Here is a 117336-nt window from a genome sequence, read left to right as displayed (position 1 = left end):
TCGCGACCGAGCTCACGGTCGAAATCTTGGCGGTCACGCCGCTCATCTGTTGAGCAGGCAAAAGAACTTTACCAGCCAGCCCGATCGAATTACGGGGCTGCCGAACCCCCCATAGACTGGCTACCCTACGAAGGGCTTGATCAATTGCAAGAAAAGGACCAGCTCGCTGACGTAACCGCTAAGGCGGCAGAAGAACAGCTACGGAAGCACTATGAGGAAAAGATCGCCAAACAGCTCGAGAAGCTGAGAAGAAGGCCAACCGGCGGCAATCCACCACCACCAGACGACAACGAGTCGGATGACGGAAAGGAAAGGAAGAGAAGACGAGACGCAATCCGCCGCCGCACCCAACCGCCGAGCGACCCAGACGATTCGAGTGATTCGGATGGAGATGACAGAGCACGGGGCACGCGCTCGCCGGCCGTAAGGCTCTGCTGGAAGCGCTTCTCATTCAAACCAGACAAGTCTCAACACCTAAAGGGGGCAACGAACTTTCGCGTGTTCTTCGCGGATTTTCGGCTCGCACTTAAGGCGATCGGCTGGAAGGAGGAAATGAAGCTGACTTCGATGGATGAAGTGAACATAGCCGTACACCTGCGAGGTGCCTGTAACCTCGAGCCAAAAGGGCTCATCGTCGACATTGAGCAAGGCACGAAGGCCATGAAGAGACTAGAAAGCACCTACGCGCAGTCCGCCGATAACATCCACGCGACAATCTGGGGGAAACTCCGTACGCTCAAATACGATGGCAAGGATCCAATTAAGCACGTTACCGAATCCAGACAACTCGTACACGATTATGAAAACGGTGGCTCTTCAGTCAATGATAAGGACAAGGTCACGTGGTTCCTTGCCTCCCTTGAGGACAAGGCCATCTATTTCGTTCGATTACAGCGCCAAATGCAGAAGATGGTCGGCGTAACAGCGCAATACGTTATGGACGAGTTCGCAGCTGAATTTTACCATAAAATCGGCGACAGAAGGGATTCTAGTAGTAAATCCGGCAACTCCCACAATGCACAAGGCAAGAAAAAAGGGAAGAGGGACAAGAGCGGGATCGAGTGTTTTGGATGCGGCAAGACTGGCCACTTTAAGCACGAATGCAAGTCATCGAAGAGAGATAAGGAAGCATACCAGAAGAAACGCGCCCAGCAGAAAAGGGCCGAAGGAGAAAGGCCCTCGAGCCAGACGCCGGAGCCGAGCAACAACCACACACAACCGAAGCTCCCCGACGGCGTACGAACTCTACTCGACGGCAACACGTACTCCGTTAGGACATCGAGTACGAGGCTGGTAGAGGAGGCCATTCTAGAGCACGAAGACCAGCTCCAACAGGTAACCAAGTCGCACGCGGCGCCTCAGTCGACTTCAATGATTACACAGTCTCACTCGGCAGACATATTGCCGTCCTCGAAGCACCGCATCCTGTTCGACACCGGATCGGATATCCACATTACGAACTGCGAGCGCGACTTCCTCCCCGGCACGATGACCACATTAAAGAAGAAGTTCCCCATCCTAACAGGAGGAGGAGCTGTCTACGCAGAGAAAGTTGGAGCAGTCAAGTATCAGGTAACTGGCCCAAAGGGCGAGAATCACTACCTCGTGGCCCGACATGTATTCCTGATCCCCTCTTTTCCACTAAAAATATTCAGCGGCGAGTCCTTCTTTAAGGCCGGCGGCTACCTCGAAGGAAATAGCTCCTCTTGCGTCAACATCATGGGCTCTTCGAAGGTAGCCATTACCACATTGAACATACCGAAGCGCGGTTTTTATCTATGGCCATACGGACAGTCGGAACCCGGCAGACAGCCTGAGGGCGGGGTACACTATACTTGCGCGGCACTGTACCAGTTTGATCAGCCTGAGGGCGCCGGCTTGGAAGCATTTAGTGAGCAAGAAGCGTACGAGATGAAAGCGGCCATCAGAACGGCCACAGTTGGTGGCCAAGTCATGGTCACGGACGAATTGACGAAACAGATCGTCCTATGGCACCGCAGATTGTGCCATATTAGCGCAGAAAGGCTCATATGGACGATTCGTTACACCACCGGCATCGAGCTCGACCACAGGCTCGTCGAAGTCATCCCATGCATCGCATGCGATCTAGCCAAGATAAAGAAGATTAGCTCGAAGGACGTACAACAACGCGCTACTTATGTCGGAGAGATCCTTTGGTGTGACGTCGGCGAGATCAAGCCGGTCACAGTCGAGAACAAGCACTACTTTAGTCTGATTATCGACGACAAGAGCGGAGACGTCGACTTTTGTTCTCACGCGAAGAAGAACGGTGTGCAAGAGCACATCAACGATTACATCACCTTCACGCAGGATAGGTTGGATGCTCTACCGGCCGACGACAAGCCGCGTAGATATGTCAAGATCCTACGAATAGACGGTGGTAAGGAGTTCGGCGTAGCCGATCTTAAGTTACGCAACACGAGGACGCAGATCATAGCGTCGTCACCCCACAATCAGTACCAGAATGGCAAGGCGGAGCGAAAGATACAGATGATCCAGGAAGGAGCATCTGTAGTTGCCATCCAGATGAAGATACCGAGCTGCTTCTGGGACTACGTAGCAGCTGCGGTAGCAGAGGTTTTCAATCAGACAGGGCAGGCTAGTGTGAAGGGCACCACGCCACACGAAATGCGCTGGCGCGAACTAGAACCCGGCGAAGACCACAAACCATCTCATGATCACCGGAGGATCATTGGGACACGCTGTGTGGCCTACCGTGAACCAGCGGAGCGCGTCAAAGCAGAGAAGCTAGAAGGCAGCGGCGTTGAGTCACTATTTCTAGGCTATGAAGGCAAGCACATCTACATTGTCTGGCTCCTCCACGGTGGGCGAATTCTTCGCTCACCACACGTCATTTTTCACGAGACGATTGGCGACATTACCGACACACCGGATCCCAGAGATATCGTGCGATCCCTACCGCAGCACGTACAGAAGAGATTGCGCCATAGGCATGGCAAGACGCCAATCTCGAAGGTCAGGAACAAAGACAATAACGTCGTTGACGACGATGTTACAGACGATGAGGGCGTCATTAGACGGAAGCGTGGCAGACCGAGGAAGCATCCAGCCGTCAGGCATGCAACGATTGAGGAACACGATGACAGCGATAACCACTTCGTCCTCGAGGCGCCACCAGACGACTTCCTACGTCACTGCTGGCGTGAGGGCGTAGAGGACGACGAAGCTTCTCAATTCTCTGCCGAATTCCTCGATTCCGGCCGCCTCGTACGAGTCAACTACACATCGACCGACATCTCTGACCAGTTCGCCGATACGAATCCCACCGATCGAGCCCACGAAGCAATGAACACCGAGCTAGCGAAACACTGGCTAGAGCAAGAGTATAAGGACATATTCGAGCGAGAGGGCAGCGAAGATATATTGTTCGGTATGGCTACGCAATTCGGCCTACAACAGATCTTCGAGATCTTGACTGTCAAGACGCCAGACGCGCCGACGTTCAAGGATGCGATGGAAGGACCGGAAAAGGACGCGTGGATTGAGGCCATCTTCACAGAGATACGCACCAACCTAGAGAAAGGCACCTTCCGGTTCTGCGACAAGTCGGAGGCTATAAAGGGTCACCTTATCGACGCCAAATGGGTACTTAAGAAGAAATACCTATCTACTGGCGAGCTCGAGAGGTTAAAAGGCCGTATCGTTGCACGCGGTTTCTCACAGCGAAGAGGAATCGATTACAACGAGACATCGGCAACAACAGCGCGCGCGACATCGTGGCGCATCTTAATGGCATTAGCAAGCATCTTTGGCTGGCATGTCTATCAAATCGACTTCATCGCGGCATACCTTAATGGAAAATTGTATGAACGAATATTTATGAAGCAGTTCCCCTTGCTAAAACAGTATTTCGATGCGTACCCAGACGAGAAGGCGAAGTACAAGTACGAGCCAGAGAAGACCATCGAGCTGATGAACCCTCTCTACGGCCTAAAGCAGGCCGGTGCTACGTGGCAGCGCGAAGCACGGCGCATACTCAAGAAGCTAGGCTTTACTCCCCTACAGTATGACGACGCCATCTACATCAACCGAGAGACAGGAGATATTATTGCGTCGTACGTAGATGATTTCCTCCTGTTTGGCCCTAATAAGCAGCGTCTACAACAAGTAGCCAAGGATTTGGCGAGGCAGGTGCCGCTGAATGACCTTGGAGACGCTGACTGGTTCCTGGGCGTACGGATCACTCGTGGCGAGGATGACAGTGTCAACCTCGATCAACGGCAGTACATCGAGAAAGCAGTTGAATCCCTTGGCTTTACTAACGCAAAACCAATGGACACGCCGTTTGAGCCATCGCGCCTGAACGACATGTACATGGGAGCGGTAGACCAGCGTATTAGCCCTGAGAGAACTACAGGGTTTTCATCGATGGTTGGAAAGTTCAACTTCTCGTCCGTAATCAGTCGGCCCGACACGTCGTTCGCGACCTCAGCCCATGCGCGATATATGTGCGGTCCTACGGCTGAACAAGAGGCAAGCCTTAAACGAGTCCCGCGCTACTTGAAAGGCAACAGGTTGGCGATCGAATACAGGCGTGACCACCGACACCAGGAGTTCGGCAAGCTTGGCCTACATGGAGCAGTTGATTCGAGTTACGCCGGCAAGGATGGAGCAAAGTCGACCTCTGGTTACGTTTTCTTCATGGCTGGCGGTCCGATCAGCTGGCTATCGAAGTTGCAGACAGTAGTGGCGCGAGGAACAACCGAGGCAGAGTTCGTGGCATTGAGCATGGCCACAGCGGACGCAGCATGGATTCGAAACTTTCTCACAGAGTTATGCTACATGCCAGAAGGACCGATCGTCTTACTAGAGGATAACACGGGCGCGATCAAGTGGTCGAACGATTCGTCCATGACGAAGGAAAAGCGTCACATTCGCGTGGCATACCACTACGTTACACAGGAAGTCAACGCCGGCAACGTCGCTGTCAGGCATGTAGCCAGTGAAGACAACGCTGCAGATGGGCTAACGAAGCCGCTCGACAAGGCGAAACACCAGCGATCCATCGAATTGCTCGGTCTAGTCCCTAGCAACTAACACGAGGAAAGACTGGTAGGAGCGACAGTGAGATCGAGAAGGCTGGATGGTGCAGGCGGTCACGAACGGCAGAAAGAGTACATTAGTTTTCGGCAACATGCTCTCAATAGGCTTGGATTGACGTTCCCGAGCCTTACATGGCCATTTGAGGGCGTGTGGGCAGAAATGGCAGTGTTCGGCCCCGCACGGACCACCCAGTGTGGCCACTGTAGATTAGCCAGAGCTTACGGCAAGTAACGATAGTCATAAGAACAACAATGAACGGTGGGCTGCGATTTGCCCACAAATAGCCGTAGAGTCTGACGTCCACCCATTCTCTGTTGCTGTAAACCTCCAGGCTTCGTATGGAGTCAAGTCCAGAGGAAACCACTGCTGCTGGACAGACTTCCCCTTGTATATCACAAGTGGGGGTAGTGCAGTACCAGTCGCAGAGATACACTCTATAAGAGATGTCCAAGCTCGAGATCCAGGCTGTTTCTTCCGTATAGAACGAGTCACAGATGATCCTAGAACAAGACCATTTGATCCTCTACCTTCTAGAATACCTGTCTCATCCATATGGTATCGATTCGAGGCCTTCATAGCTTTGATCTCAGGGATAGCGAGGTATTTGAACCATTGCCTGATCACATTAGCTGAGGCTCCATTAATACGCTGGGAATCGATAGCTCTGCTTCTCTGGACCTTGACTGAAGGGTTCCTCTTGATAAAAGCCTGGACCCAGTTCTTTCCAAGTGGTTCGGTGTCTCCGTGGATCTGTAGGATACGCTCGGCGAAGACTTTGAGCTGTTGATGGGTTGGTGGGAGGCCTAGGGCAGCCTGGATTCGAACCCATTCAGCCAGATGAGATTCCTGGGCTGGAGAGAGCCTCTGGTAGTCAGCGAAGGCTATATCTCTTGACTGGGCTCCCTGAATCCGTCGTGAAAGAGTAGACCTTGGGACACCATGCTCATATGTGTCACGACCTGGGTTGCATCGCATTGGTAGAGACCTCGATTAGGTGCTATCGACCAAGATTCTACTCTAAGGAGCGAAGGAAAGAAGATCACAACTTAGGTTTGAGGGAGCGCGACTAAGTCATCCACGCTTCGCGGGGCTCCTACAAGGGTTATGATTGGCTTCCCATCTGACACTGCCACGGCAGGTGTTCCAGCTGTAAGTCACCTGGTTGTAGTGAGTCTGCGAGGGTTGACCTTCACAATATGCTGCTTTTCGGAGGCTTTGAACGGTAGCTATTGCTTGAAGAGCTCGATAAATATCATCTTCAGTATATTGACTCATATTAGTGTAAAGAAGACGTACGTAAAATTTCGTAACGATTGAATCGATATTGGTAAAGATAAAAGAGGTTGAAGTTAGAGGCTAGCGGTGTTGATGAGGCATTCTTGGGTGTCCCACATGTGGGGGTGTCCCGGATGTGGGTGTGGGACGTTATTGGATTTACAACTGACCAGGACTATAAATTAATTATTGGTACGTAAGGCTTCTATATACAGTCGATTGATAATCGACCGCTAATAAAATAGGTCTCGGAATGTATCTTTATGATAAGTTCCAACAAGGAAGTTGGCTTTATTATGTGAAGAGTACAATTCGCTATTGCAAGGTGCACTTCCAATGAGGGGTTGAAAAGATTACTGGTGTAGCGGTATGCTTATTCTAATGGAGTACAAGTGCAGTATGACTCGATTGCTAATCGATTATAGAACCGTGGACCTGATTCCGACTTCTCTCTAATGAGGGAGCTTCTTCATATGCAATCTGAAGAGAATTATAATGAGCTTTGTCGGTTCTTATCTAGTAAGCTCAGACGTCATTGATTAATAATCGAATACTAATGGACTACTACTTGAGTACAGCTAATTCCACAAATCCTAAGTTACGGGCATGGGCTTTACACAAAGTTCGACCAGCTATTAAGTGTGGAGTTCATCAGCATTGTTCTTGGATATCTCCTAGCGATTGGGATAAAATGGCGCCTTCAACAAATCCGGCTGAAGTCCAGCATCAACGAAGCTATCATTATGGGGCCGCTATCAATATGTAGCAGATTGCGTAGAGAAGTAAGTAATAACCCTAACTCAATTACTACTTGATAGCTAATCGATTTCTAGCAATCGTCAACTTGACGAAAAGGACTTCAAATCAGCAGCAATTTATAAGAAGTTCAGCATTCCGTACGCTTATCGACCAGCGTCGATCCAAGATCGATATGCAAGGTATACTATGCGAGAAAGTATGTGCACTCCTACTATCTAAATACAGATCGATTAATAATCAAGTAGTTACTACTATCCAAAAGCGACGTCGCGAGACCGAGAGCTTCAGCGATTTTCCAATCCCTAGCCCAAGTCCAACATTTGATTATGCCTCGAGTAGTAATCAACTAGGTATCCCCAGTTCAGCTGTCTCTGAAGCCCGCGAATTATCACAGTATAGTTCATCTGGATCGGCTCGATCGGGATCTTTACCTAGTAGATCGAAGTTCAAGAGGCATAAAAGGTACTCGAGTTTGATTCGATACGTAGTCGATTGCTAATCAATTGTAGTCTCAATCCACATCGAACGCAAAACACTTCTGGTCACACACAGGACAGTCTGGAAGCTCGATTCCAAGCTGTTGATATACTTAGACGAGAAGAAGAAGCGCGCGCTCTGAAGCTTCAAAACGATGAAAAGGAGCTAGAACTTGAAGAAAGGCGGAGACGACTAAATGGATAAGCTTTACTAGTAATGCTATCACTAATCGATTAACAATCGACTATGCCTTATGCTAATTATGAATCCTGTCAACGCCCGGCGATGTAAAGCAACGTAGCCCCTGTTAAGCCTCGTCCTGGTCTTCCTCCTCCAGATCGATTACTGCCGGAGTCTTGAACTTCGGCCAAACCACGCAGACGCCATCGGGCTTGGCTGGGGGGCACTCTAGTATTAATCGATTAGTACTTGATTGTATCGTATTAATAAAATAGCGGCACCAACCCGCAGCCTTTCTCTTCAGGCCGATACACCCGTCACAGGCTCGTCCGGAGAAGCCAACTGACTTGCGCATATAGACACCGTGAATTGTTCCATCCTAATCGATTAGTACTCGATCTATGGTTCAGCGGTCGGTAACCTGCCTTTTTGCGATGGATCGGCAGCTTCTCATCCTTCGCGGACGCGTTACTACCACGACGCGAGAACTCGCTTAGAGTCGGCTTGGTTTTGCTAGGGGTTGCTACTGGGCTAATTCACTGTGAATCAAATAACCGCATTGACCACCTTTTTGCATGCACCCCCATTTTGCAGGGTCTAACTGAATCAACCTAAATACTTCGTCCATGTTATTTATATACAGAACATACTTAATTTAAGTGTCCGAAGACTTAGATATATTCTTTCGAGCCCTCTTTTTAGGAGGGACCCTTCCTTCGAGAAAAGTATCAATTTCTAACTGCTTATCCGGTAAAATAGGCCGTATTCGCTTATTTCGCTTGTCCTGGGCTGTTCGGATCGCTGATAAGTTAGCGAATACTTTATTCGGGTCTGGCTCGACGGGCTGGTATATATCTGGAGCGTATTTATCGAGTTCTTTATATAGTTGCTCGTTTTCGATACGTAATTTGGCATTCTCGGCGGCCTGGAGTGTAAGGGCCTTGCCCGCCTTGCCTACTAGGGTACGAATCTTACGAGATACCCCGCCCTCGGCTTTCTCTATCGACTGTAGTTGGCTAGATAGTTGCTGCGCTTTCTGAGGACTAAAAGCAACTAAAGGTGGTGATATATGAGGCGGAGGATCTGGTGTATGAGGCTCCGGAGGATCACAAGATACGTCGACTAGTCCTTCGGAGCCTAGGGGCCATATACCAGTCTTCCGCCAGCCAGATTTAATATTTTCCGTAGTACAGGCTCTCTCCGAGGCACGTAGATATGCTTCTAGCATACGTTGCTTGTAAATTGGGGCTGTAGCCTTGTAGGAAGCTTAAGCCCTGGGCTCTTGGCGGTAGTAGGTCTTCAAAGGTGAGAACGGCCCGACATGGCACGGCTGGAGATCGTCACTGCAGTGTGAGGGTAAATACAGCACGGCGACTCTATTCGAGTAGGCTTTCCACATAAATTCGGCATGAATATATGTCTGGTGGCCGTCGAGGATAAGGAGTCGCCATTCAGTACCCCTAGGCTTCGTCTCGGAGAGAAAAACCTGATCTAACCACCTATTTGCGATAACTTTATTACTCCAGCCCTTACTCGTCGCGGTGTATTCCCACTCAGGGATATTTTGGTCTGGGAACCACTGTGCTTGGACTCTCTTGCCGGAAAATACGCAGACAGGTGTACCCCGTTGGGTATGCGAAATGTACTCTAACCAGGAGCACCACGACGAAGCGTCCGACTTTGATACACGTACCCGGCGTGAATTAGACGTCCCAATAACCGTACCATGCCCAGATTCGCCCTCTTGGACACCTGTCTCATCCATATTATACTCGTTGTCGGGTTTGATACGATACTTCGTACGTAAGCGTTCGAGGAGGGTGTAGAAGTCTCGGATCTTGTTCGAATCGGACGCTCTAACTCGGCTAGCATCTACGACGCACCCAATATTGGTACGTATCTGTGGATGGCGGCTAACGAAGTGATCCACCCAGTGTTGGCCGAGTGTATTGTTATCCCCTTGAGCAAGGAGGATTTCGGCAGCGAAGTCGGCCACATAACGCTTGCTAGGAGCCCGTCCACACACTTCTTCGTGTAGGATCCAGTTCATGATAACCTCCTCTTGCTCTGGAGTCAACTTTTGTTGCCTGGAGGCCGCGTCGCGATGCGAATTACCGTGACGAATACGGTAGGACAGTGTAGTCCCCTCGATACCGTACCGATGAGCTGCTACGGCCTGGGAAGAGCCCTGACGGACAAGCTCTTTAGCGCGTTCGATTCGCTGCTCAAAATCGTCCAGACTATTCTCCACTGGATTAGCCATTTTGTACGTAGATAGGGAGCAATTGCGAGGTAAATTGAGAGACGTCGTGTTGTTAAGGCGTAGAAATTCCCTGCAAAATGGGGGTGCATGCAAAAAGGTGGTCAATGCGGTTAGTAGTTAGAGTAAGTAGAGTTAACTTACCCAGACTCAGTATTGGTGATCTCAGTAGTACCGGCAGCCTCAGTAATACGCTGGTTCATAGTCTGGTAGAAGCCTAGTTAATCGATTAGTAGTAGATTACGAAATAACTTACGGTCGATCTTCTTCGCATCGACAACGTTGGCCTTACCCGGGGGGAGGTCCAATAAGGTGTACTTATGAGTTGTCTTCAGGTGGTGGCGGAGGTTCGACGGCTGCCACTGCTTTCTCTATTAATCGATTAGCACTCGAAAGGCAATTGAGTCGCTGTTTGGGATTACTCACGTCATTTGGGCAGATGGCGTTTTCCTTATCGTAGGCACGGCAATAGAGCTCGCCGGGAGCCACCTTGTAGAATCCATTCTTAATCGATTAGCACTCGACTCGCAATCAAGTTAATCAGGAAGAATCACCTCGTCCACCTCATATGGAGGCAGCCCATCGGGGCGAACGGAGTGAGAGGAGTATGCCTGATACGCCGGCTGGGCAAATATCAGTGAAATATTAGCCAAAATGGACGGGGAAAAGAGTATTCGAATCGTAATAATTAGATTTGGATGGTTATAGACTGTAATCGATGGGTAATCGATCGCGCTCACCTGTTTCTTCCAATCGAAAAGGCCGGCCATCTTGATGTCGCGTTGTGTGGGTTATGTCAGACCAGAACTCGTGAAAATTTGTGTCATTTGGCGACCATCAGAGTGGACCCGTACCTTCCTACTTCGGTTTAGTGCCCCACCATCTGGTCGCCTAATTAGCCGGGGTTTCCGTAGCCGGGGTGGTGGTCATGTTATCCGATCCCTCGGGGTCGGGGGGCAGCAAGTCCAAAACTCCAATGCACGAATTGTGATCAATTGAGCCTTATCGATCTAACGTAAGTAGGCAATGATTAGCATCGTGCTACCCCTGGTAAAATGCCGCGACAGCCCCCATTCATCCCTATCGTGATATCTGCAATATCGGGCTGCATCTGTAGGAGTACAGAATTTCCAGAGTAATAGCTTTGCCAAAGAAAGCAGAATCGCAATGATTCAAGATAAGATAGAAACGACTTTTAATTGAATTGTCTAAAGCGATCAGTTGACACCAAATCTCATAATGATTGAATGGTCGGCGAGACCCCATATCTAAACCCAGCACCCCGGATCACATTCAAGGAAGTCTATCCTTAGTAAGTCCCTGAAATTGAATATAGGAGAACCATATTTTTCTTTGTGATGTATGCCATATGCCCGTCTAGCCCGTCTTGTCTCCCGTTTAAGCATCGTCGCCAGAACTGAGCAAGCCGAATCCCGTTCTTTTCTCAAGCGCTTGGGAACTCCCAGTAGATACCTGGTAAAGGGGTCAGTCAGGAGCTCTCTGATATTTCTATGAAATGGAGTGTTACTTCTGTGCCTCGTTTCGAATCTGATGATGACGACGGTGATGATTCTTCCCCAGTCGACAAAATACCGTATCCTCTAGCTCGAGAACCTGACAATGAATCCGATGATGATTCGCCAGTTGACAAGATGCCATATCCTCTACTCTCTACAGTCTAAAGAGTCTCAAGTCAGCAATGGTTCAAAGTATACAGCTGGCAAGCATAATCTTGTGCTGTTGGATGGGGTGCTTACCAAAGGAGCTGCCAGACAGCTAACCCCAAGGGCCAAGGCAAGAACACAAGTCTTGATCTGCATGTTGGTGGTGTGGTAAGGTGTAAGTGGAGGGAGTACTGTGTGCTTGCGTGAACAGGGTCTGAGAAGAGTGCTTGATAACACGATGTCTGATGGTGTCGATGAGTACTTGAAGATTGAAGTACTTCGAGGATGAAATGTTTGCAAGAAAGAAGTTTCCTAAATTGAGCGGACGTTCAACGCCCTTTTATATTTGATTCTCGAACTCCAGGTCTAGCTAGGTCCATCACCTGGCCAAAGCCATGTCTGGTGATGTAAGGGAAGAATGATTCTTCAATCTGCCATGGCCATCCCCTATCTGGGCGTATTAGTTACTTGAAGAATCAAAGAAAACAGTGGGATGTGAGAGTACTTGATACATGAGAGCCAACAGAGTCTTCGTGTTCACCCAAGGTATCCGACTTGCTGTTCGGGGCCAGGGCGGCTTTACCGGCGAATCAAGTAATGTGTCACAATTCCACATTACTTCCGAAGGCCCAATTACCGTCTAGTTGAAGCTTAATGGAATTGATTCCTTGAAGCTTGGATGTGAGTTTGGGGGCCGTGGTTGCTGTGGTGAAGTGTGATCCAATCAGATTGTACAATGTAGACGCATGTAATTTTTGGATATAATACTGGCGGTTGGAGGTTGCATGACCTCACATAGCCTGGCAGGTCTTCGGTCTGACATGGTCTCCACAACCCCACAGCCAAACATCAAGACATATGCAGCTGAAGCATTTACCTAGGAGTACGACACACTTCGCATGTCACTCAATATTGCAAACAACGCATTTTATCAATCAAAAGACGGGAAATTGAACAGCGGCCAGTTCTCTTGATGATACCAAAATCATAAGATAATTAACGTTGATTTTATTGTAAAATCTGTTGTGGAAATAATAACCTCTAAGTAGGTAAGTTCCTTTTCTTCTGCCGTTGGCTGGCCCGCTACAGGGTCCCCACCCAGCATCCTCCTTTCGAGGACGAATGTTATCGTTGAGCATCGTTCGCTTTTCATCCAACTAAAAAATCTGATCAACTCAGTAACCAATCCTGGGTTGGCATCCAGTGTAGATCTCTGGGTGTGACAAGTGACATTTATTTGGTTTGGTATGGGGGGGGGTAGGGGGGGTGGTTGAAAATCATGCAAGTGCCCATAGAAAGCGAAAAAGATCGCCGCAATCACCTTCTATTTAAGGTAGTTTGGGAGCCAGTATGCAACTCCCCACATAAAACCTTAAAGCAGAAACTGAAAGGATGGTTCCTTGCATGATTGTGCATGGCTGTGCATGCCTGTGCATGCCTTTGCTTTCCATCAATTCTTCAACCCAGGGTGACATTATGCGCGATGGGTATGCAGAGATAGTCCCAGTACAATCTATTCTCTGACGCATGATTTCGCACCAGGATCTATACCCCAGGTTCTGCAGCAGTTCTGATGAGCGGGAGCACGAACATATGTAAACCAGGTCATAGTTGGGCCAGGTGGGGCACATCCTTCGTTATCCAATGCATTGTTCACAATCTCGAAGGAACACAACATAATCCGTACTGTGGGAAGCTGTGGCCTCAGGTATGGAGGGGTACGAGGCAGGCAGGCACGGATTGTAATACTTAGGGACCCCTCGGGGACAACTTCGGATTGGTCCCTTGCACCCCTTCGTAGTACCAATACAGCCCCCAGTCGGAATCCGCCAAATACCCCGATCACCTTGTGGTGCTAGGGGTTGGCCCGAGGGCACGGTCATCGGTACAATACGGGGCAAAACCACGTTCTCTGGACGGGCATTTATGTAAACACCCCTGACCCACGACACTCATTGGCTCATCAGCACACTTCAACAACAGCCGATAGTTCCCCTGGCGTTGAACGCTAAGTGTCGGGCGCTTGAATACAATGTTTCGTAGGCAACCTTCTTTGGCCACCAGATTGCTTTTCAGAGCCCCCCTGAATGAGATCTCTTACCAGGCTAATATTGTGAAGCCAATGGCACGCATCTTCTTATCGCGCAAGTAAGCCGAGATGTTACACCTTGTTGCAGTTCGGCACACGTCCACAGGACTGGACTGGGATGCCTGACAACATACTTGAATTACCAGATTGTTTAACACTATGCAGCAGGCTGCACTCAATTGCCGGCCGGGTTTTGTTCCATCCACTGCTACCTTTAGTCTTGGCATCCTTCAAGCATGCACTTCAAGGATTTTTTCCTGTGTAAGCGACTGGTCACCTGTCAACAGCGAAAACAAGGTTGTTCTCGAAGCATGACTGCATCTTTCTTCTTCGTTTCATTGCAGCAAACCAATGGTCGGAAAATTAAAGTCAATGCTCCTGACAGCTGTAATACCATGGATCGCGGTAAAGATACTTACCATTGCGTTTACACAGCTTCATGGCAAGCCAGCAGGTTTTATCTTTGATCAAAGGTCCAACATCTTCTGTGAGGGCAGAGTCGTGTTAACAAGCACCAATAGCTGGTGTATTAAGAGTTTGGTGGACTTAGTAAGTTTGGCGCCTACTGGTGAGCCTGGGTGAGATCTTCGTCAATTTCGCCGTCATATACAACAATAACAAGATAAGTAGGCACGCCGTAGATACGCCAGCAACCGGCCCCACTTTTCTATGGACCGACGCTAACATAGCGTCGAGTTGTTGTATGACACAACCAGTTATAACTAGCCTTTAATTAGGCGTCGAACAGGCGTGACGCTAAATCAAATTAGGAAGGAGGAAGATCCACTCTACCCGTCGTATCTTACGAAAATTTGCACCACTTCTTTCTCATACAATGAAGTACATCTATCATCATAATAGCCGGCCGGCCTCTTCAAATAGAATAGAAGAAACAGGTGAGCACGAACGATTCCTTTTTAACCACGGGTCGTGTTGTCAGGCCCTACATGATATCAACCCACCAGGTCTCCATGTCAATCTTATCTTCATTACAAGACTCGGAGACTAGTGAGTTATAGTGGATGGTTAACATACCTGATGCGCGCCAGTTTCGTGCTAGTGGAGCCGACTTGTCTTGAATCTCTTGTGCGGCGGTTAATACATCTAACATGAATCAATAGAAATGTGACAACGGTAGGTGGCGCATACAAGCTGAATGTTGATGCACGTAAGACGAACACATATAGAAAACCATATGTTGTTTATACAAGTTGGACATCAGGTAGGCAAGGTTAGTATGAAATGAAACTTCCCCGCAGAAACACTGCAGAGAAGTTTTAACAAGTGGAGGGGGTCTGAATCGAATCCTACGCCAACCTCTTACCTTCATGGTAGAATTTCGAGTAAACTCAATCTGTCCCTAATCAGTGGCATGATGATCAGTAATGCCGTCAGCAGCGTTGTCGGTTCTCTCGGCGGGGCTACATTTGCCAGTACGACTGTAGCTGTCACAACCTACCGGCTCACAGATGTTAGAAATGGAGGAATGATTAACTGCGCGTTTGGTTCTACGAAAGAGGACGAGCTATGATTATATATACTCCTGCAAATATTGAAACGGGGCCAGGCGATCAGTAGGATATACCTACCACCTAACACACTGAACAGACGGCTCCAGGACCAACAGATCTGTTGGTCTGATCAGACGAAGATCGTGGTACTGGTTGCAAGAGCTTCGCTCTTGCAAGTCTGGTGCGCGAGTTGGTCGGATGTGCCTCTGAGACTCTCGTCGGAATGATTCTCAGAACAAGACGTCTGGCTCTGGGAGTCGAACTGAAGCTCTCACTGGCACTGGATTTCTCTGATCAGAACAAGATACAGGCTTTTGTCATTGTCAAGGCTAAGATAAGAGCAGAATAATAGGATTTCGAAAGTAGTGTCTAAGTGCACGTAGGAATGAACCGCATAATTGAAGGGCTAGCTAACTAGAATAGAAAACAAAAGTCAAGTTGATTGAATAAGATGATGAAAAAGATGACGAGTTGTTGAAAGTCGCCTGTTATCTCCGTGTCCCTTTTTGAAGTAAGGAAGACAGAGGAGCCCTCCCTAGCCCCCGTAACCTATTTCCCTGATGTCCGGCCTTACCCCGTTACAATACTAGGTGGATTACTTCGTTGATCGCTATCCACAGATACGTACTAAAGTTAGGCACGTCGTAGATACTAGCTGTCACGACCTGGGTTGCATCGCATTGGTAGAGACCTCGATTAGGTGCTATCGACGAAGATTCTACTCTAAGGAGCGAAGGAAAGAAGATGACAACTTAGGTTTGAGGGAGCGCGACTAAGTCGTCCACGCTTGGCGGGGCTCCTACAAGGGTTATGATTGGCTTCCCATCTGACACTGCCATGGCAGGTGTTCCAGCTGTAAGTCACCTGGTTGTAGTGAGTCTGCGAGGGTTGACCTTCACAGGATTTAACTATTGTATGCTGTTAAGCCACACTTCTATCACCTCTAAGCCTCGTCACCGAGGGCGATACATGGATCTCCTAGAAAGCCTGCAGAAACATCACAAATACAAGAGGGACCTGCATTCGTTTCCCATAGCTCTTATTACTGTGACCGTTCCTAAGTTAGCGCTAAGTATTAGCCAACTAACCGCATTGACCACCTTTTTGTATGCACCCCTATTTTACAGGGTCTAACTACATCAACCTAAATACTTCGTCCGCATTTATTATATATAAAACATACTTAATTTAAGCGCCTAAAGACCTAGATATGTTCTTTCGAGCCCTCTTTTTAGGAGGAACCCTTCCTTCGAGAAAAGTATCAATTTCTAACTACTTTTCTGGTAAAATAGGCCGTATTCGCTTATTTCGCTTATCCTAGGCTATTCGGATCGCTAATAAGTTAACGAATACTTTATTCGGGTTAGGCTCGACGGGCTAGCGTACGTCTAGAGTGTATTTATCGAGTTCTTTATATGGTTGCTCGTTTTCGATACGTAATTTAGCTATCTGTAAGGAAATACAGAGCTATAAGCAGGGTTAAGCCTCAATTCTGTCACTAAGTGACAGAATTCCTAGATCTTTTGGTCTATGTGACGTGATAGTCTAGGCTTGCTGTCACCTTACATTATTGTGTATCCTGGTCGGTTTACCGCACTGGACTCATGTCACGAATGTTGTGAAGGTCAACCCTCGCAGACTCACTACAACCAGGTGACTTACAGCTGGAACACCTGCCATGGCAGTGTCAGATGGGAAGCCAATCATAACCCTTGTAGGAGCCCCGCCAAGCGTGGACGACTTAGTCGCGCTCCCTCAAACCTAAGTTGTCATCTTCTTTCCTTCGCTTCTTAGAGTAGAATCTTCGTCGATAGCACCTAATCGAGGTCTCTACCAATGCGATGCAACCCAGGTCGTGACAAATCCAAGGATTCACTTTCGATTCAGCCAGCAGTAGTATCACTGTATGGCCGAGACATGAGTGCCAGGACGTCGACATTGTATGAATAACTTGATGGTATTAGCGCCAGGTCTACCGATGTTTCTTCAGTGTGGTTGAGCTTGTCAAGGTAATGCTAAGCAGTCAGGCTTACGTTTAAAATATATGACGTTGAAGCCGTTTCTGTCATGAGATTAGGTGTTTCCTCGTGCCATATGACGTCAGAATTACGATGCCATGCTTCCTTGTCATGGTCTCTCATTTAGTACCAATTATGGGGACGCAAGTGGTGTTTGGTGATACAGCTCACGAGAAGTCTCGCTCGACTTCTGCCAAGCTTGTCAATGGCTGCAACCATGCTGTGGTGGTTTCATGGGATGTGCCAATTGCGACGCTCATCAGCAAGGATGCTCCCTCTCATTATGGCGTTAGACCAGCTTGTTATTATATCAGAATATTCTGGTGCTTCTATGATCACACTGATATCTAAGATGCGAAAAGAATAATAAAGGGACGTAAATGTATTGAATATCATAATTTGTTTATTAATAATAATCCGGAGAGGGTGCTTTCAAGAAATTCGCCTTCTAGAGTTCCTCGAAAGTCTGCAAGAAATATTTAGCTTGGCTTATTACGTTCTGCCAGACTTGATAGTAGAGGGGCTTAAACGCGTCGAATCTTAGAAGCTGATACTAGCCTGAGACCTTTAGCTTGCACTCTTCTAACTATAGTGTGGTTTATCAGGTATAGTTGAAATATCGACGTTTAGATCTCAGGTTGTTCTGGAAGAAGGTGGATGCATTTAATTTAATATGAACAGTTATTATTAATTGGTAATAGATATAGCATAGCAGGCTTAATATCTAGGCTAAGACGTCACCAATTAGTAAGTATTATAATTGTGAAGCGGCGAGCTGAAGCAGTTAGTATCCCAGGAGGATATAAGTTTATTATTATTAAATACGCCGTAGGCTCGAAGCCCCCGGTACCTCTGCTAGTACTCCCGTATGTCAAACCGTGCCCTAATGGCTGGACTAAATACATACGCTGCGTCGTCGGTTCGCCCTATTGGCGACTGCGTTGCGTTCACTACCATACTACGTTGGTTCTCAACCTACCAACAAAGTCCCCCCTGAGAAGATCGATGCTATCTGGGCCTTGAAGCTGTCCGACCCGTCCCTAGCAGCCACCTTACAATAGTCCCACTAACTACTGGTTCTCCTGTTGCCGTTGCGAGGTTTCTGCGAGAGTATAGTGGCCGTGGTGCGATAGCGGCCCGTAATCATTCCCTCGGTCCTTCCAACAGCCGCAAAAGAGGATTACGTGCTCTGCCGTCTCAGGGGCGTCGCCACAGCGGCATAGCGGCGAGTACACGCCAAAAGCCCCTGTCTTGAATAAGAAGGCTGCTAGTCCTATTTTTTCCGTCCTGATCTGGCACAGCGTAGACGCCTCCAGTCGGTTCAGGCCGAAATACTTGCCCCCTTTCGGTATCTGCATCGAAGGGCCCTCCGGTTCCTCAGCGATAGCGCGTCGCTGGCGATCGTGATGCTCTGCTCCGGTGAGCCATCTCTTCCTCCAGTGGCCGAGGAGGGCAGCCGGGACCTCCTTTTCCTCACTCATCCACTCGGAGCCCCGGGCCTCCTTCTCCATAGTGTACCCTGCCGGTCGGAGTGCTGCGACGCCTGCTTCCTCTTCGCCGGCCTATCCTGCCGGAGTATATGTGACGCTTTAGCGCTCACGCTGCGAAGCAGATTTCCCTTCCCGCTAAGCCGTAGCCGTTCTTCAAACTTAGAAGCCCGGGCACTAAGATAGAGGTCTAGTGGCGGGATTGCTGCTTCTGCTTCCAGGTGGCGAACCGGCGTCGCTTTGTGGGCGCCACAGACTACCCGGAGGCACTCGTTCTGTATCCCCATCAGGCTCTTAGCTGGCCCTGCCGGTTCCTCACTTATAGTATGCCACGCAGTCGCCCCGAAGGCGATCGCGCTACGGATAACCACCGTATATAACAGCCTCGCCCGTATAAGATCGCAGCCCCACGACATATTGACTAGCTTTGTCAGGGCTAGCTTTTGAGTAGCCATTTTTGTTTTAACACGCTCAACATGGGCGTGCCACGTCAGTTTGCGGTCGAACCAGACTCCTAGGAACCTCGCTGAGACTACCGGCGACACTGTGGCGTCCCCAAGGCGAATACTTTGCGGCAAGGGCTCTCGGGCCCTAGTAAAGTACATTAGCTCACTCTTGTCAGGGGCGAACTCCATCCCGTGCCTCACTGCCCACCGCTGACACGTAGCCCATGCGCCGGATATAAGTATTTTCCTCAGTGGAAATAAAAGGCTATGACGATAATTGAGTAGGCAGTGCTGGATTCATAAGCGATTGGTTTATTCCGGTATGGCGTCAGCCCTGCTTCATCAGCTATGTTGATTTCGTAGGGTCATCCGGCAGCTACAGAGATATAATGAATAGCAAGAAATATATCGACGAATATCCACGTTGGATTATAATTGGTAGACTATGGTGGTTAGAAAACGATATGCTATTTATTTGTTGTGAAAGACCGTGCTTGCTTCTTTGAGTGAGGAGCAAGATTTACAAGTAAAAGGGAATGGGGACTTGCAAAATACATTCGGCGTGTGCAGACCTGCAAAGCAGCTTGAGCTCCATCTGCAGTTACGCGACTGATACAAGAGTGCTTAGGCCAAAGTGTCCAGCGTTCGGACTCAAAAGATTATGCAGCAGTAAGGTTTTCAGAATGATGTATACGAATTGGTATCTGAGGGCTCCTTAATAGGATCCGACATGTCGTCTGCCTGTACAATTACGTTCGAGTTCTTATACAACTGCCATGTCCAATGCTAGGTATGGACCACGACATTACCGCTCCGACTCCACTTCTGCTACATACCTCTCCGCCATGTCCACTTCCCACAGTGGCCTTTCCACCAGAGCCACTTCCAATGACTGTTTTCCTTGCCCATTGAGGTAAGATGCTGCGTCATCTTCATTCGCCTGTTCATCCTTCACACCTTCCAGACGAACGATACCAAGAATTGGTCGGTACTTGTACGTGTGCCAAAAGCCGATCGCATGGCCCTTGTAACCTTGAGGTCCTTCACGCTGGCGTCGTAGTGCCAATTCACCACGACGCTCATCCTCGGAATCCTCACTTTCGCTCTCATCTTCGGGCTGGCTTGGCTCATCTGTATCCATCGGATCTGGGGCTGGCAGGTCGAAATCTATTTCTTGAGCCGCTTCTCCTTCGACATGTCGCTCAACTCTCCTAGGCCCGGCGGTGCCAATTTCCATCCTGTTGCCAGCACCAGTGTCAACGCCGCGCTTGCGTTTCTGGCCGGGGCGACCGTTGACTGAGACCATGGCGGACGAAGGATCGGTAGGGTCATTGCCCGCGATATCCAACGACGTATCAATCATCAGAAGGAAGCTGGTGCCGTAAAGCCAAACCCTGGTACCAGACCAAAGAGCACCTTTGACCAGATCGCGGATGTTCCGGAACTCGGCAGGGAACCTTGCGACAGGGTTCCGCCGTGACCAGGGTGTGAGCCTACCCACAGTTGGGTGTAGTGTAAGGACCTGTTGCTTTGCCGTGACTGTAAGAAGAACATAGTCATCAACCTTATCTTCAACATCATTCCGAGTCGCGGGCGACGTCCCGGCCGGGATGTGACTGGAGAAGGACAATATGGTGGGTGCATCGTACAGTTTCGGTACGAGCGAACCATTCGGATTTGGAGTCCAGACTAAGCCGAACGAGTTGCTATCGGTCATGTCACTGCTGTCTGCAGAACTATCACTCTCACCGGACGATGAAGTTGCGTCGTCCTCTGGTTGGGCGTCTGTACCCTCTTGAAGAGTATGTTCGGAGTTGCGAAGAACCCACGTGTCAATATATCCAGCCATGTCAGCCACGGCCAGCATCTTGGTATCGGGAGAGAAAGTAACCTGAGTGATGCTTCTGTCATAATGCCCAAGTCCCCCAAATGCAATGCGTTTGGGAACGCCACGCTCAAGCCGTTTCAGTTTGGCCGGTCTGGGGTGAATTGCTGGCTTGCTGTCTGCATCGGCATCTTGCAATATGCGAAGGAGAGTGATCTTACTACTCTCCTGGATCACACAAAACCACAGCCCATCTGGCGACATTTTGAGATTCGTAGCGCCTAAAGCTGCTATCTTTGGCGGGACGTCGACTTTCGATATTTTAAGCTCGTCCCTCTTAACGTCGTCGCGAGATCGTAAATGAAAGGCCTTAATGTCCGAGGTTGTAGCTACAACCAGCAGCGAGCCATCGTCACTGATGGTAGCGGATGTGATGTTGGCTTCCCCCTTAACCAGGATCCGTGCCAAGAGCTTGCGATTCTTGCTCACGTCAGAATCCACCTCGTTGAAATTTACTATGTCTCTCAGAGGTTTCCGCAGTCGCCAGATGTGAACTTCACGATCCCACCAGCTAACGACGAGCCTGGCTCCGGGAGCGCTTTGCAGGGGCGGGCTTTGGGGCAGTTGTGATAATCTTCGGTGATTCTCCATTCCGGCTTCGCGTAAGGGCATGACGATGGGGTTCGCATCAGGACCTGTCGACGTATTAGCAATCTGCGAGTAGTAACAACGACGGAGATGGACCGACCTCCTGAGACAACGACACTGATACCCAAGCCCTCGAAAGAGGCTAGAGTTTTAACGTCATGGCTGTGGTACCTCCTGTGCCAGACCTTGCTCCATCTAGATCCGCTCGTTTTTCGGTAGAGCACTGTCCTCCGGTCCATCCCTCCGCTAACTATCGTTAAACCATCTACACTCGTCGCTAGAGACAAAACGTCCTGTTTGTGGCTCTGGAGTCTCTGGGCCTGAGTGTATGTCTTGCCATCCCAGATACAAACTTGACCGGTGCTGTCGCCAGATACAATGTCACGACCATTCAGGCACTTGACGGACCACACAATGATTTCCTTGGCACCTCCTGCGAGGTCAGACCCCAGAGTCATCTTGCGTATCATGGAGCCGTTGCGCATATCGTATACACGGATCGCACTGTCGGAACACCCCACAACCACAATGTTGCGATTCTGGAAGGCGATGCTGACCATTTTTGTCTTCCTGGAGGAAGATTTCACCAGCACTCGGTCAAAAACTAAATCGTCATCGTCGATGGAGTATAGAACAAGGCTGCCGTCCATGGTGCCGGCGACGAGCTTCTTGCCGGTCTGGATGACACCCGTCTGGCCATCTTTCGTGGTGGTGACAAACGGCTGGGTTCCAAGACACCATATATCGCTATGGGAGCCACTGGCTTGTTTCTTTGGGCGGCCCTTCTCGAGATCCCACTCAGTGACGGTGCTGGTGTACCCAATGCTGAACAACCTCGACTTCCCAATGACCTTCTCTTTGCCAGCGACCTGGTCAGGCTCGGTGACCCAGACCAGTCCGTCAATGCTCCTGTCCTTTCCGCCATGAAGTATCTTCTCCTGATGCCATATTCCGTTGGAAGGGTTCCAGATCTCGATGTCGCCATTCGCTCGACCGATGGCTAGGCGTACAGGGACTTTATTGCCCTGCGCCTTCGTAACGTGGGAATAGGAGAATGCGACAGCATTGATGGCCGAGGGCGGGTAGGGCACAAAGCGGCAGCGGTGAATGTCCATTTTTGCTGCTTTGATCTTGACCCAGTGCTTGATGGTGGTGTGGTAGCTCAGCCGGTCTGACGGCCTGCAAGACAAATCAGATTCTGAAGGAACATTTTCTCGATCTGCATCCGAACTTTTTCTCTTGGCACTCAAGAAATTTTAAGGTGTGGTCTGTGCTGGCAGCCCCACGCAGAGCAACTCAGAAGGACTCCACGGTGCTCCTCAACGCGCGAGCGTCACCTCTGACCTCTACTTCGGAGACTGACAACTTGAAGACGAAGCCACTCCAATATGACAGCAATTGAAATATGTAACTCGTAAGATAATTCTATGGTGTTATATCTTCAAGTTTCCCAGCCAAGTCTGACACATTGTATAAAAGAAGCAGTGGCCCAGCTGTGATACCATGTAGGACAAAGCTTGCGCGTTTCTGCCAGCAGACGCGGGGTTCCAAACCAATGGTGGGGCAACCTCCCAAGTGTATGAACCTTACGTCTCTTCCTGCGACGACATCTCAAGAAAGAGCTTAAGCATACTCAAATACACAGTAGGCCTTCTATCTTGCGACATTCACGTCCTCGTTGCGCCGTTCATCTTGCATCGTCAACATGGATTTCAACTCGTCAGATCCCTCTCCCGAGGGCGTCATATCCTTCTTGGATACAGACTTGTACAAGCTCACGATGCAATGCGCTGTTTTCAAATACTACCGTGATGTACCTGTTACGTATGCTTTCACAAACCGCACCCCCGAGAAGAGATTCTCAAGAAAGGCTTTCACATGGCTCAGCGATCAGATCAGCAGTAAGTAATCGGGCCCTTATTCATGGTATAAAACCATCACGGCAGTGGGCAGCCATGCCGATGTTCCCGACTGGAAAATCTTAGTACCTTTGTCGCAAAATCTAAAAGTATGCATAACTTGGAATGCGCCGATAGCTAACCCTTCTTTACCAGAGCTCGGTAACATCTCGCTATCCGATGAAGAATACCACTTCCTACAGACGAAATGTGTCGACGGGAACGGCAAACCATACCTTAATCCGGCCTACCTTGAGTTTCTGAAAGACTTCCGTCTCTCCCCACGGGAGCAAGTCGTGGCTACCTGGGAAGCTGTCGGCAAGGACACTGGAGCCGATAGTGACCTTGGTTCCACCGACATACAGATTCGCGGCAGATGGGTCGACACAATCCTTTACGAGATCCCTATACTGGCCCTCGCATCCGAGGCTTATTTCCGTTTCATGGACACGGATTGGAACTACGAAAATCAATTCGATAATGCCAAAGAAAAGGGTGTCAATCTGCTCCAAGCTGGCTGCAAAATCTCAGAGTTTGGCACACGCAGAAGAAGAGACTATCATACGCAATACCTGGTTATCAAGGGCTTGAAGGATGCTGTGGACCAGGGCGTCAAGGAGGCCACAGCCAAGGGGGACGGTAGCAAGGCCAAGGAGGGCACTGACAAAAATGGTTGGACAGGCAAGTTCTTGGGGACTAGTAATGTGCACCTTGCCATGCGGCTCGACCTTGCACCCATAGGCACAGTTGCACATGAATGGTTCATGGGAATTGCTGCTATCACGAATGACTATGAGGGAGCATCGGAGGAAGCTCTAAAAAGATGGATCGGGTGTTTTGGCGAAGGTGTCCTGGGCATCGCCTTGACAGATACATTCGGTACACCCGCATTCCTGAAAGCATTCGCAAAACCTGTCAAGTATCTCCCAGATACGCCGAATATCCCACCTGCATCCGAGGGCACAGTGCCAAACAAGACTTATGCCGATGTCTTCCAAGGCGTTCGCCAGGACTCAGGTGACCCAGCGACGTTCGTCGGGCTGATGCGCGAATTTTATGACGGTGCTGGGATCAAGGACGAGAAGACCATCGTATTTTCTGACTCATTGAACAACGAAAACTGTCTTGAGTACAAGAAGGTGTCCGAGGATGCCGGATTCCAGACTACATTCGGTATTGGGACGTTCTTTTCCAATGATTTCAAGTCGTTGACCACAGGACAAAAGTCAACCCCCCTGAACATCGTCATCAAGTTGAGCTCGGCTGGTGGAAACCCTGCCATCAAGATCAGCGACAACGTTGGCAAGAATACAGGGGACAAGGCCAAGGTTGTGGAAGTCAAGAAGCAACTGGGCTATATTGAAAAGAATTGGAAGGAGGGAGACGAAACTGCGAGGTGGGGGAATTAGAGTCTAGATAGGTGCCTTCTTGGTAGTTTACGTTGGCGTTACTAGCTTATTATGATGACTCGACAGGATACCTCATAGAAGGGCTGGGCTACTGGTTTGTTGTTCTAGTCTTGTATTCGATGTCCTGGAACTTGCCTAGAAGCTTATGATATGAAAGACATTAGCACATAAATCCGGAGCCTCTCTCGGCGAGCAGAATCACTGTGTCCTTTCAGGCAGTTTCTCATGCGGAACATGGGTAGATGTGGGCAATACAGGCGAGAGAGCTATATTGGCAATAATAATGATGAGACTTACTCCCGGGAGTTTGTAGCAACAAGAGGGCTACCTACGGGCCACTGGTCCAATTACTGCACCTAGCACATAGCCGATGTGCCTGGGGCACGCAATAGTAGCATTCTGTTGCAAGTTGTAGATATCGAGGATTGGTAAACATCATACCGCCATCAATAGGTTCTCAACTAATCAACTTAGACCTGAGTGTACATATAGTCTACATTCTTCAGTAGACGAGTATTTCGACCTCGTCCCATAGGGTTCGGAGCGTCTTCAGTATGACCCATGATGTAAAAGTCTAGCTGCTCCATATATTAACCGCCTACCACGCCCTTACCTTCCGATAAGTATTATTATACTTAGACTAGGACGAAGACGCCCTAAAAGTATAATTCTATTAAGGACTTAAGAAAGAAATTAAAGATAAAATTACGTATATAGATCGATTAGAAGATTTTATAGACTATATAGAGATAGTTCTATATAACGTCACCCACAGGTCATTGCCCCACACGGGTCTTTGCCCAACTTTTCAAGAAATCTTGACTTTCCATCTTTACTTATACAATTCTTCCCTTCCACAACATGGCACGCAAATCTAGTGAAGCTAATCTTCAATTAGCCATCCAAACTAAACGACGCGATCCTCACCTAAGTTGGAACAAGCTTGGTAAAATCTTCAAAGTCGACCATAAGACATTGAAGCGCCGTTACGAAGGCGTACAACCATTACATATTACTAACATGTCCAAACGGAAAATGACCGAAACCGAAGAGAATGCGATTACCCGACGCGTAATTGAGCTAGATTCGCGAACTTTTCCTCCCCGGCTTCGATACGTTGAAGAAATGGCGAATATCCTCCGACGGACCACGACGCGTCACCCGTCGGCAAGAACTGGGCCTCGAGCTTCGTACGGCGACAACCAGACCTCCGGACGCGTTTAAATCGTCGAATCGATTACCAGCGGGCATTCTGCGAAGATCCTGTCGCGTATCGCGGTTATTTTAAGCGTGTTGCGGACACAATAGCGAAGCACGGCATCCAGCCGGAGGATATCTACAACTTTGACGAGACGGGCTTTTTAATGGGCATGATCTCAACCGGCATGGTCGTTACGAGTACCGAAAGACGTGGAAGGCCTAGGCAATCCCAGCAAGGCATTAGGGAATGGGTTACTGTCATTCAGGCGGCCAATTCCCAAGGCTGGGCGGTGCCGCCGTACATCATCTTCGCGGCCAAAGTTCACCTCGCTTCGTGGTATCGCGACACCACATTACCGGGCAATTAGGCCGTTGATCTATCCCACAACGGCTAGACAACGAATGATATTGGTCTCAGCTGGGCAGCTCACTTCGATCTGCACACACGCGATCGTACGAAGGGTGTCAAACGCCTCCTGATCCTTGACGGTCACGAAAGCCATCACTCGATGGATTTCGAACAATACTGCAAGGACCATGGCATCATTACCCTTCCTATGCCTGCCCATTCGTCCCATAAGCTCCAGCCTCTCGACTTGGTGCCTTTTAGTGTTTTGAAACGGGCGTACGGTGTGTTTGTTGAGGGTTTGATGCGACGGCATCATACCCACGTTGCGAAGGAGGATTTCCTTGCCGGTTTTTTGGAGGGGTTTGGCGCTGCTTTTACTGAACAAAACATCAGATCTGGTTTCGAAGCAGCTGGAATTGTCCCTTTTGACCCCGACAGGGTTATATCTGCCCTGGATGTCGCAGAAGTCGCGCGTACACCCTCTGCCGACCCAGAACTCCAACCCCCTATTTGGACTTCTAAGACACCTACTACCACCCTTGAAGCCGAATCGCAGTCAACGTTGATTAAGAATAGCGTTCAGAGGCATCAAGACAGCTCTCCGACGCATATTCTTCATTCAATTGACTCGATTGCAAAGGCTACGCATGCAATGATGCAAGAGAATGTTATCTTGCGTCGCGAGAACGAAGAGCTTCGTGAGACTAACCATGTGCTAAGCAAACGTCGCAGAACCAAAAACAAGCAAATCCAGTATGGTGGGCCACTTAAGATAGAAGATGCACAAGTTCTACGGGCTATTAGGGGTGATACGGGTTTGGAAAGTGAGGAAGAGGGTGAAAGTAGTCGTCCTACAAGGAGGAGGGCAACGGGTGCTAGGCGCTGTGGCATTTGCGGAGGAACTGGACATAATGCGCGAACTTGTCAGGCAGATGTAGAAACAGATAATGAAAAGAATTCTGATTAATTTCTTGGATGCAGACGGGTTGTTGTTGATCTATCTAAGATTAAAGGTTGGGAGGTCGTGAAAAGTTGGGCAAAGACCCGTGTGGGGCATTGACCTGTGGGTGACGTTAAAGCGTAGAAAATAACGTGAATGTACACCGAGCTGGCCATGACACCAAGCTGGCCACCCTTACATAACCTCGCATAGAAATTTTACGATAGTAAAACCACAACGCCGTAAATCAATTGAAACTACTCCGAATCTTCCTCTCCAGAAGATGGCAATGCGATCTTACAAGTTCGCGCATTATGCCCAGTCGCGTTGCAAATACCACAGCGCCTCGGGCGCGTTTCAACACGCTTTGCGCGACCACCATTTCGGCGCTCTTCTTGCTGTATCTGCGTCGCCAACTCCCTAGAGTCCCGTAGGTCCTGTACTTCTTGGAAAATAAGTGATTCTCCTTCCCGTAATTGCATTTTTTTAGTCCTCCGGCGCCGGCTTAGCATCTTATTTGCCTCTCGAAGCTCAGCGCACTCGGCCCGTACAAGGGCGAGCCGCCGTTTTTACGCGTTTGGAGGGTGCTTCGGGGGACTTGGTACGTTTTTGCCGCTTGTCGGAGACTAAGTTTTTGGTCATTTTTGAGAGCTTGGAGGGCTAGCATTAAGTCTGCTTCGTTGTATGACTTTGCCATAATTGGTTGTTGAGAAAATCAAAGATTAAGTTGGCCGGTCGCGTTGGCGCATGAAAGTGGCCAGCTCGGTGTCATGGCCAGCTCGGTGTACATTCACGTTATAGTAAATATTATTATTATTATTAAATACGCCGTAGGCTCGAAGCCCCCGGTACCTCTACAAGTACTCCCGTATGTCAAACCGTGCCCTAATGGCTGGACTAAATACATACGCTGCTACGTAGGTTCGCTCTATTAGCGACTGTCACGCCGTGCTAGGGGTTGCAATCCTTGCCACTACGCCACCGTACCAGATGTCTTCACCAAAAGAGACCAATACCAAAGTCCCTGACTTTGATATCTGCAACCACTTATCAATCTGTTCAGACCAGTGTAGGTCAATCACGTGACAACCGTCACAGCGACTGCGTTACGTCCGCCGCAATACTATGTTAGTTCTCACCCTACTAACAAAGTCCCCCTGAGAAGATCGATATTATCCGGGCCTAAGCGCTATCCGACCGGTCCTGAGTAGCCACCTTGTGATAGTCCCGCTGACTGCTGGTTTCCCTGTCGCCGTCGCCAGGTCTCTACGTGTGTGTAGCGGCCATGGTGCGATAGTGGCCCGTAGGCGCTCTCTCGATCCTTCCAGCAGACCGCAAAAGAGGATTACGTGCTCTGCCGTCTCGGGGGCCTCTCCACAGCGACATAGCGGCGAGTACACACCGAAGGCTCCTATCTTAAATAAGAAAGCTGATAGTCCTATTTTTCCGGTCCTGATCTGGCATAGGGTAGACGCCTCCGGTCGGTTTAGGCCTGAGTAATTGCCCTGTTTCGGCATTCGCATCGAGGGGCCCTCCGGCTCCTCGGCGATAGCGCGTCGCTGGCGGTCGTGTTGTTGTAACGAAACCTCTAACAGTCTAGCTGCGTAAACCACTAAAGAGTCTGTTGTCACGACCTGGGTTGCATCGCATTGGTAGAGACCTCGATTAGGTGCTATCGACCAAGATTCTACTCTAAGGAGCGAAGGAAAGAGGATCACAAACTTAGGTTTGAGGGAGCGCGACTAAGTCGTCCACGCTTGGCGGGGCTCCTGCAGGGGTTATGATTGGCTTCCCATCTGGCACTGCCATGGCAGGTGTTCCAGCTGCAAGTCACGTGGTTGTAGTGAGTCTGCGAGGGTTGACCTTCACATCTGTAAGGGTTTGTGCTAGTAAGTAAGTCCTGCTGCGGAGTCCTTTAGCAATAATATCGGGGTCTGACGTATGGAGTATAGTGCTTTGGGGTAACTGAAGTATTCGAGTAGTGTTACACGCAAAGGTGGTCAAAGATTTGTGAGGTTGTAAAAGCATGACATTCTATCTAGTCCTATGGAGCACGAAGGTTGGACTTAGTCCCAAAGGGCTAGGTCACGTGGTAACCTTGGTGGTCTTAGCAAAGCCCACCAAGGTTGCCTAACAAGTAGGGTAACTGGGAATAGAGTCGTCAAGGCAGTTTGCCTCACCAATGGGTTAGATTGATGCTTAGATTGATCACTGAAGTAGAGACTGTCTATTTATGAAATGCCTGGGAGTCCTGTCCCTTATATATCCATTCCCTCCTTCACTGATAACTGGGGCCATTAGATCCTTCATGGATACTATTGGTCCTAACTGGATATGTTGGATCATTTCATATCCAAATGATCCACCCTTGTAAGTCACGTGGCTTGTGATCCTTGTACTAGCTGGCTCCTCCTGCAGCTAGCCACTCCTGTGTGACTTTCCCCTCCTTCTTTGTCCTGTATCCACTGGGCCTGCCATCGGGCCTGTTGCGTTGGTTAGAATCGTAGATTCGTAACATGTAGCCCATTCTCGATTGCCTTGTTGGACTGTATGAGGCCTTCCGCGTCGTTCGGCACTTGTAACTACCATCTCGGATGAGATTAAGCCCATCGCGAACCCTGTGTTAGGCAACCTTGGTGGGCTTTGCCAAGACCACCAAGGTTACCACGTGACTTAGCCCTTCGGGACTAAGTCCAACCTTCGTGCTCCATAGGACTAGATAGAATGTCATGCTTTTACAACCTCACAAATCTTTGACCACCTTTGCGTGTAACAATGGTAGCATCTCTTCTTCGACAAGGGACCTACTAATTTTTTCCCTGACGATCGTTGCGGTTGTCCAACGATCCAAAGGTGACGACAAAAGCAACCTACCCTACCAAAGCCCTGCCCGAGGTCACTCGGTTGAGTAAGCTTTGCTGGGGACCAAGGTAAACCGGCCTGGCAACCATCGAATTCTACACTCATCACAAATCGTACTGATCGCATCCATCGGTTTTTGCACTGTCACTGCAAAGATTGATCGAACCTTTCGGACTTTGCACTGTCACTGCAAAGCAGATTGTCGTGGTGTAGCCAAATCAACGACAAAGACGTCATCGCGAGAATTCTACACTCATCACAAATCGTACTGATCGCATCCATCGGTCTTTGCACTGTCACTGCAAAGATTGATCGAACCTTTCGGACTTTGCACTGTCACTGCAAAGCAGATTGTCGTGGTGTAGCCAAATCAACGACAAAGACGTCATCGCGAGCAAATTAATCAGCATTTAGACTTCATCCTCGCAAACTTGCACCCCACGGCCTTTGGAACCTTGACTTGGTTCAACCACAAATTATCATACAAATTTTCAATCTATTTGCCTTACATCGTATGATGGGCGATTTCTACCATCAGTAAGTATTGTCAATGCCGGCATTCTCCATCGAGAACATCGAAAACTGCATACAAGTATTGGAATACATCGAAAACCATCCGACAAACATCTCGGTGACAAAGTTGCCCGTCGAAGCCTTCGTTGGACTGCGTGAAATAGTCGATGACCTGTCGGAAGACCAGCTGAGACAGTACAAAGCCAACATGTTGCAAAAACAACAACACAACGTGGGAAGAAGACGCACAGCAAGAGCACAAAGCCAAGAAACCAACCTCTACGATCCCCAGTGGGTAGTAGAACCCAACCTATTCCGTACACACCTGGGGAGGGCAATAAAATATCATAAAGGTTTGCAAGACAGAAACAACAGGCAGCTGGCCGGAGAAGACGGCGTCAAAGCAGCAGAGGCCGCCACAGCGGCGGGAGCAGCCAAAGCTCAGGAAACACCGGCACAAAATCAACAGCTCGAAGTGGCAAGGGCAGCCATAAAGGCGGAACAGCAACTGCAACGGTACCAACAGACTCAGGCCGAAGCTAGACGGAAGCAGTGGAAGACACCCATGGACTACGTCACATTGCGCGTCGAAGCAGGCGAAAAGGGATACCAGCAGACCGACCCTGGGCTGTCACCGTTGCAATCCAACTCACCAACCCGCAAAACCATCAAATTCGGAAGAGTCGTGCCATGCAAAGATAAATCGCTACAACAAGAGACAAGCGATTACATCGGCAGGAGGCGATCCCACAGCTTACCGCCTGTTGAGCAACGTATCTACACATTATCCCCCACACCCGCGCCACGCGGACGAACCCCTCTACCAATATCAGTACAAATACCTCCACAACAATCCCAGACCTCACAACCACAAACACCACGTAAGGGAATGAAGTCACCGGCCAACCCGTGGTCATCAGCTAGTTCATCACCATTGATCGATAGACCGATTGACGAAGAGGGTCAAGACACCATGGAGGATACTCCACCAAATCTACCGCAGGAACGTGCGGCGAGGCGGCAAAGGGAACGCGACAGAGCACGGGAACAACTTGACCGTGACATGCGCATAGCCGACCTCGTGGCGGCACTGGATTATTCTGGCCGATATGGCTTTGTCGGCGAGACGGTCGGCACCTTTAAAGAAACACTCAACAAAATCGGAGACAGTTTCCAACGTTTTGCGGAAGTGACTTCAGCGATGCCGAAATCAGAGTTCCGTAAGCAGTCAGCACACGGATGGAAAATCCAGAAGCTGGGTTACTTCAACCCCGATCTGGATGAGTCATACGGCGAGAAGACAACAATCGGCAATGACACAACCTATCGCAATGTACACATGTTCGCAGATGCAGTCAAAGCCGCAGCAAAAAATCCAGCAAAGAAGGAGATCATCAAGGCCAACCTACCCGACCAATTCAAGGGCGAGGCAGAATTGTGGTTCTTCACACTATCTGACGAAAAGAAGAACCTATTATCACAAAGTCTGACAGGCTTCCTCAATCTGCTTGTCGACCGGTATAAAATGAAACCGGCAGAAGCCTACCTTTGGCTTGCAGATCCGGCAAACCATTACACTAGGGAGAAGTTGCTGGCACACGAAGACTTTCGCACATGGTCACTGAAGCTGATGAACGTCTGCAAAGCGGTGAATATCACCGACTCAACAGGTCTTATGACCAATATATACAATCGTCTGTACCCAGGACTCAAAGTACACATCCCCGAAGATGCCGAAGGTCTGGAAGTCGACGACTATCTGGACTATATCGAAAGAAAGGTCCGATCACATCGGGACGAACTGGTGTACAGCGGACACAAAGATAAGAAGCCCACAATCAGTCAGATGGTGGTGCGAGGCCAGCTTCCGATGGCGCCAGCTCTCATTGATGCGGCGAAGCCACAAAGGATGCTGCAAGCAGCTAACGCAACGTACCATCTCAACAACGACGAAAACATCACAATCGGTGATGACGAACACGCAAACTATTTCAACCCAAACCGAAGGAATTGGCGTGGAAACGACAACTACGGTCCCAGTGACCGCTTCAAAGGTCACGCCGAACCCCGTCACAACCGTGACGAACGCGGCGACAGAAGGCCCTTTTACCGCCGTTCAAACAGAAGATTCGGATTTCGCAGACGTGGGCGCGGCGATTTCCGAAACAGAAGGCAAGGACGCAACCGCCGATTCCGCAAGTATCACCGCACAGCAAGATACGAAGGCAGAGCCTACATTGCCGAAGAAAATCATTACTTGGACCCTAATGATAGCGAATTTGACGAACAAGAACAAACCCTGAACAAAGAGGGTTTCATCTACGTTGGTGAAGAGGAGGATGACGGACGTTTTGTCGGATGCGAGAATGATAGCAGCTCAATAAACTCTGATATCGACCACTCTGATGATGGATACGAAGGCCATGCCGAGGAGGCACCTTCGCAGCCGCAAAACCGCAAAGATAATGAAAGTGATGAGACACACAAGTTCGCATGTTCGAAATGCGCAAAGCCATTCCCAACAGAACAAGCATGGTTCGTACACGAGCTATCAAACACTTGCGAATCAACTCAACACAACGAACCAAAAAAGCAATCAGCACAGATACATGTAGCCTACAAAATTCCGGAATCCGGTGAGATCATCATGAAAGCGAAGCCCAAGAAGATTGAGAAGATCGACAAAGGCATCGCAAGTATTACGTACTGTCAGGTGAACATAGAATATGAAGGCCACGAACCAACAACCGGATGTTTAGACACCGGAGCTACTAACACATTAGCGGATCGTAAGTGGGTGCAAACGTACGCACCAGAAGCGGAAATACTGACTAACGACACTCTACGCATACGAGGCATAGGAGGAACACTGACTTTGACAGAACGAGCAATACTCACATTTGTTCTGCGAGGCAACAAGCGGGGCAAACCGACACATTGCCTTATTACAGCGGAGGTGTGGATCATGGACAACCTCAAGCCAGACATCCTTCTAGGCTCTAGCTTCCTGGCAGAGCACGGAGTGACAATCGATTACGGGCGCAACAAAGCTACCTTCAGCTCTTGTAACGGCATGGAAACCGATATCACGGTATATCGGAAGCGAAATACGATACGTCGCAGAGTGTTGGTTGAAGCCGCAACGGTTGTGCCAGCGAACTCGCGAACACTCATACACGTCTGCTACGCAGATGTGGACGAGTTCGATGACTACGGCTCAAGACGAGACTACCAATTTATAGCATCCGCCAAAGGATTCAGCAATTGCGTGACCGATGCAAGGTCAGCAAAGGTCGTGCCATACACCAACCTGTCCGATAAAGCCATTCGTTTGACAAGAAAGCAAAAAGTGGGGCACCTTACCGACATAGGCGAAGACGGATTCATTGCGACATCTTGGGAACGAGCCAACATGGTACAGACTGCGTGCATCATCCAAGACGAACAACGGACAGAGGAGATGTCCAACAAGCCGGCACCAACGGACAACGACGAAGACAACGACGTATGGATATCCCAGGAATTCACTCTGACGGATGACATGATGGCAATGTTGCAATCAGAAGACTGTACACCAGACGACCTTTGAAAGAAAATTAAGAAAAAAGAAATGTCCGAAAATGCCCATAAACCGAAGCCACCCACAAACATCGAGGAAGTTATCACGGAAGAAGGCATACACATATGTGGGACAAATAAAAAATGGAGTGCGGAAGCCAGGAAGGCTATTCGCGCTCACAAAGCTGTATTCGGCAAACGAGGTATCATCAAGATGCCGGAGGAAGACATGATAAGAACCGACCTTGTCGAAGGCTGGCAGAATCAGAAATTGGGCGCAAAACACTATCCCCTAGGCACCAAAGACAAGGAGATTCTCGACAACACATTTGACCCTATGCATGCCGAAGGCAAGCTTCAATTTCGCAAGGGACCAACCCCATTTGGCTGCCCAGCCTTTGTCACATACCGCACTGTGGAAGGTGTCCGTAAAGGACGAGTTGTCGTGGATCTCAGACCACTAAACAGACTCGCAGTGCCGGATAGGCAACCAATGCCCACAGTCGACGAAATCGTGGAGAAATGTCAAGGCAAGAGATATTTCACAATTGCGGACATGGCACAATTCTTCTACCAATTGCCAGTCTACCCACCGCACCGCGATAGAATGGTCATATGTTCTCCAAGGGGTCTGGAATAGTCAAACGTATGTCTCATGGGTTACGTCAACAGCCCTGCATATGCGCAAAGGTTTATGAATAGGCTTTTGCGCGACCATGCCAAGTTTGCGGCAGCATACATTGATGATGTGGTTATCTTTTCCGACACCCGGGAGGAACATCTGGAACACTTGAAACAGATCCTGGAGTTGTTCGACAAAGTTGGTCTTGCCGTGAACCCTAAGAAAACATTTGTCGGATACCCATCCATCAATCTGCTTGGTTTTACTATCAACGGATACGGTAAAGCTATCACGGAGGGACGCGTTGAGGCGATCCGTAAGCTGAAAATGCCAGAAACACTGGGCGCCCTCGAAACATACATCGGCATGACAAGCTACCTCTCTCATTACATCCCCTCCTACGCACAAAAGATCAAACCATTGCAAGACCGCAAGACAGCGATGCTTGCAGAAGGCCGCAAAGCGAAAGAAGTCCCTTCCAAGCCGGCAGCAAGGAAGAAATACACGTCAAAGCGACGCTTCGAGCCCACGGCTTTGGAACAAAGCAGCCTTTAAATCCTACAAGATCAATTATATGATCCAGACAATCTGATTCATTGGAATTATAGGCAGCAAACATTCTTAGATGACATTGATATTTTCTTTGAAGGGGGCATTGTTAGGCAACCTTGGTGGGCTTTGCCAAGACCACCAAGGTTACCACGTGACTTATCCCTTCGGGACTAAGTCCAACCTTCGTGCTCCATAGGACTAGATAGAATGTCATGCTTTTACAACCTCACAAATCTTTGACCACCTTTGCGTGTAACAGATCTTTTAGTTTACGAGACGCTCAGGACTTACAGTCTCAACGGGATATTGAACAGCAGCTAGAGGATGGTATACGTGTAAGTCGTCGTCGTACGAGACCGGCCGAACCACGCCGACGGCGCTGTAGGATCTGCGGAGAGCCCGGACATAATGCTCGTACTTGTGAGAATGATAAAGATACGTACGATGAAGAGGATTCCGATTAGTTTGAATTATTATTTTTTAGTTTAGTTAAGTTATTGAAGTTATTCATACGGTGCCAAGAAAAAGTGGCCAACTTGCTTGTGGGGTACGTTACGGCTAATGACTTCCCCCTTACCTAGTTTCGATAGGGACCGCCGTCGCCGGCTTATTATCATCAGGATGACCAGGAGCCTCTGTGCCGTCTTCGTAGGCTTGAAGCCACTGTTCGAGTCGGATAGGGGGTCCTAGCAGTTCCGGATAGTCCGAGTGGAACTCTTAGAGGAGGTGAGGGCTTCCTTTGAGTATAGCTGCGTTGTACCACTCCTGGTCGTCATCCTAGTCGACCCACTCAACCTTGTACTAGAGCTTCCTATAGAAGGTACGTGAGACCACTATCTTCTGGACCTCCCATTCGTCCTGGTCATTGATTTCAGGACTAGAAGGGTCATCGGTCTGTCCCGACGACAGCGAGTTCCTATTGGCCGGATGCTTTGCAGAGTTACGCTTCTCGGGCAGTAGCTTGCTTCGCTAGGTTCCTCATGCATAGTCTTCATACCTGTAATTCGTCAAGTCCCATATGAACTGTAGCTGGAAAGTGGCCAACTCGTGCATCGTTACACGCTTCAGAATCGCATCCTTTAACGGCCATTCTCCAAACTTCGCTATAGGGATGTAGGTTGTCCCTTTTTCCCTAGGACGTTAAGACAGTTTGGGCGTGGGTGTTGCGCTAGCCGGACTGTTTCTGGTCTGGGGTTGACACTCGGACTTGGCCTAGCTTAGAGACGTTACGAATCTGTCTTCTGGTGGCCGCCCTGGGATAGATCGACCTAGAAGATCTCGTCTTGCGGCATTTACGGCGCTTACGGGGCGGCGGGCGAAAATTATCATCGTCTTCCTCGTCCTTTTCACTTTCGTTGCCTTTAGCGGAATGGTGTACGTCCTCATCCTCCAGCCTCATACTGTCGTGTCGCAGACAGCCATCTCGGCCGTCGGCTTGCTGCTCAGCTTCGGTCCCGTCCTGATCGTCAGGATCGACTGTGAATGTATCGCGGGATCGATAGATCCTGACGAGCCGCGGACGTCCCTGACTTCGGCTTGAATCGAGGCAGAGTAACTTCGTCATTACTGCCGTTGTCACCTCCGCTTGCCGAGTCATAGTAAGGCGTATTCTCTCGACGCGTGCCGTCGTCTGCCAGCAAAGGAGGAAGCCTGGAAAGAGCGCTTAGGCCAGGCGTGCGTTGGGCTGCGGTCCCTGACGATGTAGCGCGAGGTATCTCAGTAGGCTTGCTGTATGTAGTTTCCTCAGGACCAGGCGCTTGCCCCGCCGTATATGAGACATGTGTTACGAATCTACGATTCTAACCAATGCAACAGGCCCGATGGCAGGCCCAGTGGATACAGGACAAAGAAGGAGGGGAAAGTCACACAGGAGTGGCTAGCTGCAGGAGGAGCCAGCTAGTACAAGGATCACAAGCCACGTGACTTACAAGGGTGGATCATTTGGATATGAAATGATCCAACATATCCAGTTAGGACCAATAGTATCCATGAAGGACCTAATGGCCCCAGTTATCAGTGAAGGAGGGATTGGATATATAAGGGACAGGACTCCCAGACATTTCATAGATAGACAGTCTCTACTTCAGTGATCAATCTAAGCATCAATCTAACCCATTGGTGAGGCAAACTGCCTTGACGACTCTATTCCCAGTTACCCTACTTGAATACTTCAGTTACCCCAAAGCACTATACTCCATATGTCAGACCCCGATATTATTGCTTGAGGACTCCGCAGCAGGACTTACTTACTAGCACAAACCCTAACAGACTCTTTAGTGGTTTACGCAGCTAGACTATTAGAGGTTTCGTTACAACATGGCCTGTGGGTACCGGGTTACTCCCCTCCCCGGGCTGCGTCTCGGAGGAAGGCGACGGTCGTGGCAGTACTAGAGTAGACAGCGGAATGAGAGAGCACTCTAAGCCACCCGTCTTTTGTGGTTGGCGTGATGGAGACTCACCATCTACGCCGGACCCTTCGCCAACGGACGGCTTCTCGACATTGTTGTTGGCGTTTGCAGCGGACGCAGCATTAAAGCCGCTGTCTACCCAGAGGTGTCAGCCGAACGGCCAGTGCGCAGGATGGAGAATCCAGGTACATACCGATGCTGTTAACACTGCGAACTTCAACAAATCCGTGACCAGTGGGCTGTTGAAGCTTGCCAAATAGCGCCAACGAAGCGTTTTGTATGGCATTTAGAGCCTGGGCCTTTGAAGTGTCGGACTGGCTGTCGTCAACATGCCCGTATTCAGACTCGTCGCTACTGGAGATCACGAGCGCATCGTCCCTGGAGTAGCCTACTGACAGGAATGCCGGATTTCGGCTCGTAGGTGTTGGGCCTGCCGCAGTATAAAAGGACTGGCTGTCCAAGGAGATGTTCGCCATTATGTTGCTGGTATACAGACACAGCCGAACTGCGTAAGATGTCAGAATGAGCGATTTTGAAGAGCATTTGGCACACGAGTTGAATATCCTCGGGCTTGTGGGTACGGGGACAGTAAGGGAAATATAACCATCTTCGGAATCGGAGCTTTCACCCAGGGAGCTCATCCTGATCTGCCACTGCTCTTCCGTCTACCGCTCCCTTTACGCCCCAATCTTGACGCACGGCAACGGAACGTGCTCGGTCGCTAACTGCCCTTCGCATTGTAGTCAAGAAAAAGGAGACTGTCCGTTCACGAATCCCTCGTATCTCTGCCAATCATAGAACTGCCGAGACAGAAATGAAACCACCAGGGAAGGCGACCTTGACAGGATTTGCCGTCTCAGCGAATCATGTCCCCGGATCCATGGCACATGGCCCGCGGGGTCTCCAACAAGACTGTTCCAAGCGGCTCAGCCGACGTAACACAAGTCGCATCGACCTCCTGAAGGAGCTCGGTCCTCATCATCGAGCTGTTCCCATTGACGGGACGAGATCCCACCATGCTGTCTTGGCCGTCTTCCCAGGGTTCGTATCTGCCCGGCCGTAGCATGAACCTTCCGCCATTTACAGAGGCGCAAACTCGTCATCAACGCCTCCTTTATGCAGCGCACCTCGTGAGTAACCAATAGCACCAGGGAGGCGGCGTCATCTTGAGATCCTCTGCAGACCCCTGGCTTGCTTCGCCACGCGAGACTTCCCTCACTCTTGTCACCTTAACGCCCCGCAGCTCGTCCCAATTGGGCAGCTTCCTCAAGGCCTCAATTCCGAACCATACGCACCATCCTAGCCTGCTGCAGCCTGAATCATAGCTTGTTAATGAGAGACGGCAGATGAATCAGTTTCGCGCCCCTTTTCTCCGGCATGACCGAGCTCCTGCATATTTCACCATTACCAAACCGGTGATCGGTCCGATTATAACCAATCAGGCATCCAGCCTGCCGGAGATGCCCTGGGTGTTATGCACGGGAGGCCTCCTAGTATCTCTGCATTGATGAAACCTATCAGGATAGGCAGACTGTGTAATCTGCACCAAGGATGTACTAGGCAGACATGCAGTCGGCGCGAAAAGAAAGAAGCATAAGCGGGGCGGACGAGCGGATGAGCGAGGTCCAACTGAAAGTGTCGTAGAGGAAAGTCGATAGCCAAGTCAAGGCCAAGATCGGTAAGTAATCGAGGTCTTAGACACAAGGCAGAAAGGGTACGGCTTTGAATATCGTCCAAAACGAGGGCAAAATTTTGCGAAGAGCCCAGAGGTGGGGGATCGGAACAGGTGGCAGGCAGCCAAAGCGAGAGAGGCCAAGCCAGGGTCGTCGGAAATGAGGGTCAAAGAACGCCGTATCAGGCAACCGATAAAGGTCGGAAGGAAAAGAGTGAGAAAATGGTCAAAAGTACAAGAAAGGGACTTTAGGGAGGCGGGTTGTATATATGTGTTGACGTGAAAAGGTGGGGCACATGCGACCAATCAGCCAAAAGCGGCGGGGGCGCGATGCCCGACTGGGAGGGCCGCCAAACCCGGCGGGCATAACATCGCGTCCGCGATTACGCTTCCAAGATGATTGTTATGGTTTCTTGAGGGCCAGTATATCTTGGTAGGGCGCTAAGGGAAATAATGTGTTTTGAAACACAAAGAGGCGACGGGTCCACTGGATAAGGTGTACCGTATACTAGGTCTGCTACCAGATGCTGTGGATGATGAAGGGCTCCTTCCTGCTTTCATGTCGCCCGACTACTCAACCAGTATTGGACAAGATGTTTGCCGACTGCACAGGGTTCCTGGTTGATTTAGAGCAGAGCTTGATCCCGCTCGTTGGACCGCGCTTGCGGCGACCGGGGTCGCCTTCAGGGATTCCCGATGTGCTCCCAGACAACAGTGAAGGCGGTGTACTTTATCTCCAATCCATTACCAGGAAGAACTCGTCTCCGAATCTTTCAAACCGCTGGTGGGTAGAAAGTCCGTAACACTGTCGACGGCACCCTATCAAGGGTTTATGGGATTAAGCTGAATCTCTTCGATGCCGCCTCTCTTCCTTGTCCTGAAGACGATGAATTAAGGATGCTTTAAGAGTGGGAACACTGGCCTACAGTATAGTTCAACACCATGCTGACTCGGATCCCGCTTCAACCGAGGGGCATTTCTGCGGGCCATGCTTCAAGATACCATCAATTACCCAAATTCTGGAAGGGACCGGCGTCTCTCTGAGCAAGACTTTGTTCCCTGGACCATACTTCGCCGCTGGATGGTCTAGACAGAAACGGCAAAGGCCGCTCTGGAATCTACACATCCCGAATTTGCCAACGTGCGGAAGTTCTTCATAGCGATGCGGTATAAGCAGCAGGTTTCCACCATACAGCACGGCTACATGGGACTCAGCTAAGAGCCTTGGGTCGGGGACGAGATCTGGATCTTGGCAAGCGGCCAATCTCGGGAGAAGAGCAGTACTTTCATTTGGCCTGTCCTTGTTTCATTCACGCACGGCATTATGAATGGTAAGATGGTCGGTCTACAACGTGACTGAGAAGCCCAGGAGGGTTTTCTACGCGAGTAGCACCCTCAGTATAGAACACAGCATCTAGCGACATAAGCCTCATTCATATAGAAAATTATAGCATGCAACGGACACTTATGCGACCTCATCCTAGCCATTCAGAAAGAGACTACAGCTATGGCGAGTAATTACCTTCGTTTCCCTCTGTCGAGCACATGACCACCTTTCTACGCACTGGCGAGAATAGCTGCCTCCTATCTACGGCAGGGAGTACCACACCAAATGATTTCGCACCGACCATGACATCGCCTGATGCCTTCGTCAATAGATCTCGATATTGATCGAGTTGAAGAACCGGATGAGTCTGATGGGTTGGTGGCGTTCTGGGCTGCGTGGGAATCAACTGAGCATGCCGACGAAGTTGGCTATTTGATTCAATGTGCGAGCCCGAGCGATGACCGCCTTCAAAGCTAGTCATATGCTGATCTGGAAGGTTGAAATCGGTATCAGCGAGCACAGAATGGGCGGCCCAACAAACATCATTTGTTAAGGTCGACATTTGTAAATAAATCGAAATGAGTCTGGTGCAGATATCTTCGTCACTTAAATAGCAAAGATCCAGTCAAGTTTGGAGGCCGAACCTGGTATTAATTTTCTTATTGTCAATTTGTAGATCCAAGTCTCATTAACGCAGATTAGAACTGCACGAAAAGGTAGGATCATGGCAAATGTGGCTCGGAAAGGCTACGTGCTCTAGATCCACCTTTGAACGTTTAGTATCAAGCTGTGAACCAGGGCGAGACCTCAAGCATGCCGAGCGTTTCCGTGAGGCTCAGAGCACATCGTGCGCCGTTACTCGTAGCAGTGTGCGTGGGCTCGGTGCCGTCGGAGGCGAAAAGGGTACCGATACCCCCAGGATCATTCCAACATGTACTTTCCAGACTTTCGGGGTAGACGTTGTGTATCCTGCACGCAACTGCGACTCTTCTTTTAGGGTCTTACACGGCGGTGTTCACCCGCCTCACCGCTTGCCTTTCCCTTCTTCTTCCTCTTCCTCGTCCTCGGAATCAGATTCTTCGACCGGGGACTTCAGTCTCTTATCGGGAAGAGTTTCAAGTGCCGGCCTCCCGGATGTCGAGTCGTGTCGCTTTATTGTATCTTGACTGCCTCGTCGTCCAATGCCTTCAAAGGAGTGCTGCGCAGTGGGCGTGTTAGCCTGACTTCCGCCTCGTTGTCCATGGTAGTGTACGACCTGTGGAGGAGCTTGTCCGGACTGTGCCAGCAAATGCTGAGGATAAGGATCGAGATCCTTGCTCGATGTAGAAAATGTTGACACCACTGGCTGGTGATAACCGTTTGAAATCCCACTGGCGTTGCTCGGCGTCGGCGCATGACTGTAGGGTCCCACAGGTTCGGCTTGGGTCGGGGTACCCACGTCATTAGGAGTGCCCGGTCCCTCAGTGACATGTCCCGTGAGACTGTTCATTCCCCCTTCGATATCACGAAGAAGGCGGACGTATTCCTCGGGTACCAAACCGCTTTCCTCCGTCTTCGGGTCCTCTGCGACGAGCCACCCCTGGCCATGCCTATAAGAGACCCATATGATCTGACCTTCAACCAGCGGTAGCTCATTCTCGTTCTCGCGCTCGAAATCAAAGAGAGCGACTGCTTTTCCATGCATCTCCTCATCAGGCGAGGTGATGGTGAATTGGTAATCCCTTGAATACCGCGATTGGTCGTACTCGCGGAAACCTGGCGAGGAGGCAGCACTCGATATGTCGGACCCCGACTTGTACCCAGCGTCATGGTCTACATATTGCCGGGGCCTTTGCTCTACCACTTGGTAAGGGACTTGTGTGGATCGACGTGAGTGGTCAGCTGGATATGTGACATATTCTCCTCCCGGGCCATTGGCCTCTCCTCCCTGGCTCATGTAGTATCTTTCGCTGCCATCGCCGCTGGCTCCGACAAAGTAACCCTGCTCTCCGTCATAATTATCAGGGTTCAATAACGAAGATCCATCCTGGACAGGGCGCTCCTCTCTCGACTCCCTGGGTTTGTGGCCCAATGATGCCGACGATGACTTATGTTTTCTGTGCCGGGAGCTGACAACGGGGCTCTGTAAGTCTTCATCTTCGCTCCAAGGCGGACCGTCACCGAAATGGATCGGCGCCAGGTCGCTACCTTTGCCGAGACCTCCATCTGACGTCCAGTCCCAACCTAATTTGCTTTCCCATGATGCCAAAGGATCGGATGATCGTCGTGATTCGCTCGCCGGCGTGGTGATACCCGAGGGAGGTCCTGAAGGCTCTGGCGGGGGCCCATAGTGCATGGGGTGCATTGGCGAGTAGGCAAAGTCCCGCACAAAGGTATACGTCAGGCTGGAGTGGAATATTGGAAATAGCTGGGAGGGCGGTCGCGACCGGGACGGAATGGAGCCCGTCGAATATTGGGACAACCGATTTTTGGAGGCGTGCGACATTGGGCGCGGCAGGTTGGTTCGACGGGCTGGAGGTGAAGTTATTAACGGTGGCAGGGTCGGGGGCTGATTAGAATCCGCCGAGGGATGAGGCACTGCTGGAGGCGATGTAGCTGGTGATGAGCCGGTTGACACGATTGCAGTCATCTTGGAGGAGGAGGAGGCCTGAAGTCACTGGCGTACCCGGAAAAAATATGAAAAAGCAGTTGGCTTGAGACCCCTGTGCCTCTGACAGAGTGAGGTTTGTGTCACTGGTGTGACCTAACGGGCGTGCCGCTGCCGCCTTGAACAAACTTGACCGGCAAGCTGTTTTGCGACCTGCGATGGACGACGAACCAAATATCAACAAGTTGGAGGTATATAGACAAGCTCGGGGCTGCCTTGCGACACTTCGGTAGCCGCGAATAGTCGGCTGTATTCTCTCGGGTAGCAATCGGCTGCGGCGAATGTGACAGCGGCAGTTCGGGGCAGGTTTGGATCAGAAGATGGCCGGAAAGTCGCAGAAAAAAAGGTGTTACGGAGTTTGGCAACGACTTGGGTTGCGGGGCTTGACGACAAGGTCGGGCGAAAGAACGTCGTGAAGAGAAGTTGTGGGTATGCGCAGCTGAGGAGCCTCGGCGTCGAGTCGAGTGTAGAGAGAAGACTCGGGCTCGTCGGGGAAGCTAATAGCAGCAGGCCAGAACAAAGATCCCAACAGGCAGTAAGCGACGAGGGTTGCGGGGCGGGGATCGGAAGTGTTGCACGGCGTGCGCAACGTTGTGTGGATGCGATGCGGTGCCTGGCAAGTCAGCGCGCAAGGGATGAGCGATGCAGTGAATCGGGTGAGGTTCGCTCGAAGGTCGAGTCGGGTCTGGTCACGGCGCAAGACGTTTTTCCCCAGTCTGGATGGGATGCTCCCCCCGCTAGGGTTCGTCCCAGAGAGGTCAGGTTGGTCCCAATAAACGCGTCGCGGTGCGATTCTACTGGCTGACCGAGATGGGGCCCAGCGAGTCAGCGCTGCAATGTGCCAGAGAGGCCGGCGCTTGCTTGTGCGATGATGGGATGGGGGTAGACAATTGCACCGGTAGAAATGTCAGGCAGGCAAGCAGTCCTGGTATTGGTGGTGAAGGCTCCTGGAGGCCAGGATACCGAGGGATGGGGTGTTTGAGTCTCGAGGCGACAGCGACAGCTACAGATCATGTCGTCTTCGTTAGATTCTAGCAGCTGATTCTAGCGTTCCAACGTTGTAATTAAGCACTCATTCCCCACGCGACCGTATGGTGCTCAATAGTGGCAATCAAAGCCGTCGTCGGAACTGCCTGTGCTCCAGGAAAAGTAGAGACGCAAAGTTAGGCAGATACAACGACCGAGCGACCCGATGGCTCGATGAGGCTGTGCGCGGTTGGGCCCAGGTTCAAATTGTGGGAATTGGACGTTGGGACTGGAGAGAGGTGGTTCAATTGAGACTAGAGGTTCCAAGTTGTCCCAACCTTGGAACGCGACCTCCAGACGAGCAGCGGCGAAACGACAGCTATTTTCTGCCCGCCTCCTACAGAGAGCCAGCACAAAAACCCTGAAATCTCACACAACGAGGAACAGGGTCTTGATTGGATGGGGCCTTTGCCCTTGATGAGGATCCCGCCGCTCGTTGAATCTAGCAAATGGGTTGAGCAGCCAGCCAGCCTTTAATTGCAATGGAATGGCTCGGATGAGTCGCAGCGTCAAGCGTCACGCATCGATTAGAAGACTTCAGGCTGAGGCTGCCACCACTCTCACTGTACAAGCGGGGCATGCACGCGCTTGAATCTAGAGATGCTTTGCAATGCCTGCAAGTCCAACGATGAGAACGTGGAAGAGGTGAACCGTGACTGCGACTTTGCCGCATTATGGAGTAGGAATAAATTGAAAAATCGCCAATAACCCCGCAACATTGCAACAGGTTATCGGGAGGTCCACGTAGTTGGGCGACGAAGAAGGTCGATGCATCAGCCGCGACTCCACATACTGCAATTCCTGTCTCCTGACATCCAGACTTCTTTTTTCACCCTTCAATGCCAATTTATCACAGGAAGACCCTTGGGCTTGAGTGAATTGAATTATGACAGCCAAGACAAAAAGAAGGGTCCAAGGAGCAATGAGTCTTCCACATAAGAATGAGAAGACAAGCGCATTGAGTTCTTCTAGGGCGGTGCTCGGCCAATTTCGCGTCGTGGCCCTCGACTCCCATTCTGGGCTCCCGCTGGGTCATGTACGAGGTAAGAAGTACGTACTCGAGTAAGTGTCGGTCGGCTTGGTATGCGGAATGGCAGAAAGGCAGGTAGCAGCATCTAGCGACGCTATTTGCCCGGCCTTCCATATCATTGCAGCAACACCGTTCCATTTCCTGCAGATGGACTATTGCACCGTCCAACCAGGCCACCCGGGAAAATCATGGTGAAACAGGCTGCACGTGACCCCTCACGCTGGCTTGCAGTTCCAGTCTTGTGTCGTCTGCAATGTGGTTGACAGATCATCTATCGTATCTTCTGTGATTGGGACCTCGGATTGCTTGGGAACGACTGATTCAGACACGACATACACGAGTTGGTCAGCAGCCAAAAGGGCGGTCTGTTAGCTGTCGTTGTTGGATAGACACTCGAGTTCATGGAGATCCTTGTCCCGTTGATGGAATACAACGCTTGCCTGTATCACGGCAGCACCTTGAGGCGACCCAGCGGTAGGACTCTTCGGAATGACTACGCCTCGAGTGCTATGTTGTGATAATTACGGCAAATTGACGTGAAATGAGAACGATCCAGCAATTCCGCCACTCCGCTTGTAAACATAACTCTAACGTAGCATGATGGCGGCTAGCACAACGTTTGGACTTCCGATTTCGATACGTAAAGATGTCAAGAAATCGGGCGGATATCTATGCAATAGGAGTCGTGAAGGGGGGAGGGGGTTTGTTAATGTGTGAGTGAGGCGGCATCCTCCACGTGTCTCTGCACTATCTCTTCAACATGACACACTGCAAATGGGCATTGTCGAGACGTAAAATAGGCTGATACCGCAAGGCCATCCCACCGTTGCATCGGACACCTCTAAACTGTTCGATACGTCAGATGTAAAGTGCGTGCGTCGAGTTCTATTCTTGGATACTACGCATGTGGTTCCCGATGTCGCCGCAGTTGTGTCCCAAGCTGCCACAGTTCAACGGGCCATTCCGCTTTTTCTGTTTGTCGCAAGCCCCTTCTTTTGAGCGAACCTTCGCTTAACAGCTCTTGACACTATATTGCATTAACTCTGGGAAATATTACAGTTGACAGGTTTATGTACTTGAATATACAGGTTATAATCGGACATTAAGCTCCTAGTCTTCAATATTTCACACCGTATAGGTGTAGTATCTTTCCCTAGCATAACAAAATAATTATATGAATTTGAATAAACAAAAGTACAGTAAATACCTCAGTTCAACTGTGAAAATTCTGGCAAATCACAAATGACCGTTGTCCCCAATGAACCGAAAAAGACTCGAAAAGTATGTTCACCACTTGCCCGTCAGGAAGTCATATTACTGGTTTTCGATAGGACCAATAGTATCATTAGGAAAGGCCCTCTGGAATTTAACTATTACCTCAAATGCGAACATTTTGTTTTGTTCTCGGCAAGATGAACGCAGACGGTTCCCTCGCGCGTAGCGGGTTCCATATCTCGATCTTCACTGTCCCCGGCATAAGCGATATCAGCGCGATATCAGCAGCGCCAATCTTCACGTGACCCAGTACCTTCGATAAAGGCCCATATATCGTGAACGCCGAAATGATTCGTCATGGTATCGAATTCAATGTATCCAGCAATCCTAAGGAAACAAACTGTATGTTCCTCTTTCCTGAGTATCTTGCTGCCCTTCGGTGGTCACTGTGATCTTTTTGCACATCTTCTTCAGCAGGAAAAGAAGGCTCAACGAGCCACCTTTCAACTCCAGAGACTGCGTCAGCTGGGCTTCATACGAGTTCTTCAAGGAAAGCATCGTCTTGGTAGAGTAAGAAATAGACCAACAGCGCCTCAAATCGATCTCTTCAGTACTCGCGTGATGTCTTGTCATCAGAAAAGGCACCCGAGGTCTCCGTCCGGGTAGTCTCAGGATATTGCTTCCTTCAAGTGCGATTGTGTTGCTTCATATCGTCGGGATGTGGTAGCGAGGACCTCGTCGGTCGCTGCCCCAGAAGCCTTGCGAAATTTGTGCAGCCCACAAGGGAGAAAACTTGCGACGCTTTCTACTACTAGCATGAAATACAAATATGCCTGACTTTTCCCTTGATGTAGTCCTCTTCGTTTCTTAGCTGATGATGGTAGGGACATCGTTTATGACGGGAGTGATCAATTCGACCGTGGAAACCAAGCCCAGGGGCTTGTCCTCACAGTAAATATGTCTCTCGCGTTCGCTTGAGAATAAGAATGACGACTCGAAGAATTTTGAGAAATCGAGCACGTTGGTCGAGAATGGCACATATGCGTTCGATCTCGACGCGCGGGCCCCAAGTGAGTCTCTCGTAGGGCAGGCAAGATACCGATGTACAGTGCGCCTGTGCGAGCATCTGATACATGTTCTGGAAGCTGCCTACCAGGTCTGTCGCGTCTTTCCAGCTCAACCTGTTTCCAGCTGTTCATATATTCTGATGGGGTCGTAAGATGAGGAAGACTGGCTTCACTGTAGTGTATATAGAGGCATTCGGGAAGGTGCTTGATCTTATTCATAAGCTCGATATTGACATGTTAGATGAAGAAGCTTAACAATCTGGAAGGCAAGCCATTTTTGCATGAATCTCTTCCTGCTCTGCAACAGTTTGCCTCAGTGTCTTAGGTTGTGTGTTGCGCTCTCAACGCTAAAATATATGGAATTCATCAAAGTTTTGAAATGTACCTCTCAAAAGATTCGGCATAACAATCATCCGTAGGTGCCTTGTGTGGGTGTGGTGGCCATTGAACAGTGCTGGCTGTAGTATACGATGCAGTTATGAAGATTGGGCCCACTCTGGACTACCTTACTGCCCATATGCTACCCCATATGCCAACTACTCTACTAATCAAGACGAAGCCGTTTGCAACCCAGCAGAAAATCTCCCACAGTCTATTCTATGTTGAGACTCACGGGGCGAACAGTCTTCAGTCGGCGGACACAAGGTATGACCATGACTTGGCTTTTTCTGATCTATGACAGCTATTGATAACTAAATAAGGTTTTACAGACAAAGCAGAGTCCTCCTCAAGGCGGTTTCTGTGGCTATGATGATAAATATATCTGATCCAGCATCAGCTCTATGACCATCTTATTTGAGAGGGTGAAGATATGGTACAGGAAGTATTTTGAAGGTGTTAGGGAATGAAAGATTTTCCATAGTTGCTATCATACTCTAGTCTCGATCACTTGGACACACTTCTGGCTGTTTGTGGTGGTGATACAGCTTCTAATCTACCTATAACACAAGCTCTTGAGGAATAAGTAGCCTCAAGAGCTTGGTAGTATTGATCAATCTGATACTGGTGCTTGTTATTGAACAGATAGTCCTAGGTCCTAATAAGTTATTATCATACCTTCATGATGGTAACTTCGCTAAGCACGGCCATGGGTTCCTGGGTGTGCCATTCTCTCACTCAGAATCACTGACAGATTATAATTCGTAATCTGAGTTCATGTGTTGGACGTTTTCTGAGCCGATTCACACGTGGGAGGAGATCCAACAATCCCCTAGCTTGCAACCGAGTACAGTTGTTTCACCATTAAACTCATCGTTTCTGGACCCCACAATGTATCTAGGGTTAGGTCAAATATCCGGGTGCAAAGGTATCTGCACCACTTTACCTCAGGGGCTCTTAGTTGCGATTCTCAGTCGGGTGGAAAGGACACTGTCGCGCCGGTTTCGTAAAACATTAAAGCACATCTAGTGTTAGTAGAAACCCGCTAGTCGACTACCATGACCACAAATATAAACAAATCATGCGGCCTTTTTTCATTGCTCTGGACCTCAGATACGCAAACCTGACGGATTGCTTGCTGACTACAACGCAGCTGGAGCTGAATCTCAAACTCTGAAATCCTGTCTCCCTTCAAAAACTGACGTTAAATACCTGGGCAATTCTAGTAAAATTACCTTTCAAAACTTTGGTTTCTTGTGATTTGCAGAATGGTACTATGGCGATATTACCTATTCGCCCATCTGTAGAACGCCAAATATAAAAATGCTTGTATGAATAAATATCGGTTGGGTTCGTCACTGACCCAGAATTTAGGGTCTGAACTCAGACGTAATTATAGTGTCTTTATGAAGGACTGACGTCATTGCCATTCCAGTAGGCGATTACGCCTGTGATTGCCGTCTGCACCTGCCATAATCCCAATCGATTATGAACTATAACTGAAGCAGGCTTGACCAGATCAAGGGCCTGATTGACGCAATGGCTTAGCGTGTTGGACTTTTATTATGGTATGTCGCAATAGAAGACTATCCAAAAGTTGTGGGTTCGAATCCCACATCAGGCGTTAATAATTGATATCTGTTTAGTACTGGTGCTTTCGAGTCGTGCTTTTCTTTTGGTAATCTGGGTTGTCATTTTCTCACCCAATATTAATCACATCGACTTATTGTTCCGCCATGCTTCTTATCTCTCGTCTCACCGGAATAACTACCCTTTAGATTCTGTTATCAAAAATAGAATTGGGATTTGATTTTTTGTTGTGGTTAGAAGTTTTCGCTGATACGCACTTTAGTACTTATTGCATGTTAACACTTTGCCGGCTAATGATTAATATGAAGCCATTTTCATCGGAAAAGAGGTAAGGAAAATAATACAAGCAATATTGATATTGTTAATATTCATAACTTACGAAAACCACTCGAAATGGACATGATGGAGCCATGATGAAGCCTGAAATTAGTCGGTTGAAATTGACTTTCCAATAAGCTCAGACTGTGTTGACATGATATACTTAGTCATTGAATTATACTACAGCTACATGGTAATTGTCTGCTCACCCGACGAGCAATACCGTCCTTCACTCGACGTCTACTACTAAGTGAGGGACAACTATACACAAGAAACGCAAATTCACCCTTTCTTTTATCCAAAACCTTACTTACACCTAGCCGTACTGCTAGTTTCAGGAAGGAACGAGGCCACCAACCACACCAGTAGCACCCTCAACAATTCCACCAGCGGATCCTTTGGACAGCCCAGAATAGCTGCCGTAAGCCTCGGTGTAACCCGGATACTTCTCAAACAGTTGTGAATTGACTTTTTGAAGCTGCGGGCAAGCTTTTCCAGCAAGAAGCTGGATGATCTTGTCCGTCAAGGGGGCCATGGCTTTCTCAACGTCGGAGAACATAGTACCCAAGACATCCGGGGCAGAAGCCTGGATGATCTGGAGGACGAAACACTCAAGATTATTTCCGTTGAGCAGCGTGGCAGAATTGAAGACGCCGCCTGTAAGATCGGCAACATCCACACCAACAAATGTATTCGGCTTGCCCGTATTGCCGCCAAAAGATAGCAGACGAGGGTAGTACGCTGCATGCTCAACCACATCAAGAAGGAAATCAGGAATGGAAAAATCATTGTCAGTGGGCCGCTTGTACCAGTTCTCAGGAATCCGCTGTCGAAAGGAGTTAGATAATTGGCTAAATAAAATAAGATTATGTAGGAATCATACCTCCCAGCCCTGCTTGACTACAAAATTGTTTGGGCTGCTTCCCTCAACGCCGAAAAAGGAGGCGAAGGTCTGACGTGACAGGTAGCCCTCAGGATACTGCTCCGAATGATTGGCCATCATGCGCGGCGGGAACGAATACGCAGCGGGCGAGACTAGGATGCCGGCGAAGGGCGAGTAGAAGAAGTAACCATTGGTGGTAAGGGACTCGTCAAAGCGCCGCTTGTGAAACGGAGCCAGGGCCGTGTATTGCTCCGGGGCGGGGGTATTCTCGGGGATGGCGTAGTAGTAGTCGATAAAGCGGTCGCGTTGGACATGAAAGTTGTTACCTGTCACATAGAGGTCGCCACGCGTGGCACTTACATCCGATTCGTATTTGTTGTGGCTGCCGCTGAGGCCACTTGGGCTCCCGAGGAGGCCCAGGCCGTTGAGGATATTCTGGCTGTCTTTGGTGGGGCCGCCAATGGAATAACCCGGATTTGTGGATAGAGGGTTTCCATCGAAGACCGTACCATATACAGCCAGGAATCCTCCGAGGTCAAGGCTCATGCCATATACCTCGTTGGTGGCTCGGATGATAGTCACCATGTCAGCCACGCCATTGTGAGGAAGATATCCGTGGTTGGCAAGTGCATTGAGACCGGGACAAGGGCCTGTTTAGGAAGGTCAGCTTGAGTACAAAGCCTTAGCAAATATTGGCAGCTCACCTCTTTGATCACCAGCCTTGAGGTTAGGTGGGACGAAAGCATATTCCCCATCCACTCGGATGCGCTGTTGTTTAGCATTGAAAGTGGCCGACTTCTTCGTCTTCGGCGAGGTCGTTCCTGGCTCTAGTTGGACTTCCCTCTTCTGTGTTTGAGAAAATGGACAAGCCTCCGTGCTCTTCTGTGAATGCTGGTAGTAGGTCAGGAGCTGCTCTGCATCCATGCGAGGGAATGCGGAAGTGGTAGAAAGGAGCGTAGTGACCGCAAGGGCTAAGGTGTGGTACTTCATCTTCAGAATATTGACAAGCAAGTCACTTGGGTTGAGGCGATGGATACCAGAGAGAGCGGCATAAACGAGGGCGTATTCTGTCAATTTATAGGCGTAACGGTTCATCATATGCGCATCCTCTCACTCGGACGTTGTCGCCTAGCATTATTCATCACTCGACCGCAATGAACGCCATTTTTCCTAATTCCCTGGCATCCTTTAGCGCGATAGACCTGACGTGCTTCTTGTAGACTGAGCCGTAGTGCCAGGTGATCAGTAGTGAGGTATCCGTGTATGATTACAAAACTTCCGACATTGAGTGCTTGGTCTTTCAGGGCACATGAAGAGCGCCAATGCCTATACCTTAGTACAGATCGTGCTTGCTTGTCTGCGATATGGATGGGTTTTGACCGATCAGAAGAAACCAGCTTCGCGGCTTGATACGATTTCGTGCAGTGGCTTGACGATCAACCGAAATTTGGGCCGGCACTTTGTCTCGATTGGGTGTTTTGGTCGTCGTTTTACCGCATGTAGACTAACCGCATTCAACATGGTATAGGGGCATGACCGTTTGGTCTTTTGTCGATCATACATGCTTAAACCCTCGACTCTAATTTCCCAGTCTTGACATCACCAGAAACTTGACATCATAGCGGCTATTTCACTAGGGGCATTTTTTGGAGAAGGGCGAAGTGATAAAGTGAGGTGGCATTATCGGATGATGGTTGATGTGAGTATAGGCATGTATATATCAGTTGAGTAAATCTAGGTGCTCGAGACCGCACAAGGCGTCTAAGGCGGGAGTAGAAAGATGATATATGTAGACGCCTTGTGCGGTCTCGAGCACCTCAACTTTTCACGTCAAATGTATGAATTTTTCAAAATGTCCGATTCTTCTTCAATTACCAGCGAAAGCGGCGCTAAACCCAGCCACAAACTCCGATATTACTTGCGCAGCGGCTTGTAACGGCGGTGGCTGCGGAGGATATCTTCCGACCCTGTAGGGCCTGTCTTCTTGAACAACTTTAAGTTTGTCAATTCCAGATCATAGAATATGTAGAATAGCTCGCTTTCCGGTTGGGAAATTTTGAGGACTATATGTAAATTAGCATCAACAACGTCCTATATCTGAGATTAGTGTGATCTTCAGGCTATCGAGCTCTCGGGCTTTCAATTTCAATTACCGTCTTGTGACTGTTACAGTTTGTTCAAGAAATAAACATGCTCAGGATATCATCTATGTGAACTTCACTGCATGTAAATATTCGTCTGGAGAAAGTAGAATAGTTATTATCTGAATTGGGCTAGGATCTTTTTATTTAGCTTCGTCAGAGTAGTCTCGATGCTAGACCAAGGATGAGGTTACTACACTTTGGAAGACCAATCAAGAGCTAAGCCGTCGTCGAAGGACTAAAAATCGACAGCTACAAGATGGAGGATCTCTTAGTTTACGAGACGCTCAGGACTTACAGTCTCAACGGGATATTGAACAGCAGCTACAGGATGATATACGTGTAAGTCGTCGTCGTACGAGACCGGCCGAACCACGCCGACGGCGCTGTAGGATCTGCGGAGAGCCCGGACATAATGCTCGTACTTGTGAGAATGATAAAGATACGTACGAGGAAGAGGATTCCGATTAGTTTGAATTATTATTTTTTTTCATCGATCTTCTCAGGGGTGACTTTGTTGGTAGGTTGAGAACCAACGTAGTATGGTAGTGAACGCAACGCAGTCGCCAATAGGGCGAACCGACGACGCAGCGTATGTATTTAGTCCAGCCATTAGGGCACGGTTTGACATACGGGAGTACTAGCAGAGGTACCGGGGGCTTCGAGCCTACGGCGTATTTAATAATAATAATAATATTTTTTTAGTTTAGTTAAGTTATTGAAGTTATTCATACGGTGCCAAGAAAAAGTGGCCAACTTGCTTGTGGGGTACGTTAGTGATTCTAATGTAGGCTGTTAAGTGGGGTGGCCGCAGAAGGGTTGGTTAACTTCGCTCATAGTCCCGCATCGGTAAAGTCGACGCTATAGAATCTTCACGCTTATACGATTGTTGGGTTTTGGTAGCTGGATCTCCGCTCTTTTTGTATGAGTTGACAGTCCGTTGCTGAGCATCTTCAATTATTCCTTGTCATGGGTATGCTATCAAGTAGGCTCGCAAGCTCTATTCTTAGCGCACCAAGGCACGAAAATCTGAAGTCTATCGCACATTTCTTCTACGTTACCGGAGGCAGTTCTCGAGAGCAAGGCTCATACATATATTTGTCAGCCGGCCCGCCGCGAGTGAAGACGTGGCGCTTGTTTATGCAGCAGTGTGCCTTGTCCTCTGTACCTGTCATGGCCGCGCAGTCTGGGTAGACCTCGGAAATTTATTCGTAGGGAATTCGAATTTGGGCTTGTATGAAATACCCGTTGCTAAAGCAGTGTCTGTAGTATTTATAGTTTCTCTGCTATGACGCGGTTGGTGGTTATGGTGGTGAATATTCCCGAAGTGAGTTGTCCGTGGAACTTGAGAACACGAGTGCAGCATCTATGTCACGCTTCAGGTTCTAATTCCACTAACTTGATGTGAACTTTCTGTATTTTTTAAGGGTCTGGTCACAAGATGAATGCCTCCCGGATGCTATAGTTACCTTGGTATTTAATCAAACGCGTTTGTCAGTTCCCGGGGCAGCGCAGCTCGGGCACAGGTTCGTCAGCAATCGCATAGCTTTTCGTTCCTCTTATTGAATCCTCTGCGGTCGCCTGTACCTAATTACCACCGAACTCGCGACTAAGTAAATACTTCTGAATAGGCATGGCCCGGTATATACCTTTCGAAACCACCTTTGACACCAACAACTGAGCGTCGACAGCGCATTGCGCAGCTACGTATCGTGCCTACGCTGCAGCGCAGGTCGAGTGCGCTGTCGCACGAGGCAACACTCTGACTTCACTGTCGGTCGACACACACGTTCTCTAGGGGCGCGTAAACTGTCTCGAATGAGAATGGGTTATCATTGTACGAGATCGCCCTCCAGGAGGTTGCGTGTGAGTGTCATCCGTTAGAATGAGGTCTTCTGCGCCGGCACTTTGCTCGACTACGCTCCCAGTCCATATGACTGACGAATTCAAGAGAGTGGCCCAAGCCAAAGCCAGCGCAGGAACCCTCGTTCTGCCACCTGCCAAGCCTCCAGCCCCGTTCAAGCGTCGACCCAAATTCGGAACCAAGACAACGACTGAATCCTTGCTCAGTACTCGCCAGACTCAATCCCAGACCCTAATCACATGCGACAGCAAGTATATGGACGAGTCGGCTCCCATGCCGCCTCAAGATATCCTGAGCAATAGCGTTCCTGGAATTTGCGACGGGTTTGAGGAGTTCAGGTGCGGTGAAACCATACCGCAAAGTCGCGTCGGTGGTCTGTATTTTGCCGAAACTTCTTGGATGGAGCCACCTTGGATATGTTCTCGCCCAGTCGACGGGGCACCAGTTTCAGTGGTTGTCAGGATATTGGTGCTGGACGCAAGTAGACGACAGGGTTTGTATGCTGGTGTTGAAGCAGAATTTCATCACTATACGTCGGGAGGTTGGCAAGCCTTCGCCCCGGGCTTAGAAGGTATGTGCAAGGTTCTATCTAATGGACATGCTATTCCAGTGTTGTGCAATGAAGCCCGCGAAGTGATTCGAAGCTGTGCCGGTTGCCATCTAGACATCTGCACCTCTCGTTGTCAGAGAGGCGGGGTTAATACAAGCTTGATCTGAGGGAGGAACAGAAGTCACCAGGATAGACTAGTGAATGAGATGCAAATGAAAGACGGGCAAGCCAACAAGCCAGCATATTCACGCAAAGGCTCCACTAGTCTATCCTGGTGACTTCTGTTCCTCCTTCGGACCAACCTGCCAGGGCCCACCGATGAAGCAATATGTACTCTTTATTGTGCCGGGGCAGAAACAGATAACACAGTCAAATATTGTGGACGAGCATAGCCAGACTGAAATTGTATATGCACTGTGGTGCTACGAGGATCTGTAATCTAAGGGAATTCGAGGCAATTACTGTGGGAGAGCACGAGGTCCAAGCTTAATCAACATATTTCGGCGGCAGATTGTCCTGTCTTAGAAACAATTTGATTAGTTACCCAGGTAGCTAGCTAGTGCACATACATCAAGAAACTCGGGACTGGACTAAAGTTGTTTCTCCTCTCTGCGCCAAGGAACCCAGAAGTCGATTTAGCCATATGCGTATTCATGGCGGCGGGGTAACCTTTATGTCGAGTCTTAGGAACCAAACTCAATTCATGAGTGGAATTGCTCAAATTAGGTAATTATTGACGTATAGGCAAGCCAATGCCCTCTTTTGACCGTCAAAGCCTTACCTTGAAGTAAGCTCTGGAGTTCCGCAAGCTTAGTTCAGTTTCCCCAACGCCCAACGGCCCTACAGGGTGCATCATCGGGATAGGGTCCTGCCAACACGGTCAGAATTCTATGCAGCTACCAGTAACTTCCCGTTATGTAAAGCTTTCCAGTGCTTTAGTTTGGACTGCCTTAAAGCTGCACAGCTTGCGAGGTACCTTATGTAACCAGCCAGTTCTCCATTGAACGAAACCTAGTTGAGTACCCAATTAGTATCCAATTACCTTGAGCCTTCCCGTATTCGTTTCCACTTGCGCGTAACCTGTCCGATGATTTCGGCCGTCGAAATCCGTTGAGAAGCAGGCCTAGGGGCCTAATCTATTTGTTAAACCCAAGGTTAAGCAAACGTTGAGGCTCTTGCCAATGGGAAACATTCCCCGCATCTCTTCTAGTCTCCCCGTCCTCAGGTACGCTTTGATCTAACTCAAGGGATGCTTTGGCTAGCGTTGGAGCCGCGCCACCGACATCGTCAGGAGATCTTGGCCATCTTACATGTCCATGAACATCGATGCTACATAGTGGTCTAGACTATTCTGCAGAACCTCAAGACTATACTGCAAGACTAACTCCAGTGCCGGTCTTACAATTCATAATGTGAAATGATGTCGTCGAATGGACGGCAAGTCACTCTAGGAATCGGAGCATACAATGAGTACTTGCGCAAGAGCGAAACACAACTACAATTGCTGCCGAGCAATGAATGTCTCACTACCGCACATGCCCCAGTACTAAACGCAAAAGCTCATTTCTTTTTAGAACAGACTAGACATCGCAGCTGCATAGTACCACGAAGCGGCAACTGGATTCAGATTAATCCTAAAAGATGCGCTGGTCCGACTTAGTCTGCATTGAGAACCAACCCCGAAACTCAGTCTCACGTGGGTTCCCAACAATGCGTTTGACGAAGCCTATGATGAACGAGAGCATCCAGGGTGTTCACCAATACGAGAGAGCAGTTTACAGAGACTCTATGATGGCTACTCGCAGGATGGCTTGTGGTTTCCCCTCATTTCTGATACGGATACCTGTTAGTCCGGAAGTATGAGACACTCGAAAGGGGCATAAATACTCAGTGAGATCCGCCGTTCCATCCCACTTGGCCTATTCCATCAACATCAACCATCATCACTCCCATTAGCTCATACAAAGTAGCATTTCACATCTATACATATTTCGTCTTTGACTGACAGCCATACAAACTCTTCAAAATGGTCAACACTGAGGTTCCCTCCAGCAACATTGATGCCTACGCCCTCTTTGAGGCCTTGACCGGCCGAAAGATTGACAGGCCTCTGAGCTCTGGAGCCATGTCTGAGGACTACGACGTCGTCCAAAACGAAAACGACTCTTTGGGCCGTGAACCCACTCCTGATTCTCGCCCCAAAGATGTTCATGTTGGCGCCATCAACCCTTATGCTTTGGTTGAGGCCATGATCGGTCACAGGCTGGATCGCCATTCAATGTCATCCGCTCGTATCATCTCCGATGTTCTTCAGACTGACTACGACGAGCTCTTCGACTTGAAGCATGACTCGGTTCTGTTTGCCGGGTTGAAGCTCAACCGTCAAGATCGCCGGGCTGAGGAGCTTGACGAGAAGGATACCAAGATTCTTCAGGAGAAAGATCTTGTCACCCCTGACCTCTCGCGGGTTCAGAAGTTGGAGGACCTTGAGAAGCTTGGCCTCAAGGGCTTTGGCGAGAGCCGAGTGAAGATGGCGCGCATGCAAAATGGCAAGCTCCGTCTCGTCGTTGACGCCGATTCCATTGCTAGAACTGTCAACAACAGGGACATTACTATGACCCTGAACGAGTTGGCAACTCGCTTCCGCCGCGAGAAGGGCGAATGGACTCCGCCTAACAGCGAGTGGCGCGATGTCCGAGAGGCTCTGTATCAGAACATACCCCAACGCATCATTGGTGACCTCAACCGATTCAGTTTGAATGGGCAATCCTATAATGGACAGTACAACAATAACAACCAAATCAGCATGAACAACTGCACCCACAGGAATCGATTCGATGATCCTGTCCAAGGTGCTCTCAGCAACAGCTGGCTCATCGCTGCTATCTTCTCTGTCTTCTGGGCAAACCCGTCTGTCATTAACCGAGCTCCTCGCGAAAATCACCGCCGCCGCGAGGAGGATAACGATGAGCACAACCGCCGTCACCGCGACCGCTTGCAGATTAAGTTCCACGACAAGGGTGGCCGCAACAATTCCAAGACTGAGACTGTCGAGGTTGACTTTGAGGTGCCCGTGAACAATAGCAGCAACGATCCTGTTTACTGTCGCTCATCGGACGGTGCCGACATTTGGCCGTCTCTCTATGAGAAGGCATTTGCCAAGTGGATGTCTAACTCTCGTTCGGAGCGACCCGACATTACGCAAACTGCCCATGGTGATCCTATCAAGGCTATGGCTCAGATCAACGGACGTGAGCCGCACTACTACTTCTGCGACAAGCACAACTCTGACGACCTTGTCGGTCTTGTTCGTCACTGCTCTGTCAACTTCAAGACTATCAACCCAATGGCGGCGTACACCCACGCTAGTGGTCAAATCTACCGCGGCACTAACCTTGTTGCCAACCACGCATACTCCGTCCTCGGCTGGACCAACCATGGTGATCGACAGTACATTATTCTCCGCAACCCATGGGGTGTGACTGAGCCTGTCGGCCTGACTAGTTACCCGGGCTTGCTCGACCGTGTCGAGCCCGCCTTCTGGCGCCCCGCCTGTCTCCTTGACCAGGATGGTGTTCTCGCTCTTGAAGCCAGCTCCTTCAAGGAGTACTTCTCTTGCATTGGCGTCGCTAAATGAGGGTGTATTACACAGGAGGTCCAGGTCAAGTCCTCCTCCATTGAATTGGACATGTCAACGGACATAAGGATATATTTAAAAGTCGTTCATTAAGATATTCTGCCTTAATTTTATTTATTTCTGTCGCTACCAAGGAGCATCACTCGATAGTTCCTTATACTTATACAATGGTAATTGGTATGAATTTGTCGCTGCAGAGGATTGCGCTGTACCGAGACCGATGATGAAAATTTCACGATTTCAGCCAAGTCTAATATTAGCATTAGGTTAGGAGGTAAGAATTTAAGAATTGCCTCAAACATGATAACTGCTATAATTGTCAACGTGAACAATTTCCTGTTGAACTGTGGGCAAATGGATTGGTATTAAAAGTGTCACGACCTCTGTAAAGCAAGGCGGCCACAGGGGCCTTATATAGGTTGAAATAACAGATACCTGCCCCACAGCCGGGACTTGTGTGGTTCAATGGGTAGAAGTCATATTGACCCATACCTTTACGGTTTGCTGCTTTAGTTTTCTCCTTTGACTTAGGAGTCTTGACGGAGTAGCCTTGAAGGTGTGACAGTTCTTATGCTGATGTCAGGTTCCTGTTCAAATTTAATGACAATTTGTATTTCAATTGTTAATGCCATTCCAAGTACGTTCCATCATCTCTCCGCGCCTTTACCTCCCCGTCCGAATTGAAAAATTAGTCGCCGCTTTTCGTATGGTTTAAGATAATTATTTACCGCTGAACAACTATCATTCGAGCCCCTTTCTTCCCGAGCCTAGCATACCACTATTTTCATCATGCCTAGCAAACCAGAAACGAATCAATACAAAGTGCCGGGTAAATTGCTGGGTAGAAAGTTATTTAGATACCATAGTAACCACGTAGTTATGGTCACCTGGACCTGGAGATACTATCTCAAGTAGACACCGCCTCTTCAAGAAATACAAGCCCGGATGCATCGACGGTGATATAAATATATCGTTGGGTTTACGGACGTAATTAAAGTGCTGGAGAAAAGACACAGATGAGATGTCCAACTTCATTTTCTGTGAAGTCGACCTAACCCATCGCGAGCTCATGGTCGAAAGGGCCCAGGCCAGCACTTATATTATCTATCCTCCAGTGCCCAGCCTTTTTGTGAACTCGTCATCACCATTTACCTTTAGCCCTAGTTTGATAGAGAGTATCTCCCCGAAAAGCCTGGAAACCTCGCGGTCTTCTCCAGCACGTGAAAAGATGCAGTAAAAGTATCTGTCCACTAACGCGGCTCTAGGGTAGCTAAAGGGCAATCCACCGCCGTCTCGTTGAACTGCAGTCATATTCCATGCTTCTCAGTGGCAGACATCGATATCAAACTCAACGTGTCAGGGTACGGCTAGGCCGAAGGCAATAGTACAGAGTGATGGGGAGTAATGGGCGTCCTTCCTACGTAGCACCGGGTGGTCACTGGCGGTCTCAGGTAGGGGTGCCCACGATGATGCATTGATCTCTACGCCTTCCCTATCCTACTTCGAGATGGTCCTTATATAGATAGCTAGGCCGCCGCTTGGACCCGGCGTAGCGGCAGGTTTGGCGATGCCGGGAATCCTGACTCTCGGCATCCCGAAACTTCACATAGATTGTAATCATGACTCGGGAGGCTTTTGTCCGAAACACCTCACCGGCACCCCACCGGTGTCCTGCGTTCAGTGTCTCTGACATGACGACCCCTCCTGACAAGGCCCTGCCCTCAGGGCCACAACGCTCATCCCGTAGAACACCGGCCCTTCCTATCCCACATCCTCCGATGCCGCGCCGGTGCCCTCCGGGGTATACCCCGTAACTCTTCACGCGCAACAGCGTATACACTTGTGGCCTAACCACAGTGCTCCGCGCTGTCACCCGCACACACACGTCATGACATCGGTCCAGCCATTGCTCGAAAACCTTTGCCTGACAATCGCTCACGACAACTTATACACTTGTGGCCTAACCACAGTGCTTCGCGCTATCGCTCGCCTTCCGAAGCTATAGGTGCCTACCGGAACAGCACCGGTGGCCCTACGCTCCCAATCGTCGGAACATTGGCCCAGTAAAACGCTCGCAAGCCAATGTTCGACCGCACGCGCAACAGCGTATACACTGGTGGCCTAACCACAGTGCTTCGCGCTGTCGCCCGCTCTCACACGTCACAGCATCGGTCCAGCCATTGCTCGAAAACCTCTGCCTGACAATCGCTCACGATAATGTATACACTTGTGGCCTAACCACAGTGCTCCGCGCTATCGCTCGCCTTCCGAAGCTATAGGTGCCTCGCCCCATCAAGGCACCCGGTGGTGTGCAGTACACGCGCTGCATCAGTGTCGCAGTCCTCTGCGTACATCATAAACCTCCCTTTTAGGTTTAACATGAACGAGGTAAGTTCCGACCAGTTAGTGCCCCGGTACTTAAGCGTCGGCAAGTGGCCTTTCCCTCCTAGATCAAGCCGGGGTCGCTTTGGTCTTGGCTCGGTGGGTTCAACCAGGGTCTCACCGGCGGTACTATTGTGCGGTTCCCCTCTTCTTAAGGCTGCCAATTGTTCGATCTTTTGTCATTTCTTATTCTTCAATACTTCTTGTTCTACTAGACGGTCGAGGTCTTCTAGCTCGAACTCCTCTAGTTGGGACCGGCTCTGCTGCCTCATCGTCGCCGTTGTCGTCGTATCGTCGGCAGTGCTACCACTCGTCTGCGTCGCTGTTGTCGTTATCGCACTACTCGATGTGGTCCCTCCGGTGTCAACCGGTGTCCCTGCGGCTGTGGTTTGGTTTCTGGTCTGGACTCTTCGCATCGCCATTTTTCTCCCCAACAGTCCGTACGCCCGGAAACGGAAACGGGTGGAGAGATCAACGTGTCAGGGTACGGCTAGGCCGAAGGCAATAGTACAGAGTGATGGGGAGTAAATGGGCATCCCTACTGCGTAGCACCGGGTGGTCACTGGCGGTCACTGGCGGTCTCAGGTAGGGGTGCCCACAACGGTCCACGCATAGCCTTAACTTTCCTCCTTTCTTTGGTACGAACAGGATCGGCGCCCCAGCTGGGCTCTGCGAGGGCCGAATCCATTTCTTTCTCAGGGCCATTTTCAAATATTCTCGTAGTTCCTCGAGCTCTTTCTCCGCTAGTGGGTAGATGGGTCCGTGCGGCGGCTCGGCCCCTGGCTCTAGCTCGATTTTGTGTGACCGATCCCTTCCATCTGGCAATTTTCCTGCCAACTGCGCATCGAATACGTGGAGGAAGTCTGCGTATTCTGACGGCACAGTAGCACACTTTGTTTCTGGCTCCGCTCCGGCTCCCCTGTCATTGCCAGCTTCGATCCTTGCTACCGCGGGCATTGCTATCATACCGTACTTTGCCTCGTGGTAGGCATTCCGTATACCCTTCTTGCTTGTCACCAGTTGTAGACTATCGACGTCGAGAGGGTACGTCCATCCTAACGAGGACCATCGAAATATAGGCTCAACGACACGGCACCAGGGGAGGCCAAGAATTGCAATCCAGTCTTCTGCGTTGGAGACTCGGAATTCGTGAGCCTTCATCTTCGTCACCCCGAAGCCGTCCGTCATCTTTGTATGTAATACCCTCTTGCCATAGTTGGGGCCCTTGCTTCCCCACATGCCCCGCAGGGTCTCGCCGGAGTCTTGTAGCGTATTCGGCTCGATGCCAAGCACTCTGGAGTCCACGACGTTCTCGTCTGCTCCGGTGTCAATCAAGGCTTTCACTATACGCCAAAATATAACTTCAGTGGCAGTTCCGTGTCCAAGGTTCTGGTTCTATGGCATCCACATTATCTGTATTCAATCCGGTAACTCCCTATCACTCCACCTAGGCGCTATCCGCAATTCACAAGTGGAACCTTGCTGGGTTTTCCCCAACAGGTTCATAGCTTGGTGCGGGACGAGTTTCAGCAGATACCTGTGTCTTTCAAGATGCTGAAACAGTGTGACACACTATGGCATGAAAAAGACGAGGATGTTGATGGTTCTGGTAAAACCTATGTGTGACTCGATTTGCGCCGTAAATGCGATTTCTTCTGGCAGAGAATCCCTGTTTTGTCACGAAATTGACAAAGAAAGTTGTGTGCTGGATCCCTCCAACTCAGTGGATCCAACTTCCAAGGTTTGGCGGACTTACATATATCCGCGGCGATTATCGATCTTAAAACTGGAATGCAGAATCTTCTTACAAATAAACTTGCTATCCAAGTTGAGCGCGTTTCACCGTCCAGGTTGATGCTGGATTGCTATCGTATCAAACTTTCTGGCAAATTCAGTCTATTTTGTTCATTCTTTAAGCTATTGGAACCACCAAACATTGGTTGGCAACCAGCGGAGCGATGCTGTCCAACGCGGTGCGGGGAAATCGAACATGCATCGCCACGTCGACAGATGGTTTTCAACCCGAGAATGGTGCATACGATGAACGTATTTGGGTTGATTCATATCGATATGGTGCCGCTATCATTCGTATGATTTCATTCCTCGTTCAAGTCGACACAGATTGCTCAGAATGCCCAATGTCTGTGGCGTCAACGGGCATCAAGTGAGTAAGGGTATCTTTTGGCCGACCCCCGCCATCGCGGCTCAAAGTCTGCAATCGCATTTTATAGCAGTGCAAGGCCATTATGCCACAGCTGTGCCCGTCTCAACCGTCTCATCTGGCCACACGTTGTATCCGAAAGTATCCTTCATGTTGACGAAGCGCGTGTGTCGTCCCTTTGCCACGCTGTTGACAGCCTCGAAATCGGCATCGGACAACTCAGGCACCTGGAAGTTGCTCTCAATGCGCGAAGGTGTCGAGCTCTTGGGCAACACGACGTACCCGCGTCGAATGCCCCATGCCAGCAACACTTGAGCAAGGGTATGACCGCTTCGGTCCGCTACCTCGTTCAGGGTCTTGTTCGTCCGTACCTTCTCGCCCGTGGTCGGAACCTGGTCTTGCGACCCCAATGGGGAGTAGGCTTCGGGGAGAATGTCGTTTTCTTGACAGAACTTAACCACCGCATCGTTGGGCAAGAACGGGTGGATTTCGATCTGGTTGACCGTTGGCTTGACCTTGGCAAAGCTGAGGAGCTGCTTAAGGCCGTCGATGGTCCAGTTGGAGACGCCAATCGCCTTGGCTTTTCCATTTGCATATATCTCCTCCATTGCGCGCCAAGTCGGCTCGGGATTCTCGGTGAGGTCCTTCTTTATGATGTACTTGCCGTCCACTCCAATCTTGGGGTTGTGCTTCTCGTCCTTCTCCGCTGCGATCGGCCAGTGCACAAGGAACAAGTCCACGTAGTCCAGTCCGAAGTTCTGCAGGGAGTTGTCCAACGACCACTTCACGTCTTCGGGTTCGTGGAGATGGTTCCAGACTTTGGTGCAGATGAAGAGGTCCTCGCGCTTCACCGATGGGTTCTCCTTGAAGTAGTCACGGAAGGCCTCGCCGACTTCCGCTTCGTTTCCGTAGAACCAGGCGCAATCGAAGTGCCTGTATCCTATCTTTAAGGCTTCTTTGACTGCCTTGTAGGACTCGCCTTTGGCGCCCTCGTTGGCAAAAGTGCCAAAACCGAGGCCGGGCACTTTCACGCCATTGTTCAAAGTAAACGTCTTTTCGGTAGCAGCAGACATGTTGGCGGCGTGCGTTTGCGTTGCGTGACTGAGAGTAACAGCAGGAATACAGTCAAGAGTTCGTATAGTATGCAGGCGAGGGTTTACAAAAGCGGTCAAAAATGGCTGCAAGTTCGTTCAAGGGCGCTGATACAGTTTATCAACCACCTATACGTCATGGCCCTATCCCAACAACCTGGTGTTTGCCATTCAACATGGCCCAAGTGAAAACTCTTTCCAAAGCAAAGGTTTCCTTGCCGACATCTGCGGAACATGGGCTCTGACGTGGGCGGTGGTGGTTTCTGTTACTATGGACCGACATATGATGTGGGTCAGGAACAGCAAGGTATGTGACTCTTGAGCCTTGACCGCACAGGATCTGCTTCTGGGTGGCCCGATTTACGCATGGTGCTTATCTTAAGTGGGTTGGCTATAAGGAACAGGCGGCATCGATGCCCTACCAGCCCGTACCAGCCTCTGGGCCTGGCTGCCTTACGAGTCAAGGGGTTTGATAATGCATTACCCGTGCCACGCCCCACCTTTTTTGATTTCGCCGAAGCTCACCAACTAAAGTTGGTGCTGGACACCAAGTTCGCCAGGACACCAAGTACGCCAGATTTCGCAAACATCCATCATTACACTACCATTTAACCACCAAAACGACGAAATTTTCGAGCTCGCGATGGCTTCACGTCTGTACGATGCCGTTCAATACGCCCTAGAACATCCGGAAGCCCCAAAAACGAGGGTGGCAGCTGCTTTCAAAGTCAAACGCGAAACCCTCCGCGATCGCGTCAATCGCCCTACAGACACCAAACAGCACGGCGGCAACAACAAGACCTTTACCAAAGCCGAAGAAAAGGCTCTTTGCAACTACATTGATCGGCTTGATCGAATCAATCTGGCTGTTCGCCCGGAGTTTGTTACAGAAGCTGCCAATCTGATCCTTTTGAAGCGGCTTCGGGCAACGGATAGCGAAGGCCGGCCGATTGAAATCCCTACAGTCGGTACGAAATGGACCACGCGCTTTCTAAAGCGTCATGGATACTTCCATCGAACGCAAAAACAGCTTCAAGCTGAACGTCAATCTGCTGAGGACGTCGAGTCTATAACGCTCTATTACGAACGGCTTCGGACGGTTATTCTAGAAAACGGGATTGGCCCTAATGATATCTGGAATATGGATGAAACTGGGTTCCGGATCGGAGTAGGCAAGAATCAGCTAATCGTAACCAAGCGGAAACGCGCTCACTACTTCGGCTTGCCAGAAAATAGGGAATCTGCTACTATTATCGAAACTATCTCTGCTGGCGGCGCTTCTATCCCGGCATTTATCATCCTTCAAGCAACTGTTCATATGGCTCAATGGTACCAACAAAGCCTCCACCCCGAAACGAAGATATGCCCAGTCGATACTGGGTATCCAAATGATGAGGTCTGCTTAGAGTGGTTAAAGCATTTCGAATACCAATCCAGAAAGTCGCAAAAGGGCCGTCGCCGTTTATTAATTATAGATGGCCACGGTTCACATCATACGAAGCAATTCATCCAGTTCTGCGAAGATCACGATATTATCCCCTTTGGATTGCCACCTCACCTTACCCATCTTTTGCAACCGCTAGACGTAGTGGTTTTTCAACCGTACAAACACTACCACGCAAAAGCGCTAGATCTGCTGGTTCGTGATGGCGTTCAGAACATCTCCAAACTGGAGTTTTTGTCAATTATCGAAAACGTACGCAAGTCTACTTTCAAGAGAAGTACTATCGAATCGGCCTTCCGAAAAACTGGCATCTATCCATTCAATCCTACCCTAGTTTTGCAGGAGGTCTATGAACGGCAAGCCAAAACACCTACACCATCACCACCACCTCATTCTTCCTCTATCGATAATACTCCGACTACTCTACGACAAATTCACAAAGTAGCTGTACATATCGAGAACTCCCTTTCGGACCCTGAGCTTGGTCTTAGCCCCGAATTCGCCACCAAGCTAAATCGGTTTATCAAAGGGTCCCTGATCAACGCTACGGAGCTGGTCCAAGTTAAACGGGATCTTGGCCGCACCAAATACGCCGAACGAGTTGCAAAACAGCGCCGATCAATGAAGAACTATCAACTTCAATCCGGAGGAGTTTTATCTGTTTCAGAAGGCCGGGAAATGGTCAAAAAAAAGGTTGAAAGTGAAGTCGTCAAGGCACAACGGATTTTGGATAGCCATAACGAACGTATAAAAAAGACCGCCAAGAAGGCCTTTTCAGAAGCAGCCAAAAAGTCCAGGCAATGGCGAAAAGATGGCAATTTGAAGCCAGCAGAGATTGTAACTACAGGTGGTGTGGTTAAGCAGCTACGTCGATTTTAGTTAATAGCAGCTATTTTTGCGAAATCTGGCGTACTTGGTGTCCTGGCGAACTTGGTGTCCAGCACCAACTTTAGTTGGTGAGCTTCGGCGAAATCAAAAAAGGTGGGGCGTGGCACGGGTAAAGGGAGAAGACCCGGTTAATCTCTAGCGCAACCGCTAAAAGCGTTTGTTGGCTCTTGAGAATCCTTACGAATCGAATTCCGAACTGGGCAAGCGGCTGCTGGGACCAACCGCCGCAGAGGGCAATCGCCAATGGGCCAAGGGCTGAGAAAAATTAGGGTTGCGAAAACCCCACTGACCCGGCAGGCTCCGCTATAACGGATACCCGTTGAGGAATGATGTCAGATAAACGGAGCTGGAGCGCAAGGTGGCGGAGAAGAGTCGGTGGGCCGCTCTCCATCGGGCGGGCCTTTTTACGGCTTCTTCTCGGAGTCGATTCATGCACCACAGCGATTCATGGCTCGCGCTGGCGATGGCATTCGTCGGAACTGAAAATAGCTGTTTCATGAATGGGCAGGGTCCCCATTCCATTTTTGCAGGACCCTTCTTTTTTACAAATACCACGCGCCTCGATGACGTTGTTGGCCCAAGTCATAGCCTGTCGGTACGTACCGGCATGGCGCCAGAAACGGCAAGGAGCTGTGACGGCCCTGATAGCAGGTAGATTGGGTTGATGAGAGCCTGTCAGCCTAGTGAAGAAGAGGCCGCCGCTTTAATCGACAGCTACGAAAGCTTGATTACGAACACAGAAGTACGTTAAGGTATATATATAGTCAAGCGCTCGACCTCGCGTACCTTTAACGTTTCTCGTTCGCCCCATGTCTCTCTTTCTCTGTTGATATCTCTCTTTCTCTATTGATATCTCTCTTTCTCTGTTGATATCTCTCTATTTCTTTCACCCTCTCTATCCATCCATTCATCCATCTATCCATCCATCCGTAGCTCCCCTGAATAACTACTCGAATCGGGTTTGGACCCCTACTAAAGCCATCAAGATGCCCGCCTTCGATGATGCCGATTTTGGCGTCGATGTACCCAACAACAACGCTCAAACTAACCCGGAACAGGGAGACATGAACAAGAAGGCCTCCTTATCGGCTGGCAACCATGGCCATATGGGCACTTCTCCTGGTGGACTGCCAATTCCAGGAGAGCACACCGGCGACGGACCTATTGAAGTACCTGCGTCGAGATCATCTGTTTCTGAGGCCGCCAAATACATGCATAACCTGAGTGTATCGCCTTCACAGAAGGACAGAAGGGGCTCGCGCAATTCGTTTGGAGCTTCGCTGCCTATCCCCCGGTCCAAGCGACAGTCTCGTCTGTCGTCGGTTCACTACCCCAGCGAAAATGGACGTCCTTCCCGCCCAGGCATGCCGCCAATCCAGAATTCGCGAGCGCTTTTGGCCTCACAGGTTCAGGACGTGCAGGTGGCCAAGGTCAAGAAGGCCAAGAACATGGCCTTCGCCTTTGATATTGACGGTGTTCTCGTCCACGGAGACCGCTTGATCCCCGAGGGTCAGCGCGCTCTGGACATCCTGAACGGAGACAACGAGCTGGGCATCAAGATTCCTCACATCTTCCTCACCAACGGCAGCGGTAAACCCGAAAAGGCCCGCTGCGATCAACTCACCAAGATCCTGCAAAATCCCGTATCGACCGACCAGTTCATCCAGTCCCACACCCCCATGTCGGCGCTGGCTGATTACTACGAGACGGTGCTCGTCGTTGGTGGCGAAGGCTACAAGTGCCGCGAGGTGGCCGAAGTATACGGCTTCAAGGACATTGTGGTGCCCAACGACATTGTCGCCTGGGACCCTACCATTGCGCCCTACCGCGTCTTCACCGACGAGGAGCGTGCCACATCCAAGCCGCGTGACTTTACCAAGGTCGAAATTGGCGCCATACTCGTCTTCTCCGATTCGAGAGACTATGCTACCGACATGCAGATCATCATGGATCTGCTGCAGTCCGAGAATGGCCGCTTCGGCACCAAGGCCAAGGACCCCGTTTCGCAGCGTATTCCCATCTACTTTTCCCAGGGTGATCTGCTGTGCCCGACGGAGCATTGGACCCCGCGAATGTCGCAGGGCGCCTTCCGCATCGGCCTCGAGGCCATGTACCGGGCCCTCACCGGGGTCGACCTGGAGCGTGTCGTGTACGGCAAGCCCGAGCTGGCCACGTACAAGTACGCCGACGAGGTCATCACGTCATGGATGGACCAGATTCACGGCGAGGAGAAGTTGCCCGAGAATATCTACATGATTGGCGACAACCCGGCCTCCGACATCATCGGCGGTAACATGTACGGCTGGAACACGTGCCTGGTGCGCACTGGTGTCTTCCAGGGCGGTGACAACGACGAAAACAACCCAGCCAACTTTGGCGTCTTCCCCAACGTCCTTGAGGCGGTACAGACGGCGCTCAGGAAGCAGCTCGGTGATGACTTCAAGATGCACTTTGATGAGACTATCAACCCCGTGCTGCACGGCGAGAAGGCGGATGCAGCTGCTGTCGTATGATGGATTGGTTGATTGACTGGTTGAAACTGAACGGATATAAAAAGACCTTATAGACTTGGATCATCATTGGCACTGGAGTTTACGGTTTTGTTTCATTTTCATTTTCAATTATTTTCAAATCGGGATTATGAAGGACAGGACAAGCAAGAGATCTCTGTTATTATTGGTCTTTGATGGATCAACCCTTCCAGGAGTGGAAGCATTCGATTAGCGACTCGGGACAAGATTAGCATAGATGAATAAATAAGAACACGAATGGCATCACATTCGAGAAAACCTGGTCAGAAACTAAACTCTAGTTATCGACCAATGTGACAGATAATGCCAATTGTTGAGGCATTTCTTCATGCGCTTTCGCGAGATGCTTCCCACGAATCTTAACTTCACATCCAGGAATAGTGCTTAATGATGTCGTGCTCCATCGCTCATGACATATCTTCAGGCTCCTTAAGCGATTATGTGGTATTTACGGTACCGTAAAAAATGACGTCCTGAAACTCTTGTTTGGCGCCCTAAGAGCAGCAGGCACCTTTGCTGGAAACGCCAAGGTGGTAAGTCTCGGACAACGAAACTAAGCAGTCCCATCACAATCGTCTGGGATGATGTGATTAGACCATGCCGGAGCCTCGGTAGAATACATGAGCATGCGAGGGGAATATCGACAACAGTTTGCTGTGACTGCTGTGCGCATTGCAATGCACCAGTCGTGTGGCGCTCAACTTCTGCCAGTTACCATATTCGTGAATAGTCAAGTCGACCTTCCTATGTAATTTTTTGGCGGAAGTCAATCATATTAATTGAATAGCTAGCCAGCTATCTACGTCTCTCTATCGAAGGGAGTGGGGGGTTGGGGTATCTCGTTGTCGCCGAAGCGACTCTATGAATTATTATAATCCTGCGCTCTGAGTCGCCCTTGTCCCAGCACTGCTGTAATCTCGTCAGAGTTTTCAAAGTCTCCTCCTGCAACTCCGTACCATATCGTGGTCACGTTTTTTGCCTCTGGTGAGGCTTACATTGTGTGTGTTTAATGCTTTGATGAATGTAGCGACCTCGCTCAATGCGGGGCCGTGTTCGTCTGTTGCGGGGCCTTCTCTACATCCGTCGAGTCGCTAGAAGAACCGACAGCTTCCTCGTCGCTAGTGTCGTCGTCGCCGCTATAGGCATACTTGCTACGGGTGCGAATCTGGGCACCCCACTTCCAGAAGCAGAAAGGAATTGCACAGCACGCAAGACCGATGAAAGCCAGTAACGTGCTAGCCCACTGATCGCCCAGGCGATCGTACATCTGGATGGTGAAGAGAACGACGGCGGCACCCCAGAACGATCGGATGCAGGTTTTGGCGGCAAGGGCTGAGGCTGCTTGGTGCTGGTACGAATCGACAAGGTAGTTGTTGGCACTGTTGTACAGGAAGATGAAGCTGTTTCAAGAACTGTTAGTAAAGAATGGGAGGACAGGCTAAGAGGTTTCCAGGGAGCACTTACCCAAAGCCAACGCAGAAGCCGCCCATCGCCGGTCCAGCCCAGCTCAGTTCCGGGTACGAAGACCAGGCAAAGATAAATAGACCGATCGGAATGAACCAACAACTGAACATCATGGGAATAAGCCGCATTTCGGCTGGTGGGTTGCCGTTGTACTTGCGGACCAAAGTGAGGTAGTGCCTGTTGACAAGCGGGGCACAGGCTGCTGAGAGGATGACGCCGACGGCCAGGGGGATGCTGTTTTGTGGTTAGGTCCATTTTGCCTCAACGGAGTTTCACCACCTGGGAGTTCCATGTACTTACAACATGAGACCAGTCTTGCCTGCCGAATAGCCCTTGTGCTTCTGGTAGACAATAGGGTAGGCCAGGAAAAACATATATAGCAGCCCGTACAGCACCGACATGTAAAGACTGATGAGAAAGACGATCAACTCCTGGAACAGTAGTTGCAAGGGCCGGATAAGGAACAATCGCATTCTCTCGCCGAGGGGTCGCAGATCGAGATCTTGTTCAGTGACATGGTCTGACTCTCCTGTCTCCTTGCGCAGTCTCGCTGCACGTTTCTGCAAGATGGTCGGGGCATACGTCTCGGGTACGGTGAAGGTGATGAGGACCCAAACCACACCAGCCAGAATCAATTGGATCCAATAGAGCCATCTCCAGCCAAGTCTTTCAGCAATGTAACCTCCGGCGAGGGGTCCGATTGCAGGGCCGATGAAGGGGGCAGCAGAGAAAGCTGCCATGGGAACACCACGCTCTTCGTTCCTCCAAAGATCGGCGAGGGTGCCACCAACCAACGTCATAGGTGCCGAGAAGGCGATACCGTCGAGTGCTCGGCATACTAGTAGGGTCTCGATGTTCTTGGACACGGCGCAGGGAATAATAAAGACGACGGCGAGGAGGAGCGTAGATCCATAAATGATGCGTCGACCATAGACTTCGGAAAGGGGAGCGAATATCATAGGTCCAACGCCAAATCCTATGACGAATAGAGTAATAGCCAAAAGTGACACCTCTTCACTGACGCCAAATTCCTTGGCTGGGCTTTCAATATCGGCAGTGATGACCGCCGACGCGAAAGCTACCACAAAACAAGTAATGGCCACCACCATGGTCACATACCACTTATACGCCTTTGACCAGTTCTTTGGGTTTTCCGGGTCGTTGGACACGAAGGTGACGAGCTTGTACTGCTTGCGGCTGCCGGGTTCCATCGGTCCAGGAATCTCTCCCATTGGGTTCTCCGTCTCGTACTCGGCCAGATTGGCGTCCGCTGTGAGGGTGCGGTAGGGCATGTTTACATCGAGGTGGGGATCTCTGTGATGCTCCTTGGTTGCAACTCTCGAGGGGCGGTGATCGGTGGCGTGCGAGGATGAACGACGGTGGTGAGAGTGGGAATGCGACGCATGATGGCCGTGTGATACTGATGCCTCGGACGCACCAGTGTGCGGTCTCTCCATACTGCCCCGTCCTTGAGTGATGGGGCCGACGATTCCCTCCATGATGAGCAGTGATTCTAATTCTGTATAATTGAAAAGATGGAAAACTGGGATTGTTAATTCTATCCCATGCAGGGCAGAGAAGAAAGGGAAAAGGCAAGAAGTGAAGTGTTATTAGATGGGCATCCACACTCACGTTGGCTCATGGCCTAGGACGCCATGGGGGGGCTGCATCTGTATTTATGCCATGATGGCCAACAAATTACAAGCCCGGAGTTTGCTCGCAGTCTTCCATGGCTCGTGAATACCCACTCATTGGGCTGCAACAGAATGTTGAAGGTCGTGCACAGCTTGTAAGTTCGAGACCTCGCAGGCCAGAGGTGGAGCACGGTGCTGAATGGGGCAACTGAGCCCCTGGTCCGTAGCTGGCTCTTTCGCGACCGCGACCGCGATCTCGTCCATCTCGTCCATGGAAAGTTTGACGAAAGGAATGCTTTGGCCGGCATCGGTACTTGGCATCATTGAAGCTCGACATCGACACAAGGGCGGCATGGTAACTTGTTGGCGTCGTTCAAACGTTCAAACACGGCCATAGATGCAAGCCGCAGTCAAGGAACGTCGCTCGCACACCAACTGTGATGCCTCTCAAGACTCTAGGTCGTGCAGTGGAGACCGGAAAACGTGGCATTCGAAAGTGTACCTTGCTCGTCACATAATACACCTCGCTGTACGGTATCGTCACGTTCAAGTGACGATGCTCTGACCGTCTTGGCTGAAGTGGAGGACTTTTCTCCAGCCGTTGCAACAACAACATGGCCTTGTACTCTGCCAGCCTGCAATCCCTTATCAGTGCAGTACAGAAAGAGGCATCATCCTCATATCAGAAACAAGTATTACTTTCGCATCCATCCGAGGTCATTGACTCGTCGTTTAGCTCGAGGCAGAATGCCATTGATCCGGAGGCTGCGCGCAAGGCGTCACCAACGGGTGGATCTTGGGTTGCGGCTCGAATCTCAGTCCTAATTCCTGCATTTGCGTGAACCGTTAGGGAATTGGTTCCTCAAGATAAGTTGCCACTAAAGTGCTAGGCAGTACGCTAAGCTTCATTTAGTAGCCCACTACTTCCGCAACAGGCTTAATCGCTTGCATGTGCTCCGACGTCATTTTCTTAGGCAGGTGCTATGCACGTTTGACAACAGGTTAGCAGCGAAGTCGGATGTAATGGGTGTCCACAATCAGGGCAGAAGAGGCCCAACGGCGGGGGGACAAATTCTCACTTCTGACCCATGGACCCGGCCGTTGCTCCAAAGCGGGTTAGAGGCTTGTCTCGCGCCCAACTTTGAGCGCGAAGCACGAGAATTTGTATCAACTTCGCTGCTTGCTTTAAAGACGATGTACGCCGTCAGTCTGTTGGAAACAAGTTACCATATTCTCGAAAATCTTATTCGAAAGTCAGATTTCTAAAAATTGTATGCCATGCTTTACCCAAGTTATCGTTGCAGCCCCTGGGCGTTAAAACGAAGGTACGTATCATGGATCAAGCCCAGGCGTTGCCTGTTTGGACTTGTCGGAGTACGATGAAGGTAGGTAGGTATACACGTTTGTAGAAAGGTAAAATATCACTTTGGCACACAGTACCCTCAGGCAAGGCTGCATAGTATTCGTCAAAGCGTCACTCGATGACTCTATTTACATCCTGGTCACTCCCGCATGCCGGGGCTGCGGATATGTCAACGAATAATATATCGGCAACTCTCCTCGGCAATTCTCCCCTTGTCCGCCGGTTCGTTCTATCCACTCATCCGCTCCGACAGTGCCGCCGATGTGGACCCCGCAACGGAGTGGCGTTCGGCAAATGCTAGTTCACATCGGTGTAGCATCTGATCGGTACATCCCGTATCGGTCGATGATGGCTAGCATATATGATCAAGTGTACGTGACGCGTGCCATTCGAACGAGTATTGGCACGGCAGTACGCCGATCAAGCAGGAGTCACCAGCTTCTCGAAGCTTCACCTCGTCGCAAGTCCAAGCTGCCGCTGTTGTCATCTTCCATGACTCCACGACAGATTAACGGCGCGTTCATTGACGATGAAAATGTCGGGTACGCTAGCTCCATTTTAGGAGTGTGACGCCGGAAGGAGCGGCATCGACAACCCACCAGATGTAAGATAGCTCAGAGACGATCGAGGTTACAATCAATGCACCCGATGCACCCAATTAGCCTTCATGAGGTCAAAGGGGCATTCTGCATCAGCCTTTACCTTCATCATTCTCCAAGGATCATCTGCAAGCAATCATTGTGAGAAAAGTTTGACGCGCCAAGTTGTATGAGCTTCAATCAGCCCATCTCCTGAACGATCGCATACGCAGTACTTCATGCGATACTTATGAATACCCTGCGTCACATTGTCGTTCTGTTGCGCGGCTCCCTGTCGCCCTGGCGTGACTGAACGAAAGCACATCAACTTTGCCCGCACAACACACAATACCTTCTCACTGATTCATTCTTCGCACACGTTCTCGGGTATGAGTTGTTAAAAGTTTGAAGTGTGGGCCCGCCGGGGGCGGGGTTGGGGGGCTCTCCTCATGTGATATAGCCTCATCCACAGCTCTCCATCGACATAAACCTTCATATCAGTGTTGTCCTAAAGGTCCCAGACCGCATGCCACCTGCCTTGAGCTTACTGCCAGACCCACAACGAGCCGGTTTGGGGGGGGTTGAGATGATGAGATACCGGTCGGGAGGCTCGGCTCCTAAGAGATGAATGCCGGGTCTCAATCGTGAAATCCAACTCGGATCGAACTTTGCGCGAGCACCGACAAACCACGACATCTGACATTAATGATAAAAAGCGGTCCATACCTGTTGTGGTGTCATGCTACAACTTTGACGAATGTGCTATTTCATCTGTGTATATCGCGTTCTGGAATTTGCGAAGTGTATATTTCGGTACTATTATCTGCGAGTAATCTCATTCGAGTGGTTTAACCGCATTGACCACCTTTTTGCATGCACCCCCATTTTGCAGGGTCTAACTGAATCAACCTAAATACTTCGTCCATATTATTTATATACAGAACATACATAATTTAAGTGTCCGAAGACTTAGATATATTCTTTCGAGCCCTCTTTTTAGGAGGGACCCTTCCTTCGAGAAAAGTATCAATTTCTAACTGCTTATCCGGTAAAATAGGCCGTATTCGCTTATTTCGCTTGTCCTGGGCTGTTCGGATCGCTGATAAGTTAGCGAATACTTTATTCGGGTCTGGCTCGACGGGCTGGTATATATCTGGAGCGTATTTATCGAGTTCTTTATATAGTTGCTCGTTTTCGATACGTAATTTGGCATTCTCGGCGGCCTGGAGTGTAAGGGCCTTGCCCGCCTTGCCTACTAGGGTACGAATCTTACGAGATACCCCGCCCTCGGCTTTCTCTATCGACTGTAGTTGGCTAGATAGTTGCTGCGCTTTCTGAGGAGTAAAAGCAACTAAAGGTGGTGATATATGAGGCGGAGGATCTGGTGTATGAGGCTCCGGAGGATCACAAGATACGTCGACTAGTCCTTCGGAGCCTAGGTGATACGTGACCCCATGGGGGGTTGCCCTATAGCTAGAGATAAGATAGATAAGAGCTATAAAAGAGCTCTGCCAGGCCAGAATAGCTGACCTGGCCATCCTTTTCCAATACAACAATTCACACCCCATATGCACTCGCATCACTAGGGGCCATATACCAGTCTTCCGCCAGCCAGATTTAATATTTTCCGTAGTAAAGGCTCTCTCCGAGGCACGTACATATGCTTCTAGCATACGTTGCTTGTAAATTGGGGCTGTAGCCTTGTAGGAAGCTTAAGCCCTGGGCTCTTGGCGGTAGTAGGTCTTCAAAGGTGAGAACGGCCCGACATGGCACGGCTGGAGATCGTCACTGCAGTGTGAGGGTAAATACAGCACGGCGACTCTATTCGAGTAGGCTTTCCACATAAATTCGGCATGAATATATGTCTGGTGGCCGTCGAGGATAAGGAGTCGCCATTCAGTACCCCTAGGCTTCGTCTCGGGGAGAAAAACCTGATCTAACCACGTATTTACGATAACTTTATTACTCCAGCCCTTAATCGTCGCGGTGTATTCCCACTCAGGGATAATTTGGTCTGGGAACCACTGTGCTTGGACTCTCTTGCCGGAAAATACGCAGACAGGTGTACCCCGTTGGGTATGCGAAATGTACTCTAACCAGGAGCACCACGACGAAGCGTCCGACTTTGATACGATACTTCGTACGTAAGCGTTCGAGGAGGGTGTAGAAGTCTCGGATCTTGTTCGAATCGGACGCTCTAACTCGGCTAGCATCTACGACGCACCCAATTTTGGTACGTATCTGTGGATGGCGGCTAACGAAGTGATCCACCCAGTGTTGGCCGAGTGTATTGTTATCCCCTTGAGCAAGGAGGATTTCGGCAGCGAAGTCGGCCACATAACGCTTGCTAGGAGCCCGTCCACACACTTTTTCGTGTAGGATCCAGTTCATGATAACCTCCTCCTGCTCTGGAGTCAACTTTTGTTGCCTGGAGGCCGCGTCGCGATGCGAATTACCGTGACGAATACGGTAGGACAGTGTAGTCCCCTTGATACCGTACCGATGAGCTGCTACGGCCTGGGAAGAGCCCTGACGGACACGCTCTTTAGCGCGTTCGATTCGCTGCTCAAAATCGTCCAGACTATTCTCCACTGGATTAGCCATTTTGTACGTAGATAGGGAGCAATTGCGAGGTAAATTGAGAGACGTCGTGTTGTTGAGGCGTAGAAATTCCCTGCAAAATGGGGGTGCATGCAAAAAGGTGGTCAATGCGGTTAGTCTACACCATGCGCATGATGTGAGATTTCAATTAAAAACACAAAGGATAAATGATATAGGCCACTGCAAACCTACTGTTAAGTCTGTTGAATTTCTGTTCATCACAGGACGGTGGATCGTACAAGTACTGTACCTTATTGTTCGCTACTTAGAGATGTCTCATAGCATTGGGCCAGTTAGCTGACTTCCGAAATCTCAATCGAACATGATACTTCCCAGCAGACGCCAAATTCGCAGAGATGTGTCTGCGTTTTCTCTGGTTGAAGCTCATTCCGAGGAAAAGTCATAAACTTATAGTCGTTCATAGTCGTCGGTGTTTCTATTGGCTAGTTGGCCTCGAACTACAATGATTGGCTGTTGATTTGCCAACAACCATATCACTCTCACCTAGGCGCACCCAACTTATCCCACGTGGCTAGGCAGCCCCCGGATTCCACTATATGGGGATCTGGATATATTACCAAGTAAATAAAAGTAGGTAGTTTATGGACTGACCATGGTTATGGGTCGTGCTTGCTCTGTGGTTGCAATGTCCCATTTCGTCACTTTCACATCCTTTCCTTCTTTTTCCTCTGGTAACCGGATCTCCGAGAGTGTGAAATCGATATTTGTTTCCCCCAACTTGGCGTTCCATATTTAAACTGGTTCTAGTTGCTGATCGTGATCTTTGTGGGGTCAGAAACCATCCTTTACCACGACCGTATTCGTCATTTCGTTGGTGATGTCACTTGTGACGTCTAGTCTATGGATTATTTGCCCCGAAGAACTCCAATAATCCAAACGTATGGAGTATTTGAAAAGTGAAGTAAGTTTATAGACATCATCGCAATTTCCAGACACGACATTCGTCGTTGATTTTCTGTGACCAAGCGGTTCTTCAATTGTTCCTCTCAACCCCTGTTACCTGCTATCGTAATCATCCAGGGATACAATGGTCGCAGCTTACCTAGCGTAGGTTCCCAAATCTTCCCCGGAGAGTATCCGGGCTGGGGATAATTTTTGTTCATGACGAGTTCAGCCGGGGACATGCCAAGAGAAGTGCGAAGTAACTGGGCCGGAAACATGCTGCATGGCCATATCGCCATCCGGAATTCCGGGGTATATACTCATCATAGATCCCTGTAGGCGGTCCAAGTTGTTGGACCTCGGGACCTTGGCCAGAAAACAATGGTATTGCCGGGATAGCTTGGGGCCAACTCGACGACTTTTCTTTTCCTGAAATGGGCATTAACGACGACATGATTGGTGGGTGGTGCGGGGGAGGCTATTGCAGGAACACAGCATCTCATATTGGAAGTATACTGCCTTAATGGGAGATATTGCGCTCCCACAAGGCTGACGTTGCGGTCCATTCGTTCGGGGGCAACTGACTAGCCGTGTGCCACGCTACGATGACAATCATCTGCTTTTCGACGCCATTAACTGCGTGACTGCGTTGACTGCGCAATTAAAAACAACTACCGGTGTATGCCAGCTTGAGGAGTCGTTACTGTGGGAGAATGGGGCGCATTTGGGGCTCGAGCAGAACTGAGTCAAATAAGTGCACTTGCATTGATCTTTGCTCTGTCGGGCGAATGTGACTGCGCATCAGTGACATCCACCGAATCCAACAGATTTTCATGTCACACTCCGTTGTCATTTGTGGAGCAACGGTCCGATACCTCAGCGTTGTTTTGGGGGGGGAGGGGGAGATCCTCGACTTGCAGAGTTGCCGGGGCTCATCTCTAGCGGTGTGTCCCGCATCTGAATTGGCAATTGCAACAGGGTGCAAAATGGTTAAATGGTGAAATGTACGCGGTGCCACTGCACGACGATGCACCGGGACCAATGTTGCATCCTTCTACTTTGAAGCCAATTTGGTCGTACTATGGTGATGTAGGAAGGTGACCAAGTCACGATGTGTCCCGCCAGTCCGTACGAGGCATCTCGGCCCCATGGGCTGTTTCAGACCGCTCTAAAAAACGCCTCCGTTACCCTCTATCGATAGGCGACGGCGATCTCCCGGGGCTCCGATTCGTGGAACCCACGTGGATGGAAACAATAAACAGTCTTGGTGCCCTTGCAAATCAACTAACCTGAGTCTGATTAATGAAGTTATCGTGGCCGCCACGCCGCACGCACGCCGCCACGTCTCCCACTATGGTAAGGAAACTTCGGACGCACCGTGCCTGTAGGTCGCTGAAAGCAAATGTAGGGGATGCTGGTCCTACTTTTAGCGGTTACCGGATTCAGGCTGGGATCGTTCAATGTCAAATCGCAACAGCGTCCTCCGGCCAACCTAGCCAACCTGAAGCACCCGGTGGAGTCGACCGATCAGCGGTGCCCATGGTGCCCATGGGTGGATGATACGCCTGCATTAGTTCAATACTGGCAGGGTGGGTTTTGGTTTGTTAGTCTTTGTTACTGACCTCCCCTTGCGCCCCTTCCCCTCCGCACGACCTTTTCTGACTTTATTAATGAAGTGCGCCCTCGTCCCTCGTCGCGGCTCTTTTGTTCGTGTGTTTCTGGCGATCCCATCGTCTCGTTCACAGATTACTTGTCCACCACCCGGCAAAAACTCTCGCCTTTCTTCAACTGCAAGTCAAGTCAACTCTTAAGCAAGATCTTGTTTGCACTGAACCTAAAAAAGTCCCTCGGACCACCACACTCGTTCAGTTAACGCCTTGCTACTACACAAACCATCATGCACATGAGCACCTGCGGCATGTGCGGCACCGAGTACAGTTCGGGAAGCTGCTGGTACTGCCACCCTCAAAACAAGCCCGAACCACCTAGGACACCTCAGCTCTAGATGGGCCCGATGTTATAAGCCGAGACGGTCGGCGCCGCGGCTTGGGCGAAAGAACGGGCAAATACACTTCAACAACATGCCGCTTGGAAGTATACACGAAGAGTACGGACTATACTTCATACGTTGCGATAACACACCTATCCTACATAACTGCAGTCGAAAACAAGTTCGAAAACAAAAGCCAATCCGCCAACACTACTTGCACCTACCTACCTACCTGACGCGTTAAACCAAATTTGCACGGCATGTACCCTGCCGTATCGCTCTTGGCGTCAACCGCGCCGCGGTCCACTTGGTGGTGATTATGCTATGTCTATCGTTTTATGGGCGGCTTGGGCATGAACCGTAGGGCGTTATGCGGCTATTTTGGGTCGCTAGGTCGGTGACAGCGTTGATGTTAGGAAAATGATCGAGAGGTTGAGCTGGGGACCTAAAGGGATACCACATATATATATATCCCGTCTTGCGTCTCGACGACGAATGTTGGCATCCGGGGGGCAGAAGGAAGGGGCAGCAGTTGGTGGCGGTGGTACCGACGATAGGTCTGGATTTGGCTGTCCTCTCTGTAGCTACCCTTGATCCAAGCGGGGTCTTTTCAGGGAGCACGTGTGGAGCATTGGTAAACCCTTGGCAGGCAGGCAGGCGCGGGGGTATCATGGTTTTGGGGGGGGGGGGTTGTCATTCTTCTTTAACCTATTTTAGTTAAGTAATGTGGAGTTTGGGGGTCGAAAATGGGCTTTTCCGCGATACCTACTTAGAACTTCTTCTTTCAGTATTTAGTCTACTAATAGATAGTTTAATGCTTGCTTCACACCATTGTGCATGGTTTGGGCAGGTTTCCTCCTTCAATGGTTCGCTAAAATTTGTCTCTGTGCCTTCTAGGACGTTCTCGCGAGTTCTGTTGCAAACCATTGAGTTCTCTGCACTAGACTAGCTTGTCCACTAACATATGCTCGTCTCCACAACGGTTGACGGACCCGACCCGGTACTGGGCGGTCAAAACTCTATCACATATCCCACATGAGTGGCCGGTGGGTAGAGGCTAGAATACCTGCACATCTCATTGGCTCGGTCCTCAACAGCGCAGAGCTTCACATGGAGGGTTCCAGGACTATTGCGGTAGTTTCTCCAGTCGGTCACATAAATTCGGTCTGTTCGGCGTTGCTGTGAAACTTATGTGCCAAACAAGCGACAACGGGTATGGTGAATGGCACCGTTCCCATGTAATAGTTGCCTGAGCGAGACTTGGACAGGTATGCTTCCTTCGTTGCAACATCCGCCGACTACTCCATACCTGGTCTTTCATAACTATTTGGCTTAGACTCCCAAGGACCCATTACTTGTATTGACGTGCCACAATCCAACTTGCCTAGTAGGCATCGCTGGCACTAGGTACCGAGACATAAATCGATTAACGGGAGCAAGTACACATAACCCTTTGGGCAAACTAGCACTGCTCGTCATGCTGATACTGTTGATGAGTGGAGAGTACAAATATTCACCAAACCTATAACCATTGGGCATGTCATCGGTGCGCACATGATTGGCTACTTCTCGCCTAATTCGGCCTCGTATGGAGTGTCTTCCCTGTTAATTAATGTCAGCTGTCACGGTTGTCACGTGATTGACCCACACTGGTCTGAACAGATTGATAAGTGGTTGCAGATACCAAAGTCCCTGACTTTGGTATTGGTCTCTTTTGGTGAAGACACCTGGTACGGTGGCGTAGTGGCAAGGATTGCAGCCCCTGGCGCGGCGTGACATCAGCGCTTCTATCGCATTGCGCCCTCGGTTCGCGTACGATAAGAGGTCGCTGCCCGACGTAACACTCGTTAGGAATCGATTACCGTAATCGGTTTAATAATTTAAAGCTTTTCGAGGAATTTATCGACGAAAGTCCAAAATTATTCCGTTAGTTCTTTTTCCCCTATTTTGTAACGAAACCTCTAATAGTCTAGCTGCGTAAACCACTAAAGAGTCTGTAAGGGTTTGTGCTAGTAAGTAAGTCCTGCTGCGGAGTCCTTTAGCAATAATATCGGGGTCTTACGTATGGAGTATAGGGCTCTGGGTAACTGAAGTATTCAAGTAGGGTAGTCGGGAATAGAGTCGTCAAGGCAGTTTACCTCACCAATGGGTGAGATTGATGCTTAGATTGATCACTGAAGTAGAGACTGTCTATCTATGAAATGCCTGGGAGTCCTGTCCCTTATATATCCGTCTCTCCTTCACTGATTGATTGATTGATTGAAATTTAACGTCTCATCACGTGAGACGTGCCGGGCGCAGTGCCGGCATGGTCTATGCTAGTCGAATCTATGTTACAGGGGACTGTCTTCATCTAACATTCCTGTTCAACTCTCCTTCACTGATCCCCACTTGGATATGTTCTCTGCCAACATATCCACCCCTGTAGGTCACGTGACCCGGTCGGTTCTTTCCTTTCTCCGACGCGGGGTCCCGTGATCCTAATGCCTGTATCCACCTGGCCTGCCAACGGGCCTGTAATGTTGGTCTAGGGCCAACGGTTTGTAACACATATCCAAATGATCCAGAAGAAATAAGAGGGAATGGATATGTTCGACAACCAACATATACAAGTGGGGATCAGTGAAGGAGAGACGGATATATAAGGGACAGGACTCCCAGGCATTTCATAGATAGACAGTCTCTACTTCAGTGATCAATCTAAGCATCAATCTCACCCATTGGTGAGGCAAACTGCCTTGACGACTCTATTCCCGACTACCTGTAACGAGGCAGAGGCACATAGGTACGAATCAAGGTTGCATATCAGTGCATCTCTATTGTTGAATACTAAACTAGGCAAGAAAGAGAAGGAAAGGGTTACAAGTATGTCTGGCCGTTCTCCTATTATAAGGGGAACGCGCTCGTCCAGATCAGGGCAGGCCATGTCAGGATGTCCCTGCTTATCGTCCATGTGTCAGTCGTCACATCACCCCCCCCTTCGAAGAGGGTCGCCCGCGAGCCTCTTCCGTTTCCCGCATTCTCACTTCTTCGATCTTCGCCGACGCTGTCGGTCGATTCCCCCTTGTAGAGGTTTATCATCCTCGGGGTGATCAGGGTCGTCGTACCCCGTTTCTAAGGCCTTCTGCCACTGTGCTAGCCGTGCTGGTGGTCCAGCGTTCTCTGGGTATTCCGTATGGAACTCACGGAGTTTCGATACGGCATTCTTGAACCCCCTGGCATTATACCATGTATCATCCGGGTCCGCCCCTAGCCAATCTACCATGTACTGGAGTTTGCCCCGATGGATTCGTGACGAAATGATCTTCGACACGTACCACTCGTGTTCCCCATTAACTACTACTGGTAACGGCGGCTGTCGGCGTTGGCCGGGAACCGGGTTATCTGGATCCTTCCGGAGACGGTCTTCTGGGAACTGGTTATGGACCTTGAGCCGATCAGGCAACTTTAGCTTGTAGGAATGCCCTATCCGAGCCTCTACCTCGAAAGGACCATCATTCGGGAAATCTAGCTTGTCAGATGGTCGATCCGTATTCCAGCCTTTCTTAGATAGCCAGACTCGATCACCAATGTCCCAATCAGGCTCCCGCCGTTTCTTGTTTGCCTGTCGGGCTTGACGTTCCTGGGCTTTGGCCATTGCTCGTTTCGCAAACTCCCATCCTTCATGCATGCGCCCTGCCATCGCAGCCGCTTCGTTACGAGTAAGGCGCTCTTTAGGCTTCATCTTGCTTTGATCTAGCCTAGCCGTTACATCGAAATACATTCGCGGTTCATATCCTAGTTCCAGTCGGAACGGGGAGAGTCCCGTTGACTCGTGTGGCATTGTTGCCTGGGCCAAATCCAGTGCCGGCAACATACGGGCCCAGTTGTCTTGGTACCTATTCACATAAGGCCTCAGACGCTGATCGATGTATTCGTTCATAATCTCTACCTGTCCCGATGTCTGACCATGGTAGGCTGATGCTAAGTGGTGCTTTACGCCGGCCAGGCGACAAAGCTCATCCCAAAAGGCCGATATGAACTGGGGCCCTCGATCAGATGTAATCGAGTCGGGCCAGGCATAGATTCGCCACACATGGTCGTAATACAGTAAGGCTGTCTCCGTGGCTGTTACCGTTCGGTGGCACGGTAATGAGAAGGCCCTTTTGCCTAGGCGGTCTATTACCACAAAGACGTTGTCAAATCCACCCTGATCAGGGGGAAACTCCTTGAAATCCATTACGACATGTTGCCACGGCCGATCTGGTATAGGGAGGGGGCGTAGCAACCCCGGCGTCTTGTCGCGAGGGACCTTACTGGCTCGGCAGGTCCAACAATTCGCACAGAACCGATCCACGAATCCATGGAGCCCCGGCCAATAGTACTGTCTGGCGAGTAGGCGGCGGACCTTGTTCTGGCCCGGGTGTGCCATGACTAAGGGGTCGTGGTGTTCCGATACTAGACGAGTTCGTAAGTCGTCCTTGTCGGGAACGAAAATACGGTTCTGGTACGTTAGGTACCCATCTTGTAGTCTCCAATCCTTGTCGTTGTCCTGATCAGACCGAGCCCGTATCCTCCAGGTTTCCAGCTCTGGCAGAGTCCGGTTATATTGCAAGATCTTCTCGACCACCTCGTATCCTTGTGGTCCTCCTACTCCGTCGCTGGTCGTCTCGTCGCGGTCCAAGGCGTTAATCCATAGCCGTCTTATAGGACCAATCGGGCATATAGGGGTAAACAATGCCCTATGGCGGTCTGCTTCCTTTATAGCCTGTGCTGTGCGAAGGTCTTCCGCTTTTCGTGATAAGCCATCTGCGGCTTGATTCAATCGTCCCGGCCGATAGATCAGGTTGAAGTCAAATTTGGACATCAGGTCTACCCATCCTATTTGCCGGAAGTTCAACATCCTTTTCGTACTAAAGTATTCGAGGGCCTCGTGGTCGGTTACGATCAGGAACTTCTGCGGTAAGAGCATGTACTCCCACTGCCGCAGAGCCTCCATAACCGCCAGTAGCTCCTTGTCGTGAATCGGGTATCGGGTCTCCGTATCCGTCATAGTCTTCGAGTAGTAGGTTACGGGGTGGAATTCGCCCGTCTCCGGGTTCTTCTGGGATAGTACCCCAGCTAGGACCCCGTCAGAGGAGTCCGTCTCGACCTGGGTTTCCCAGCCTTCATGGTAATGGGCCAGGACGGGCGCCGAGAGCAATGCCTCCTTTAGACTTTGGAAAGCTGCTTGGCACTCTTCGGTCCATTTCCAGCTTTGACCCTTTCGGGTCAATCGGGTCAAGGGTCGGGCTAGACGGCCGAAGTCCCGAATAAACTTTCGGTAAAAGTTGCAGAATCCGAGAAAAGATTGGACGCCCTTTACCCCGTCTGGTGGTTCCCAATCTTCTACAGCCCGTACCTTCTCCGGGTCTACCGCTATCCCCTTCGTACTGATAATAAAGCCCAAAAACTTCGTTTCCGTCACATAGAATCCGCACTTCTTGATGTCTGCCTGGAGTCCATGCTCCCGTAGTCGTTGTAAGACCTTATTGACGTGGATCTCGTGTTCTAGTTCGTTATCCGAATAGATAAGGATATCATCGATATAGGCTGAGCAGAAATCGCCGAGGTAGTCGATAAGTGCGTCATTGATGTACCTCTGGAAGGTAGAAGGTCCATTGGTCAATCCGAATGGCACTACCTTGTATTTGTAGGATCCAAAACGGGTGCGGAATGTCGTCAGGTCTTCCGCACCGGGGTCCATGCGAATGCGGTGGAAGGCCTGTCGGATATCGGTCTTCGTAAAGACTCGAGCGCGACTAACCCGAGCTAATGTTTCCTCGATCAGGGGTAAGGGGTACCGATCTTTCTTCGTAATAGCGTTCAGCTTCCGGTAGTCCACGCAGAAGCGAAGTCCCCCATTCGATTTGGGTACAAAGAGTACAGGCGACGCCCATGGGGCCGAACTAGGGGTAATAAACCCCTTTTTCAGATTGTCCATAAGGTATTCATGAACCGCTTCGAGCTGTTTGGAGGTCATATGATATAACGGGCTAAAAGATAGTTTGTGATCGGACTCAAGTTCGATATTCATGTCGACTCCAGGGCGGTTAGGGGCCAGGGTATCCGATTCGATCTTCGAAAACACTCCTCGTTCGTGTTGGTGTTGTCGTGGGACTATTTCATCTACTAGGCGGCGCAGTGTCTCGTCGTCGTACTTCAAGGGGTCTTCGTCAATTCCTTCTTCGCGCCGTTTTTCCTGAATTGCGCGTTCGATTCCGTAAATACTAGTTACACCGACTTGATCAGGTAATCGCCTAGACCAGGTGGTGAAAGTCACGGCGTTCACGATGGCCATATCCATGCCCATCTCCTCCTTTCGGGGGGTTCCCTCCTTGTCCTTCTTCCGTGGCAGAGAGGACGGGAGGGGTCGAGGGTAAAGCTGCCTGTCCATCCGTTCTAAGTTCCGGCGTTGACCCTTCCCTATAACCTTGTCGCGGTTTGGGGATGGGTGGTGTAGTTCAGGGGGGTTCGGTCGGGGACGGGCTGGACTTGCAGGAAAGGTCGTTTCTGAATGCTTCGTCTCCTCGAGCCGAACCGTCTTTCCCTGATAAGGCCTAGGCGCATGCGTTGTAGGGTCAGGGCTGTCTCCCAACGGCACCTCGTCGTCCCGGGGTAGGTTCTCTGGCCACCGCAGTTCGTGTCGGCGGCAATCGGGGAGGATATCGTGTTCTGCCAACCAATTGCGGCCTAGAATAACTTCGTGCGTGCCTCCCGTCTTGATCAGGAGAAACACTGTATCTGGGAAGTTCCGACCGTCTAGCTCGAGCGTAGTTACTAGGGCGGTAGTTATCCATTGGGTCGGAATGCCATCAAACCCCCCACAAGGCACCGGTTCAAAGTCGTCAATAATTTCGGCCTTAAGAGTCCTATAGGCTCGTCGTGCTGTCTTCAAATCCATAAAGGCGTAGCCGCCTGCTCCAGTGTCGATCAAAGAAGATATAGAAAGAGCAATTCCATTTTTTGTAAGCTTACACGGTAGTGAAAGGGACCTGCCCCCTAATAGGGGCACCAAATCCAGTGCAGCAACAGAAAATCCATATCGTTCGATGGTCAACACCTTACTCCAGATGGAGACATCTTTCCTGGAGTATAATCTTTTCCCGAGTCCTCAGACTCTTCGTCGTCCGTGTCTATCTCGACAACCCGTCGGGCGCGTGGTCGAGGCGGGGGCGCACCCAACATCTTACCCGTCGGAGTCATGGCAGCAACCGCTGAAGCGAGAGATTGTTGTACGATAGCCTGGATTGAAGCTTGGAGCTCTTGACTCGAGCCCTGATCGGTGCAGTCGGACGCAAGGTGTCCAGTCTTCTTGCATTTGAAACATGCTCCGATTCTCATCAACCGCTGTCGTTCCTCCCCACCTATGCCCTCGGTTACGCCATGGTTCGTTGAAGTGCGTCTTCTGCATCTTCTAGGTGTCTTCTCGGCCTGATCAGGGGCAGTCGACGTGGCTCCGCCTGTTTCCCGGCCGTCCTTCTTCGTAGGTTCCCTCCTTCGGCCTCGTTCCCGCTCTTCGTAGATTCGTTTCTGTGCACTCGCCTGCTTGGCTGCGATCCCAACGAATTGCATAAAGTCAATGCTTGAATCGTCGTAGTCTCGGATCATCTGAAGCTTAATGCGAGAACAGAGGCGTAGGTTAAACTCGTATTTGTACGAGTCAGCGGGCACGAGGGATTGCCCTGCGAGGCGCATAAACCTCGTTTTGAACAAGTGAAACTCGTCCTTGTCGTTCATGCGAAGTCCCCGGAATTCGGCGCGGGCAGATTCTATTTGGTCTTCGTCGTGGTAGGTGGTGTAGAGGTGGTCCAGCAGCCCCTGCCAATGCGTAATGCGGTAGGCGTTGTTTTCGTGTAGGTATGACATCAAGTCCCTCGATGCCGCTCCGCCCAGGCGTTGGGTCACCAGGAGCATCTTATCCTGATCAGAGGGCCATCTGGTTGGGTATTGCTCTAGGGACTTGGTCAGATTGTAGTACCAAGGGTCGAAATAAACCTTCACTTTGCCGCTATCGTCGTCGGTAAAGATATCGGCATCGGAGGTGCGAATCGTGCCCCCGCCTTGGGCCGCAGGAGTCGTAGTCTGGGGGGAAACCCTCCGATTCAGCTGCACGATGTCCTCGTTTAGTCGGGCCTTTTCCTGGGCAAGCTCCCGAACTTGTTGTTCCAACAATGCGCAGCGCGTGGCTTCCTTTTCCCACAGTTCGGCAAGCTGGCCCTGGATCGTGTCTAGCCGATTCAGCAGGTCACATAACAGTCCGACCTGTTCTCGGTGTACCAGTTCTTTAACAGCGAGGTCTCGGACATGACGGGCGAGGTCCTCGGTCTGGTCAGACTCTACCAATGCTTCGATCGAGGAGGGGTCTGCGATAATGGCGTCTTGTCTTTGGTCTTCAGGGGTGTATAGTGCGAGCTTGGTACGGTTTCCAATCGAGGCGATACGGTCTCGTTCGTCCTGGAGAAGTTCATCCTCCGAAACGTGACAGCGAAAGGTATCCGGGTTTGTTCTGATCTGGTCGAGAGTTTCCCTGGTCAAGGCCAGATCCGTAATCCTAGTGGCGATTCGTCGTAGAAGGGCCTCTCGACCCAGGTTCACACTAGCTCCGCGAATTGGGGCCATTCTTGCTCTGATCAGACGTAGATCAGTTACGCTTGCCGGGAGGGCGAGCGTTCGTCTTCAATTTTCTTAAGATGATTTGAGTCTCTCCAGACTATAGGTTTGAGTTTAGTATTATGTAACGAGGCAGAGGCACATAGGTACGAATCAAGGTTGCATATCAGTGCATCTCTATTGTTGAATACTAAACTAGGGAAGAAAGAGAAGGAAAGGGTTACAAGTATGTCTGGCCGTTCTCCTATTATAAGGGGAACGCGCTCGTCCAGATCAGGGCAGGCCATGTCAGGATGTCCCTGCTTATCGTCCATGTGTCAGTCGTCACACTACCCTACTTGAATACTTCAGTTACCCAGAGCCCTATACTCCATACGTCAGACCCCGATATTATTGCTAAAGGACTCCGCAGCAGGACCTACTTACTAGCACAAACCCTTACAGACTCTAAGGAAAGAGCCGTTGTGGAGGGCCGGTCTCAGCTGACAAGCTGAGTCGGGAGGGATTTGTCGAATATCACGTGTGTCCAATCGAGTAGTCAGCAGTGCGTAAGATTGTATATAAATGAGGTGTGTTCTTGTCTGTCTGTCTTCTTGTCAGGGTACGGCCTGGACCGAAGGCGATAGTACAGAGTGAAGGGGAGAAATAGGCGTGTCCCCCTGGTGGTCACCTGGTGTTCACTGGTGGTCACTTGGTGATGGCAGGTAGGGGTATCCACAGTAGTTTATTGATCTCTCCCCTCTCTATCTTCCTCCGTCTCGACTCCTTACTTATAGCCAGCCGAGGTTCTCTGTTGGATTCTGGATGTTTGCTTCCGCATGTCTGTGTTCCTCCGACTTCGGCCAACATCTTGGATAGCGGCTCTTTATCTGCAACCAAGCGATTCCCTATCCGCTGCAAACGGCTTCAACAGCTCTCATTCGCCACAAACGACTTCCTTCCTGGTGGAAGCCGGCCCGCCTCGGATGACACTTGTGGCTCTGACACTTCTGTTCTCGCGAACTCCCGTTGCTCTGCCTTTTATAGATGCTTTAGAACATGTCGGTAACTTTGGTGTTACTTTTGAGAAGAGGGGTTCCTTTCGCCTTCTGAACTTTAAGTGACAATAGTCTTCTCTAGTGCCATATTATTTCTGAACCTAGGAACCAGGTGCCCTATCTGACAGGATTCGCCCCCGATCCGGTAGAACCCCGAAACCGCCCAGCTTAAGAGGAGAACTCGAGACGCTCGCACCTAGTTTGGATTCTTCAAGAATCAGTCTTGCAATATACGCACCCATACACTGGCCTACTTCTAGCTACCCTTTGCACTACCTGACTATTATATTGTGAGACGTGTGGTATCCTCGTCACACAGACTCTTTAGTGGTTTACGCAGCTAGACTATTAGAGGTTTCGTTACAGTACGGCTAGGTATTAGGGAAGGTAACTACGGTTAGGCTAATACGGAAGTTAATTCTAAGAAGTAAGGAATTTTATTAACTTCTATCTGCTGAGCTAAGTATTACGCGTTTAGCCTATTTTAAGGAGCTTAATCTCCGATAATTATTCGATTACTCGGCGGCTTCAGCTATACAGCTACACAGCCACACTGTTACTTGTCCTCACAAGCCTACAAAGATTACCTAACACTAACAGTTCATATCCTAAAAGTACTTTATATGTAAAGACGTAGAAGTAGTCTTTTAGTTCGTAATAGGATTATAGATGGGCCTAACACCTAGTGTTATTAGCTATCTCTATGTAACGGATGCAGTACAATGTAACGAGCCTGTTGTACTACCCTGATTTATCTATCATACTATGCAGAGGGAAGGAGGAAGGGAAGGAATGGCGGTGAGGTAGGGTAGCGCTGATTTGTATGCTCTCTTAGGTAGTGGGGCGTTTGATCTGTGCTCCCCAGAGCCAGATTCCTGCGCACAGGCCAAGCCTGTCACACTCTAGGTTAGAATCCTAGCATTTATGTTTGCTGAGTCTCGAATGCTGTAAGTCCGAATCAGTAGATGCATTGGCTGTTGGAAGGACGGAGGGAACGATTACGGGCCGCTATCGCACCGCGGCCACTATACTCTCGCAGAGACCTCGCAACGGCAACAGGAGAACCAGTAGTTAGTGGGACTATTGTAAGGTGGCTGCTAGGGACGGGTCGGACAGCTTCAAGGCCCAGATAGCATCGATCTTCTCAGGGGGGACTTTGTTGGTAGGTTGAGAACCAACGTAGTATGGTAGTGAACGCAACGCAGTCGCCAATAGGGCGAACCGACGACGCAGCGTATGTATCTAGTCCAGCCATTAGGGCACGGTTTGACATACGGGAGTACTAGTAGAGGTACCGGGGGCTTCGAGCCTACGGCGTATTTAATAATAATAATAATAATGTTTGCTAGGACTCTTATTTCCTCTTCCATAGCTTCCTCTCTTATACGATAGCTCTGTAGGCGTCGAGGATCATTTATATCTTCGTTAAGAGGTTCGGCGTCTTAGCTATAAAAGGCTACGAATCCTCCTTTATAGCTCTCTTTATATACTTTTCTTTGATACTACACTAGGTAAAAAAGGGCTAGTACGAAAATAGCTACGAGAAATTGGTACTTGTACTAGTGATAACTGTACTACGAGGGGAAGGTATTTAGTATTTACGGAGGTAAAAAGGAGTCGGAAGTTACCCTTCCTTCTAGGCCTTAACTACCTAGGTTAGGAGGTGTCGTAGGGGCACACGCTACTACTGGTTTTTTTTTCACACATAGCAGCTAGTCTACTTCACTGCCTTTATAAGACGTACGCTTTCATAAGGTAGCTAATAAACGAAATTAATTTTTGAAATGCGGGTACAGAATAAGGCTCTTGATTCACTAAGCAACCGAGCGATTAAGCTAAGCACGAGCACTTGTTTGCAGTTAGTGAATGCTACCAGCTTGATTCAGCCATTTTGGTATCAATAGAAATCATAGGGTAATGCCTAACGCCGAGCAATGCTGTCATGCAATCTAGTACAAACATCTTCCACGTCTCCCCCCACCATCTGCCTTGAACTAGTATTAGTCCCAATACCTGATAATGCCGTCCATGCCCGCAGCAACAACCTTGCTGGTCTCTTGAGGGTGCCACAACACAGATGTGATGGCTTGATCGCCAGCATGCAACTTGTGGTACATTTTGCAGGTCTTCCAGTCCCAGAAGCACACAAAACCACCGCTGTCACCACTGGCTAGGAATTGCCCATCGGAACTGATGGCGACATCAATGGCGGTTCCGGCATTATTGTGCCCACGGTAGCTCTTCTTGCGGTTCTGGCGGAATTTGTCATTGGCGCCGTAGACGACAATCTGGTTATCCGAGCTCTGGTACGCAACATACTTGCCCGAGGGGTGGGGCGCAGCACGCGTCATAGGGTACATGTAAGGTTCGGCGATGTACTTGATGGGTACGGGAATATTGTAGTCCCAGGCGCGCAACGACTTGTCATCCGAGGTGGTCATGAAGCGGCGGTTATTATCCACGAAGACGATGGTGTTGATGGCGTTAAGATGGTGGTCGTACTCCTGTACAATCTCGCGTGTACGTGTGTCGAATTGCACGATCTTTTTATCTGACATGCCAGCCAGGAACTCGTGAGAGTGCTCGGGGGATGGGTTGAACTTGACAACGTGGGGTGTCTTGCCCGTCGTGAATTTGTTTATGCAAGCACCAGTTTCAGTATCCCATAATTTCATCTGCCGGTCGTAGGATGCCGAGAGGAACTGCGTACCCGATGAATTGAAGGTGATGTCGGATACAGCCTTAGCGTGCCCGTGATACGTACGTAGGAGCTCCTTCTGGTGGTAAACGTCCCAGATCTTGATAGTGGTGTCTGCGCCAGACGACAGTAGGAGATGTCCTGAGTTCGGGAAGAAGCGCAGGGATGTGACAGCCTTGCCACCATGGTCTTGCCATGTGTGCACCAGCTTCTTGGGGATGTAGTTGGTGACGCTGCCGATTTCCTTGCGTAAATCGATGTCGAGATCTTGTGGGATGTGCATATATGTTCGGCCCTGGTAGTCGAACTGCTCCGAGCCATGGAACTTAGATCTCTCGTCGCCCAATTTCTCGACCTCTTTCCTCCTTGCTATTGATTCTGCCGGTGCAGCGAGCACGGTACCGCTCTCGACGACCTCGTCTTCATCTTGCTCGATATATTCGTATTCTTCGTCGCTTGCTAGCCCTTCGTCATCGCCGACTTCCTCGTACTCTGCACTTTCGTACTTGGCCCAGGGTCCAACATACGCTCCCTCACCATCAGCGATGATCGCGTCGCCCTTCTTTTGCCGGCCCGCCCGTATCTTTGCCGCCTCTTGCTTTGCCTCGATTCCTGTCTGGTACGGCCTCTCCGGGCCGCCCCGGCGCTCGATGGCGCGGTGTTTGTTTCGGAAGGTGTGTTCGCTGATGAAGGTCTCTTCTGCGTTCCCCGTCAAAATGTTTTTTCGCTTGAGTGTATTCGCCTCGTCCTTGTATGGGTTCAAAGGTCCAAATCTGGGTCGCGCCAGGTCTTCGCCCGTGTAGGGCACTACGGCATGATCTGGGGCGGTTTCTTGACGCAATATGAGCGCATCCTTAGGTGCCATATTCGGTGGGTATTGCCCAAAGTTGGCCATGTTGATAGTTTATTGCAATTAAATCTGATGGTTGAGGTTGAATAAATTGGCGCGTCGCAACTCCAGAACTCGCGGAACTATGGAAACTTTGGCGTCGGCTCAGGCGTTTCAGCCGGTGGCAGCTGCCAGTAAACAACCACTTACCAGTAACTCTCTGCCCGAGTCAACAATGAGTTGTGCACTTTCATGACCATTACTAACTTTAGGATTGTTTGCGAGCCAAGTTTCTATGAAACAAGTACTCTTCTGTGAGGACGAACATGACTGCAACATACCGCATAGAATCCATAAACATCCATATTATAGAATATAGCTCCAAACAAGGGTATAGTTTAGTCTCTCATTACGTTTGTTGAAATTCACGCTCCATTCCTACAACGCCCCAAGCGCGTGCAATTCGTTCGCCTGGCCAGAAATCCCCTCCTAAGTCCTAATTTGGCTCTCTCTCCCCCCTGCCAGTACCATGTTCCCACATGTATCTATAACCACTGCCCGGCTGCTTGATAAAGCGAGCCGTCCTATCATTTCGTTCTTTCATATCATATTGGTTGACTCCATTTCCGACTTGTCCAAACCTTGCCACATACAAGTCTGCGTGCTGCCCTGCTCCGTCTCAAATCCTCTCGACGTATAGATAACCCATACCCACGGCAGATAACTCGCAAGAGTACCGCTTGCTCTGTGAGGTGGTCCTCAGCGGCTACATTCGGTCGGAGAATGTCCTTAGTCTTCTAGTGGGTCTCGTCCTTGATCAGAGCGACAATCATGCTGTACAGGTAGAAGAAGAACATGACCAGATGAAAACCGAGCTTGACGAAGGACTCCTACATATAATCGTTAGTCAACTAAGGCGTGTAGGACCTGCCTGACCACCTACCTTCTTGTGCACGTTCAGCTTCCGGAATATCTCGGTAGCATCCAGGAGATGGGTGTTGTCAACGATTCTGGACCCATGTTAGCACCCTGCAGAAATGTAACGTCTCCAAAGCTGCCACCTACTTCTTAATGTTCCATGCAAGTAGAGGCAGGTTGAGGACCAGCGCCAACCAGTACCCGTTGATCAGGAATAGGAAGGTGAGGAATCCATGTACAGCAGCCTCGGGGATGATGTACGTGTTCAGGCGGTTGCAAAGATCGATAGGGTTGATGTAGTCGCTAGAGTAACAGTCTGTTAGCATGGAGTTCAAATTGCCTGAAGCAAAGCTCAGAGTTGAAGTAGGTAGCATGATGACGTAGGGCGCCAGCACAGCTCAGGATAGTTGAAGACTAGGTGGCGACGCCGGGGTCGTAAAGGAACGAGTGTCGAGGGGTCTTGACGTACCATTCCAGGTCGCTATACATAATCGTGAAGAAGACCTGCAGGAAGAGGTTGACGGCATTTATCAGCACCGCGAAGAGGTATAACCACGCCTCGCCCGACATATTGATGATAGTTTATTGGATGAGCTGCTAGAGTTCGATGTGTGGGGGAAAAGTTTGGGATGAGGCCAACGGCGCACTCAAGGGCCCAATATATTGGAGGCGAAGCTCGGTAGGAGCTGTACACGGCTATTGGACTTGGTGCGGTCGACGTGGAAGAGGTTTGTGCGGTCGCAATGAGCTATCGGATGAGTGCTAATCTTGGGGAGAGAATGCTCTCAACACATGCACTGAAGCGACGATAACAAGAAGATTTGCCGTGCTGGGGAGAAGTAAATCCCTCTGCTGTGTATGTCAAGCTTGACACGTGTTGTCGAGGATGTAAATGAGTTTTGGAATGATCTAGCTGTCCTTACGCGGGGTCTTGGAGTTCAAGGCAGGCAGTTGGGCAAGATTGGTTGCGTAGTGTCAAGTTTGTGGTGAGTGGGAAATGTGCAAAGGTCTGGATCCAATGATGAAAGCGGCTCCTTGCGCAAGAAAAGCTTCCTTGTCGAAGTTGTCGAGCCTTGGGCCCGGTTTCTCGCTTGGCCCATCAGCGTGAAGGACCGACCTTGGCACCCTAGCCAACCACCACACAATTTCGCAACTTTCAGAAGAGAGCTCACAGTCCCGAGGTCATAACACCGCAATTGGATTGGGTGTAATGAAGTTGATTGGGGCACCTGAGGGGACGCTAGAGGAAACCACTGGCGCTGGCGGCGGGGCAGAACCACCAAGTACCGTGCTACTTACCACCCGGTCGGTCGGGTGGCTGAAATGGTGACCTTGCTCAAGCAATCAAATCTGCACATGATTGCTTGCTCGTGTCTGTCGCGCTGACTTGCTTGGGACGAACTACACTCTTAACACATGCAACACGATTAGCTCAAGATACTCGCACCCAGCAGCGGCATCTTAGAATTTCTTGTTATCACTTTTGTTATGTACCAATTCATTCAAGTTGACGAAATGCCGTCAAACCTTGAATTTATTTCATTGGACCTCGCTGTTTGTCACGATTCAAGGTAAAGCATTTGCAAGTGACTCGTATGCAATGCACCTCCCATATGATAAGTGCATATGGTCAGCCATTACCTGGCCAAGCCCCGAATGAGATTCCAAAGAGTATCAAATAGCCGGCCATTTGTCAAAGATCTTGAGTGACGCCAATAATAGATTCCGACCGTACCAAACATGAGTGTGCCACCAACCAGCGCCTTCACTGCCCTCATCAACACTTTATTTTGATGATCACTCTTGGCCACTACTTCGGAATATCGCTCATTACCAAAGCTAACACGCGAATACTTGGTTTGCCACCCCAAGCGAGGCAACCGTACCGAGAGCAGCTCCTCCATGTACTTGCGCAGGCGGTACGTGGGAGACAAAACCGACGCACGCATCTCGACGTAGTTTTGCAACGCAAGGTCGTTAATCGCATGTGCATCCAGAGTACGTAAGGTTGAATACTCCGCCAGGGCCAAGGTTCTTTGGTACGCCGCATCGAGCGGTTCTGGGTCAATTGGGTTGTTGGACTCCAATGTTGAGTACTTGTCCAAGATGGAGAACAGGACACGCACATCTTCGAGGCCGGCGTTCATCCCCTGCCCATAGAAAGGCACCATAGCGTGCGCGGCATCGCCAAGGATGACTGCAGAGCTGGAAAAGTGATACGGTTTGCATTTGATACTAATGAGGGGCAGGTGAGGGTTGGCTTTGAACTGAGAAATCAGGTCAGTGGGTGAGATTAGTGAAGTCACCCCTGCGAAGTGATGATCAAAGAATGCCGGTAACTTGGAAGATTCTGTCTCCAATTCGGCGAAATATGCATTCGGCAGGAAGAGAGTGCAGGTAAAAGAGCCGTCCTGTTCGTGGTCAGCTCAGAACCGATCATCAGTGCCAGGTCTCACAAACCTCGCTCGGTATCGCGATGAACATGAACTTCTTTCCAGGCCAAATATGGAGATGGTTGGGTGAAATGGCAAACTTGGACTTGGTGTCTCTTGAGACAGCACCGATCTTTGGGTTGATGGTGAATTCACACCATAATGTATCGATATACTTTTGTTCATAGTCCATTCGGACATATTTCATAAGATGGTATCGCACAGCTGAGTGAGCTCCATCGGCGCCTATCAGGAAGTTGAAGTCGACTTCAATTTCTTCAGCACGTCCCGGATGATCTGTCTGGCCATGGGTCTCAAACCAGGCCTTATGCTGCTTGAAGTTGGCGCCTGTCAGTTTGTGGTTGAAGAAGAAACGGACATTGGGCATGGCTTCAAGTATGTCCAGCAGCCGCTTGTTGAGATCAGCCCGGTCTACGGCGAAGATGGTTCGTCCATGGATGTCATAGTCCTGAGACTCCTCGTACGTCTCTCCTGACGGCTTTCTTCCATGGATCATCCTCCCTCTCATGGGTATCACCGAAGCAAATACATGGTCGATCAGCTTGTCCGAGTCAGAGTGACGCATAGCATTGATGCCGCGCTCTGACAAGGCCAAGTTGATGGATTTGGTGAAGTTCAGCGGCGTGGTTGAAGGGTCACGCAAATCTAGTAATATTAGTCTCAGCACCACTCAGATGAATGGAGTTGTGATCCATATGCAGAGCGTCTGCAGTTGATCATGTGTGTGCATTGGGAAACCATCAGGGTGCTCAAAGTGATTGCTAGTCGGGCCCCAATAAAAGGACGACCAGTAACAGCCGAGTTTTTGTTATTGAGCTGGGAACTTGACTCACCTCCTCGGAGCTCATATATTTCAACATCATGGCCTCTCTGCGCCGCGTACAGAGCAGCCAGAGATCCGACAGGGCCAGCGCCTACAACGACGAATTTTTCCTTGGCCATATGATGTCTGATGATGCAAAATCAAAATTTCCAACGTTGCAAGGACCAGACAGAACGATGGGAATGACACTCAACTGAAGGAGAAGGGCAAGGTAACTGATTGTTTCGAAGAATGATTTTATAACCTCTTCATCCGGGCTTAGATGTTCTCGGGTAGCGGCGGTTGAGAGCTCACGTAAGAGGCACCTGCTAAACACGTGGGAAACGGTCCGAAGTCAAAGTTTCCGTCTCAAAACCTCGGAAGGAAGGTCATACGGAGTGCCTGCGTACTTCGTAAGTCACACCGTTTACGAACCCCCACTTACTCATATCCCAGCTTAGTGAATTTTTGCATTCAATGTGGGGGGAGCCGTTGCCCGCGCCTTTTCACGAACAGCCAACATCTGACGAATTCAAGGCAGAATCGTTCACGCAACCTGACTTCTTCCACGTGCTTTCTTCAACCCTCTCCCTAGAATATTCATACTATTTTTGCGTTCCAGAAAAAAGAACCGAAACTACCCGACATCATGTCTGACACCGAAACCCCGGCGAAGAAGCAGTGTCTCGGCGTGGAATGCGAGAACGATGCTGGCACTCTGCAGTGTCCGACGTGCCTAAAAATGGGCATCACGGACAGCTTCTTCTGTTCTCAAGACTGCTTCAAGAAGAACTGGGTATGTAGGACCCTTCCATTTCCCATCTCCCATCTCCCATCGCCAAGGGCCTCCCGCGCCGGCAGCCGGCAAGCGAGACTAACGTAAAATACGCTACAGGGCGATCACAAGAGCATGCACAAGACTGCCGCTGGTAAGACACAGAATGGTATACTCCGCAGCATTATCCCTCCAAAGGTCATCTCTAAACCAGATCCAGCCATCGGATTCTTCAACCCATTCCCTTCATACTCCTTCACTGGACCTCTACGACCCGTCTACCCTTTGTCGGAGAAGCGTACCGTGCCCAAGTCGATACCGCACCCAGACTATGCCGAATCAGGAATACCCAAAAGCTCGCGCATGGTCAACAGGAATAAGATTGAGATTCTAGACGCCAAGGCTCAGGATGGTATGCGCAAGGTGTGCAGGTTGGCCCGCGAGGTTCTCGACATTGTGGCGGCTGAGCTGAAGCCTGGTATCACGACCGACTATTTGGATGAAGTGTGCCATAAGGCTTGCATAGAGCGGAATGTGAGTATGCACCCTCTGGTCTGCCAGTACCTGTACTGACCGAGGCCCCGCAGTCATACCCGTCCCCTCTGAACTACAACTACTTTCCCAAGTCGATATGCACCTCCGTGAACGAGGTGATCTGCCACGGTATCCCGGACCAGCGTGTGCTTCTGGACGGCGACATTGTGAACTTGGATGTGACTCTCTACCACGGAGGTTTCCACGGCGATTTGAACGAGACATACTACGTGGGCAATCGCGCCAGGGCCGACCCGGACACTGTCAGGGTTGTCGAGGCTGCTCGGGAATGTCTGAATGAGGCTATCAAGTTGGTAAAGCCCGGCACTCTGATACGGGATTTTGGCAACGTCATCGAAAAGCACGCCAAGGATCAGAAATGCAGCGTCATCAGGACATACTGTGGCCATGGCATCAACAGCATATTCCACTGCCCGCCCAACGTGCCGCACTATGGGAAGAACAAAGCCGTCGGCGAGTGCAAACCCGGCATGACCTTCACCATCGAACCCATGATCGCTTTGGGCAAGTACCGAGATGTGACGTGGCCAGACAACTGGACCAGCACAACCATTGATGGAAAGAAGACAGCCCAGTTTGGTACCACCCCCTGAAACCTCGATATCCTGATTATGTGACTAATACACTTTCACAGAGCACACACTCCTCGTGACCGAGACGGGAGTAGAGATTTTGACTGCCCGGCAAGAGGACTCACCTGGCGGACCAGTGTCTATGCTTGTGGCCGGAAACGGACCAAATGGTGCTTAGGAGCACTTCCTATGGCATTTGCGATTGACATATCGTTTCTTCAACTTGCTGCACAGAGCGACAAGTCACCGTCATCGGGAGGAGTCACATAGCGACCCCGCTGCATAATGCAAGACATGCTGGAAATATTTCACAGCCCATATCTTCGCGGCCCAAATCACGAGTCGACAGAAGACGCTTTTTGCGTGTTGGTGAGTGCCGGAGGACTGTTGGTTTGAGCATGGACTTCAATTGTAGCGCTGGTTTACCCAGCAAACTCAACGGACTTGCGTGACGGTGACTAGGCCCCTACCCATTATAACAATCCTTGGTCTAGCCACGAGCGGCATTATCAACACTAACACCACCGTCTTGCGTTAACCTAAGCCTCATCAATATTCCTGTCGTATCACGGTCCATGGTCCTCAACACGCGTCCACTCGCAAGTTTGGTCTGGAAAACCCAGTATCGCCCTGGTCGCAATACTTTGATATACAGCTCCCGAACCGCCAGCTGTATCGCAGGTTTCTGGCCCTTGGTACGGCTGTGGAATGTGACTATATGCTCTCCGGCGGATCACAATATCCCTGCCATGTAGTCTGCAATGCACTTTGGTTGATTGAGCATGGGTGGAGGAACGATGTTGTGGAAGAGGATGGCTAAAAGTTAGTCGTAGTCGGGTTGTACAGGACTGGAGACTAGACTCGGCCGCATTCGGCAAGGTATTGGGCAAGGTAGGACATGGGTAGGAAACGGGTTGGATGCTACAGTGATGATTCAAGTTACGACCACGAACACTGCCAGGTGATGAGGTTCCACATAGGAACGGTTATGAACTCGGTAGCATCCCTCGTACGAATTGAAGTTGATGGCACAAGTATGGGAGTCAATTAGTCAATGTGAGTGCTGTTGGGGTTCTCAATCGACCTAGTCGAGTATGCATAAGCTGAAATACTTAGCACATGTGTACTTTCGAGCGATGTAGCCGCAGTCACTTGCGGCATCTAAGTATCGAGCATTGTGGCATAGTCATGGCGAGTTGTGGTCGACATAGGACGATTTTAGGAAAACCACGACACATGAGACCCATGAACCGGGAGTCGTAGATGGTACCAATCAAACTGTTAAACACCACTATGCGCCCGAACATGTCTACTCTGCCGCCGCTCTGTGTGCTTGTGGTTCTGCAATGGATCATGGCACCAAGCGGGGAATAGTCTGTCAGTAAACGCGGACTGCTTTGCTGTGGGAGGTTTGTCCGCCTAAGTTTTGTGCCGGGTATGCCTATAATGAGATTCATAACTATTTCCTTTCTGCCTGAACCCAACTAATAAACATTGAGGCATAACGTGATCCACAAGTCATTTTCGCACACAAGTCACTTTCGCACTTTTCTTGGCACCTTCAAGTAATTCAGTAATATCCTATGCATAACCCGCATTTTATCCTTTAAATTACTCAAAATCTTCTTCATTATCAGTTTCTACTTCTATTGAACAAGTCCTTGCATTATGTCCAGTCCCTCCGCAAATACCACAGCGCCTTATACCGGTCTGCCGGCGCTTTACAGGACGACTGCTTTCCCCTTCTTCCTCCTCCATAACCTTGATATCACCCCTCAAGGCCCGTAAAACTTGTGCATCACCTATACTAAGTGCTCATCCATCTTGGATTTGCTTATTTTTCGTCCTACGACGCTTACTTAGTATATGGTTCGTCTCACGAAGCTCTTCGTTCTCCCGACGTAATAATGCATTCTCATGCATCATTGCATGCGTAGCCTTCGTAATCGAGTTAATTGAGTTCAAAATATGCGTCGGCGAGCTGTCTTGATGCCTCTGGACGCTACTTTTAATCAAAGTTGACTGCGATTCGGCTTCGAGGGTGTTGGTAGGCGTCTTAGAAACCTAGACGGAGGGAGGCAATTGGGGGTCGGGTGTCGGTGTTCGTACTACTTTTGCGATATCCAGCGTAGATATGACCCTACCCGGGTTGAAAGGAACAAGTCCAGCTGCTTCGAATCCTGATCTGATGTTTTTTTCGTGAAAAGCACCAATGAAAGCTTCTAAAAACCCAGCTAAGAAATCCTGCTTCTCAATATGGGTTTGATGCCTTCGCATTAAACCCTCCACGAACGCATCGTACAGCCGTTTCAACACACTAAAAGGTACCAAATCCAAAGGCTGAAGCTTGTGGGATGAATGGGAAGGCATACACAATGTAATTACGCCGTGCGCCGCGAGGTAAGTCTCAAAATCCATCGAGTGGTGGCTCTCGTGACCATCCAATATTAAGAGACTTTTCGCACCCTTCCGACGGCTAATAATATGTTGAACAAAGTGTTTTGCCCATTCCACACCAATATTATTAGTAGTCCAACCGTTATGGGAAAGGTCGACCTTCCAGTTGGCCGGTAGGTCGTTACCACGATACCACGAAGCAAGATTGTTACACGCAAAGGTGGTCAAAGATTTGTGAGGTTGTAAAAGCATTACATTCTATCTAGTCCTATGGAGCACGAAGGTTGGACTTAGTCCCGAAGGGCTAAGTCACGTGGTAACCTTGGTGGTCTTGGCAAAGCCCACCAAGGTTGCCTAACAAAGATGAACCTTGCCCGCGAAGATGATGTACGGCGGTACCGCCCAACCTTGCGAATTAATAGCCTGGATCACCGTAACCCATTCCCGACCTCCTTGTGTAGCCTGTCTAGGCCGTCCGTGTCTTTCTGCACTCGTTACAACCATATCGGTTGTGATTATGCCCATTAGGAAGCCCGTCTCGTCAAAGTTGTAGATATCCTCCGGTAGGATACCGTATTTAGTGATTGTGTCCCTAACAAGCTCAAACCACGCGTAATACGCAATAGGACCTTCGCTAAATACCCTCTGGTAATCAATTCGACGGTTTAAACGCGTTCGGAGGTCTTGTCGGCGGTTAACGAAGTTCGTGGTCCAGTTCTTGCCGACGGGGGGCGCGTCGCGTACGCGTCGTAGGATATTCGCCATTTCTTCAACGTATCGAAGCCGAGGAGGAAATGCTCGCGCATCTAGCTCAATTATACGTCGGGCAATCGTATCCTCTTCGGTTTGAGTTAGATTTCGTTTTAACATATTAGCTTCGTGTCGCGTTTGGTCGCCGTCGAATCGATGTCTTTAGTGTACGGTCGCAAACGTTGTAGATACGGCCAAGCTTACGCCATGGAATTTCAGGGTTGCGCTTTTTAGCTTGGATAGCTAGCTGAAGATCGGCTTCTTTGGATTTACGAGGCATGTTGTGGGAGGGAAGAAAAGTGCAAGCTAAGTTAAAAGGTTGAAATATTTGAAAAAGTGCGAAAGTGACTTGTGTGCGAAAATGACTTGTGGATCACGTTATACCTAGATACTATTAAGGTAGTTCTATACTAGTACTACCTATTATTATTAAATACGCCGTAGGCTCGAAGCCCCCGGTACCTCTACAAGTGCTCCCGTATGTCAAACCGTGCCCTAATGGCTGGACTAAATACATACGCTGCTACGTAGGTTCGCTCTATTAGCGACTGCGTTACGTCCACCACAATACTATGTTAGTTCTCACCCTACTAACAAAGTCCCCTGAGAAGATCGATATTATCCGGGCCTAAGCGCTATCCGGCCAGTCCTGAGTAGCCACCTTGTGATAGTCCCGCTGACTACTGGTTTCCCCGTCGCCGTTGCCAGGTCTCTACGTGTATGCAGCGGCCAAGGTGCGATAGTGGCCCGTAGGCGCTCTCTTGATTCTTCCAGCAGGCCGCAAAAGAGGATTACGTGCTCTGCCGTCTCGGGGGCCTCTCCACAGCGGCATAACGGCGAGTACACACCGAAGGCTACTACCTAAAGAAATAGCGTGCGGTAAAGCGAATTATCTTAATAGCCGAACATACGAAGGAGCGCCTTAAATTCTGCTGCCAGCACCGTATATCGGCCCAGATACGGCAGCTTATACGGATAACGTATTTCACCCCCATTCCGACACCCCTGTAAACCTCAACAATAACCACACCGCTATTTACATTATCCTTTTATTTCTCAACCACTTTTGCTTCAATTGACTTTATTCCAAGTATTCGATCTGATCTGCTATCAATGCCTTCATATACGGAAGAAGACCTCGCTGCCGCCGTTCTAGACGTCGCAAATGGTAAATCTGTGCGACGCGCTGGCCTGGATTGGGGTATACCAAGGACTACACTTATCGACAGACTTCAAGGCGCTGAATGAAGTCGCGAGGCCTCTGCTAGCCAGCAGAGACTATCTCCAGTGCAAGAAAAACACTTAGCAGACTGGGTTTTGGTCCAGGAAGCCCTTGGACTAGCCCCAACGCACGCGCAAATCAAGGAGCTCGCGCAGCGCGTCCTAGCCCTCAAAGGTGACCACCAACCACTCGGCAAGAATTGGCTGGAAGCCTTTCTAAAGCGTCACCCAGCACTAAAGACTAAAACGCAACGCCGTATCGACTCTCAGCGTATCAATGGCGCGTCTACCGAGGTAATCCAAGCCTGGTTTGCTTCAAAATTACGTATTTCTGCAATTCAAGCGATTAAGCCGCAATGCAGGTATAATATGGATGAGCATGGCCTTATGGAGGGTCAAGGGGGCTCTGGGCTAGTTGTCGGGAGCGCTAACTTACGCGCAATACACCAGAAACAGCCTGGTTCGAGGGCGTGGACGTCAATTTTGGAATGTGTGGATGCCCTTGGCAATACCTTACCCACCCTGGTTATTTTCAAGGGCAAGGACGTCCAAGATCAGTGGTTCCCTGATAAAAATCTTCAGGACTTCAAGGACTGGCGCTTTAAGGCATCCCCCAAGGGCTGGACGGACGATACGATAGCTATCAAATGGCTTGAAGACGTTTTTATACCCCTTACGCTTCCTCAGAACCCTTCAGACACTCGTTTACTTATTTTGGATGGTCACGGTAGTCACACAACTGATACTTTTATGTCTCTTTGCTATCAAAACAACATATACTTATTATTTTCACCCCCACACTCATCTCATGTCCTTCAGCCCCTCGATGTTGGGGTGTTCTCAGCTATGAAAACGGCATATCGCAAGGAGGTCGGGTTTTTAACCCTATTAACTGATTCAGCACCTATTGGCAAGCGGAATTTTATGCGCTGTTACGCCAGAGCACGCCAGAGGGCCCTAACGGCTCAAAATATCAAGTCTGGTTGGCGTACAAGTGGTCTATGGCCCCTAAATGTCGCTAGGCCCCTTACTAGCCCTCTTCTGCTTGAAAATAGCAACCGCACACGTCACCAAGGTCCAGACATTCTTATTACAACCCAGCAAGTCCAGAAAACGCTCCAGATGCCTTCAGAGGGCAATGTTGTATGGTCAACGCCAAAGAAGAGCGTAGATGTAGAGCGCCAGTTTAGGGAGTTCAGTCGACTCCAACAAACTAACATGACTACACAACGCCAGCTATTTAGAAAGATGAAAAAAGGGTTTGATGAGAAGGATTATCTATTAGTAAGCGCAGAATTACAAATTGAGGGCTTGAAACAGCGATTGGAGCTTATGAAGCCACGGAAAAAAAAGAAGGTGCAAATAAGTCCAAACGCGAAATTCGCAAGGATTGAGGACGTACGGCGGATGAGGGAAGTATCTAATGAAGCTCTTTTTGATGATTCGGGTTCAGAAATATCTAATGTATCTACTGTCGAAAGCGATTGTATAGTTGTTCAGAATTGAATTTGTGGTGGTTGTTTGAAATTGCAGTGTTATTCGTGGTGTTTTGTTTTATAGGGTGTCGGAATGGGGGTGAAATACGTTACTCTTCACGGACGAGTGTACCGTCCAGAATTCGCCGGACTCTCTAGGCTAATAGGTCTTGGCCACTAAAGTCCTTATATTGGCTCCCGGATAGAAGCAGCGTTTTGACGAATAGGCGGCCGCTCCTTCTGCACGCTCCCTATGACACTTGCCCGCCGCAGTTAGTTTTGCCCAGCTCGCCCGATTCGATATCGGCTATACTGAACCCTCGCATGAGACGGTTCGCGCATAGACGGGGATTCCAAGGTGCCCCGTGGCGCCCTGCTGGGCCACCACTACCAAGTTCTGAGTCATCTCTACGTTAGCTAAAGCTGGGCGTGAGCTGCGTGTTGTTTGTAAAAACAAATGGTACACGGGTTCATGTAGGATAGATCGGGCAGCGCCATGATTACTAGGGCACGGTGGAAAAGCACAAGTTGAACATCTACTAATAAAGTGAACTTTTCTTTTAGCTCAACTACTCCACGATTAGTAACAGGGTAGTTGAATAAATTCCAACTTAAGTAAGACATCTACCTTCCATCTACCCGTACATAGTTGGATTTGAAGTAATGCCTTTCCCAACCTTATCCCACCATTTCCACACTCGCGACTCAATTTCCTTAGTATGCACTTTCTTCCTGATCTCAGGGTCATCGTCTGCATCGTTGTGACTGGCATAACCAACAATGTCATTCCATTCAAGGAGGATCTGCTCCTCAAGACGAACGCGCCAGTCCCTATGCGCTTTGAGACAGCGCTGTACGGTCGCATCATCGCATCTAGTCATGTTAACTCGGCGATCGTCGGCCATGGCGAGGTTTTCGAACTTGATATGATGGGTCTGAAGGTGTCGAGTTGCCCATGTTCCATACGGCACTCGCTTGATTGGCATTGCCCGGGGTCTTGATTTGGAGGAGGCCAAAATTCTCTTGAGAAAATGAACCCTGTGTTTTATCGAGTTCGCAAGTCCGTGCTCGACTGCCTGACTGAGAGCAGTGGTAGTGATGTCTATCCCGCTTTCCTCAGCCTGCTGCACCCCTTCACATTCTACAACACCACGACAAAAGCCAGCCCAATTCCCGAAACACCTCTTGCTCACACAGGTCCACGGAGCCAAGAATTGAAAACAGTGCGGCTGCCCCATATAACCGTCGAAAACGACGACATTGGTATCATCAGCTTGATATACCCGTCTAGCCCATACGGAAATCTCATCTTGTAGCGCCTCCCACCCCACGGCCACGTAGACAGGTGGACAAGAACGCCAGCACTCTTTGGGCGCGGCCACCGGGCTGACGAGAGGATGGATGACGGAGACTGCGTTACAATAAGTTTCCACACGCGGCGGGTTGGATGGCCACAAGTCATCAGCGGGGAATAATGGTGAAGGCCAATTTCCTGGGGGTGTGATAATATCGTACTCGCAGTTCCTTGTCACGCTGGGCAGCGACCTCGCAACATCGAGGTACGGGTGCAGGGTCGCAAGGCCGGCCGGTAGGGCAAGAGGAACGACCTTGCCGTTGAAGCGGAGGTGGGTCAGGTCGAGTTTATTCTTGAGCGTGAGTAGCAGGAGCGTCAGTGATGTGGCTAGCGCGGCGCCGGACGAGTCACCAGCCAAGACAATACGAGATGCCGGTATAGGGGAATGGTATGCGGAAGGGGAGGGAGAAAGGAGATATAGGTAGGCCACCAAACAATCCGACAGAGAGGCTGGAAAGGGGTGTTCTGGGGCCATGCGGAAGCGGATGCTGAAGCAGCGGGAGCGTGACAAGTAGGCAAGGCGGGTAGTGAAGAGACGGTGGGTGGAAGGGTCCATCAGACTAATTAGTATCTTGTTAATATTTTGACAAACCAAGTCAAATGAATGAAATGATGACTTACACGAAGGCACCCCCATGAAAGTACAATACGGTTGGTCCATCGTTACCGACGTCCTCCATCATTTTGTTGTACTGCTCTCGTTCCGAAATATTCGGTCTTGCACTCCACCACCGTGCATTCGACCTAAACGCATTCCATTCCGCCTCTACATCGACAAGCTCGGGCTCAGTGAAGGTCTCTCTCCCATCCCCAAGTACCTTGATAGCGGCCCTTACTGCTTCCATTATACCCATGACTTTACCATCCTTGACACACAAAGTCGCACTCCTCGCCCCATTTGGTTCCAGCAGAAGGTTTTCGTCAGTAGGTCTTGGCAGAGTCACCTTGGAAACCCATATAGGACCTCGAATGGGGAGATCGAATCTTGTCTGTCGCTGAGAACGAGCGATGCATGCTGGTGTACCGAGGATTGGTCTGGTGATTGCAACAAGAATTTGAGTCAAGGTGTCCTGGAGTGGTGACGTCGTGGATAGATGCAAGAGTGCTAAGAATGCAACGCAGATTATATTGGGAATTTGAGGTATTATCACTCGGGCCAATGCCAGGGGTGACACATCCATAATTATTATGATTAAACAGGAAACGAAGTTGTCTTACTAACGACGGCGACCTCGCTTTTAAAGAGAGCAGCCCAGAAGCTGGGGGCTCTTTAGTAACAGTAAGCTACTGCACAGACCATCTGTAATCTAGTGAATACTCCTTTATCAGAGGGCTTCTAAATGCAAGACACAGGCTACCTGACTTTATCCGCCGAACAACAGGTTTCAAAAGCCAAGGTCTCATAGTAGGGTTAGGGTAGGGTTAGGGTAAGTGAAGGCAGGTCGAGTTTTACCGACATTGGTAACTGCATGTAATGATTTCACAATGTTCACATGCACACACACTGGGAACATGTGGATTACAACCAAGGCAGGCATACTTGAGAGTTATCGTTGTATAGACTTGCGTGGAATGAATGTGCACCTTGTCAACTCTGTTCATAACTGCGCCATAAATTGTTAAAGCAGGCAGTCATAATCCACATTGGAGCAAACACATCAAAATCTCATCAGACATCACGACCTCATCGACCCCATCCAGTGCTACGATTTGGCCTTTCGCCAACCACGCAGCAGCCAGATATACACTAACTCGGATCATCAAGTCAATACCCGTTATTTCATCACCAGCCCGCGCAGCAATCACAAATTCGCCGCGCCTTCACCATGACGTCCCAACCCCATTCCCCTCAAATCACGGCCATCACGGATCTGCCCGTCTCCCAAGCCAAATGGGCTACCCTCAAGAAAATTGACTACGTGGACCAATCCGGTACATCGCGCTCATGGGAGATGGCAGCGCGCAAGACACGCGGCAAGGCGGGCGTCGACGCCGTCGCCATCGGCAACATCATCCTGCACCCCTCCAGACCGCCCTGCACCGTGCTGGTGATCCAGTACCGCCCGCCTCTCGATGCCTACACGGTTGAGTGGCCGGCTGGTCTCATTGATGCAGATGAGACCCCCGATCAGGCTGCAATACGGGAGTTAAAGGAGGAAACGGGCTACGAGACGGCTAAGGTGCTCGACGTGAGCCCCACCGTGGCCGCAGACCCGGGGTTAACCAATGCCAACATGCAATTGGTCATGGTGGAGGTACACCTGAAGGAAGGAGATGCCCCGCCAGAGCAGAGATTGGACGATGGAGAAAACATTGAGAGGGTGGTGGTACCGCTCGCCGACATGTATGCCAAACTGATTGAGTACTTGAAGAAGGAACGCTACGTGGTCGCTGCCAAGCTGTGGCATTGGGCTGCAGGTTTGGAGTTTGCGAGAACGCAGAAGTACATATGAGGAGATACAAAGAATGCTACTGGATATTGTTATCCGTGATAATACTCTTTGCCAACCACGACCGCCAGCCTTGGTCCTTTAGTATGCTTCTCACCCTTGCCTCCAGCCATTCCGTGTTTCCCCAGAAGCCCCAGCTCGCCTGGAACCTCAGCCAGTCTACCAAGGCACTCTCCCAATGATGAACAAATACGTCCCAATCATATGACCTTTGGTCCACACTTTGCAGCCTGGCGTGGTATTCTTGAAGCAATGCCATCTCTGCAGGGCTAATGTCCAACTCTCGTGCCCGTTCATTAGTCAACATGCTCAATGGTACGGAGCAAGTAAACAACTTGGCGAGATCACATACCCCGAGTCCCAATCCGGTATACTGGAAATCATAGAACGCCACTTGGTCCTCTTCGATGTTGGTGAAGAGGTTCTCAGACTTGACATCACCATGAATCAGCGTTTCGTACCGTGAAAGCGGACCGCCTGCGATCTCTGAGGGGGCAAGAATCCTGGCGACCATCTCGGCAGTGGATAAGCCGCCCTGTATAGGTCTGCATAGTGCCTCTGACCACTCCGATGCGGCATCTGCCGCAAGACTATCGTACTCGTTTCGCCTTGTGGCAAGGTAGGTGTAGCCTCCGTTCAACCACACGGCCCTGTCGGGCCTGTTTTCATCACTTCCTCTCGCCTCGACGAGTGGTGGCCGCACAAGCCTGCTTCTGTCCAAGTCGCCAACCCTAGTCCAGAAAAAGCCGTGAAACTGGCCGAGCCAAGCCAGCGCTGCATGAACTTGAATTTCTGTCAACGAGTTTCTCTTCCCACTCGCTATGGGGAAGTCATGGCGTAAATCACTTATAATCATCGCGGTGATACTGGTTCCATCTGGATGATGCTCGTTGACGGTAGCCAGACACTGGGCGACGGGCACAGTCCGTGGCAGCTTTGGTGCCAGATGACTGTAGAAGTACTGTTCGACTTAATAACTGAGAACCTTGCGGCTGTGACCCTCATCATCTGCCTTGAGTGGTGGTGGCGTTATCAGTTTAAGTATGAGGGAGTGTGCCTCGAAGGTTTCCTTGTGGCTGGCGGTGAGGTGGCAGATGTAACCGTAACCGGCCCATAACGACTGGAGTATTGTATAGGAGACGAGCTGCAGGTCATATATGGCTAGGAGGGCTGTGGATATGTCGCCGATGGATGGCTGCGGCATCATTGGAGGTTTCGAAGATACATGTGTCCGAGCTGCTTCTATTAGTACCAACGAGGCAATAAGCAACGTCTGCAGCGGGGGCGTTCGTAGGCTGTTTCTACCCAGATTGAAAAGATACAATTGGATATAGGAGTGTATACCACGAAAGGTATTTATATTTAAATCTGTTTAAATCTGGAATATAAGGAAGCATGACTTGGGTGTGTTGTATACTAAATAAACCCTGATAGAGACCAAATTGAAGGTGACACGTGTGGCAACAATTACTTCGGCCCGAACTGATCCGATTCGCTTGTGTAGTGCCCGAGTATCAGCCGTACCATCCCTATTTCATGACGGGCTACTGTGAATACTTCATGCCCACATGGTGCACTATTACCCCCATGATTTCAAACACCCCGAATTCGAACAATGGATTTCTCATGCTGATTTCCACCAACCCAAATTAATTATGCAATGTCTCTCACAACGGCGCCCACCCGCAGCTACTCAAAGTCTCAGATTTCTCTCCCGATTTGCCTGAGAACCTCTCGAACCACCACCTCGAACATGGTATTGACATTATCTCCCGTCTTGGCACTTGTCTCAAAGAACGGCACGGGCAGAAGCAGAGTCCGAGCAGCCTCTTGTCCCTCTTTCTTGGTCACCTGCCTTCGAGCTGTCGTGGTCGTGGCCGAGGCCCAGGAAGCCGAGTCACATGTGCCCACTTCTCTGGTAGCATCGACCTGATGTATCTCGGGATCTTCTGGCATGCTTTCGGTGATGGGACTTCCTGACTGGACCCATGAATCCACCTTGAAAGACCTCGACGGTCGTTTCATTTGCCGCGGTCCTGTCAGCTGTGTCCGGCGAACAAACAACGTAGACGACTTGTCTGAAGTTGCTGTTGACGAGATGACGGAAGGGTTTGAACCAGAGGCACTGGCATCAGAGGGGATCTGCATTGACTCAGAGCCGCTGATGGAGCTTGGCGACAACGGAACCTCGAGCTCACTACCCAGCAGTAATTTACGTCCCAGCCGTATCATCTTTTCTTGTTCGCGCAACTTCCTTCGCATCGTTCGATTATTTGACTGCTTATACTCTAGGCTCGTGTCGATATCACTCTTGTTGCCCACAATTCCCACCACAATTTCACCCTGCGCTTTGCGGCCCAATGCCTGCACCCAGCCTGGGATGGTCATCCGCTTGAGCAAGGTACTGCTTGGCTTTCGCGCCTCAAGTATGATCTCGTTGTGTAAGTACGCAACTGTCTCGAAGGATTCACGATTTGCAATGTCGTAGATGAGGAGTACAGCATCGAAATCCCGCTTCATCAGGATTCTTAACCGCTCCTTGGGAGATTGCACTCGAGGGTAGTTGATCACCTCAACGAGAAACGTGTTGTTCCGCCTCTCGCGCTCACACTTGGCGCAACACAGCGTCTGGTTGAACAGTGGGGGCCCCGTCGACTGTCGGGACAAAAGGCTTAGTGATGACGGCGGATTGTTGAGGTCTAAGTGCAGTGACAGCCTCTTGAAGTTATCGGACGCATGCTGTGTCTGGGCTACTTCTCCAGCATACCAGCAGGGGGAGCATGGCAGCGTGATGCATCTTCGACTCGACAGTGTCAGAGATGTGTCATATTCTGGAGGGTATTTCCCCGTCGTAAACTATGGCATATTTAGCGTCTTGGTCTTGTACAAAAACACGATGCATACTCGAGATTCGAGGGCGCTCTTACCCACACCTGCCGCCCCCAACATGAGAATCCTGATCGTCGGATTCGGCTTAGGACCGGGTTTATTCATCGTCCTGCACTACTTATCGGTTCCGACGGGTGTAGGGCATGAATATAGAGCCTGCTTCATGTCGTCTTTGATGAATATGACACTGCATCGTTTGGACTCATTACTTCCATCGCTCGACGCAATACTGTACACCATTTTAGGCTACTTTCTAGTATTTATTTACTAACCTACTTGTCGCACAGACGACCACTAGCGGTCATGCAACTCGGCGCTAGCTCGAGCGTAAAAGCTTGCTGTGGTGAGTGACGGCGAACGAACAACGTATCGTGCCTAGTTTGAGTTTACTTCCCGTATCGGAACACCAGACGATATTCCACTTATCAGAGGCCAACTGGCCCAATTCTCGCACGCACGCAGTGATTTGGTGAACCAACACTGAACTTGATCATACGTTGGGGATTCAGATTGACACGTATGCCATGACCGCTAGACATTTCACACGCCTCTGGAATGTAACGTGGCAGTTCAGATTTCTCCCCCCCCCCCCCCCCCGGCTCTTGAACAAGACAAAAAACATATACGTATGATCGAGACTTTTGTCGAAGGAAGAAGACGATGAATCAACGTGAGTAGTGGGTACAAGAGCCGGGTGCACTCTGCTGGGGAACTGATGGAGGAGTTTTGTATGGAACTAAGTCTAGTTCTTCATTGGTAAAGTGATCAAATATGCCAGCCTGGAAACATATAAGTCACTCAAAGCTTTAAAATTATCCAGCAAAAACCTGGTTGTCAGTGGTGAGGCACCACATGATTAAATACTGCGCAGGGTTACACCGTTGTACACAAAATGGTATCGATCATGGCTGGCTTATCCGTGCTTCCATACCCAGCCCCGCTATATATATAGTTATGATTGCTTGAAAGGATCAAAGTGGTCTAACCAAATGCAGGAACATTGCCGCGTCTTTCAGAAAAAAATAATCCAATATCTTGTGTAAAGTTTGCAATGGTCACATTTGTGGAGAGATGAATGCCTTCGACCCGACAGCATAATACGAATGTATGCCTTCAACCAATATAAATGCCTGCCGTTACATCTAATTGACGTAGTACGTGGCATATTTCAGTTTTATAAGTGCATTACGTGCAGCTATTAACTATTTAGTTCCAACGTGACGGTCATAGTCCGACATTTATGACTTCAATTACCTAAGAAATACGTGGATACTATCGGGGTACTTCTTTGCTCTCTGTCACCATTGGTAATTAACTTCCAGGCCGGATATGCCCGGGAAGAAAAGGTTGAGATAATCTCGTACTTCAAACCTACTCCGTATAGCCAAGCTTACCGAGGGCATGGTATGCAATCTAATTTTCCTTGGTGTTGTCTCCAGCTGGGCACGAGCCCGCGTAATGGGTCCGATACAATGAACTGGAAGCCGTTTATCCTGGAGACGGCGATTTCGATAATGTTATCATGCAGTTGTGTCCGAAGCGGAAATGGAGCAAACTCGATAGTCGGCCGTATAGAGATAACCCCATCTCTCCTTGTGATTCCAACTATGCCGATGAAGCGAGATCCCCGTAACTCAAATACGACCGGATAACACAAGGCGACATGATGCAACAAAGACACGTCACAGTAATAAGAGCTCAGACCTCCTTTCTCGATATATCCTTTCGTTCTTTCTGATGCCAGACGTAGAATAGTTGCCTCGGCCAGCGATCGATACGGAATCAAGCTCATATTTTAGCCTGTGGATTCCAGCCTCGTGGATTGAACCGGAATGGGATGTTGGAAGACTGCTCAATGAAAGTTAGATGCATGATAAGAGGACTCTGTTCAAACGCGTCCCAGATGGTTGAGCGAGAGGACATGATAGAGGGTGTTTGTCGCACGATCACAGATGCCGTCAAGACTCGGTTGCGTGCCGGTTGCGTGCCGATGTTACCGTGGGCATCTGTCTTTTCCGGGGCATAGATAGCTCTCGGTTAGTAGTTCGCAGTTTCCTTTCTCAAGGAAGATAGCAAGACTAGACTGGACTTAACCGCGGCTTAGAACAGATTCAAGTGCTCCGTGTTGGTTTCGAGACGGACTGGATCTATGACGAGACGTGTAAGCGCTACAACAACTATCAAACGCTAGAATTCTAGAGACTGAAGACAGGTGTCATTAGCGCTGACTAGCTTTGGCTAAGAAAACAGCCGAGATGCTGAGGCTGCAATTTCTCACGAGTCGTATTTATGAAAATAATAAAAAAATAATATTAAATACGCCGTAGGTGTTAACCCTCGGTACCTCTACAAGTACTCCCTTAAGGGGCTATAGATGATATAGCGGGCCCTTAAGCCGCGTCGGGCGGTTATACAGGTAAACTTGTAGCCAAACAACTACTAAACCTCCTGTCCCTCCCTAAGTCTGTGCTACAACCCCTGCCTGAACTACCGATAAGTGTGGTAATGTGGCACTTAAATTCGTCCTCAGGGGTGGGATGCTGCTGATGTGCAGAAGATGCTCGACTATTTTTTGTCGCGACAAGTCGTAGTATCTGCTAATTGGGGTTCTCGTCGAGCGTATACGTTTCAACCATACGCTCAAGTGGATAGAATGTAACGTGGTCAGACGCTCGCAAGAATCGCGGCGAGAGGGCGTGCTGCGCGCCTTCTATCGTGAGGGGGCGGGTTCACCGACGAGCGTTATCGGAAAGGCGAGGTCCGATAAGGGGTCGGATTAACGATTCGAATTCTGGACCGGCTGTCGAGTTATATTCCGACGACGTAGTGCTTGACGGTCGACTGGCTAGGATGCTCGTAATCCTAAACTGCACCAATCTCCCTATTATCGCTAGGTAGGCGAAGTCAACAAGGTGGGCAGCGCGCCGTAAGGGTTGACTAAACCCCCTTGTGTGTCAGCTGCGGGATTCGAACCCGCGACTCGTCACCGACCCAAGTGGGCGAGGCTCAAATCGGGACTTATCTACCAGCGAAGTGACCAACTACACCAGCCGACTTATGAAAATATGTCTGCTGGTAACTTCCTGGACATGACGAACGCAATGGAGCATAACAAGCAGGACTTGAGCTACGTGGGCAAATTTTCACAGTTGAATCTGGCACGCCGCCATGGATGCAAGTGATCCTTACCGGCAAAGGCTCGGATGAAATCTCCGGTGGGTAGCACTTTGTTCCACCCAGACTCCGTGGGGGATATGACCCGATCCGATTCGCCCATGCGACGAGCAACGGAAGTCCATGACAAGGAGCCTGGAAGCCTGGAAGCCATGGTGAGGCAGTTGTACAGTTATCGGCATGGAAAACTCGATGCGCGCGAGACCTACGTGGCCAACTCCGATGTGCGCCTTTAGGCCTTATCAGCAAGAAATGGAAATTCGGTTCATGCCGACCTCTGCATTTCGACCAAAAGCGGACTGCCCAACTTCCTCTTGACCTGTCCCGGTAAACACATGGAAATGGGAGGCAAGATGCAAAAGTTACTGGTTCATCTCATAACACAGAGCCATACTGGGAACTTGGGCCTCCTGGAAGGGGATGCCGTTAAGCGTCATCTACAAAAGGCTTTCAGTCCCGAACAAAGTACACGGGTTTACGGACGGTCGACTTTTTATGCGTATACCATGGCTTAGTAGGTTATACTTTCACAAAAGTTTGGCATCTAGAGCTGAATTATACTTTGAGAATCTGTCAGATGTAGTCCGTGCATATACACCACTACTACTTGGATCCAGCCCACCAGCACTAGCATAGCTGACCCAAATACATCACACTTCTATCTCTCAGTGTGCCCCAACAGATTCACAGTGGTACAGTGACTGTTGATAATTCTGCGTGCGGCTCTAACATACGTCTTGGACATGTCATATTGACGAAGCGAACTCAATTAAATATGCTTTGCTATACCCTAATTGATAAATAAAAACAACACAACTTTAACTTTAACCTACCACAATTACTGCGATTCGCAGGGAGTTTTCGATTTTCTAGCACCGATGTAAGACATCGCGGCATCAATTGCGAATTCATCCAGGAAGCCAAAGCCGCCATTGCGGCCGCCAGAGCATGCGGCAAGAGTCGTTGGGAGGTGACGGACGCGTTCGGGACCATTCGGTTCGAAACCATCGCCCAGATTACACGTAGGGCTAAGTCCACCGTTACCAACTCACGGCCAATCGGATTAGTGCTTTAAAACGGCGATCCACCAGAGCAGAGAAGCATCCGGTTATCCTTAACCGCTGGTACCCCCGAATAATATACGTAGAGGTGAAGCGTAAGGCCGCCATTACCATCTGTACCAACACCGTCAAGGCCATTCCACAACGCTACCACCTCCTCTTAACCGACGAGGACGCGAAGAAGAGGCTTGAATTCTGCAATCAATACCACATACCGCTTTAACTACAATAGTTTACACATGCACTCTTCCCAGATGAGTGTACCGACTAAAACTCGCCGTCTAGCCATAGCGACTGGGTAATCCTGTACCTAAGCAAGCTGTACCGGCCTGGTCTCGTGAATCAGTAGAGTCATAATCGCCCAGGATTTCTATGATAGTCTGGGAGATGATTTAACTCGCTACGATGAAAGTAGGGCCTTAAAGATGGTATTGCGAGGGAGACCCGACCGCAGAGCACTAGGGCGAGACACACAATCTTATTGCGATATCCTCAAGCAAATTATACTTCTATTCTACGATGCTTGAGACCCCTTTATGCAGGATAACGCTGAATTCCACGTCTCACACTATGCAGAGAGGTGGCTGGAATATCATGGTTTCTGGACTATTGAATAGCTTGCTCGTAGCCCCGATTTGAACCTATAGAGCACGTATGAAAGGCTCTACAGCGTCTCTGATAAAGTACTGTGGGGCGTAGAAGGACTGTCAAGCCTCGTCTAGTGGGATGTTTCAGACGCAATTATCCGTCTTCTCGTGTGCGTGGTACCTGCGTATAGTCCGACCAGATTAGAGTTTGCGACACACCGCAGAGCCGACTTATTAGGTGTGCCAATGTACCTTATTTCAGCGTCGCTTATTATTTTAAGCTTCTCTCTGTCACTTC

At 49.9% G+C, this 117336-nt stretch overlaps 24 protein-coding genes and 2 non-coding genes across 26 annotated transcripts; 10 read left to right on the top strand and 16 right to left on the bottom strand.

The window, feature by feature from the left end:
• Positions 1 to 6855: 6855 nt before the first annotated feature.
• On the top strand, positions 6856 to 7800 carry BCR38DRAFT_471548 (uncharacterized protein; the record flags this gene model as incomplete). The annotated part of the gene is made up of 6 exons (XM_040862865.1): positions 6856 to 6879; positions 6939 to 6999; positions 7130 to 7142; positions 7194 to 7298; positions 7345 to 7581; positions 7629 to 7800. 6 exons carry the CDS (start codon positions 6856 to 6858, stop codon positions 7798 to 7800), a joined length of 612 nt encoding a protein of 203 aa, XP_040720146.1.
• Positions 7801 to 9925: 2125 nt separating this feature from the next.
• BCR38DRAFT_421368 (uncharacterized protein) lies at positions 9926 to 10821 on the bottom strand. The gene is made up of 5 exons (XM_040859437.1): positions 10777 to 10821; positions 10591 to 10659; positions 10463 to 10540; positions 10181 to 10407; positions 9926 to 10016 (listed from the first exon to the last, which is right to left on the bottom strand). Exons 1-4 carry the CDS (start codon positions 10804 to 10806, stop codon positions 10258 to 10260), a joined length of 327 nt encoding a protein of 108 aa, XP_040720145.1. The 5' UTR covers positions 10807 to 10821; the 3' UTR covers positions 9926 to 10016; positions 10181 to 10257.
• A 295-nt stretch (positions 10822 to 11116) lies between these two features.
• On the bottom strand, positions 11117 to 11988 carry BCR38DRAFT_421364 (uncharacterized protein). The gene is made up of 2 exons (XM_040859436.1): positions 11794 to 11988; positions 11117 to 11714 (listed from the first exon to the last, which is right to left on the bottom strand). The coding sequence occupies exons 1-2, from the start codon at positions 11854 to 11856 to the stop codon at positions 11526 to 11528; spliced, it is 252 nt and encodes an 83-aa protein (XP_040720144.1). The 5' UTR covers positions 11857 to 11988; the 3' UTR covers positions 11117 to 11525.
• Positions 11989 to 19930: 7942 nt separating this feature from the next.
• Positions 19931 to 22916, bottom strand: BCR38DRAFT_471547 (WD40-repeat-containing domain protein). Its single transcript, XM_040862864.1, has 2 exons — positions 21825 to 22916; positions 19931 to 21771 (listed from the first exon to the last, which is right to left on the bottom strand). Exons 1-2 carry the CDS (start codon positions 22837 to 22839, stop codon positions 20057 to 20059), a joined length of 2730 nt encoding a protein of 909 aa, XP_040720143.1. The 5' UTR covers positions 22840 to 22916; the 3' UTR covers positions 19931 to 20056.
• A 146-nt stretch (positions 22917 to 23062) lies between these two features.
• On the top strand, positions 23063 to 25475 carry BCR38DRAFT_421353 (Quinolinate phosphoribosyl transferase). The gene is made up of 3 exons (XM_040859435.1): positions 23063 to 23138; positions 23204 to 23625; positions 23779 to 25475. Exons 2-3 carry the CDS (start codon positions 23430 to 23432, stop codon positions 25029 to 25031), a joined length of 1449 nt encoding a protein of 482 aa, XP_040720142.1. The 5' UTR covers positions 23063 to 23138; positions 23204 to 23429; the 3' UTR covers positions 25032 to 25475.
• A 5239-nt stretch (positions 25476 to 30714) lies between these two features.
• Positions 30715 to 34796, top strand: BCR38DRAFT_101717 (uncharacterized protein). Its single transcript, XM_040853301.1, has one exon. It carries the CDS (start codon positions 30933 to 30935, stop codon positions 34482 to 34484), a length of 3552 nt encoding a protein of 1183 aa, XP_040720141.1. The 5' UTR covers positions 30715 to 30932; the 3' UTR covers positions 34485 to 34796.
• A 1809-nt stretch (positions 34797 to 36605) lies between these two features.
• On the bottom strand, positions 36606 to 38511 carry BCR38DRAFT_481334 (uncharacterized protein; the record flags this gene model as incomplete). Its single annotated transcript, XM_040863365.1, has 4 exons — positions 36606 to 36730; positions 36933 to 37103; positions 38087 to 38170; positions 38229 to 38511. The coding sequence occupies 4 exons, from the start codon at positions 38509 to 38511 to the stop codon at positions 36606 to 36608; spliced, it is 663 nt and encodes a 220-aa protein (XP_040720140.1).
• Positions 38512 to 41100: 2589 nt separating this feature from the next.
• BCR38DRAFT_101578 (uncharacterized protein) lies at positions 41101 to 41909 on the bottom strand. Its single transcript, XM_040853298.1, has 2 exons — positions 41679 to 41909; positions 41101 to 41631 (listed from the first exon to the last, which is right to left on the bottom strand). The coding sequence occupies exons 1-2, from the start codon at positions 41758 to 41760 to the stop codon at positions 41213 to 41215; spliced, it is 501 nt and encodes a 166-aa protein (XP_040720139.1). The 5' UTR covers positions 41761 to 41909; the 3' UTR covers positions 41101 to 41212.
• Positions 41858 to 43979, bottom strand: BCR38DRAFT_101612 (uncharacterized protein). The gene is made up of 2 exons (XM_040853299.1): positions 43700 to 43979; positions 41858 to 43545 (listed from the first exon to the last, which is right to left on the bottom strand). The coding sequence occupies exon 2, from the start codon at positions 43517 to 43519 to the stop codon at positions 42059 to 42061; it is 1461 nt and encodes a 486-aa protein (XP_040720138.1). The 5' UTR covers positions 43520 to 43545; positions 43700 to 43979; the 3' UTR covers positions 41858 to 42058.
• Positions 43980 to 49922: 5943 nt separating this feature from the next.
• Positions 49923 to 50021, top strand: BCR38DRAFT_t64. Its single transcript has one exon. It is a non-coding gene; the product is annotated as a tRNA-Lys (tRNA).
• A 618-nt stretch (positions 50022 to 50639) lies between these two features.
• BCR38DRAFT_332499 (uncharacterized protein) lies at positions 50640 to 52178 on the bottom strand (the record flags this gene model as incomplete). The annotated part of the gene is made up of 3 exons (XM_040855154.1): positions 50640 to 51131; positions 51189 to 51838; positions 51893 to 52178. The coding sequence occupies 3 exons, from the start codon at positions 52176 to 52178 to the stop codon at positions 50640 to 50642; spliced, it is 1428 nt and encodes a 475-aa protein (XP_040720137.1).
• Positions 52179 to 55262: 3084 nt separating this feature from the next.
• Positions 55263 to 55910, top strand: BCR38DRAFT_405819 (uncharacterized protein; the record flags this gene model as incomplete). Its single annotated transcript, XM_040857985.1, has 2 exons — positions 55263 to 55764; positions 55804 to 55910. 2 exons carry the CDS (start codon positions 55263 to 55265, stop codon positions 55908 to 55910), a joined length of 609 nt encoding a protein of 202 aa, XP_040720136.1.
• Positions 55911 to 57750: 1840 nt separating this feature from the next.
• Positions 57751 to 59510, top strand: BCR38DRAFT_503387 (uncharacterized protein). The gene has a single exon (XM_040864876.1). It carries the CDS (start codon positions 57770 to 57772, stop codon positions 59378 to 59380), a length of 1611 nt encoding a protein of 536 aa, XP_040720135.1. The 5' UTR covers positions 57751 to 57769; the 3' UTR covers positions 59381 to 59510.
• A 4421-nt stretch (positions 59511 to 63931) lies between these two features.
• BCR38DRAFT_101476 (NADP-dependent oxidoreductase domain-containing protein) lies at positions 63932 to 65355 on the bottom strand. Its single transcript, XM_040853297.1, has one exon. The coding sequence runs from the start codon at positions 64994 to 64996 to the stop codon at positions 64007 to 64009; it is 990 nt and encodes a 329-aa protein (XP_040720134.1). The 5' UTR covers positions 64997 to 65355; the 3' UTR covers positions 63932 to 64006.
• Positions 65356 to 68155: 2800 nt separating this feature from the next.
• On the top strand, positions 68156 to 70177 carry BCR38DRAFT_421306 (HAD-like domain-containing protein). Its single transcript, XM_040859434.1, has one exon. It carries the CDS (start codon positions 68333 to 68335, stop codon positions 69857 to 69859), a length of 1527 nt encoding a protein of 508 aa, XP_040720133.1. The 5' UTR covers positions 68156 to 68332; the 3' UTR covers positions 69860 to 70177.
• Positions 70178 to 70913: 736 nt separating this feature from the next.
• On the bottom strand, positions 70914 to 72798 carry BCR38DRAFT_333612 (major facilitator superfamily transporter; the record flags this gene model as incomplete). The annotated part of the gene is made up of 3 exons (XM_040855242.1): positions 70914 to 71277; positions 71342 to 71575; positions 71642 to 72798. The coding sequence occupies 3 exons, from the start codon at positions 72796 to 72798 to the stop codon at positions 70914 to 70916; spliced, it is 1755 nt and encodes a 584-aa protein (XP_040720132.1).
• A 16744-nt stretch (positions 72799 to 89542) lies between these two features.
• On the top strand, positions 89543 to 90206 carry BCR38DRAFT_101371 (uncharacterized protein). Its single transcript, XM_040853296.1, has one exon. It carries the CDS (start codon positions 89739 to 89741, stop codon positions 90087 to 90089), a length of 351 nt encoding a protein of 116 aa, XP_040720131.1. The 5' UTR covers positions 89543 to 89738; the 3' UTR covers positions 90090 to 90206.
• A 1615-nt stretch (positions 90207 to 91821) lies between these two features.
• On the bottom strand, positions 91822 to 93713 carry BCR38DRAFT_421271 (WD40-repeat-containing domain protein). The gene has a single exon (XM_040859433.1). It carries the CDS (start codon positions 93669 to 93671, stop codon positions 92079 to 92081), a length of 1593 nt encoding a protein of 530 aa, XP_040720130.1. The 5' UTR covers positions 93672 to 93713; the 3' UTR covers positions 91822 to 92078.
• Positions 93714 to 94353: 640 nt separating this feature from the next.
• On the bottom strand, positions 94354 to 95277 carry BCR38DRAFT_101267 (cornichon). Its single transcript, XM_040853294.1, has 4 exons — positions 94993 to 95277; positions 94671 to 94826; positions 94549 to 94615; positions 94354 to 94495 (listed from the first exon to the last, which is right to left on the bottom strand). Exons 1-4 carry the CDS (start codon positions 95091 to 95093, stop codon positions 94403 to 94405), a joined length of 417 nt encoding a protein of 138 aa, XP_040720129.1. The 5' UTR covers positions 95094 to 95277; the 3' UTR covers positions 94354 to 94402.
• Positions 95278 to 96197: 920 nt separating this feature from the next.
• Positions 96198 to 97918, bottom strand: BCR38DRAFT_455029 (kynurenine 3-monooxygenase; the record flags this gene model as incomplete). Its single annotated transcript, XM_040861755.1, has 4 exons — positions 96198 to 96224; positions 96254 to 96934; positions 96984 to 97621; positions 97810 to 97918. The coding sequence occupies 4 exons, from the start codon at positions 97916 to 97918 to the stop codon at positions 96198 to 96200; spliced, it is 1455 nt and encodes a 484-aa protein (XP_040720128.1).
• Positions 97919 to 98212: 294 nt separating this feature from the next.
• BCR38DRAFT_101321 (methionine aminopeptidase) lies at positions 98213 to 100057 on the top strand. The gene is made up of 4 exons (XM_040853295.1): positions 98213 to 98574; positions 98674 to 99087; positions 99141 to 99687; positions 99743 to 100057. The coding sequence occupies exons 1-4, from the start codon at positions 98428 to 98430 to the stop codon at positions 99856 to 99858; spliced, it is 1224 nt and encodes a 407-aa protein (XP_040720127.1). The 5' UTR covers positions 98213 to 98427; the 3' UTR covers positions 99859 to 100057.
• Positions 100058 to 106133: 6076 nt separating this feature from the next.
• Positions 106134 to 108087, bottom strand: BCR38DRAFT_101241 (alpha/beta hydrolase fold-domain-containing protein). Its single transcript, XM_040853293.1, has 2 exons — positions 107499 to 108087; positions 106134 to 107437 (listed from the first exon to the last, which is right to left on the bottom strand). The coding sequence occupies exons 1-2, from the start codon at positions 108056 to 108058 to the stop codon at positions 106159 to 106161; spliced, it is 1839 nt and encodes a 612-aa protein (XP_040720126.1). The 5' UTR covers positions 108059 to 108087; the 3' UTR covers positions 106134 to 106158.
• A 290-nt stretch (positions 108088 to 108377) lies between these two features.
• On the top strand, positions 108378 to 109356 carry BCR38DRAFT_421252 (ADP-ribose pyrophosphatase). The gene has a single exon (XM_040859432.1). It carries the CDS (start codon positions 108704 to 108706, stop codon positions 109328 to 109330), a length of 627 nt encoding a protein of 208 aa, XP_040720125.1. The 5' UTR covers positions 108378 to 108703; the 3' UTR covers positions 109331 to 109356.
• On the bottom strand, positions 109347 to 110742 carry BCR38DRAFT_503349 (uncharacterized protein; the record flags this gene model as incomplete). The annotated part of the gene is made up of 2 exons (XM_040864875.1): positions 110313 to 110742; positions 109347 to 110261 (listed from the first exon to the last, which is right to left on the bottom strand). Exons 1-2 carry the CDS (start codon positions 110532 to 110534, stop codon positions 109347 to 109349), a joined length of 1137 nt encoding a protein of 378 aa, XP_040720124.1. The 5' UTR covers positions 110535 to 110742.
• A 157-nt stretch (positions 110743 to 110899) lies between these two features.
• On the bottom strand, positions 110900 to 112321 carry BCR38DRAFT_521010 (P-loop containing nucleoside triphosphate hydrolase protein; the record flags this gene model as incomplete). Its single annotated transcript, XM_040865176.1, has 2 exons — positions 110900 to 112183; positions 112232 to 112321. The coding sequence occupies 2 exons, from the start codon at positions 112319 to 112321 to the stop codon at positions 111029 to 111031; spliced, it is 1245 nt and encodes a 414-aa protein (XP_040720123.1). The 3' UTR covers positions 110900 to 111028.
• Positions 112322 to 115168: 2847 nt separating this feature from the next.
• Positions 115169 to 115271, bottom strand: BCR38DRAFT_t51. Its single transcript has one exon. It is a non-coding gene; the product is annotated as a tRNA-Thr (tRNA).
• Between the last annotated feature and the right edge of the window lie 2065 nt (positions 115272 to 117336).

The sequence above is a fragment of the Pseudomassariella vexata genome, assembly GCF_002105095.1.
Source record: "Pseudomassariella vexata strain CBS 129021 chromosome Unknown BCR38scaffold_2, whole genome shotgun sequence".
NCBI classification, from domain to species: domain Eukaryota; kingdom Fungi; phylum Ascomycota; class Sordariomycetes; order Amphisphaeriales; family Pseudomassariaceae; genus Pseudomassariella; species Pseudomassariella vexata.
This window is presented reverse-complemented; position numbering and strand designations above follow the sequence as displayed.

Excerpts from the sequence above, each read along its gene's own strand:
- BCR38DRAFT_421271 (XM_040859433.1), bottom strand. The coding sequence starts at position 93,671 with ATGGCCAACTTTGGGCAATACCCACCGAATATGGCACCTAAGGATGCG.
- BCR38DRAFT_421306 (XM_040859434.1), top strand. The coding sequence starts at position 68,333 with ATGCCCGCCTTCGATGATGCCGATTTTGGCGTCGATGTACCCAACAAC.
- BCR38DRAFT_421368 (XM_040859437.1), bottom strand. The coding sequence starts at position 10,806 with ATGGCCGGCCTTTTCGATTGGAAGAAACAG. Across the intron at positions 10,541-10,590 it reads CTCCATATGAGGTGGACGAG|AATGGATTCTACAAGGTGGC; the intron begins GTGATTCTTCCT and ends TAATCGATTAAG. Across the intron at positions 10,408-10,462 it reads ACGCCATCTGCCCAAATGAC|AGAAAGCAGTGGCAGCCGTC; the intron begins GTGAGTAATCCC and ends ATCGATTAATAG.
- BCR38DRAFT_421353 (XM_040859435.1), top strand. The coding sequence starts at position 23,430 with ATGGATTTCAACTCGTCAGATCCCTCTCCCGAGGGCGTCATATCCTTC. Across the intron at positions 23,626-23,778 it reads GCTCAGCGATCAGATCAGCA|AGCTCGGTAACATCTCGCTA; the intron begins GTAAGTAATCGG and ends CTTCTTTACCAG.
- BCR38DRAFT_503387 (XM_040864876.1), top strand. The coding sequence starts at position 57,770 with ATGGTCAACACTGAGGTTCCCTCCAGCAACATTGATGCCTACGCCCTC.
- BCR38DRAFT_101321 (XM_040853295.1), top strand. The coding sequence starts at position 98,428 with ATGTCTGACACCGAAACCCCGGCGAAGAAGCAGTGTCTCGGCGTGGAA. Across the intron at positions 98,575-98,673 it reads ACTGCTTCAAGAAGAACTGG|GGCGATCACAAGAGCATGCA; the intron begins GTATGTAGGACC and ends AATACGCTACAG. Across the intron at positions 99,088-99,140 it reads AGGCTTGCATAGAGCGGAAT|TCATACCCGTCCCCTCTGAA; the intron begins GTGAGTATGCAC and ends GAGGCCCCGCAG.
- BCR38DRAFT_421252 (XM_040859432.1), top strand. The coding sequence starts at position 108,704 with ATGACGTCCCAACCCCATTCCCCTCAAATCACGGCCATCACGGATCTG.
- BCR38DRAFT_101717 (XM_040853301.1), top strand. The coding sequence starts at position 30,933 with ATGCCGGCATTCTCCATCGAGAACATCGAAAACTGCATACAAGTATTG.
- BCR38DRAFT_101476 (XM_040853297.1), bottom strand. The coding sequence starts at position 64,996 with ATGTCTGCTGCTACCGAAAAGACGTTTACTTTGAACAATGGCGTGAAA.
- BCR38DRAFT_471547 (XM_040862864.1), bottom strand. The coding sequence starts at position 22,839 with ATGGACATTCACCGCTGCCGCTTTGTGCCCTACCCGCCCTCGGCCATC. Across the intron at positions 21,772-21,824 it reads CAGTGTCGTTGTCTCAGGAG|GTCCTGATGCGAACCCCATC; the intron begins GTCGGTCCATCT and ends ATACGTCGACAG.
- BCR38DRAFT_421364 (XM_040859436.1), bottom strand. The coding sequence starts at position 11,856 with ATGCAGATCAAGACTTGTGTTCTTGCCTTGGCCCTTGGGGTTAGCTGT. Across the intron at positions 11,715-11,793 it reads GCTGTCTGGCAGCTCCTTTG|ACTGTAGAGAGTAGAGGATA; the intron begins GTAAGCACCCCA and ends GAGACTCTTTAG.
- BCR38DRAFT_101371 (XM_040853296.1), top strand. The coding sequence starts at position 89,739 with ATGGCAGGTAGGGGTATCCACAGTAGTTTATTGATCTCTCCCCTCTCT.
- BCR38DRAFT_101578 (XM_040853298.1), bottom strand. The coding sequence starts at position 41,760 with ATGATCCTACCTTTTCGTGCAGTTCTAATCTGCGTTAATGAGACTTGG. Across the intron at positions 41,632-41,678 it reads AATAAGAAAATTAATACCAG|ATATCTGCACCAGACTCATT; the intron begins GTTCGGCCTCCA and ends TAAGTGACGAAG.
- BCR38DRAFT_101612 (XM_040853299.1), bottom strand. The coding sequence starts at position 43,519 with ATGTCGCACGCCTCCAAAAATCGGTTGTCCCAATATTCGACGGGCTCC.
- BCR38DRAFT_101241 (XM_040853293.1), bottom strand. The coding sequence starts at position 108,058 with ATGGATGTGTCACCCCTGGCATTGGCCCGAGTGATAATACCTCAAATT. Across the intron at positions 107,438-107,498 it reads TTTCATGGGGGTGCCTTCGT|TCTGATGGACCCTTCCACCC; the intron begins GTAAGTCATCAT and ends GATACTAATTAG.
- BCR38DRAFT_101267 (XM_040853294.1), bottom strand. The coding sequence starts at position 95,093 with ATGTCGGGCGAGGCGTGGTTATACCTCTTCGCGGTGCTGATAAATGCC. Across the intron at positions 94,827-94,992 it reads ATGTATAGCGACCTGGAATG|CGACTACATCAACCCTATCG; the intron begins GTACGTCAAGAC and ends CTGTTACTCTAG. Across the intron at positions 94,616-94,670 it reads CTTGCATGGAACATTAAGAA|AATCGTTGACAACACCCATC; the intron begins GTAGGTGGCAGC and ends ACATGGGTCCAG.